Raw genomic sequence first — 144179 nt, forward strand, 5'->3', positions numbered from 1 at the left:
AGCGGAGACTGAGAGCCAGGCCTTCTCATCCAACATCAGTGTGTGACCTCACAAATGTGCCCATAAACACACTCCTAAACCTTGTGGAAAGCCTTCCCAGAAGAGTTGAAGCTGTTCTAGCTGCAAAGGGTGGACCAACGTCATAATAAACCCAATGGATTAAGAATGGGATTTCACCTAAGTTCCTATGTGAGTCAAGGCAGGTGAGCCAATACTTTTGGCAATATAGTGTATCTTCCTGCATTTATCCATCAGGGAGCTGATCAGCAACAACCAACCTGAAAGATTTAACACTATTAAGAAAACATCCGAGGCTTAAGGCTCTTTATGTCCACCTAACCTATGGTTAAAACCTATAGCTTGAAGGTTAATAGGGGAAAAATAGAGATGAAAAATAATTTCATTTTCCAAAAATGCCCCTATAAGGAGGACCTCAGGCCCTGAAACAGGGGTGTCAGACTCAATCACAGAAGGGGCTGGAATCTGAACTAAGATCTAACCCAGTGATACTCAACGTGTGGTTCTTTTGTGACGCTTTGTGGCTCTTTTGTGTCTTTTTTTTTTTTTTTATATTATTCCCCCAGAAACCTTGAAAAAGGTCAACTTTAACCTCAGAAACTATCTATTGCAAGTTACATTTATCAGTTTGTTTCCCACTCTTGTACAGTTGGCTTTAATTTTCAACTTTTATTTTTTGTCTGTATATTTCCATTGTCTTTATTTTTTCTTTTTCCTTTCTTGCCACTTTCAATCAATTTTTACTGCTTTTAAAGCCCAAGCTTGCCACTTCTTTTTGCACTGTTTCACCAGTTTTTGCCTATTTTATCTTGTTTTTTTCTATTTTTCCCCTGTATTGCCATTTTTGCATCTTCTTGCCCATTTCAGCTGCCTGTTTTCATTGAATGCCACTTTTTCCCCATTTTTGCCCTGTTGCCCAGACCTTGTACAGTAGATCCTCCCAGGAATGTCATAGAGCAAACAAAAGTTATGAAATTCAAATTTAAATGTGTAACGGGGCAGACCCTGATCATACATGTGAAATATGAAGCAAATTAGATGTTTCATTGTAGCATGAGGCCAACTTCCTGTGTCATGTGGCAAGATATTGAAATAGTCACAATTGGCAGAAAGGCATCCTTTAATGAGACATGTCAGTGTGGTGAACAAGTACTGAGGCCTTTTATCAAAATCTGAACTTGAGAATTTCAAACAGTAACAGGTAAAGAAATGGTTTGGTCGTGTCACTTCCTGTTGCTGGTACGTGGCACTATAGCAAAAACAATGGAGGTAACCTTTCAATGTGTAGAGGGCAGACCTTGATCATACTTGTGAAATTCAATGCAAATCAAATGTTTCATGCTAGAGTTATTGTGGTTTCCTGTCAAACGGCGTGAGAACAAATCTTTACTGTTGCCACTGAGGTGTCCTTTAATTAAACATGGGATTATTGAGGAAAATTAACACAACTGAGCTCTTTCCTTCCAAATTTGAGCTTGGCATGCTCAACAGTGAAGAAATGACTGAACAGACTGGCTTCCTGTTGCCATAAGGGGGCACTGCAGTAACATATTTACATGTATTCCCAGTCTGGGACTGTAGTCTTGCATGGGAATTTTTAAGAACATAGGATCATATGCTGAACAGTACACGATTTTTGTCCCCAGTTGTGGCCCCGCCCATTGGCAGAGGTCAGTGTAGGGCACAATGTCAGATGGTCATGCAGTCCAGAAGTAGTATCAAAAATCAGGAGTCAATCAGATCAGTACCCTAGGAGGTTATAGTTCAGATTCAAACCCTCTTGATCAGTGACACTCAACATTTTTGAACTGTAGAAGTAAAAATGGTGGAGCTCCTGTTTGGATTTTGGCATGGGTCTGACAGGCTTTTTATATGTGTAGTCCCAATGGATATGCCCACCAATCTTCATAATCCTGGGTTAAACCTGCTGCAAGGGAGATTTATGGCTACATTGGAGGGGGGCACCATCTAGCCATACGACCACACCATGTTATAACTCAATGGATTAGGAATGGGATGTCACTGAAGTTCATATGCGAGTCAAGGCAGGTGAGGGAATACTTTTGGCAACATAGTGTATTCAAAGCCATGTTTCCATCAGGGGGGTCAAGTTTGATTCAGTACAGTTTAGTATGGTTTGGTACGCTAAACCCCCAAATAGTTGGCGTTTCCACAGACACACTTGCCCTCACTTGGTGGGTGGGCTGTAAAGGCGATAAATGTGAAGTCACAGTCAGCGCAAGTCTGCAGGTCCAACCACAGAGTTGTAGACGATAAAGTAAACTGCTTGAAAATCAGTTGAGAAATGAGCAAGTTATGGTTAATTTTCAATGTACATGCATTGCCTTTAATGAGAACGTCGCCCCCGCCAAGATGGCCGCCATGTAGGCACGTCGCTTAGCAGGCTGCTACAGCGTGCTGACGTATCCAGTCTTCTATATATATCTATGAGTACTGTGATGATTGAGAGGGTTTAGATTTGACCGCTAGGCGGCAATGCTGGTTCATGTTGAGCATTGTAAGACATGTTGACAATAAGGCAAAAAAAAAAAAAACAAGAAGAAGTAATGCAATGTGTAACCCATGGAGAGAATAAACAAAAAGCCTGCATGAAGAAACAAAAAGACTAAGCCATTCTTTGCACACCAACCAAACAAAACAAGTAAAACCCCCTATTGTTGTGTGCAGCTCCACCTTTTTGGTATGGAGAGGTAAGATTGGTACAGTAAAATACCAAATAATAGCCGTTTATTTGTTTCAATCAATGACAAAAGAATTGCACCTGTTGAACTCTACGTGGCTTATTGATACCAGGGAGGCAGCTACAGAATACAGTTTACATGTGATCAACCTCTGGACCTTAATGAGCATAACAAGGAAGTTTCACTCTTCAATCCAAACGTAGCTAAAAAAAAAAAAAAAAAAAAAAAAAGTTTCTTTTCTTTACCATTAAGGATTGAAACAGAATTGTCTAAATTTGACAGTTTCAGCATTGTTGTGAATAAATTTACATACTGTCTATTTATAAATGAATTGTTCCATTTACAAACTTTTCCAGCAAATTCCTTGCCCACCTGTGAAATACAATTTTAGGAGTAAACAGACATTTTTTTAGGAGGCAGCCACAGAATAAGATTGAGTGGAGCAAAACAGTTCAGCAAATATAAGAGATATTTTGATTTATTTAAAGCTACATGAGCTGGGTAGGGTAAGAATTTTGTATAAGATGTTGCCACTGGAATAATTCTTAAAAACCTCATTTTATATCCCATACTGAAAACACAAATATCTTTATTCAGGTGTAGTTTATTCTGCAGTGTGCGATTTAGTTTTGTAGAAGTGGAAAAACTAGAAAACTCAGCCTTTTTTTCAGTTTGGCTACAAGACTGAAAATTTCATGTTGTGACCAGCAGGCAGTAAACCTGAAACACAGTTATTGGGACAAATGAATATCACTACATATGGAATTTTTAAAAAAATTCACGTTTATCCGATTTCCAAGTGAAAAATGTCGATTAATTTCTTCCAAAATAAAAACCGTCTTTGAAATCGAGTCTGACGGATTATCTGCTGGTGATTTGAGCGGGTCTGTGATGTTTGAGAGCGGCAGGAGATGCTCTTTGTGGCGAAGGTGTGTGGCTCTTAAAAGAGCCGTTGCGTTAGTTAGTACCGGTGTTATTTTACTTCTTGGCGGCCTTCTCGGTCTTCTTGGGCAGCAGGACAGCCTGGATGTTGGGCAGCACCCCTCCCTGGGCGATGGTGACTCCTCCCAGCAGCTTGTTGAGCTCCTCGTCGTTGCGGACAGCCAGCTGCAGGTGACGGGGGATGATCCTGGTCTTCTTGTTGTCGCGGGCGGCGTTTCCGGCCAGCTCGAGGATCTCAGCGGTGAGATACTCGAGCACAGCGGCCAGGTAGACGGGGGCTCCGGCTCCGACGCGCTGTGCGTAGTTTCCTTTGCGGAGCAGCCTGTGGACACGACCCACCGGGAACTGGAGCCCGGCGCGGGAGGAGCGGCTCTTTGCCTTGGCTCTGGCCTTTCCGCCGGTCTTTCCTCGTCCAGACATGATTCGGTTGTTGACTGATCGTAGCGGTCAGAGAATGTAGGTCCTAAATGACCCGAAGCCTCGGTTTTATCTCCGCCTGGGCGCCGGAATTTGGCGGATTTTTCAAACTCGGTGGTCTCCAATGAGCAGCTGAACATTGAGGCGGGGGGTCTCCTCCGGGCGGGGCTGAGCTCCAGGAGCAGGCCGGCACCAATCACAGTCCGGGTCACCGTTTCGGCCCTTCCTCCCTGAGAGGCCCGGGTCCACGTCTGCCCCCCCCCCATGTTCTGCTCTTTAATTTATGCCTACATTTACATCTTCAGTGGTATATATGTGACATAAAAAAATCAATCCAAGATCCGTAAATGAACGACTCTAACGTCTGTCTCCTGTACATGTGGATAAAAAAAAACTGTAACATGGCTACGGAGGCCCAGAGAGTCAACTGCAAAAACATTTAATTAAAGACAAAATATTTTGTGAAATGCAGAAACAAAATCGTGATGTGTGACATTTCATGAAACAGGCCTACAAACATTTAGTTCTAAACAACAACAACAAAAGAAACACTGACACACGAAAACACTGTGTGGAAAGTTAAAATAATTTATAATGGAAACAAAAACATTCCATGATCCTATAAAAGGGAAATGCAAAGAAACAAAAAACACCATATGAAATAAAATAAGCCTGGGAAAAAAAAAAAAAAAAAAAACACTTTTTGTGAGAGAAATTAAAATGAATGACAACTGCAATCAAGATAGAAGTTTTTACTATTTTTGACAAGTCAAATAAAAAGGCTTTTTCAGTTTCAACACAGGAAAGATGAAGCTCACAGTCTGGAGTTTTATTTTAACTTTTGTATTTATAATTATCGTTTAAATGAACATGACACAAAATATTGGTGTCTAATTGTCATTGGTTAGTGTGATGGATAAAGGGGCATTTGTTGTGTGTAGTGGGGTCATTTTATTGTTATTTAAAATGAATATAAATTTAGTCAAGGATTAGGGTTGACAGGGTGAGTGTGCAATAAAAACATTGTTATAATATTTTCAGGGAAAGCTGTACCAAAACTAGAGCAACGCTGATAAGTTGAAGCTCAGAGCTCTGCAGTTTTATTTTTAGTTTTTCATGATTAAATGTGATTTAAAGGGGGAAAAAAAAATATGAAACGTTACTGTAAAATTAAGGCTTATTAGCTTTTGCATTGGGTATTTATTGTATGTACTGAAATAATTTCATTTGAATTTAACCTTCCAAGAGCTGCTTTTCTAAAATTAGTCATACAGTCAGGATTAAGGATGATGGGGTGAGTGTGTAATAAAGCATTGTTAAAGCGTTTTCAGTGACAGGTTGTGTCTATAAATGTGTGCAAAGATTTGTTCCTACAACAATGCAAGGTTTTTATATATATATATATATATATATATATATGATGGGTTGTTCGTGGATGAGTCGGTTCAAAGAGCCGGCTCTTTTACTTGAACAACAAGGGCCTGCTCTTTGAGAGCCATTTTTATATAGCTATTATTATTGTTATCGTTATGTGTAAATAGATTGTGTGTGATTGTGTGTTATTTTATTGATTAGTAGGAATGCTCTTTGATCCACAGGCACACCATGCACTAAGGATTCATGTTTGATGGTGTAACATTCATGTTTTACGTCAGGTGTGTCATACATCCCAACCAGTGAGCATATTTCTTCTGACCCACAAGGTGTTTTGGGGATCCAGTAAATTTGAAAAATATTCACGATATTTTCATCCGTTTTAAAAATCGAGCAAAGGTGGGGTAAAATTCCTGCCCAAATATCGATCATATGTCATGCATTGTCAAATGAAGCCACAGGTACCCGAATGAAGAGCTGTTTGGGAGCCGACTCTTGCTGAGCTGAGCCAAAAGAGCCGGATCGATTTAAAGAGTGGAAATTCCCATCACTATTCTATATTCTGGTGATTAAACTGGGTTTTAAACATACTTGTAGATATTATGCTTCATTTTTGATTTTTTTTTTTCTGCAAAACGTTACCAAGTATTACTCATTGTACCTTTAACATAGAATTGAGTCTGTCAGTAATATTATGTTGCTAGAGGAGGATTTACAGGGGACAGATGTTAAAATGTCAGAATGACAAGTAATTTAAAGGCTAGAAAGTCAAGATTGAGTTGCTTCTTCTAAATAATCTCATTTTGGTAATGTTTTTCTTCTTCTGGTGTTTGATGGTGGTTGATAAACAACTTTGGGCATTTTTTTTCCCAATTAATTTTTAAAAGAAAGAGTTGGCGGTTGATTTGAAATTTTGGCGGACATTTTTAAACGTATTCCCTCCAATGAAAAGTGAAGTTACAGCCGCTAGCCAATCAGAAGTGTCAAACGGACTGAAGCAGCGTGTTGACGTCACAGCTCGTCCTAGTCTTTAAAGCCAGCCTGTAGCCCGGCTTCCTCTATTCTAGACTAACCATGGCAAGAACCAAGCAGACCGCTCGTAAGTCCACCGGAGGCAAAGCCCCCAGGAAGCAGCTGGCCACCAAGGCTGCCCGCAAGAGCGCCCCGGCCACCGGCGGCGTCAAGAAGCCTCACCGTTACAGGCCCGGCACCGTGGCTCTGCGTGAGATCCGGCGCTACCAGAAGTCCACCGAGCTGCTCATCCGCAAGCTGCCCTTCCAGCGCCTGGTCCGAGAGATCGCCCAGGACTTCAAGACCGACCTGCGCTTCCAGAGCTCGGCCGTCATGGCTCTGCAGGAGGCCTCAGAGGCTTACCTGGTCGGGCTCTTCGAGGACACCAACCTGTGCGCCATCCACGCCAAGAGGGTCACCATCATGCCCAAAGACATCCAGCTGGCCCGCCGCATCCGTGGAGAGAGAGCTTAGACTGGACCGTTACCCGACAACCACAACGGCTCTTTTAAGAGCCACCTACTATACACAAAGAGATCGGTCCTGATTCTTTATTACTCTACTTTCAGGCCACTTAGACTAAGAGCACGTGAGTTATTGAGTGTTCAATCAAAGAAAATTCATCACTGATGTGAGGAATGAATGGTTATAGTACTGGGAAGAAATCAGTCAATCTCATCATATATCCCTGTAGAGACTCAATCACAGTGGGATACTTGCTTGCTAGTCAAATAAGAGTACTTTACACAGTTACACTGGTTGCCAATTATATGCTTCTAATCTTGAGTCCTCGCTCTCTGAATAATTCATAGTGACTGGCCTATTTATCTATTTAGTGTTTGAGGGGGGATCAGTTGCCATTCTACATCAGAACCAAACATTGCCCCACTTTGAGTGAGAATACGGCTGCAGACGGTAATTGACCTTGATGTTAGACCTGATATTCAATATGTGGCTCTTTTGTGATGATTTGCAGCTATTTTATGTCTTAAGTTGAAATATTGATCCCCCTAAAAACCAGAAACTTTTTTTTTGCCGTTTTTTTCACCATTTTCCCCACTTCTTACACATTTAAGCTACCTTTTCCATGAAACACCACCCTTTCCCTACTTTTTTTTAACCTATATAGATTCTTGTTGCAAATACCATATTTTTGCCACTTGTATCCAATTTTTGCCCCCTTTCACCTTTTTTCCCCCCAATTGGCACCCATTCAAGCTACCTTTTGCCATTAAAAAACACTTTTTTTCTTAGTTTTGCCCATTTAAGACACTTCTTGTTGCCACTTTTAACCCATTTTGCACTTTATCACCATTTTTCGCGCCATTTCCCCCCCGTTTAAGCTACCTGTTGGCATTAAATACCACTTGCTTCCTCTTTTTGCCACCTCTTTTGCAACTATATCCCAATTTTACCCCACTTCTCACCACTTTCAGCTACCCTTTGCTACAAATACCACCTGTTTCCTATTTTTTTTGCCCAGTTTTGCCACTCTTGACTGCTTTTAGTCACTTTTCACTCTTTTATTTGCCATATTTGGACCATTTAGTGTCACCTAATTCATTTTTTTGTCACTTCTCACCCATTTTTTTTGTTGCTTTCTGATCCCTTTTTCACTTTTCCTCCTCGTTCTTACCCCTTTTCATCCATTTTTTGTTGCTTTTTGACCATTTTTGCCACCTTCAACTTATTGTCATTGCTACTTCAAGCTGTTTTTGCTTCATGGTTTAAATTGTGGCTCTTGCAAAAGTATTTTTCTGTTTTGGTTTTTAACTGTCCATCATGGACAGAGGCCGGCTGTCTTTCATCAACAGGAGCTCGTTCATGCGCCTCAGCTTGTCAGAGCCAAAAGTACCCTATGTTTATAATAATTTATGTAAACTCAACTTAGGCTGAAGATTTAAGTTTTATTCCAATTAAGAGCACACATTCTGTCATCAAGCTGTAAACTTTCCAATACAATTTCTGAGATTTATTACAATAAACTTGACCACTTTTGTGATTTATCATTAACTCAATTTGGTATCAATGTTAATCAGCGTTAACTCTGAACTCAAGAGTCCAGCCAACGTTTTAACCCCCCAGTTCCAAGAAAAACGGCTTATATTGTTAGTGTGTGAATGAGCCGGTACAAAAGAGACAAACCAAATGATCTGGATCACCGAAAAGAACTGAAAACCTGCATTACTAAATAAGAGTTATTGTCTCGTCTATGATTAGACACATAATTCTTATTTTACATGTCAAAATATAGGTGAAAGAATTTTCCGAATTCTATTTAAAGAAAGAAAACAGGATTATTGAATATTTAAGTATAATTTTGGTTCTAGAATCTGAATTCGGATCTTGGACGGTAGTTTGGCCAAGTTTCCTCTGAACAAAGTAGTGATTTTCAGTAGAGCACAGTAGACAGCCATGAAGTCATCGAGTAGCCCTGCAGGATGACTCAGCTTTAAGCCCTCCAGGTTCAGCCAATTCTGAGCGAGCAACGGCACACTCACATTTACATCAAACCTGACGATATAATGTTGGCTGAGTTACAGTGGGTAGTCGTCTTCTAGACTTCCTATCAAAGTCATCATGCCTGACGCACCAAAAGCAGCAAGGAAAGGCTCCAAGAAAGCCGTCTCTAAGGCCAACAAGGCCGGCAGGAAAAAGAGGACCAAGAGGAAGGAGAGCTACGCCATCTACGTCTACAAGGTCCTCAAGCAGGTCCACCCAGACACCGGGATCTCCTCTAAAGCAATGGGCATCATGAACTCTTTCGTCAGTGATATCTTTGAACGCATCGCTGGAGAGGCCTCCCGTCTGGCTCACTACAATAAGCGCTCCACCATCACCTCCAGGGAGATCCAGACCGCCGTCCGCCTGCTGCTGCCCGGAGAGCTGGCCAAGCACGCCGTGTCAGAGGGAACCAAGGCCGTCACCAAGTACACCAGCTCCAAGTAAAGTTTTACTTAAGAGAATAACACAACGGTCCTTTTAAGGACCAAACAAATGTTACAGAGAGTTTTCAGTCCTTAATCTAACTAGGTTACGTATTGATTATATAACAAATTATCTTTTTATCCATACTTGAGGTTACAAATTCTAACGTTATTATAAGAGCTTGAGTAACAACAAGTCACAATTTTCAGACCAGTAATGACATCCCACTACTATGGAGTGTTGTGTACATGTAAGGAACTATTTTAGATAAAAACGAATTACAAGAAACCAAAGACATTACAGTGCAGTTCAGACTGTACCTCAAGTATTACTATTTGTTAAATTTAGCTTCCTCTGTACAGCAGAAAACCCAAACATCCAACCAAAAGGTAATCCACAAGTCCTCATTTTTACCACACAAATGTGTCCTAAGGCATGAGATGAAAAACTACTACAATTTCACAATATGTATTTGATGTACAGATATGTGAGGCACATGCTAAGTCGCATTCATATGTGCCTCCAGTTACAAGGCTTCTTCATGATATTATATGAGGAGCTTTTTTTTAATTTGCATATTTTATGTTTACTTAGCATATGGGTACAAATACGTATTATAAATTTAATATGTATGTCCTTACATGTCTGTATAAACCAAATGGCATACACTGTAAGATGTCTATCTTGATTAATTCTGTGAGGATAATGTTTTAATGGATGCATCTTCATACCTGAACTGGTTGATGCAGCACAACATTGGGTTCTTAGATTATGAAAGTCTACTGCATGATCGTGAAGACTTGAATTGAGCCAACATTGTCTGGGTGCTCTACTTGATTTTTTTTTTTTAATTCACTAGCACAATAGCCAATCTTGTCCCATGAAACTTGTTTTAATTTTATTTTCTACCCCTATCTCTGTCTCTCTTATTACTGTCATAAAATCTTCAGTTTTTCATTTAAATGATCAACACTGTACTGTACAAATGTTTATACAAGCCTGGCCTACGTCTTCTTTCTGAAAGACGGCAGCACTCCAGGAATTTGTTAACAACTTTAATGAAGTCCAAAGATTAAACCATGTTACATCTGTTTGTGCATGTATGTGTGGTTTTCTGTAATAGATACAAAGAAAGACAAATATATCAATAAAGTTCAAACTCAAATTTCACAGCATTTGCACATATTATAAACACTACCCCAGAGCGTCCAGCAGAGGTCTCCCTTCTACACAAATGGCTCCTGGTTAGCCTACTTAGCTTGCTAAAGGGGTTATACACAATGAAGAACAGCGTGGCAGGTCTCCCAGCTGTGGCTATGTATATAAAATTAATATTCAAGTTGGTATGAAGCTATAGGAGGTATGAACTACTGAAATACAACGTCTGGAAGAACTTATGACACACAGAACACTTACAAAGTCATGAAAAAGTCTGACGATGCATGAACAGATGATGGGGCTCCGTCTGTGGTTTGTGGAGTGCGCATGCTCTTTGATGTCAGCCCCTTGGGGTGCGCTTGTGTAAGTATACCTTGACAGCCCTTTATTAGGTGCAAGCAGGGAAATTCAATGATACCCAACTGCAGCTGCGGCAACAGTACAAACCACGCCCCCTACAAAACACGCCCACTTGGGCTATTAGGGTAGCTTTAGGTTAGGTTTAGCATTTTAATTCCACCTGTTAGGGTTAGAATTAATTTATTGTATGGATCGATGGGGGGTGTTTTGTACGGAGCGTGGTTTGTAGCGGCTGTGGCTGCAGCTAGACCCTTCTCGGGAAATTTGCACAACATATATGTGTGTGTGTGTGTGTGTGTGTGTGTGTATATGTGTATCTAGGTGTACATATAAATATTTCCACCACACCCAATCTGTAATTTATCCAACCTGTCCATAAGTGTTTGTAAATATAATTTTATATTAGTTAGTTGACATATTTATATTTTTATATTAATATTATTATTATATTTCTGTATTTATTAGTGCTCTTGTAACTACTTTATTTATGCTCTATTTCTATTGTGTTTCTGTCACCAGTGGCCTGCTTTGTCTAAGATACTTTTTGTTGCTGTAAATTGGAATTTGAAAAGTACAGTGATTATTTACTTTTGGTTAAATAGAGGTTAAGGATAATGCATTCAAATATATTTATGAGCAGCAATAAATCAATCAACTCACAACTCCTCTGCTCCTCTGCAGTCAGATGTCTTATTCTCATACTAGGAGTTTAAATTACCTCCTGACCATGGTAGGTCGAGTAAATCAGTGATAAACGCCAGATAATGATTAAGCTCCAGTCAAGGTGTCTAATAGAGAGGTGCAGGAATGAGTCCTAAAATGTGGAAGTGAGGTAGCATTTAGCACTTCCGGTTCCCTCATCTGAAAATCTAAGGGATTTTTGAGTCAGTTTTCCATGAAATGCCTGAAATAGGGTCTGTGGTGAACACAAACTCAAGAGAGATTAATGTTTTATCCTACAACATAAAATACATCTGAAACGTGCCCCACCTTTGAACTGTGTATCTTTTCACGTCTTGACTGGAAGAATATACGTCATAAAAATATTATTACATAAAAATTCAACAGTTTTATCCTTTATAAAGATTCCAAATTTGATCATATGGTAATCAAAACCAGGTATTATGTATTTTGTGTTTAGCCATTCATGAATTCTGTTCCAAAAAAATCTTGACAGCATTACAATCATAAAACAGACGTTCCTGTGTTTCAATATCGACATGACAAAACATACATTCATTATTATCCACATTAAACCGTCTTCTTAAGAATTTATTACATGGATAGAGACCATTAAGTAGTCTTTAAGTCTTTAAGTGAACTTCTTTCATCTTTGGCAACAATGGAAAAGAGAAATATCTAGTTCTTAGTTTGACCAAATCTAATTCTGAGAATACCTGAAAAGCGACATTTCTTTTCATTGGAAGAGGAAATGATTCCTTTGTGATAAGACATCTCAAAATTTTGTTATTACAATTACAGTCTAGGAAATCATACTCCTCAATAGTAAGACTGTCAAGTACAGGTGTTACAGAGGAATATTTCAGTTTCTCTAATCAGATTAATCAGGGCTACAGGAACAGCTTTGATTACAATTGAATACTGTTTGCATGAACAGTTTATATTGAATTTGAGTTTAAAATCAGCATGACTTAACATATATCCATCTTTATCCATTAAATGTATTACAGCCCAAACACCTTTTTCCATCCAATCTTTATAAATAAAGATTTTCTTTTATGCAAGATATACCTGTTGTTCCAGATAATGGCTTTATGTGGGCTGAAATTATGCTTGTAAAGTATTTTCCAATACCGTAATACCTGTATATGAAAGCCTGATAACTGAAAAGGTCATTTTAAGGGGTCAAAATCACATCTTAATAGAAATTTAACTCCAACAACCTTTTCAAAAACACATGAATGTAAAGTAAACCATGCACTTTGCTTATAATTCATAAAAGTCTGCAACCGAAGCGTGGCAACTGAGCCTGCCGTTCTGTTGTATCCGTGGGTGATGAGGTTAAATTCAGTTGACAGTGTTGAAGTTTAATAAGCTTTTTACTTTCGTCAGTTAGATTAATGAACCAGATATGATGCTTATATTATCAACTTATGAAGATTATCTATATGAACAAAACCTGTAAGTTTCAAAAATGTTTACTGGACACAGAGCTTATTTTTAGCAATAATCCAAAAACCCATTGAAAAATCCCAAAGGCTCAACGCCGAGGGAACCCACGTGACACGAACTTCCGGGTTTGCCTACAGAATCACATAGGATACGTGGACGCTGCATTGGCCAGTGGGCCTTATGTCAACGCCGGTGCCATTTTGCCAGAGGCATTCCTGGGCAAGATGCCTCACAAGATGGGCAAGATCGCATGGAAGAACATTTCATGGGTACGTTTAACAGTTTTTTCATCGTATTAGGCTAGAAAAACAACACGTTCAGAGACAATTTCCCTCACATTATTGTTAAGTGGATTAATATCCATGGTTAGGCTAGCTTTTTAACAACGTTTTTCCTAATGGTTATTTTGTTTCCAGGAGAGAAGGATGACTCGATCACTGTCAGTAAAATAAGATTTGTTGTAAAACGTATCATAAAGAAAGAAGAAAGAATCCAGATAAACAATGCAACTGTATAGATACAGATTATTATATATATATATAACAGTATAGAAACCATGGCATGTGAATGTAATATAATGAATATAATAATTTACTAAGATACTATGAGCATGTATGTATCATTTAAGTTCTACAAAATAAGAAACACAGATGCACCTCCAGTTGCAGTATATTAATGCTTGAATTATCTACATTTTTGGCCCTCTGAGTCATTTTGAATCATTCAATTAACAAAAAATATACTAGTAAACCACTTCATATACAAACGTCTCATTACCATCACTTAAATGTAAACTAGTGTGTTTTTTAATCAGAAAACCCTTCACCCCTCATTACTTGCATTTGTTCATTGAACGGCCTTGCCTCTGGCAATATGGCGGACACGTTGACGTATAGCGGCAGCGGGCAAACACAATCAATGAGGCGTCTACGTATGATTGTCTATGGAGGGAACACGTGCGACGCTAACTTCGGGGTTTGCCTACAAAATTACGTCACGACTGCACCACTTTATCAATTTATTTACTATTATTATTATTTATTGATACGTGCCCACCATACAAATATTCACATTACAACATGCACCCGTGTTTATACAGTATATAGATTATATACAAATGTACATATATACATAAAAACACTTGGGGTACCTTGAAATTAAATAAACATATTAAAGGATTCAAAGATGTCCAGAGTTTTCATTGCTCTTTTGTCTTTTACTCCATGTAAGCAGGTCATATAATAAAATTTACCTTTATAAATTATATTTTTGGTGGCTTTTGACTCCACTGGCACTTATGAATATAGTATTTACCATACAATATAAATAAGTTTAAAATGTAACTGCACTACTTTATTGGTGCGACTGTAGCTCAGTAGTGACGTCACTCCCTCCGCTCATTGGCCAATAAGCTGCTGAGTCCGTGTGTCTCTGCTGAGCGCTTTACAGCTCAGATCAGGAAGTAAAACCCGCTGAGATTAGGGCGACAGTTGGTCTGATACTCGCGAGTTTCATTATTGGGTCATACTTACAAATAAAATAACAGTCTAGAAGATGAATCATGACGCACTTATTTTATGGATATATTTATAGGCTGAATTCAGAACGATAGAATTATGTCAAAAATTCAGATATCAAAACATCAGTGATGGCAAATCCAAATTTCTTAGTAGTGACGTGATTCACATTGAGGCCACTGGCTTGCAGCGTAAGATCCTATAATAGAGGGATGCTCAATGAGCAGCTGTGTGTGTCTCTGAGCGCTTTTTAGCGGTCAGACCAAACCTGCCACCGTGAGGACTGAAGTGGGTCAGACCCTCAGAGAGTGAAGTGCAGCGTTTTTTCATATGAGAGAGTAAAGCAAGAGACTTCCTGTAAGCAATGAACACAGCCCCGCTAGGCCAAGTTCCAAATGTAGTTAAATTCAACTGCTACTATACTAAAAAACATGAGAAATGTAACTTTTGACTGACAGTGAGGCTTATTGCCTTGACACATGGACGGTATGGGAGGAATGCTCTTAATAGTTGTGTGTGGCTCTTAAAAGAGCCTTTGGTTGATTAAAGAGATGGGGTTGCTCACTTCTTCTTGGGTGCTACCTTCTTGGCTTTGGGCGCCTTCTTTGCTGCCTTATTGGTTCCCTTCTTGGAGCCCTTCTTGGCTGCTGCTACCGTGCTCGCTCTTCCAAGTTTCTTCTCGGACTTCTTTGTAACTTTTTTGGCGACTACTGGTTTCTTGCCTGCTGCTTTCTTGGTTTGCTTCTTAGCAGGCTTCTTAGCGGCGGGTTTCTTGGCTTCAGCGGGCTTCCTCGCTTTTGCAGTTTTCTTAACCTCCTTCTTTGCCGGCTTCTTCTTCTCTGCAGCCTTCTTGGGGATCTTAAAGGATCCGGATGCGCCAGTCCCCTTGACCTGAACCAGAGCTTCCTTCGCCACTAAAGCTTTGATGGATACCTTAATCCTAGCCTTGTTCTTCTCCACATCGTAGCCCCCGGCAGCCAGCCCCTTCTTTAGGGCGGCCAGAGACACACCATTCCGATCCTTGGACGCGGCTACGATCTTGAGGATGAGCTCGCTGACGCTGGTCCCGGTTCTCTGTGCGGGCTTCTTCTTGCCTGGTTTGGCGGGTTTGGTCGCCTTGGCCGGTGCTGCCGCTGCTGGAGCTTCTTCTGCCATGGTTTGTGATCGCTGTGTTTCCTACTCTACAGTCTAACTACAGTTGTGACATCCTGAGCAGGAGGCTGGTCTTAAAGCCGCGATGAGAACCGTAGAGAGTCAACCCTGCTCGCGTCTCCCCTGTGCTCTGACAGCAGCCCATCTTGTGTTTTCTCGTCTCTTCTAAAAGTCTTCAAACTAAATGTTGGGGCGGCTGTGAAGGCTGTCAGTGATGGGAGCAGGTAGCGGACTAGTCAGTCTTCATTGTGGACTCTTGTTTAGCTCTGAAGCTCTCTTTGTTCTGTTCACACCGACTCCTAAAGTCACTGATTCATCCTCATGTTAACGCTGCTGAAGGTTCCCCCTCCTCATTTCGCTCCTGAAATGATCTAAAAACCACCAAAGCTGAGTGGAAACCAGTTCAGCTGCTGGTCCACTGTCTTATTGAAGGACACCAAAGTGAATCAGACTTCTGCTTATCTCGGGTTTGTAATAAAATCCGGATTTTTAGAGGGCAGCAAACACAGTGATGGTGGGCGAGGCCAGGCTTCAGAGCAGAGCTGCTGGCTGTGATTATTGGAGATTCTCTGAAAGTGAAAACCTCCCAAACCAAGCCAGAAGTAACCAGAATAAGACACAGAAGTTTAGTTATTATGTGGAAAAACCTGATGAGGAAAGACTAGACAGGGTTTAGACTCAAAGAACAGATCCTGAATAGGATCAGGATCAGGGTTCTCACTCGTTTTACAGTAAGTATGTTTTTACACATTTTAATCTTTGACATTTCAGTTTGGTACTAATGTGTAAACCTACATATTTTATGAACTTCATAAATATTCTGTATATTACTCCAAATATGTTCTGATTGAAATGTTTATAATCCTTCTAAACATCCAAAAACAGCAACACAAAAGTCATGATTATTAAAACAACAGTGGAACATTCAGACGTTAAAAAATGAGGATTTATTTGTTGCATGGAAAAAAAAAGAAAAAGATTAAAAGGAGGATTAGGGCCCCTGGAAAAAGGGACTACGTTTTTATTTCAAATTCTGGGAAATAAATCAGAATTCTGAAATTAATCTAATAATTCTAACGCTAATCTAATAATTCTGACTTTAATCTAACAATTCTGACTTTAATCTAACAATTCTGACTTTAATCTAATAATTCTGACTTTAATCTAACAATTCTGACTTTAATCTAATAATCTGACTTTAATCTAACAATTCTGACTTTAATCTAATAATTCTGACTTTAATCTAACAATTCTGACTTTAATCTAATAATTCTGACTTTAATCTAATAATCTGACTTTAATCTAATAATTCTGACTTTAATCTAACAATTCTGACTTTAATCTAATATTTCTGACTTTAATCTAACAATTCTGAGTTTAATCTAACAATTCTGACTTTAATCTAATAATCTGACTTAAATATAATTATTCTGATTTATATCTCACAATTCTGACTTTAATCTCACAATTCTGACTTTAATCTCACAATTCTGACTTTAATCTCACAATTCTGACTTGAATCTAACAATTCTGACTGTAATCTAATATTTCTGACTTAAATCTAATAATTCTGAGTTTAATCTAACAATTCTGACTTTAATCTAATAATCTGACTTAAATATAATTATTCTGATTTATATCTCACAATTCTGACTTTAATCTCACAATTCTGACTTGAATCTAACAATTCTGACTTTAATCTAATATTTCTGACTTAAATCTAATAATTCTGAGTTTAATCTCACAATTCTGACTTTAATCTAAAAATTCTGAGTTTCTTCTAACAATTCTGAATTTAATCTAATAATTCTGACTTTAATCTAATAATTCTGTCTTTAATCTAATAATCTGACTTTAATCTAATAATTCTGAGTGTAATCTAATATTTCTGACTTTAATCTAATAATTCTGAGTTTAATCTAACAATTCTGAATTTAATCTAATAATTCTGACATTAATCTAATAATCTGACTTAAATCTAATAATTCTGACTTTAATCTAATAATTCTGACTTTAATCTAATAATTCTGACTTTAATCTAATAATTCTGTCTTTAATCTAAAAATCTGACTTAAATCTAATAATTCTGTCTTTAATCTAATAATCTGACTTAAATCTAATAATTCTGATTTATATCTCACAATTCTGACTTGAATCTAACAATTCTGAGTGTAATCAAATATTTCTGACTTGAATCTAACAATTCTGAATTTAATCTAATAATTCTGACATTAATCTAATAATCTGACTTAAATCTAATAATTCTGACTTTAATCTGATAATTCTGACTTTAATCTAATAATTCTGACTTTAATCTAATAATTCTGACTTTAATCTAATAATCTGACTTTAATCTAATAATTCTGATTTATATCTCACAATTCTGACTTTAATCAAATATTTCTGACTTTAATCTAATAATTCTGAGTTTAATCTAACAATTCTAAGTTTAATCTAACAATTCTGAATTTAATCTAACAATTCTGACTTTAATCTAACAATTATGAATTTAATCTAATAATTCTGAGTTTAATCTAACAATTCTAAGTTTAATCTAACAATTCTAAGTTTAATCTAACAATTCTGAATTGAATCTAACAATTATGAATTTAATCTAATAATTCTGAGTTTAATCTAACAATTCTGAGTGTAATCTAATAATTCTGAGTTTAATCCAATAATTCTGACTTAATCTAATAATTCTGACTTTAATCCAGTAAATCTGACTTTAATCCAATAAATCTGACTTTAATCTAATAAAATTAATTCTTTAATAATTCTGCCTTTTTTTCTCAGGCTTCTGACTTTTGTTTGAGTCTACTTCAGTCACTTTAAACATATAAACTCAATTACATTGGTCAAGTGAAAACCAAGCAGTTGATGCTATTTCTGGGCCCCGTTCCTCCTACCTGGTTAACTCAGTTAGCTGGATAATCTCAGGATAACCTGAAGTCATATCAGGCTTGTTCTGTTTCTCGAAGCAGGTTAAGCTAAATCACTATAGCAACAGATCAATAAACTTAAACCTGCCCTATATTTCAAGAAGCTGAATCTTAAGACTCAGCCCCCAAAAGTAAAAAAAGGAGGAAGCTCCCTTTCTGAGAGACCAAGTTGATTCGGGAGCAATAATAATCCGTGCCGCATTTCATAGGGAAAGACTGATCCGAGATCGCCAAGATCCTTTATCATTTTCTGATGATTTTTTTTGTATGACATTACTGTTTAAGTCTCCAAGGCATTATTTATTTGCAACAGCTGACAGGGCCATACATCACCAATACTGCCCAGCACAGCCGTGTACTTACTGTCACTTAGACTTTGTGTGTAGGATTCAGGATTGCGTTTTTTTGCGAGTGGCACATACAAGGAACATTTCTAATTCAACACCATGGAACAAATGATATTCCCTTACCACACTGAATAATGTTCTTGTGTTTTATTTTAACTTGTTCTTACGTTTGCTTGACATTTGGGTTTGTTCTATATGAAGCGATAAATATAAAAACAGATAGCTGGGCCTTTAGGCTATATGAAACATATTGTCTCAAATTAGTATGCTTAGTAGTACCTTTAGAAAATACACGAGGTTCATTAATGATAGAAAGTAATTAATCTAGGTCATCAGGCTACGAGGTTACGGCAAACACACATTTAAAATAATAGCCTAGGCTATAGCCTTAAACAGCAATGCATAACTAGGCCTTCATATTCCTTACTTGTGCATTTAACTTGTCCACAATCTTTTGTCAAGCTGCATGTCTCACCTTCACTGCAGCTGAGGTGTTGGATTTCACAGTTACAATGTTTTTTGTAATTTTCAAACTCCTCCATGATTGTTTGCTGCTCTGTTTGTGTGAAAAATGTTGCGCTTTCCTTATTATTCGCCATAAATTATGACAGACATTCGTGATTTCTGTGATCTACACTGCTCTCTTTTTATGTAGAACGGTCACGCGCAAGAATCCTGATCACTCTCGTTCCAATTAACATCAGTGATTTAGCACGATTCAGCCGTGGAGGAACGGACTTAGCCAGCCTTCAATCATCACGTTAACTGAACCAGGCTAAAAGGACATTAGCTCAGATTATTTGAACCACGTACGGAGGACCTGCATTAACAGCAAAAGGTCAAACAAACAAACAGGACTGAAGGTGTAGGCTGAAGCCTTCCCTTATTGCACCTCTTTGAACATGAATCTTTCCCCAGCTTTCTTTACATGTATTTGAAATAATAAAGTAAATAGAACTAAATATATCTGTATCACATTGACAGCCTTTGTCCATAATCTCAGACACATTATTGGTTCCAGTGGTGTGCACAGAGGGCCCCCTCTTATGGCCCAATTGTTGAAAAACGCACGCTAAAGTGCCCTCTTTGGAGCCAAAACACACCCTGAAGTGCCCTTCGAGAGCCAAAACGCGTGCCAAAGTGCCCTCCTGGGTGGAAAAACACACTAAACTCCAGAGGACCATTAGGACCAAGAAATACTGTGAAACATTACTGTTGCAATGACTTTTATGTTGGGCCCTTTTTTGATCTATATTGAGCCAGAACTATATCTCACAGAACCAGTTTGGATTATCTGGTGCTAATATGGTGTTAAAATGCACTAGAATACAGGAAATGGCATCTACTTCATTGAAAATGTTCTGGGGAAAGACCCCCAGACCCCCTAGGGATTTATTTCTGTGTGTTCTTCACAGTCCAGCGTTGAATCTACACAGTTCTTGTGGATGCTGATCCTAACTACAAACTAACTTGAGTAGTCTGTCTAGTTAGTCTGTTTTACAGCTATATAATGTGCCATTTGTATAACATAGAAACATGTCTAAAGTGCCCTCGAAAACACGTCAAACTTCCCCTCCTCAGTGGCGAGAACGTGCTGTATGTGTCCTTTTTTTCTTTTCACTCCTGCCCTTGAAAAAGTCTGTGCACGCCGCTGATTGGTTCTATACCTCACAATCATCTTTAGATTAAATGTAATTGTAACCCCAGTGTGTGTTTGACTTTCTTTTATTTCTGTTCCACAGACTGACACTGAAACTCATTTAAGTTTAATGTGATTTCTGCTCTTTTGCAGTGGCAAACTGGCCATCGGGGGCACAGGGACATTTCCTGGTGGCCTGGGCACCTAACTGGCCCACTCAGCGATTGCCGAGAGTTGGGACCAAAGGCTCGGATCAGGTCGTGCATGATTTTTTAAAAAAACAATCCGTCGTGCAGCTCAGGGTATCTGCCTAAATGAAATTCACCCAGATTGAGCAACAACGTAGGGCACAAACACAATCCGTCCTCTCTTTCTGAGGCTCTCTACTGCAGAGTGCAGGCAGACACACACACAAACCCCTCCTCCTGCACCTGTAGTTCTACTGTAACGTCAATAAGCAGACGGTGACGTTAGTGAGTTTTGCTGCAACTTTATTTTGCAGAAGTACACAGGCTACTGTGGCCGTAGCCGCCAGCAAAACAACAAACATTACTTGCCGTGACTTCCTTGAACAGTGATACTAAACCCGCGGCTCTCGAGCCGCATGTGGCTCTTTAGTGACCAGTTGCGGCTCTTTAAAGGCTTCCTTTGAGAAAATCCTCCTGAGATCCTCTATAAAGGTGAAAACTGTCAGCAGTAAAGACTCATTGCAATAGGTCATATCTATAAATCTAAGTCCACACAAAGAAGACAGACTTTAACTTCCAAATTCATATGAAAACTTGTGTATTATTACCGTCGGATGCGCTGGGTGGAGGAATGTGCGTAAAAGAGTGCAGAGGAAGTCTGCTGATAGCGCGTCTCTTCATTAAGCTCATTCATAGAGGTGTGCTGTCTTGTGTTCAAGGTGAAGCTTCTAATGCCCCCGTTTGAACACATTTCTTCAGTGACTTCCTGCCGATGCTCTCCCTTTCTCATATTTGATTTTATCACAAGCGACATAAAGGCAATCCTCAACCAGAAAAAGAAAGCTTTTAGAGACGGTGACAAAGAACGGCTCAAAGACGTGCAACATGAGTTGAAGAGGAGACTGGAGACTGAAGATGGCAAAGCTGGAATACAAAAAGAAGATAGAGAGGAATTTTAAACACAGCAACATCCGTGATGTGTGGAGAGGAATCAGTACCATTTCTGGACATAACAATAAAAAGAAAAGGGAGCCAATAGTGGGTGATGTGGAAAGAGCTGATGAACTCAACCTGTTCTTCAACAGATTTGACACTGTAGACACACCCACTTCCACTGCTGCTCCTCCTTCTACTCCTCAACATATGGAAATCCCCACTATAGCTCCTCCTTCTCCTTCTCCGTCTCCTACACGTCTCCACAGCTGCAGCCACTTCCCTTCTAGCACCTGTGCCCTTCTCTGTCACAGAGACAGGGGTGAGGTTGGAGCTTGGGAGACTTTGCTCTGGGAAGGCAGCTGGCCCAGATGGTGTGTGTCCAAGGCTGCTTAAAGACTGTGCTGCACAACTGTGTCAACCTCTCCACAGGATCTTCAACCTGAGTCTTCTGCTGGGGCGGGTGCCTGCTCTATGGAAACCATCCTGTATTGTACCAGTACCAAAAATCAAATGTCCGGCTGAACTAAATGACTACAGACCTATTGCCCTTACCTCACACATCATGAAAATCCTGGAGTGGCTGATTCTACGCCTACTGAGATTTGAGGTCAAAGACAAACTCGATTCCCTGCAGTTTGCATACAAAGAACACATTGGAGTGGATGATGCCATTCTCTTCGTGCTTCACCGTGCCCTGTCTCATCTGGAGGAACCTGGAGTTTATGTGAGAACCATGTTCTTTGATTTTTCAAATGCATTCAACTCCATCCAACCCACCATACTCAAAGACAAGCTCACAGAGATGTGAGTGGATCCTTCCTGTGTTTCTTGGATCACAGATTACCTGACAGGAAGGCCACAGTTTGTCAGGTTGGGGAACTGTGTTTCTGGGACATTAATGAGCAGTACAGGGGCTCCACAAGGAACAGTCCTGCTCCATTCCTGTTTACACTGTATGCATCAGACTTCAAATACAGCACTGAGTCCTGCCACATCCAGAAATACTCTGATGACACTGCTATCGTGGCATGTATCGGAAATGGACAAGAAGCTGAATACAGGGATCTGATAAGTGCCTTCAGTGACTGGAGTCACAAAAACTGTCTGCTACTCAACACCTCAAAGACAAAGGAAATGATCATAGATTTCCGCAGATCCAACCCCCCCCCCCTTCAGACAGTGAACACTTGTGGCGTGGACATCGAGGTGGTGACATCATATAAATATTTAGGTGTACACCTGGATAATAAGTTGGACTGGTCTAAAAACGTAGACTTCATCTACAAAAAGGGGCAGAGCCACCTCTTTTGCCTCAGAAGACTCCGATCAATAGACATCTGCAGTAAGATGCTGCAGATGTTTTATCAGTCTGTGGTGGCAAGTGTTCTGTTTTATGCTACAGTCTGCTGGGGAGGCAGTGTAAAACACAAGGATGCAAAGCATCTGAACAAACTGGTTAAAAAAGCTGGCTCTGTGGTCGGAATCAAATTGAACTCATTGGAGGATGAGGTGGAGAGACGCACAATGAAGAAGGTGGAGGCCATTCTGAGAAACATGCATCATCCACTTCATATCTACCTCAATGAGCAAATGAACAACGGTGGTGGACGGCTCCTATCCCTGCGCTGCAGGACAGAAAGATTTAGAAAATCTTTCATACCATCAGCAATTAGACTGTATAATTCAAAAGTAAACAGATGAGACTCCCAGAAGATTGAATTTCCCTTCTGGGATAAATAAAGGTTTTGTATTGTATTGTACTATCCATCCATCCATCCATCCATCCATCCATCTTCCATGCATCCATCCATACATGCATCCACCATCCATCCATCCATGCATGCATCCATCCATCTATCCATCCATCCATGCATGCATCCATCAATCCATGCATCCATCCATCCATCCATCCATCCATCCATCCATCCATCCATTACTCCATGCATCGATCCATCCATGCATCTATCCATGCATCCACCATTCATACCTCCATGCATGCATCCATCCATCCATCCATCATCCATCCATCCATGCATCACTCATCCATCCATTCCTCCATGCATCCATTCATCCATCCATGCATCCATCCATCCATCCATGCATTCAATCATGCATCCATCAATCCATCCATCCATTCATGCATCTATCTATCCATGAATCATCCATCCATCCATCCATCCATGCATCCATCCATCCATCCATCCATGCATCACTTCATCCATCCATCCATCCATCCATGCATCACTCATCCCTCCATTCCTCCATTCATCCATCATCCAGTCATCCATCCATGTATCCATCCATCCATCCATCATCTATTCATCCATCCATTCATCATGCATCCATCCATCATCCATCCATCATCCATTCATCCATCCATCCATCATGCAGGCATCCATCCATCCATCCATCCATCATCCATCCATCCATCCATCCATGCATCATCCATCCATCCATGCATCCACCATCCATCCATCATCCATTCATCCATCCATCCATCATGCATCCATCATGCATCCATCCATCCATCCATCCATCCATCCATCATCCATCCATCCATCCATGCATCATCCTTCCATCCATGCATCCACCATCCATCCATCATCCATTCATCCATCCATCCATCATGCATCCATCCATCCATCCATGCATCCATGCATCCATGCATCAAGATATCTTCCGTTTTGAGATATCTTTTATGCATGTGGCGTGTGGTGAGGAGGGCAGCATGTGGCCCCAGGACCACCAGTTGGCCCCATAGAGTTAAACCATTTCAGCTCAGTGGAGAAGGGCCTCATATTTATGGCCTCTAAAATCAGGAGTGGTTAAATCACTCCTGCCTCAGGAACAGGAACTTACAATAGAGCTGCAGGTGGAGGCAGAGGAAAACAGAGTTTGGCTTCAGCCCCACCCTCCAGCAGGGTTGCCAGGTGGTTTCCCTGAGAATTAGAGCATTGATGCAGGGAAGGAAGAAGCAAAGACGTCCAACACAACATCCAGGCCTACAAGCAACCACAGCAAAGACACACACTGCCCAGTAGAACAGCAAAATACATGAAGAAATACCCACAGAATGGGGAAAATGAATCAACATTATTATGGGTTTATTATATTTATTAAATGTTCTTTAGCAGGGAAGAAGAGGAAGAATAAAACAGCCAAATATAGGGCACATGAAGATCAGCAAAATCATGGTCCCACTGCAATAACCATATTTTTTATACCTGAATACAAACCATTCATATCAAAGTAGAAAAAAAATTAAATAGATTCTTTCCCTGGTATATAGATTTTCTTAAAAATGTAACCCCCCTTTTTAAACTATTATAAAAATGTGTTTAGAGTGGTATAAAATGATGAAAGAAAAAATGGTTCAAAATGGAAGAACACTGCATTAAAATTGTTGAAAGTGGCTAAAATGGGTTGTTTGGGAAATGGAAAAAAATCAACAGGAGAAATGGTGAAAAGGGCTATAAATAGCATAAAAATAGTTTAATAAACAGTGAATGTGGTTAAAACTGGGGAAAAAATGTTTTTTAAAATTGGTGTTAAATTTTACAAGTGGCAAAATTTATATAAGTGGCAAAAATGTGTTCAAAGTGGTAAAAATGGGTGGAAAGGGTGATGAAAATGGGCTAAAATTGGTTGAAATGGGCAAAAACCAGCAGGAAGAAGGAAGAAATGCTTCAAAGGGGTCAAAAGTGGCAAAAACTGCAAAAAATACTGAAGTGCAAATAAGATTGGGGGGTGGAGTGATTAAGGAGCCCAGCCAGTTCTGATGACGGTTATAGAGACACTTTTGTAATTAAAGATACCATGCAGATGTAAAGTCAATTCAGTTCTAGCATTGAGATTGTTTTGGGGCTGACTTTGAGCTGATGGTCTAGTTTTTCGCTGGTTTTATCCCACAGACCTGGCAACCCTGCTCCTGAGTGAACCTGGTAAAATTGTTAGGAATTTGGTCCCACTTCGTTCAGACAAGTATTTTGGCTCTCTCAGACTGCTTTCATGAGATCTTTCTTGTGCTGGCACAGCAGAGAGTCAAACACCAGTGAGTAGCCTACAGATTATTCATCCTTATTTATTTATTTATTTTTTAACCAGAAATTCAATTTAAACTATTTAGACTGTTTATTTTCAAAAACAGAGTTGAGACTGAAGTCTAAATGTGGTCAACTTTCCTCTTACATGTGTTTTAAAATCATTGTAATGTTAGTCCTTCTGTACACGACACAGCCATCCAGCTAAACCAGTAACAGTTTAAATGTCAGCTCTTCAGTAACCAGTAAACGTGTAGTTTCTTCTTCTTTCTTCTTGTTTTTTAATGAACCGGTTGAAAGAGTCGGATCTTTTTTCTGAACAAGATGTTTTAATATTGACGTTATTATGCGTGTGCTCTTATGTAGGTGAACTCTGAGATCAGTTAACTTCATTAAAACACGGATGAAAAGAGATAAACTGCTGAATGTGCATTTCTACTCAGTAGAGTAACGGAAATCTGCGGCTGAGCTGTAAGGAGAGGAAGAAATCCGGTCTGTTTTTCAGAGTAAAAGCTCAGCTTGTATGCAGTATCTCTGTTGTTACCCCCAATTTCCATATACAGCGTGTGTGCCGCTGAACGCTGGCGAATCGTACTGCAGATCACTTCACTCCCTCTCTAGTCTATCAGAGCATTTCCATAGCAGGCGCTCCAGACTGGCAGCGGTGCGTGCCTGGACCGGCACTTCATTTCAGATATGCTGCAGGTCTATTTTCAGCACCGGCCGCTGCCAAACCTCGTAAATTCAATGACGTTCAGAAAGCACCAACCATGGAAGTCACAAGCGTAGAACATCCGGTTCTTTCAAAATAAAACACAATGCACGGACTCCCGATCATAAATCATCACTATATCAACATTACCTCTCATCCTGCAGCGAGAGCAAAGGGTCACTGAGAGGTCAGTAGATCACAGAGCTACAATGGCGCCATTGACGAGGAAAAGTTAACTTCTGGGGATATTTTGCATAAAACCACAGACCCTTTAAGCAAACATTAACCTTTAACTTCCTAATGTACTCACTCAATAGAGAAAGCAATAATATCATGGACTTATACTGGAAAGGATGATAAATTAACCCCAAAAGGTAAAATAGTCTGCTGTTGACATGCTATTCCTCGGGATCTCTTCCTGCTGATCAGGGCTTGCGCGCCACGGCACAGCGCAACGCTCTAGACTGGCTTCCAGTGGGTGAGGTTGCTCGCCTTTCGGTCGGAGCAAACCCGTGGCTCTTCGGTTTGCAGCGCGCACGCTGTATATGTAAATTCAGGGTAAGAGCACCTGCATCTCTACATGAAGCTTTTATTCTGAAAATGTTTCTGGGACAGTTCTTTAGTCATTGAAGTAGCGAACAAAGTTGTCTCTAAGCACGTCTTCTAAACTGTCCTTTCCTTAATGCGCTATGCCAACAATTTAAAAAAATCTGACCAGAGATCTGTATCTGATATTCATCCATTTCTCCCACTTTGACGGGCTTTCTTCTCATTCAATTTTTTTTTTTTCTTTTTTTTTATTGTCGGTACGTCAGATAAGTTACCAAAACTCTTCAGACACCTGAAACCACCTCTGTACGGGTTAGACACACACCTGTTAAATAGAAATGATTAACACATAATAATAATAATAATAATAATGTTAATAGACACACACACACACACACACATATATATTTCTTTTTTTTCCCAGGTGCCTGATGACTTCAGGAGAAAGAAGAACAGCATGTCGGAGAGTATTCCTCATTGCATGTACCTGTATTTCTCTTCTTTTGGTGGGACTGCTCATATTTGTCGCCATCTTTGTGACCTTAAGAAGTCAGGATGTTGCTGAACAGGTAACTCCAACTATTTAATATTATCTGATGTGAAACAACAAGTTGGGGCAGATCAAACTGTAGACTGAGTTTCTTATGAAATGGATGCTCTGTGTTTAACTGTAGCAGAATAACTGAGACGCTGGTGAACAGTTTCTTTGGTCATGTTTACTAAAACCTGTTTGTCTTCATTCCAGGGTTCACTTCAGCATCAAATCCACGATGTTAACTGCAGTGCTGAGGTGACAGACATCCCTACTGGAGCCCTCATGCAGAAATGGAGTACCAGTGGGAGTTTCAGTCGAGCGTGGAGTGAGGCTGAGAAAAACGCCAAAGCGCCTGCACATCGCAGCATGACAAAAACTCTTTCTACTGCCATCTACATGTACACAAGTGGGATGATCCAAGCTGACAAACAAGACAGTGGAAGAGCAGACAAAAACGGAGAGCAAGAAAGTCTGGAGTCTTTCCTTCATGAAGCTGTTGACATCCTGAACTACCATCAGAAGACGTCGTGTCTCCACACGAGCTACAGGACAGACGCTGACTTGGATCCGGACATTTCTAGCAAAGCCATTCACTTCAGCACCTTCACAGTCGGCTCTGATTGGAGGAAATCCACAGGGAACATGTACTGTTTTGAATTCGAAACGTGTTTTGGTGCAAATATCACAAATTATTCTGCTCTGAAAGGATTTGACCAGGCGCTCATTCCCCCCTACGAGGTGTTTAAAATCACTGACATTAAGACGGACACGCAGGGATGTAAAGTCTCCTTCAAGATGGAGAGCATGGGTTGTTTTTTTGACCCAGGGATTGGCCAGGAGTATCCAATGTCAGTTACTCTCCCCGTTAACTCATCTACATCATGGGGATCATATACAATCCTAGATGTCGTTCTGGTTTTATTTGCTCATCATTTGTCCGTGTGGTGATGAAATTAAAGCAAGAGTTTCTGCAAAACATCTCACTGATCATCCAGGAAAATGTTTAAAATGTTCAAACCATCATGGTGTTTGTGTTCTGTCTCTTTCACTCATGAATTATTGATGATAAAACAGGATTTTCAGAAATGTTTTAAAAGTGTGAAAATGTTTAAATGACTTGGAGGAGGCTGGCTGTAGAAATTCTTCCTGATAATTTTATGATTGTGGAGATTTGGACAAATATCTGGTGTTTAAATGTGTTTTGTTTTTGAGTGTATGATGATTGTTGATACTGTATCATGATTCGTTCATGTCTGCCCTCTGATCTTATGTTATTACTCCAGCTTTACTGGCTGCTCTTTGTAACCTTCATTCAAATAAAGTGTTTAGTCCTGTTTCATTAGTTTATATTTACAACAGCAATTCAAGAAAAGCTGGGGCGCTGAGTAAAATGTAACTATAAACACAGAATAACTAGACTGAAGGGCCCTCACACCCCAGCACATGTGAGAGTGTGTGTGTTGTCATCACTCCGACTCTCAGCCACATGCCCAGGCTCCTCAATACCTCTCTGATCTCCTCCAGCCATACACACCATCTCGCAACCTTCGGTCTTCAGACACCGACCTACTTTCCTACCCAAACTCTGAGCCTACGGAGACAGAGCCTTCAGTGCTGCAGCCCCCACCCTCTGGGACACTCTACAGCCTACAGTCTTCATTAAACTACCCCTTACTCTCATCCTATCCTCACAGTCTGTCCATGTCTTACATGTTCTTGTAAAGCGTCCCTGGGTTCCTTGAAAGGCGCCATATAAATCCAAGATATTATTATTATTATGAAAAAGCATCCAAAGCTTAAACCAAGATAAAGCAGAAGCAGTCTGGATCAGATCAGAACAAAATCAAACAAATATGAATGTACAGGTAAGAGACAAGATTATATCCTAGGTATCTGGCTAACAGCACAGATGTGTGCTAACTAAACTGGTTTAAAAAAGAAGAGGTCCAAAGATGGGAAAATAAAACCCCCTGTAATGGTCAGATTAAAATAGTTAAAACTCACACTGTGTCTAAACTGTGATTTTTATCTACTGTGTTCCCTCCAGCCCCTAAAACTTCAGTCACCCTCAGCAGACTTGTTAAATTAATCTGGGCCACAAACAGAGAGGTGACCAAAAGAAACATATTATATAAAAGTACAGAACACGGTGGTTTAGGGGCACCTGACCTCAGTATTCTGTTAAAACATTATGGTTATTAAAAATGTGTTTAACCCTCAGGCATCACCAGGGACATTTTTGTCCATTTGGGCAAATCTTTCCTCTTTCTCAGCTCACCATTTTGGCTGTTGGTGCATACGGTCTAATTTTTTGCAACAAAGTTTCTTTCTTGAATTCCAATTCAATTGCTCTAATAGGTTAGGGGAACACTGTGAAACAAATTTACTACCCTCTAAAGCCAGTAAGGACTTTTAGAAATGTTTAGATTTTTAGAAATCTCTTAAAAAAAACTTCAGCTGTGCTCAAAACTACCAAACATTCAATCATTTTGAGGATTTTAACCCTTCAAAGGCCAGTTTCATTATTTATGATGGCTGGTTTTAGTGATGAACAGTAAAAATGACAAATTTGAGTATTTTTCTCAAAAATGAAACCATAATATTACAGAATGTATGATTATATCATGCAATGGCTATGAGATCAAAAAATCTGAATGGGAGTCAATGGGAGGTTTTAGTCCACAAGTGACTGGAAAGGGTCGTACATTTTTAAATCAAAAGCTACAGAAAAACTAATAATGCATCAAAGTCAATACTTTGGCTAATGTTTGACATACCCAGGACTGTTTAAAAAACAAAAAACACCCCCCCCCCCCCCCCCAACATTAGTTATCTGTAAAATAATTAGTTTTGTGTGTTTTTTTTTTTTTTTTTGAAAAAATATGACTATTCTGTAATCAAACTGGCATTTAAAGGGTTAAAATCCTAAAAATTATTCAGTAATCCCAATTCTTTAATTATAACTTATGTTGATAAAAAGATTTGACCAAAAAAGCAGAAAAAATATGAATGTGTACTATTTTTTTTTTTTTCGCCCTTTTTGAAAGTGGACATTTTTGTCCTGGATGACTCAAAAGGGTTGTAAATTTTAAATCGGATGCTACACAAAAACTAAAAATGCATCAGCGTCAATGTTTTGGCTAATCATGGACATGTCCATGCTGGATTTAGTAATAATCTCCCAGCCATCCAACATTTGGTTTAAGGAAAATATCACATTTTTTGGCTTTTCATTAAAAACGTTGACTTTAAGTAATGAAAGTGATGCCTGAGGGTTAATGCCTACACCAGTGATACTCAGTGTGGCTCTCTGGTGATAAGTTGTGTTTTCTGTTTGAATTTGAAATATTATTCAGCCAGGAAAGCTTTAAAAAGGGAAAGTTTACACTCAGAAATGATCCATTGCAACGAGTTTGTTTCCCACACTCAAGGCTTTGATTGTCACCCTTTCTTTGGTTTCCATTGCCCTTATTTGTAATGCTTTGCTTTATTTTGTGTGATGGTTGGTTGTTCAGAACTCTGACTTACCAAACCCCCATAAATCCGTTTTTAAACAACACTGAGAATAGGTGAGCCCCTTAGTTTGGGTGGGTGGCCCTTAAAAGGGCCTTTGGTTTCTAAAGCTGATGGATGGATTTAACCTCCGAACCCGTAGAGAGTGCGTCCCTGTCTCTTGAGAGCGTAGACCACATCCATGGCGGTCACAGTCTTCCTCTTGGCGTGCTCGGTGTAGGTGACGGCATCACGGATGACGTTCTCCAGGAAGACCTTCAACACCCCGCGGGTCTCCTCGTAGATGAGACCGGAGATCCGCTTGACTCCACCGCGGCGAGCCAGACGGCGGATAGCGGGCTTGGTGATTCCCTGGATGTTATCACGGAGGACTTTACGGTGACGCTTGGCGCCTCCTTTACCGAGTCCTTTACCGCCCTTACCTCTCCCAGACATCGTAGTAATTCAAACCTTGAAGTACAAAGACAAAAATTTTCCATTTTCACAGTTATATAAAATTGGTTTGAGGACGTGGTGGAAGACTGACAGCGCCACGTTCTTCTTCCTTAGATGAAACGTTGGTAGAACATTCTCGGGGCTCTTGCGCCTCCCACTGTCGACCTCTCTCCACTAACTCAACATCAGGAGACCTGATAACAGCATCCACAATAACACCAGCACACTGACATCAAACCTACAGGTTTTACTGACAGGCAGCGATCTAATCTTTCACTGAACCAGATAAGTGTTGATCTCAGCGGTGATGTGTGATGTTAATACACTCTGTGTCTTTGAAACAGAGTCAAAGCTTTTTAATCAAAGAAAGGAGTTTTCACTTGACTCTAAACTCTCCTCCATGTTTCCCTTTTCTATTTGAAATAATAAAAGTAAATCTATTTTACATTAGGGACATTTAAACGGGTGCAGTGATCCACTACCTCCTAGTGTTACCCCAGTAATTTTAGCACACATGCGGAAATGATTCTAGAAAAGTCTGTTGTATTTTTTTTATTGTTGTAAGATTTCAATTCAGCTGCAACCCTGATACTAAAATTTCATTTATGATATCCCACCTGTTCATCCATCCATCTATCCATCCACTCATGCATCCATCCATCCATCCATCTATCCATCCACTCATCCATCCATCCATCCATCCATCCATCCATCCACTCATGCATCCATCCATCCATCCATCCATCCATTCAGGCATTCATCCATCCATCCATCCATCCATGCATTCATGCATTCATTCATCCATCCATCCATCCATCCATCCATCTATCCATCCACTCATCCATCCATCCATCCATCCATCCATCCATCCATCCATCCATGCATCCATCCATCCATCCATCCATCCATCCATCCATCCATCCACTCATGCATCCATCCATCCATCCATCCATCCATTCAGGCATTCATCCATCCATCCATTCATGCATTCATCCATCCATCAATCCATCCACTCATGCATCCATCCATCCATCCATCCATTCATGCATTCATCCATCCATCCATCCATGCATCCATCCATCCATCCTTTCATGCATCCATCCATCCATGCATCCATCCATCCATCCTTTCATGCATCCATCCATCCAACCATCCATGCATCCATCCATCCATCCATGCATCATCCATCCATCCATGCACTCAACCATGCATCCATCCATCCATTCATCCATCCATGCATCCATCCCTTCATCCATCCATCCATCCATCCATCCATCCATCCATCCATTCATTCATCCATCCATCATCCATCCATCCATCCATCCATCCATCCATCCATCCATCCATCCATCCATGCATCAATTCATGCATCCCTCCATCCATACATTCATCCCTTCATCCATCCATCCATCCATCCATCCATCCATTCATTCATCCATCCATCCATCCATCCATCCATCCATTCATGCATCCATCCATCCATGCATCCATCCATGCATCCATCCATCCATCCATCCATCCATCCATCGACACAAACCTCAACATTAAGATAGATCTTTGCTCAGGATCTGTTCTGACTGCTAATCAATGCAGTAATGTCCAGCATCAGATGTGAGAAGCAAAACTCAGAGACTGGAATATATTTTAGCATCTATCTGAAGAACTTTGATAACAACAAAATAAAAACTAAAATGAAGAGTAAAGAATAAATCTTTATTTAATCTAACCCAGAACATTTCAACAGTCGTCATGATGTCAGAATGCATCAGATGGGACACAACAGTGTAGTGTGTCATCCAATGCTATGACTCACTACGACCACTAGATGGAGCACAACACACAAACACAAGACGTGAACAATTGGGTCCTGCAAGCAACAATCCTGATCAATGAGAATGACTGAAATAATATGTAAACTCATCCTGTCTAAAGCCTGATTTATGCTTCTGTGTCGCGTCGATGGCGTAGCTACACGTAGCCCTCTGCATCGAATGAGTGAGATTACATCAGTAAGAAGAAGTGTCAAACAGCAAAGTCCATACCTCTCTAATAATAATAATAATAATAAAATATTATTTTTATCATAAAGAAAGAAAGAAAAAAGAAATACAGAAGAGGAACACAAAATAAAGAAAAACATAACTACATAAATAACTAAATAAATAAGAAAAGATATTAATGAATAAAAATGACAAAAATAAAAAAAAGGAAAAAAAAATCAAAAAAGAAAGACAAAAGAAAGAGACAGAAAAAATGCAATTGCCACAATTTCTACATATTTAAATAAAACATACAACCAAATAAATAACTAAATTACTCACTGAATGACTAAATAAATAAATACTTTGTTAACCTGCTGGGATTTCTTTTAGCTAAATCTGGGAAAGGCAGCTTGAGAGGGCCACATTTATTTTATTCTCACTGTCAGCCAAGTTTTATAAAGCAGTCATATCTAACTATTTTTGCATTTATATTTTTAAACTCACATGAAAATGATTATTTCAGTCAGCTAAAACACTTGAACCATGTAAACTGCTTCTTAACCTTTGTTTATTTCAGCATATTCACCTGCATATTTGCTTTTTTATACAAATGAATGTAATGATGCATTTAAACAGTTCTAGCAGTGACTGCTGTAAATGACGTCTCTGCTTTCATTTTAAAGACCTACCACATGAGTAGTCAAAGACTGCAGATGTTTTGTGATTTCCTTGCAGGTTTTGTCACATTTTCTTCTTTCTGCAGTTTCTTGAAATATCAAAATTGACCTGCTGGCCTCTCTGAGTGAGGAGGGCAGCATGTGGCCCCAGGACCACCAGTTGGCCACCATAGAGTTAAACCAGCTCAGTGGAGAAGAGCCTCATGTTAGTGTTAAAATCACTCCTGTCTCAGAGCAGACTCATAATAATGCTGAAACAGGAGCTAACAATAGAGCTGCAGGTGGAGGCGGAGAGAAACGTGAGAGTTTGGCTTCAGCCCCACCCTCCAGCAGGGTTGCCAGGTCTGAGGTTTTCCCAAGAATTAGAGCACTGATGCAGGGAAGGAAGAAGCAAAGATGTCCAACACAACATCCAGGCCTACAAGCAACCACAGCAAAGACACACACTGCCCAGTAGAGCAGCAAAATACATGAAGAAATACCTACAGAATGGGGAAAATGGATCAACATTATTATGGGTTTATTATATTTATTAAATGTTCTTTAGCAGGGAAGAAGAGGAAGAATAAAACAGCCAAATATAGGGCACATGAAGATCAGCAAAATCATGGTCCCACTGCAATAACCATATATTTTTTTTATACCTGAATACAAACCATTCATATCAAAGTAGAAAGAAAATTAAATAGATTCTTTCCCTGGTATATAGATTTTCTTAAAAATGTAACCCCCCTTTTAAAATATAATAAAGACGTGTTTAGAGTGGTATAAAATGATGAAAGAAACAATGGTTCAAAATGGAAGAACACTGCATTTATTTGGCAAATGGAAAAAAAAAAACAACAGGAGAAATTGTGAAAATGGGTTATAAATAGCAAAACATAGTGTAATAAACAGTGAATGTGGTTAAAACTGGGGAAAAATGTTTTTTAAAGATGGTGTTAAAATTTTACAAGTGGCGAAAATTCCTATAAGTAGCAAAAATGTGTTCAAAGTGGTAAAAATGGGTGGAAAAGGTGATGAGAAGGGGGTTAAAATGTGGAAAAATAGGTAAAGATGCTAAACAGAAATTACACCAAACAATGATGAAAATGAGCTAAAATTGGTTATAATGGGCAAAAACCAGCAGGAAGAAATGCTTCAACAGAGTCAAAAGTGCCAAAAACTGCAAAAACAAGTGAATTTATGGTTATGAATCAGGAAACACTCTGAAAAATGTGTTAAAAGAGAAATAGGGTTTATAATGTAGCAAGAAAACAGTAAAAGTGGTTAAGGAGCCCGGACGATTCTGATGACAGTTATAGAGACGCTACTGTAATTAAAGACATCATGTTTGGTGTAGCAGAGGTTTTACAGCCTTGTTTCAGTTCTAGCATTGAGATTGTTTTGGGGCTGACTTTGAGCTGATGGTCTATTTTTTCGCTGGTTTTATCTCACAGACCTGGCAACCCCCCTCTCCCGATTGAACCTGGTGGAAATGTTAGGAATTTGGTCCCACTTCGTTCAGACAAGAATATTTGCTTCTCTCGGCCTACTTTCATGAGATCTTCCTCAATGACACAGCAGAGGGTCAAACACCGGTGAGTATCCTACAGGTTATAGTTTCTGATTTTTTTTACCAGGAGTTAAATTTGAACTATTTAGACGGTTTATTTTCAAAAACAGAGTTGAGACTGAAGTCTAAATGTGGTCAACTCTCCATTTACATGTGTTTTTAAAGCACTGTAATGTTAGCCCTTCTGTACGCGACACAGCCGTCCAGTTAAACCAGTAACAGTTTAAATGTCAGCTTTACAGTAACCAGTAAACGTGTAGTTTCTTCTTCTTTCTTCCTGTTTTTTAATGAACCGGTTGAAAGAGTCGGATCTTTTTTCTGAACGAGATGTTTTAATATTAACGTTATTATGCGTGTGCTCTTATGTAGGTGAACTCTGAGATCAGCTAACTTTATAAAAACACGAATGAAAAGAGATAAACTGCTGAATGTCCATTTCTATTCAGTAAAGTAATGGAAATCCACAGTTGAGCTGTAAGGAGAGGACGACATCCGGTCTGTTTTTCAGAGTAAAAGCTCAATGAGTAGCCCATATCCCTGTTGTGAGAGAACCTGCGTCTACATGAGGCTTTTATTGTGAAAGTGTTCCCGAGACAGTCCTTTAGTCATTGAAGAAACAAAGCAAGCTGCCTCTAACGTCTAAACTGTCCTGACCTGATGATCTGTATCTGATATTCATCCTGTTCTCCCACTTTGACGGGATTTCTTCTCATTCAGGGGTTTTTGTGCCACTACGTCAGTTCAACTAAGTCATCAAAACTCTTCAGACACCAGAAATAATAATAATAATAATAATAATAATAATAATAATAATAATAATAGAAACAATCATCATCATCATAATGCAGTGCAGTGAAAACTTGTATGTGGCTTATGAGATCTGTTGTGGTTAGGTGTGTTATGGTACGGAAAAATTTTGGTTCGGCATGTACTTCAGTTTTGAAGTCACTGTTTGGTACATCTTGGTTACGGTAATTAAAGCGAGTAGATAACTGAATTTATTTTTTTTTAATCTTATTTAATTGTATTAAAATATATAGGCTGAATAAATTACATTTGAATTATTAATAACGCTGCAACCTCCTTCCAAAAGGTCTTCAATTTAAAAAAATATAGATAAATAAATACATTTTTGAATAACTAGGTTATTTCAATTGATAAATTAACTTATTTTCTACCCATTCTTTAAACACTTAAATTTCCCAGCTAACTTGAACGCATCATCATAAGTTGGCTTGCTAAGTATGCTAATTAGCATCTATCCGGCTGACTTCAACAGGCTGACAGTTGAAGGTAGAATTAATTTGATTCTCTAAACCAGAGCACCAGTGTTATAATAAAAACTTCTTAATTCATGGTAAATTCATAATCGGCTGGTGAGACTTTTGGTTGTTCCTCCTCGTTACAGTGACGTTCTTGTTTGAGTGGAGCCTTTTAAAAATGCTTTGATTGGTCTGCTGGATGATGTGCTGTCAGCGACACAGCTGCTGAATAATGTCAGCGCTACTGTTGTTGTCTTTGTCCACTGTTGTATTTTACTGGGAAACAAAGAGTTCCTAAACAGGACACTTTTATCTGGGAATATTCAGGCTGTTGCTGTCATTTGCTGTGGTTGTGTGGTTGCCAGGATAGTGTGACAGTGAGTTGTGCTCTGGTTTTCCATCTGTGTATGAGTTTCACTCCACTGTTCGGTACACGTCTGTACCGTACAGATTCGGTATGAATACATGTACCTGTAATCCCCTAGTCCTGGTCAGACTTTTTCTGCTTCACTTTTATTGATTTTATGAATCAATCATGTTCAATAATTCGGCTTTTTTGACAAAAAAAAGCACTTTAATGCCAAAGTGAAAACAGATTTCAACAAAGTAAAGTCGATGAAATGAAAATACTTAAGGTATGAAGTAATTGCATAAATATTAAAGTCAAGTGGTGCTTGTAGTCTCACAATTTGTGGATTTTACTCCATTCTTTGCTAAACTGCTGAAGCTCTGTCAGGTTGTACAGGGATCAGGTGTGAGCAGTCCTTTTCAAATCCAGCCACACATTCTCTTTTGCTCTGAGGTCTGAGCTTTGACTTGGCTATTCCAGAACATTCACTTTGTTGTCTTTAAACCATATCTGTGTAGCTTTCGCTGTATGCTGCTGAGAAGCATACCCACAGCATGATGCTGCCACCACCGTGCTCCACAGTGGGGATGGTGTGTTCATGGTGATGTCAGTGTTTGGCGTCTTGTCTGATGGTCAAAAAGCTCCATTCTGGTCTCATCAGACCTAAGAACTTCCTTCCTCTTGACCATGGAGTCTCCCACATGCCTTTTGGTGAACTCTAGTCCAGATTGAATCTGAGTCGTAGTCATAGGTGTCTTGGTGGTCTCTCTCTTTAGTCTCCTTCTTGAGGACGGTCTGATCTAGGCAGATTTAAACATGTGACATATTCCTTTATTTCTTCATGATGGTTGCTTAGAGTGTTATTTTGTCTCCATGGTGTAATGGTAGCCAGGAATACTGATGAACCAGTGACTGGACCTTCCAGACACAGGAGTCTTTATACTACAATCACTGAGACACATTCACTGACCTCATTGTAAGACTACTAGCACCAACTGTCTGGACCTCTGTTGAACTTGGTCAGTCACTTTATATTACTTTGTAGAAATCTGTTTTCACTTTGAAATTAAAGAGGGGTTTGTTGTATATTTTTGTCACAAAAGCAAAATTATATTGACAAAGACTGATTAATAAAATCCATAAAAAGGTAAAACATCCAAGGGGTTGAACGTTTTTTATGCCAGCGTCTTTTTTGACCCCTGTTTTGACCTCAGTGGTTCAGTAACAGATTTCTTCTTTTCCAGGTGCCTGATGACTTCAGGAGAAAGAAGAACAGCATGTCGGAGGGTATTCCTCATTGCATGTACCTGTATTTCTCTTCTTTTGATGGGACTGCTCATATTTGTCGCCATCTTTGTGACCTTAAGAAGTCAGGATGTTGCTGAACAGGTAACTCCAACTATTTAATATTATCTGATGTGAAACAACAAGTTGGGGCAGATCAAACTGTAGACTGAGTTTCTTATGAAATGGATGCTCTGTGTTTAACTGTAGCAGAATAACTGAGACGCTGGTGAACAGTTTCTTTGGTCATGTTTACTAAAACCTGTTTGTCTTCATTCCAGGGTTCACTTCAGCATCAAATCCACGATGTTAACTGCAGTGCTGAGGTGACAGACATCCCTACTGGAGCCCTCATGCAGAAATGGAGTACCAGTGGGAGTTTCAGTCGAGCGTGGAGTGAGGCTGAGAAAAACGCCAAAGCGCCTGCACATCGCAGCATGACAAAAACTCTTTCTACTGCCATCTACATGTACACAAGTGGGATGATCCAAGCTGACAAACAAGACAGTGGAAGAGCAGACAGAAACGGAGAGCAAGAAAGTCTGGAGTCTTTCCTTCACGACGCTGTTGACATCCTGAACTACCATCAGAAGACGTCGTGTCTCAGCACGAGCTACAGGACAGACGCTGACTTGGATCCGGACATTTCTAGCAAAGCCATTCACTTCAGCACCTTCACAGTCGGCTCTGATTGGAGGAAATCCACAGGGAACACGTACTGTTTTGAATTCGAAACGTGTTTTGGTGCAAATATCACACATTATTCTGCTCTGAAAGGATTCGACCAGGCGCTCATTCCCCCCTACGAGGTGTTTAAAATCACTGACATTAAGACGGACACGCAGGGATGTAAAGTCTCCTTCAAGATGGAGAGCATGGGTTGTGTTTATAACAGTCAGAGTGAAGTGGTGCATTCACTGAGTCATTCATCACAGCGTTTAGTCCAGTCTCTTCAGGCGCTCTGGTTCTGCTGTCTAGTTTGCTACCAGTTGTCAACATGGTGAAAAACAATCTTTATTCCTAGAACATCGGGACACACTGACCATCCAGGAAGTCTTTAAAATGCTCACCATGCTGTTTGTATTTCAGGCCTGTTAGTCATGAAGCATTGATGATTTTTAAAAATGTTTTTAGCAGATTAAGTGAAGTGGAGGCAGATGCAGCTGGCTGTAGAAGTTCTCCCTGATAAATTTATGATTGTGAAGATTATAACAAAAATCTGATGTTTGAATTTGCTGTGTTTTTCGATGTTTTATAAATTATTTAGTGGCTTATCTTTGTAACCTTTATTTAAATGAAGTGTTTAATAAATGTCGTTTTTAAAGTAAGTTCAGGAACAAAGACCATGCCTGCCTAACATATATAAGCAGGCCTCACTCATTCCACCTCAAGTCTTTTCCAGTTGAACAAGTTGAGTTGAAGTCTCGATTCACTGAAGTTACCAGGTTGATTTGAAAATCCTCAATGAAACTGTCAAATCCAGAGTCGTCAAACTCGAACCAGAGTCCACACTTCTGGTTCAAAGTTTTAACAGCACTGACACAACCTTTGACTGAACCGCCACCATTGACTGATGTGACCCAGGATCTGCTCTGGATGACCGCTAATCAATGGCCATCATCAGATGTGAGAAGCAAAACTCAGAGACTGATAGTCCTGGGTATTTTAGTGTCTGTCTGAAGAACTGTCATCACAACAGTTGTGCTTGTAAGGACAATAAAAATAAACCTTTTTAATTAACTCAGAACATTTCCAGAGGCCCCATGATGTCAGACCAGTTCAGACAGGCTACAATAGACACATCTTATGTTATGACACACCACCACCACTAGATGGAGCACAATGCAAACAAACAAGAAGTGATCAGTTCAGAACTGAAAGCAACAATCCTGATCAGTGAGAATGACTGAAATAATGTCTAAACCCAAACATCCTGTCTAATGAACAAAGATGAAACACTTTAACTAGATCAGATTATATCAGTGTACTAGGTGGTTTTATGATCAGGTACAGGGCCTTGAAGATGGAGTCGTTATCTGTCTACATTTTCAAGAAATAAAAAGTATCAGAAGAGACTTTGATATTTATGAAAGTAACTAAGACGGATCCAACAGCAAGGTCCATACCTCTCAAAAAGGTCCAATAATGATAATAATAATATTAAAATAATAATAATAAGAAGAATAATAAGAATAATGACAATACAGTATAATATTATTATTATTATTGTGGAAAAAAATGAAAAAAGAAAGAAATATAAACAGAGGAAAAAAGACTAGATAGATAGATAGACGGACGGACGGACGGACGGACAGACAGACAGACAGACAGATAGATAGATGGATAGATAGATGGATGGATAGATAGATAGATAGATAGATAGATAGATAGATAGATAGATAGATAGATAGATAGATGGATAGATAGATAGATAGATAGATAGCCTTATTTCTTAACAACAGAGCTGCCACTGGAGGCGGAGCTCCACATGAGAGGTGAGCCTCACTTTAAAGTCTGTGGTTTAGGAATAAGAATATTGCACTGATGCAGGGAAGGGAGAAGCAAAGACATCCAAAACAACACCCAGGCCCGTCATCTGGACCAAACACATTATTTGATGGTTCATTACCCGTAATTTAAGAATAAAGTCAGAATTCTGACTTTTTTCTCAGAATTCTGACTTTAATCTCAGAATTCTGACTTTAATCTCAGAATTCTGACTTTAATCTCAGAATTCTGACTTTTTTCTCACAATTGAAAAAAAAAATTGTCTCAAAATTTTTTTTTTTCAGTGGCCCTAATACTCTTCCGTACACCTTTTTAACTGCCTGAAATGTGTAACTTTTGAAAGTTTGCGAGTCCAATATTTATTCTCTCTTCAAAAGTATTGGTGTCGGTATCAGTATCGTTAAAATTACATAAAAAAGTATCAGTATCGTATCAAATTAAAAAACACTGGTATCGCCCATCTCTATAAGCCACTACCTGCTTCCACCTTGTAGTGCTTCCTGCCAACATAAAATCAACAGCATGTGTTGCTGCCCCCATGTGGCCAGGTAATGTGATATCACCATAAAGCCTTCCTGTTCCTCAGTGCAGCTCAACATTCTCTCTCCATCTCTGTCAGCCCTTCTACCTTCAGCCTCATCGTTTCAAAAACCTCCCCTAATACTCCTGGTTCCATCTGAATGTGCTGCATTCTTCTTTGCAGGGTCCTGATATCGGGGAGAGGAATATTCACTTCCTGGGGCAGCCTGTAACCAGTTGAGCCTGTGCCAAAACGAAGCTGTAGGGCTTTTTTCACTGTGTCATTTCCCCATCTCATGCTCCTCTTATTTTTCTTTCGAATTGCTTTGATTTGGTCTTCTGAGAAAATAGCAGAAAGGTTTTTTTTCATGTTTGACTTTTTTTTTTTTTCGCAGGGAAACAGTATCTTTTTTTTCTGTCGTGTTAGGTCTCCTTTTAACCTTGTTATCTCAGCTTTTTGTTTTTCTAACTGTTCTCTCAGGGCTGTCTCACTGGTTCCTGTCTCTTGGTACCTCTTAATTTCCTCACAGTCTTCCCCTTCCTTTTCATCTCTTTCCTCACCTTCCTTTCTTTCACTATCCTGACTTTCTCCCTCAATCTCTGAAAGGAAGATACCGCATTATTAGTGTTAAAGAGAATATGTAGACTTGTTATTGACATATAAAAAAATATTTATTTTAAATTCACATTATTCGTACCAAAGTTGATTTCTTTACAGTACGGGTGGTCATTGGCCACCGTGTTTTCGTGTACTGGAAGTTCTGTGGTCATCCTTATTACAGGACCTCTCCTCCTTTTAGGCTCAGGGCGATGCACAAATAAAGTGGGAATGGCATCAGCCCTCAATCTCAGCTGACCTGTTCTTGTCTTTCTGAATGCCTCTCTCTCAAAATGTACCTGCAGAGTTATGTCAGTTTTAATAATTTTGTGTCAAATCACAACAAAAGTTATCTCAGAGCTGCTTGTAAGTATAATTGACATACACATTCCAGATATTACCAGATGATTGCTAATCACAATTTCATTGAATCTTTTCATATGGGATGAAAATATGTTCAAACTTTATCCACAAATTTTCAATTTGCAGCATGAGTATTACTTACTGCACATAGTTTTATGTTATTGTAATCTTTTTGATGGTTAGGTTGCTTCTGCTTACTTTGGCCAACCATTTTTTTCTCCTGTCCATATTTTTGGGGAAGCCATACATGCGTGACCCCTTCTCGGACCGATTGGTGCATCCAAATGCTGCGCAGCCAACAATTGGAAGGTATGAATCTAAAACTGGATTAAATAATTACTACTTCTGTTTTTAAAGGTATGCAATTTATTTCCTCCCTGCCTTACACCTGTTCCAATCCAACACCATGTCTTTCCTCTCTGTGTTTCTTCTTTCTCATCTCACTGAGTCTCCCACACTGTTGTTCTGTGGTATTTTTGCATCATTATATTTAATCTCTTTTCTTCAATGCAGGACACACTGACACTGTTGTATCTTTCTTCATAAATCCTAGGATCCTAGTTTTCTCTGACAGCCACACACCCTCATTTCCCTGTTTGAGTCTTTTAAAAGTCTTGTGAATTTGTGTAGGAGCAATGATTGTGGAGAAAAATGCATTGGCTCTTTGGAAAACTCGTACCACTTTCCCAGCCTGTTTAATACATTATCTAATAAAGTGCTTGTTGAATGCAAACTGATTGCTGTTTATTTAGGCACTATAGACTGAACTTGTATCTGCTTGTATCTACTTGTAATCTGCTAAAATGTATGCTATACTTGCATGCACAGATATTTATTTAACATGCCTGTTTGTGAACATTTTAATGTGATGATTTAAGGCTGAATAATAATAAGAAAAAGTGTGCAACAAAAATTTTAATGTAAATTTAAGAGTATTTTCAACATTCTTTATTGGTGATAAGGTGACCAAAATGTACATACACAGAAGAGTAACGACAATGAACAAGTATACACACAAAAAACAGACATTTTTCTGGCTGTGGTCTTGGACAATCTGATGCAGTAAAGAGTCCTGAGATACAGTATGTTTTTCCAATCTTGTAGGGTAAGATGGCAAACCACGGCTATGAAGAAAGTATAGTTATCCTAAATAAAAAAGGGGGGCTGGACTAAATAGACTGATTTATAATAGTTACATTAAAAAAAAAGAATAAAAACAGATATAATGTTAGCAAACAAAATAAATACATGTATACACATACATATAAATATATATACACACACACACACTCACCAACACACGTATTGTGGGAAAAACAAGTGAAGCAAAGGTAGAAAAAAAGTAGGTGGACATAGAGGCAAAACTCAGGTGGAATTGTGGACACATAAGCAGCTTAGTTTTGGTTTTAGTGAGGTTTGAACTATGGATAGGTGATAAGTGTGTAATAAATGTAATTCAGGTTTCATTAAAGGCTGACATTTTGTTTTGTGTGTGTGTGCTGTCATTATTTTCAACATTGAAGTAGGAATCTCATTCTACCTCTAACATTTAAAACTTTTTAGCAAACCCCACAAACAATATTTATACATGAAGGGATAGTTATGAGTAATGCACATTTTGTACTATAAATATTTACAGAAAATGTCTTCTTATATACCGTATTAGCAGCAACAATATAGCCTAGTCTTGACAACAAATGTATTCCCTGTTCCCTCCAAAAGTTAACAGACACAATGTTAAATCATATCTATATATCACAAAAATACTACTATATATGTGGTCAAAGTCATAATTAGCACACAATGTGCATCAATATTCACTGGAAATTGCCTCTAATATATTAGCAGCAACAAAAATCATTGCTACTGTCAATGTAATCCCTATTCCCTCCAAAATTGATACTATAAAAACGTGACGATTCTGTAATCCGATGACTAAAATGACATCTATTGATAAAAGTTGTAATATAAGACAACACATATGAGTACATGATAATCAAAATAACAACTGTTGTAGATAAAAAGTTAATATTTACTGAAATCTCTTGCTGTTGCTGTCCCCATTCAACCAGACTGACAGCTCTGGTATGTTTGGAACTATTTGGAGCTACATGAACCACGCGACGGCGCTGCGGCGAGATCAAAGCGTATCGTAACTTTCTCTCTCTCCATGCCTCTGGTGTGGGCGTGTCTGTTGAATGAGCTGAAACCACGCCCACTCAGGACATGGGTAGTCTGCAGCTTTAACCCCGTCACTCATGGTGTCATACTTGGAAAAATATTTTCCCCTAAAACATGAACTAATAAACAAACATGCATAACTATAACTATGCAATGAAACATGAACATTATAGAACGGTACAAGAGTACAAGACTGAATTCCTTTGCACAAAATGAACCAGAAGTCCCTGCTCCAGGTGACTGCTTCCTTCAACAATATTGTAGCGTTAGAGGGGCGGGGTCATTCTCTACTGTGGGCTCATGACATCGTGAGTCCACACATTGGCCCCGCCCACATGAAACCAAGCCAGGAAAGAGATGAAATGGCCTAAATTCAGAATTCAGTCTCATGTAGATCTCAGAGTTTCCACATGATTACAGCAACCATATCCCAACATTTCTAGAGTGTTTAGACAAAAACTTTGGATTCAACTTTTACAGGCTCTTTAAGTATTGTAGTCTCTATGTATTATAACTGATGTTGTTCACATCACTTACAATGTTGTTTTTTATTTTCAGATTTATTGACCAGATGGTGGGTTTTTAAGTGGAAACCACAGATCTCATTTGTGTTTTTTTGTTTTCTTCTTGATATAGCTTTTGGCCATTTAAATCTCGTTGTGATTTGATAGAGGTGATCTCTTTGAACAAAATATTATTTAAATAAGACTTGATGATTATGGGCCCACAGAGCGTAAATCTGAGCCATATCTGAGTCTAGAAAAAAATAAGATAAATAAAATCAGGAGAGGCTGAGATTTTTCATATATTTATTCATATATCATGTTCGGTTTGGAGATAAAAAAAATTATATTAAATTTAATGTTCAGTATTCACAGATTAAAAACATTTATGACGTGATTTAAAGCTTTAAAGCTTTTAACGGCTCCTCTGTGAAATTTACAAACGTGTTCAGATCCCAGTGAAGAGTTAACGGTCACTGTGGACACGTGACCCTCCTGGCCGAAGAAGAGGACTCAGCCTCACGCGCTCTGATCTCAGCCAATCCTGAGCGAGCAGCGGAACACCGTACTCTGTTTGGAGACTGTATATGAAGCTCGAGCGGCATTACCGACCTTCATTCGTTACTGAGAGTTTCATCAGCAAACATGCCGGACGCACCGAAAGCTGCCAAGAAAGGCTCCAAGAAAGCCGTCTCTAAGGCCACCAAGAGCGGCAGGAAGAGGAGGGCAAGGAGAAAGGAGAGCTACGCCATCTACGTCTACAAGGTCCTCAAGCAGGTCCACCCTGACACCGGGATTTCCTCCAAGGCCATGGGCATCATGAACTCCTTCGTCAGTGATATTTTTGAGCGCATTGCCGGGGAGGCCTCCCGTCTGGCTCACTACAACAAGCGCTCCACCATCACCTCCAGGGAGATCCAGACCGCCGTCCGCCTGCTGCTGCCCGGAGAGCTGGCCAAGCACGCCGTGTCAGAGGGAACCAAGGCCGTCACCAAGTACACCAGCTCGAAGTAAACCTGCCCATCCCTAAACAACACAAAGGTCCTTTTAAGGACCACACAAATGCACCCTTAAGAGTTTATAGTGCCATCAAAGTGTTACTTCATCAAAGAATGAAGAACCCTTTTATAAAAGCTACAATCTACGTATGGAAAAGTGACGGAAACAGGTAAGAGAGGTAATAAAAGCAAGGAAAATGTTGCCAAAACGGTAAAAAAAAAAAGTAGTATGTAAAACTATGTAGTGGCATTAGGGGAAACAAGGGTTATTAAATGGAAAATTGTAGCTTAAAAGGGCTCTGTGTAAAGTATTTTGCTTCAAAACTTCTTACTTGTTAGTATTTAATAGTTCACACTTTATCCCGATGTGAAGGATGGCTCTTTACGTTTTCCGTGTTTGCCTGTATAAGCCTGTGGAGTTATTTCTCTAGAGTATTCTGGCCGAGCTTTCTGCAAAATCTCAACGGAAGTGATGTTTGGTATTACGTTATGTGTGCACCCCCTTGCTCTGTTAATACCTGACAACGGCGTGTTGAATGGAGAAGGCTGCTTCCGCGAGTAAACCACCGGCTAGCTCAGCCCAAACACCCACACAAACTCAGCGAAAACATAAAACAACTAAGATAGTTTTATCCACCGAAGCCTTTCAAGCTTAAAGAGTGTGACCGACGCCGGGGGAAATCGAGGATAAATATTGGTGGAGCATTGGAGAAATGGAGGGAGCTACACTCGGGATAAATACCGATCCAAAGATGGTCGTCTTGCTGTGAAAGATGCTATCCCAACAATGCCTGTCACGTTGCTCATTTAGTGTTTTCCCAGTAATTCTGCATCTCTTTCTTGCTTCCTGGAACTGGACTCAATTTACTGCGTTTTTTTTTTTTGATACTTAGTTAATAAAATATCTTCGACACTTAATGTCAGCTATCTGATAACCGCGGTTGAGGCACCATTATCAGAGCTAAGCAACGTCTGCCCTGTTGCTTCTGCTCTAAAACGCGTCCCACTCAGTACAATTGTTGGTGGAACTTTTAAGTGTTACTTCACTTACCTCCTCTGTATACATGATGCCGGTAAATCCCCTTGGTCTGCGTGTGTATCAGCTGATAAACCGGAGGCTCGTTCATGAGCAAGGAGCGCGCCGTTGTGGACGAGCAACACAATGTTGTTGCAGTTCGCCTAATGGCCGGCGGCGTCGCTACACTGGTATTTTTCTAAATCTTGCATAGAGCCCCTTTAATTGATAATATTTTTTCATAACCTGAGCTAAAAGTGTCATTATCATTCTAAAATCACGATACACCATTCTAGAGTCCAATCATTTTCACTTCTGCCCTTGCCTAAAAATGTCTGAAGTTTATATTTTAAGTAACATTGCATGGGTAGGTTAGGAATTTGGTGAAAAGGTTTACAACTGAAGCCCTGCATTTTCAAACAAAGCACAAAAAAAGCAACAATTTGGGTTGAAGATATACATTTATTCACACAAATGCTGAAAATTGTATTTTTAGTGCAATTTTGAAAGTATTTTTTACACTGCAGTGGGTGTATAGATACAAAAGAGTATTAGGACCATTAAAAATAGTAATAGTAAAAATAATAATTCTGTCATTTGTCTTAGAATTAGAGAAAAAACACATACCAAATATTTTTTTTGTTAAATGTCCCTAATCCTCTGTACATACATTCATACAAGTAAAAAAAAAAACAGATCTGTTTTTAAAAAATTACTTTAAAATTACATTTCTACGCTGTGATCAGCAAGGCCTTAAGCAGCATACTTAAAACCAACCTGAAAGATTTGAGGCTTTTAAGAAAACATTTGGGGCCGAAGCCCCATGATTCACCCCCTCACTCCATCCATGCTGTTATCATTGGAAAACAGAGTAAATAATATATGTGAATACATGGCCCTTTAGGGCTTCCATACATTTTCAACATGAATTCATATTTATACATATCATATGAATTCATATACTCTATCAATTTAAGCCAGTGTCACTCTACCCTGCTCAACCAAAAAGCCAAATAGTGAAAAAAAAAAAAAAAGAACTTTTGCAAGAGCCACAATCTGGTGAAAATGGGCAAAAACAGCTTGAAGAAGTATAAATAAGTTAAAGGTGGCAAAAATGGTCCAAAAACGGCAAAGAACTGGAAAAAAAGAAAGAAGAGTGACTTAAATGGACAAAAAGCAGTCAAGAGTGGCAAAATGGGGCAAAGAAATAGGAAACAATAGGTATTAAAGGGAAAAGCATAGCTTAAATGGGCAAAAAAAAAATGGTGAAAAATGGCAAAAATGGAATAAAAGTGGCTGAAAGAAGTTAAAAAAAAGGGCAAAAAAAGAGAAGAAACAAGTGGTATTTAAAGGCAAAGGGTAGATTAAATGGGTGAAAAGCAGGCAAAAAATGGTGAAAAGGGGCAAAAATGGGATAACAGTGGCAACAAGAAGTGGCTAAAATGCTCATAAAAGTAGGAAAAAGTTGTATTTAATGGCAACGGTATGGGATAAATGGTACAATTAAGTTTGGCAATGAAAACCTTCTGTATAAGTCTGGGAAAGAAACTGATTATTGTGATAAATTTCTGAGGTCAAAATTTCTCTTTTCTGAGATTTTCTGGGGGAATAATATTTAAAATGAAGACCTAACATCAAGAGCCACATGTGACTCCAGAGCCCTCAGTTGAGTAACACTGATTTAAGCTGAAAGAATAGATAAAGCACAGACAGACATTAAAATAAATAGAGGAGAACTATGATGGAGATAAACCAGAGATAAAGTTCCACATGACACCACCAGCCCTGTTGGAGTAATCGTCCATTCTCCTGATGGAATCAGAGCACAGAGGACAACAGTAGATGGCGCCAGAGCACAGAGAGTGTCACAGCCAAGTTCAAATCTACAGAAGAAGAATGTGTCTGTGTGGATCTTCCCCTACGTCCTCAGAGCCTCTTTAAAGCTCTGTGAAAACAGAGGAATGCACCGCTCCGCTTCACCCTCAGTACGGCTGACAAAGGTCATGATGAAGAGCTGAGTGAGTCGGCGACTTTAAATCCTGTTTTCTATGTAGATTAAGAACATTTAAGCTTTATTAAACCTACAGTGATCCTTGGATTGCTTTTTTGAAGGACAGTAGCAGAGTGTTAATGTAGATACCCTTGGATTAACTCTGTTTTTGACTCATGTAACCACCCTGTCACCAGATGAACTGAGAAAAGCCAAAGTGTGACACTGCAAAGACCCTGCAGCGCTTCTTTTCTGTTGTTTTAAAGACATTACATATGTGGATTCAGGGAAAATAAGGTGGCAAATTTGAAAAAGAAGCCTGTCCACCGCTCCTCTCCACCCATTCTTCCATCCTCCCCGTGGTTATCCATCTGTCTGACTGCTGGCAGGCGCCAGAACACCCGAGAACCAGTAGAACATGTCGACCTTTCGCTTTGGACAACACCTCATCAAGGCCTCGGCCGTGTTCCTGCAGACGGAGCTGTCCTTCGCTCTGGTCAACAGGAAGCCCGTTGTGCCCGGACACGTGCTGATCTGCCCCCTGAGACCGGTGGAGCGTTTCCGGGACCTTCAACCCAACGAGGTGGCGGATTTATTTAGCACCACTCAGAGAGTCGCCAACTTGGTGGAGAAGCACTTCAACGCCACCTCGCTCACCATCGCCATCCAGGACGGCCCCGAAGCCGGGCAGACGGTGAAGCACGTCCACGTCCACGTGCTGCCCAGGAAGGCCGGGGACTTTGAGAGGAACGACAGCGTCTATGACGAGCTGCAGAAGCACGATCGAGAAGAGGAGGACGTTCCCTCAAAGTGGAGGACAGAGGAGGAAATGGCAAAAGAAGCTTCAGACCTGAGGACACAGCTGCAGGAGCAATGATGCATGTTATGTTAACTTATACATCATCTGCATTTATGTAGTATGACTGAAAAAGTTCTGTTAGAAATAAGAATAAATAAAAAGATTTTTCACTGTGTTAAAGAAGATGGTAAAGGACTGCTAGAAAGAAGAAGAGCCACTCAGGTTAGATTGAGTTCATCCTTCCTTATTAACAGGTTAAATGTAGTTATGTCTGACATGGAGATGTGTTTAACGCTTTTAAGATGTCTAATGTGCTCCCAGTTTCTCATCAACATCACACACCTGTTATAAACTGATGAATTAGTCTTCATGTTCAGATCTGATGGGAGGCAGGACTTGTTTTTTCTTCTTCACATGGCTGAGCTATACTGCTTCTGGGCTTTGTATTTTGATAGAATGATGGCACTGGGAGAAAAGGTTGAAATAAGCGTTAAGTCTAAAAGTGTAATAATATGATCAAGATCGGTGTTTGTACACTGAAACATGGAACATTTTCCTCATTTCACCAAAAACATCGCTGCAAGTTTATGTGAAACAATAAAAGGGCAATTCCTGGCTTTTGGTGACTTTTCAGTGTAAAAACCTTTGGGAAAATAATACCTTTATTCCAGTTCATCAGCTTAAATGTAGAAAATGAAATAATTAACCATCAGTAATATGCATTTGGAGAGCTTAAGCACCTGAAAAATCAGAATTATTTCAGAAAAAAACTTAGAAATTCCACCCTGTTAGGAGATATTACATAGGTATTGCAAATTGATAATACACATATTCACACTTAGCTTTCTCTTAGACTTTCTTTGACCCTTTATTTTATCATGCTAGTTGTATTAATGTTTTAAATGTCTACTTTGGGGCTTTTTTTGCCTGTATTGATAGGGGGAGATGGTGGATAGAGTCTGAAACAAGCAGCCCCACACTGCAGTGAGCAATAGGGTGCGATGCCCTTCTTATCAAACCTGTGGGGTACTGGGAAAAAAGCACAGAAAAGATAGTTTGCAACCAACCAACAAATAAATGCTAAGAAGGACTAGATGGAACGACAAGTATCTGACAGAAATCATGATAACTGAAGTCATAACAACTATATAAGCAGAATAAATTAACTTTTTATTTAATGTGATAAAAATAAAAATGTTTTAATTAATTGAATATTAAAAATAAGATGAATCTTTATGAGAATTTATATATTTTAAACTATGGTGTACAGATTTTTTGAAGTTAAATGATAAAAACTTCAGTGAATATTTGTGTGTGTGTGTGTGTGTGTGTGTGTATATATATATATATACAGTGCTTAACAAATTTATTAGACCACCTGTCATATTTGTCTCAAAAACCATTCAGCATTATGAAGTGCTTTAATGCGGACTCTTTCATTTTCACTGAGCTCTCCACGTTTTACCATTTTGAACAGGAATGAGGAATTTCAAACTGAATTCACCCAAATTTGAGCCGGCTCACAGGGCTTCTCTGAGAAGTCAGAAATGAATCAAGCAGAACATTCAAGCACTAAAACTCATTTTTCTGTTCAGGAATGCAAGTAAATAACTATAATTTGACATGTTAATCAAGAAATATTAATGTGCTTTACTAGTTTTTCAGGTTTTTTTTGTAAATAAGTAAATTTGAAAATTCATGGATAACAATAATAATTCTATTTTAGCATTAAAAATATCATTTGGGTTAAAAAGCTTCTACATATTGGTGTATTAACCATTGCAGAAAGATAAAAAATGATTTTGATAATTACCAGTGCTGTTAATTTAGGGCAGCTGTGGCATAAACCTTACTCTGGTTAGGGTTAGAGCGGTCCAATAAATTTCTTAAGCACTGTGTGTATATGTATATATATATATATATATATATACTATACTGTACTATACTATACTAGTCCTAGAGCAGTCCTCTACAAAGAAATAATGGCTAATCTGACAATAGTTTATAGCAGGGAAGGGAAGAGTTTTTTTTTGCGACTCTCACCTCTCAGAGTTAAGGTGAGCCTGGAAACAAAACATACATCAGATACAGAAGATAAGACCACCTTACGTTACAGATCTTAAACCTGGAGTCTGTCATTTTATTTATGTCAGTTAAGTGACTATGGTTACACCTAATGGAGTAACGGCTAATGGCTGCTGCACATTAATTTGGAACAGTGTGATGATTTTTTTGGCCGGAACAACTTGTGAAGTTCAGACGGTGTCCATATATCAGAAGTTAATAGACACCAATGGAATTTCCAGTGCCAATCAGAATTGACATTCACCAAGACCATGGTATAAATATATACATATATATATGTATATGTTATATTTATATATACATATATATATATATATATATATATTTTTTTTAATGCAATTTAATCATTTGACTAAGTTTGACCACAGCTTGCTCCCGTAGTCCTCCAGAGAGGATGTTTACGTGCTTGGGGGTGAGGAGGTGAGAGAGTCAGACACAGCCAGCAGTGATGAGTGAGCAGACAGACCCAGGTCTGATTAATGGTGATTTTCTTTTTAAAAAGCTGGAGAATGTTAGCGAAGACAAAACCTAAACTGTGGGTACATGCTGCAGTGATGAACCGTCTTCACACCAAAGCACAACAAGTCTGAAGTTCCACCTTCAGGGAAAGCACATCTTTGCTAATGTTAGCAAAGACGCTAACAATAACATGGGATCAATCCATGACAGCTAATGTTTCTAATGTAAGCAAAGACAATAACAACAACACGGGATCAAGCCATGGTAGCTAATGTTGCTAATGCTAGCAATGAGCCTAACAACAACACGGGATCAAGCCATGAAAGCTAACATAGCTAATGTTAACAAAGAGACTAACAACAACATGGGATCAATCCATGATAGCTAATGTTGCTAATGTTAGCAAAAAGGCTAACAGCAACACGGGATCAATCATGATAGCTAATGTTGCTGATGCTAGCAATGAGCCTAACAACAACTCAGGATCAAGCCATGACAGCTATGTTGCTAATGTTAGCAAAGATGCTAACAACAACATGGGATCAATCCATGACAGCTAATGTTAGTAAAGATGCTACCATGTTACATTTGCTAATGTAAGCAAAGACACTAACAACAGCAAGGGATCAAGCCATGGTAGCTAATGTTGCTAATGCTAGCTATGAGCCTAACAACAAGGGATCAAGCCATGATAGCTAATGTTGCTAATGTTAGCAAAGACGCTAACAGCAACAAGGGATCAATCCATGATAGCTAATGTTGCTAATGCTAGCTATGAGCCTAACAACAAGGGATCATGCCATGATAGCGATTGTTGCTAATGTAAGCAATGACGCTAACAACATGGGATCAAACCATGATAGCTAATGTTGCTAATAATAGCAAAGACGCCAAAAACAACACAGATCAAGTCATGATAGCTATTGTAGCTAAAGTTAGCAAAGACGCTAACAACACGGGATAAAGCCATGATAGTTAATGTTGCTAATGTAACCAAAAAGGCTAACAGCAACACGGGATCAATCCATGATGGCTAATGTTGCTAATGTTAGCAAAGACACTCACAGCAATATGGGATCAAGCCATGACAGCTAATGTTGCTAATGTTAGCAAAGATGCTAACAACAACATGGGATCATACTATGGTAGCTTATATTGCTAATGTTAGCAAAGAGGCTAACAGCAACACGGGATCGATCCATGGTAGCTAATGTTGCTAATGCTAGCTATGAGCCTAACAACAAGGGATCAAGCCATGATAGCTAATGTTGCTAATGTAAGCAAAGACGCTAACAACATGGGATCAAGCCATGATAGCTAATGTTGCTAATGTTAGCAAAGACGCTAACAGCAACACGGGATCAATCCATGACAGCTAATGTTGCTAATGTTAGCAAAGAGGCTAACAGCAACATGGGATCGATCCATGGTAGCTAATGTTGCTAATGCTAGCTATGAGCCTAACAACAACATGGGATCAAGCCATGACAGCTAATGTTTCTATTGCTAGCAAAGATGCTAACAACAACACGTCAGACCACTCCTTCCAGCTGCTTCAGGACAGTTTTCTTCTTCAGCTGCTCAGATAAATGCTGAAAAGTGCTCCAAAACTTTGAGACAGTCCTGTTTGTTAACAATACTTATCCAGTGTAGAAATCCACGCTGGAATCGGCAAAATTGAAGCTTATTAGTGATCTTTACACTGAAAATATGATGCGTTCAGGTAACCTTAGTAAATTAGACTACTGTATTCTATGTGTTATGATATGTTCAAATGTCACATAAAAATGGGAAAATGTGGTTTTTGATAAAAACTTCAAAAAATACAGTGTGAATATGTGTTTATATTTGAGGGATATACAATAGATGTGACAGACTGAATCAGAGCTTTTTAACTCAAGCTCTACTCAGATAAGACCACTTGGAGTTTAAATATTTGCCCCTATTTTGTCTTTCCACCAAACAATAGGAAGTATTGATTGTGGTAGCGATAAGGACTCAGATCAGCACTTTAATGTGATGTACATAGAATTAAAATAATTAAATACTTGACAATAACAACCTTTAGACATCTAAAAACATAAAAATAAACTTAAACTATAAAAAAAAAAAAATGCTGTGATTAACCATGATTAATCAGTGATAGTGACGACTGGATGACCCCACCACCCTAATATTTCTGTATGTGGCTCCAGTGGAAAAAGTTTGGACACCCCTGCACTATAAACTGCACTTATCCTGTCCTATCATCAGGCCCGAGCCTTCCAGATTCAAATAATCTCAATCTGGTTTCTTGAACATGGAAATGAGTACTCCAGTGGCCCCCAGTCACCATATCTCAGTCCAGTAGAGCTTCTCTTGGATGTGGTGGAACGGGAGATTCACACCATGGATGTGCAACTGACAAATCTGCAGCAACTGAAGTTTGAATTAAGGTAGAGGGAATTATTAACAGTTTCAAATACCATTTTGTTTGGGACAAAACATTGATTTATTCATTATAGAAACTGATATTAGTTTAGCTTTAATTTTAAGCTCGACCATTTGTGTAGGAGTATTTACCTTCTCCTTACCGTTACCCATTTCACAAAGGTGGATTTTTTTTTTAAGAGTCGAAAAAATAATTACTAATTTTATTTGATTTAGATTTACCTTAATTTGAAATGTTTTGACAGAACAAACAAGCGGGTTTAAATTCTTGAGCTGTTGGCTATATTATACAGCAGGGGTGTCAAACTCAATCACAGCAGGGGTCGGATCCTGAATTAAGGTCTAACCTGAGGGCCTAACAGGGTCCACATTTAACCAAACTGTCCTCATTTTTGCCGGTACATTATACATTATAGGGGGAAAAAAACTAGCACTGATGATAAATTATTTTGAGATTTAAAAAGTCAAAATGATAAGTTAAAAGGCTCAAAATCTGAGATAAAAAAGTCAAAATTATTAGTGCAAAAGGTCGAAACACAAAATTAGATGTTAAAATAATGCTTTTAAAAGGCATTAAATAGAAAAGAAAATCACAGTCATGTTTTTAAGGCCAAAATAGAACTTGAAATTTAAAACTGTGAACCTTAAAGGTCAAAATATGACATAAAAGGTCTAAATTATAAACTGCAAAGGTCAAAACATGAGATAAAAAGTCAAGTATAAACAGAAAAATCCAAAATATCAGACAAAAGTCAAAAAAATTAATTGAAAAAGCCTAAATATGAGCTGAAAGTCCAAATAATAAAATCAAAAGGTCACACTATGGGATAAAAAGTCCAAATAATAAATATTAAAAGCTCAAAACACAAGATTAAAGTCGAAATAATAGATAGATAATAATAGATAGATGTGCTATTGAAACTACGAAATGAAAACTCGAATGAACTTCCCACATTTTTTTTTATCTAATTATTTTTAATCTTTACATTTTTATGACTTATGGATATTTGATATAGTCAAGGTTAAGTGTACATTTTTATACTGAAGGAAATCCGGCCTCATATTTCAAAGAAAATATCATCTTTCAGGCTGGGTGTAACTGTACCATGGGCCGGATTTGGCCCCCGGGCCTTGAGTTTGACTCCTATGTTATACAGTATTTATGAAAAACTGAAAATTAGCTATTTTTTCCTTATAAATTAAAGTTTTTTTTAAACCTTTGTAATAATTTTGCCAGTATGACGAGGTAAATGTATGGTAAAGAAAGTTCATTTTTCCTATTTTATTATAAAAAATTGAAATGGCTATATTTACCACAAAACGTCCACCCACATTACTTTAACAATAATAATAACCTCTATATGACACCATTATATAACCTTTATTATGGAGCTGTTTTTAAAAACAAAGTGATGAAGAGTTTTACCAGGACAGGGATAAAAAGAACATAAAGCATTAAACATGCTAGTCATAAAATCACCAGAAAAGGCAAAATTAAGAAAAAACTACAAACACTGAAAGACATTTTAAAATCGTTTTTTAGGAAACTGGTTCTTTAAAGGAATCCTAAAGTAGAAATTCAGCTGAAATGTAGATTATCAGTGAAACCAGGAGAGGCTTTGACAGTATGTATGAGTTCATATTTTCATGTTGTAACAGTTTGGTGTTAAAATGATTGTGGCTGCTGAGTTGCTGGTTAGATGTTCTTTATTTGTTATAATTCATGCTCAGTTTTCACAGAGTCAAACAGACAGATGAATCCTCAGCCACCGATTAAAACAGCCATGGACAGAAAAGGACATTTTTTCTTATGTTAAAATGATATAAAGCTTGTATGTTTTGTGTGTAAATCAGAAAGGTGTTCAGAAAGGGTTAACATCCGCTGTGGACACGTGGCCCCTCCTCATATGTTTTCACGGGGCCTGAGCCCATGGAAAACCCCTGCAGAGGACTCAGCTCTGATCTCAGCCAATCCTGAGCGAGCAGCGGAACACCGTACTCTGTGTGGAGACTGTATAAGAACAGCGAGCAAAACTGCTAGCTTCTATTCGTTTCTGAGAGTTACAGCAACAAACATGCCTGACGCACCGAAAGCTGCCAAGAAAGGCTCCAAGAAGGCCGTCTCTAAGGCCACCAAGAGCGGCAGGAAGAGGAGGGCAAGGAGAAAGGAGAGCTACGCCATCTACGTCTACAAGGTCCTCAAGCAGGTCCACCCTGACACCGGGATTTCCTCCAAGGCCATGGGCATCATGAACTCCTTCGTCAGTGATATTTTTGAGCGCATTGCCGGAGAGGCCTCCCGTCTGGCTCACTACAACAAGCGCTCCACCATCACCTCCAGGGAGATCCAGACCGCCGTCCGCCTGCTGCTGCCCGGAGAGCTGGCTAAGCACGCCGTGTCAGAGGGAACCAAGGCCGTCACCAAGTACACCAGCTCGAAGTAAAGCTGCTCAACCTTAAACAACACAAAGGTCCTTTTAAGGACCACACAAATGCACCTTTAAGAGTTTATAGTGCCATGAAAGTGATACTGGGAATGGTTGTGTTTATTCATTATGATCGGTGAGCTACACTATTTTGTGAGGAAACCCATGAAGTAGTTTGAATGTGCAACGTCTCCAGAGCCTTCACTGAGAATACTACGGTTGTGTTTTTCATACGCAAGAACGTCATTTTTACCATTAGTAAAAGTTTAATGCAGTTGTACTGGGGTGGTTACTTAATATTACTCCGTTGGTACATGGATGCGATTTAATTCAAAGAACACGTTGGTATGACAACTCATCTGTCACATAACCTTTGTTGGACTTTCAAATAATAAAAAAATGTTGTACTTCTGAATAATAATAAAGATTAAATAATCTATCAGTGATGCTCAATATGTGGCTCTTTTATGTCTTCATTTGAGAGGCTACGTCCCCAGAAACCTTCAAAAGGGAAGCCCTGACCTGAGAAATCCTCATGGCAAGTCACATTGATGAGTTTGTTTCCTACACTCATGCAGTTGGCTTTATATGTCAACTTAAGTATTTATGTCTGTATTTTCCATTGCCCTTAATGGCATTCTTCACCTGTTTTCATTTTTTTTTTACCACTTTTAATCTGATTTTCCAGCTACTAGCCCATTTTTGCTACTTTTATCCTGCTTTTTCTATTTGCATTTTTTCACCCTCTTTTGTCACTTTTTTGCCCCTTTGCCCATTTAAGCTGTATTTTTGCCATTGAATGCAACATTTTTTCTTAACATTTTGCCTCTCAATAATGCTTTTTGCCCAGTTTAGTCACTTTTTGACCCATTTTTGCCATGTTGTGACCATTTTGCCACTTGTAACTCATTTTTTTTCATTTCCCACCAGTTTTTGTCACTTCATACCCTTTCTGCCACCTTTGGCTTATTCTTTTTTACCTCTTTAAACCAGTAGATTGTGACATTTGCAAAGGTATTTTCACCAGTTTGGTTAAGTAACGCTGCTCTGTATGGTTATAAAGCATTCAAACAGCTAACAAAATATGACAGTCATCACTGATTTTACCTGTCGTACATATGAAGTTGATGAGAAATACTTGAATAATTTGCAGGTTTTCTGAGTAGTAGGCCTTCTGCGTGTCAGTGCATGTATATAAAATGCTTCTGTTGGAACAAATATACTGGAATTACAGAGAGCATTAAGAGAAGCTGTCTTATTCAGGTACATACAAATGTAAACTCTTTTCTTTAAGCCTTCAAACCACATGGATTGAATTATATTTCTTTAATCATCTGTTAGTCAGAGTCGGTTTTCTTTTTTTTTTTTTTAAACGCTAATCAAGAGTATATTTTCGTCTTGGATTAGGTAAAAATAACCTGATTCATCACGATGTCAAATTGATCAAGCTATTAATTTATTGAAGTCGTTGTAGGACGTGTATTATCCTTTTAAGTAGAAAAATATTAAATATAAATGAAAGTCCAGGTTATATGGTAAAACGTCTGCTTTATTCGTGTTTTTATAAACGGTGGTCTTTTGTATGTAATGTGAAGGGCTTTTCAAAGGACACAATTTTCCTTCTCGGTGCAAGGCGGGAGCCAGTGCAGAGCGTGCTCTTCTCTGATTGGTTTACCGCTGTAACGGTTCGAGCTCGAGGAGCAGAGCCCTTTATTAACACGGCGAGCAGCCCGCTGACCTCATTCTTTGAATCTACTTGAACAAACCGCTGCTGTAACCATGTCTGGACGAGGAAAGACCGGCGGAAAGGCTAGAGCCAAGGCAAAGAGCCGCTCCTCCCGTGCCGGACTCCAGTTCCCGGTGGGTCGTGTCCACAGGCTGCTCCGGAAAGGAAACTACGCACAAAGAGTTGGTGCCGGAGCCCCCGTCTACCTGGCCGCTGTGCTCGAGTATCTCACCGCCGAGATCCTCGAGCTGGCCGGAAACGCTGCCCGCGACAACAAGAAGACCAGGATCATCCCCCGTCATCTGCAGCTGGCTGTCCGCAACGACGAGGAGCTCAACAAGCTGCTGGGAGGAGTCACCATCGCTCAGGGAGGGGTGCTGCCCAACATTCAGGCTGTCCTGCTGCCCAAGAAGACTGAGAAGCCCGCCAAGAAATAACCAGACACAGTCTCCAGAACAGCACAGGACTAAAGGCTCTTTTAAGAGCCACGCATCTTTTCTACAAAGAGCTCTTTCTCAATTCGTTTAAAAAAACCTCTGTGTTAAAAGGGATATGGAAACGATGGGAAGTGGGTCATTTTTTCTTAGATGCGGCTGATTGCTTTTGTCATAGTGTAATTGATATTGAAACACACCGCACTTATTTTATTACGTGTTATCAAACTTCAGGTGGCAGTGACAGAACATCCAGCGACCAACGTCTTGGGGCTGGTAACGAATAAAGAGGTCTGAATTTTATCCAGCGTTACTCGCCCCTACTCAACCAAAATGCAGGAAAATTGGTAAGAAGTGGGTGACACGTTATAAACAACGAATTAAAAGTGGCAAAAAAAAATAGTCAGTGTGTCACATACATGGCAAAAAGCGCCGAAAAAATTGGCAGAGTGGCAAAGAGAAGTTCAATGACAAAAGACTGCTGAAATGGGAATGCTGGCACCTTATTTTTAGGATTTTCTGCGGGAATAACATTTCAAATTAAGACATTAAGAGCCACAAATCATCTCAAAAGAGCTACGCGTTGAGTAGCAACTAATTCACGAACAGGGGCAATACAGTAAATTGTAATTACTATCCCCACCAGAAAGGTAGGCTATATTCAGCAGCATCATAGTAGGAAAAACTCTGAAGTGGCTGTAGGTGGCTCTTAAAAGAGCCTTAGTTGTGGATTAGCAGCATTGAAGCTCCAATCTAAGCTCTCTCTCCGCGGATGCGGCGGGCCAGCTGGATATCTTTGGGCATGATGGTGACCCTCTTGGCGTGGATGGCGCACAGGTTGGTGTCCTCGAAGAGCCCGACCAGGTAAGCCTCTGAGGCCTCCTGCAGAGCCATGACGGCCGAGCTCTGGAAGCGCAGGTCGGTCTTGAAGTCCTGGGCGATCTCTCGGACCAGGCGCTGGAAGGGCAGCTTGCGGATGAGCAGCTCAGTGGACTTCTGGTAGCGCCGGATCTCACGCAGAGCCACGGTGCCGGGCCTGTAACGGTGAGGCTTCTTGACGCCTCCGGTGGCCGGGGCGCTCTTGCGGGCAGCCTTGGTGGCCAGCTGCTTCCTGGGGGCTTTACCTCCGGTGGATTTACGAGCGGTCTGTTTGGTTCTCGCCATAGTCTCTTATTCTCTTTATGAGTAACAGAAACTGAGCGGAGAGGAGCTGCTCTTAAAGCGGAGCAGCAGGGGCCGTGACCCGGTGACGCAGCTTCAGACCTCCGCTCTCTGATTGGCCTGCTCCTAGAGCTCAGCCCTCCTGGAGGAAACCCACCGACTCAAAGCTCCGCTGACTATTGGACCAAAATCTGTTCAAACTTTCCGCGAAAGATGTGAGCAGGCCTCCGTCCGTTACCCCCCCCCCTTTGTCCTACAGTTTAGCTTTACTAAACGAGAAAATTAAATTTCATTTAACTCCATTATAGAACAGAATAAATCAAACACACTCTGCTCTTTCTGTCTGAATCAAAAACAACCAGGACTGAGTTCTAAATCACAATTGGATGTATCCTTTTGTTTGTACTATATTAATTATATATAATGATATTATGTTTTATGTTTGCTAACATGGAGCAATAGGTCTGAAATAAAGTAAACTGTGCAGTTCAGAGTGCAAAATGTGCATTTAAATGCCAAATAAAATGGTAAGACATCCACGAAGGAGGACTCTCAGGGATAACATATATATATAGATATATATATATATATATATATATATATATATATATTTAGGACATTTAAGTAGACCCACATTCTAACATGCTGCCATCCTGCTGATTTTGACTGATCAGTTGATTTCTCTGGCCACTGAGTAGAAGGAAGGAAGACTCCATCAAGTCAGTCCATCTTGTGGGAGATTCTCCAGGAAGCATGGGGTGAAATCTCATCAGAGTACCTTGAAAAATTGACAGCCAGAGACAGCCAAGGTCTGCATGGCTGTAAGTTTAAAGTGCATTTTTCATTAAAATCATTATTTCTAACTCTGACAATGTCAGCATGTCTGGTTCATTTGCTGTATTTTATATTCAGACTATATATATATATATATATATGTATATATATATATATATATATATATATATATATACACACACAGTTAGCCTATTTTTCCACCCTTTGCCCATTTTTTACACTTGAACTTATTTTTACACCACTTTTTAACCGCTTTTCAACATTTTTTCCAAACCATTATTCACCTTCCTAGCCCTTTTTGGTCACTGCTATAACATGTTAGTCTTTTTTTTAACTTATTTTTGCCACTCTCTGTCACTTCTAACCCATTGTTGCCACACTTTCATTGCTTTTCACTGTCATCCCTCATGCTTTTTTGCCTTTCTCAGCCATTTTAACCCATTTTACCACTCTGTTACCCATTTTTGTCAGTTTTAGCAAGCCCTTCATGCTTAGCTGAAGTCTGACATTACTTCTTAAATAGCTCCGTTTAATGTGTCCATCCATGTTAACATTTTTATATTCTATTTTATGAAAGGAGTTTTCATTTTGAAAAAGACTATATTTGACCAATCAATTAAAAACATTTGTGTTGCGTTGATAAGAGGGATTATCATCAGATTAAACAGAATGATCACAGATCACCATTACAGTGGATCATGATTTGGTGGCCTCCTCATGGGCCCTCTGGGCCTCACAGAGCTCTCCTGTTTATCCCCCTTATGGGCGGTCTTGACTCAGTTCTGTCACTTCTTGGTGGGACATTCAAAAACTACCATCAGCTGTCACTGATGTGGATGCATGTTTATATTGATTTATTTATTATTTACACATAAAATGAGCAAGAATAACAAAAATATGATGGCATGAGGGCCGGGCCTGTGGAATGAAACAATAATTCAAAAATAAACTATCATAATGAATGCTGCATTCAGATATTGTCAGAGTAACTTCAGTATTCATGGTACAAAAACAAGGACAGTATAAAGCAGAGCAAGGTATCACTATAATAATTCAAAAGAGAACAGAGTAAATGAGTTAGCCCAGCTAACACAAATATTAGAGACCCTAAAAAGTGAAGGGAGTCACGTTGAGGATCTGACTTGATGCCTCCTGAAATCTTTACAGATGCCATTAAATCTCCAAGTGGACCAAATTACTTCACAAACAACTTTAACTTTATATGGCAAACAGAGTTTTTCTGTCCAAGAGATCTTAAAGCATTCCAAAGCCTTGATTCCTATGTGGCTGACCCATGAATCTATTCAGATAAGCTCATCAGAGATGTATTCAGAATAACTACCAAAACCCTTACTTTCCTATAGAATTTCTACATATTTCTACATTTTGACTTTAATCATAATTGTACCAACTAATCTGCTAATACTGTAATTGACAGCTGTGGATTTAGATCTGTAATTGGTGAAGTTAAACTTAGTCTTTTCTTATATGAACAGCAAATATGATGTTTTCTCCTGTTGCTGTATAAACTATATAATCATTTATTTGTATGCTGCTTTGGCAAAGCAAACACACGTCTTCCATGCCAATAAAGCACACTGAAGTGAACTGAAAACTACCAAAGAGACATTCTTGAGTACTTTTTCACTTTTTAACAGCCCTTCTGTTCAAAGTCACACTGGACATGATCACAGTACTGAATTCCCACAAGGGGGCAGTATTGGCTAGGTGAGATAGGAAATGAACAGGCATTGGCATGGACGACTCAGCAAGGACTGGGGTCCCTTACTCCTGCTCACCTTCCTCTTAGCTAGTTATTCCACACCTGACTGCCAAGGAATGACCGTAGTATGCATCCATGAGAAGATGTAAGTTTGTTATTCAGTTCATTATACATATTTTGGTTAATAAGATGCTTGGTAGACATGTTATATGACGTTTTCAGCCATAGGCAGTGTATGTGTTCATATTTAAAATATGTTATATGATGTTTTATCCTGTTGTTAATAAGCTAATGCTAGTTTATGTAGCCTGCTAATGTTGCTGCAATAAAATGCCACAGCATGTATGTTACATGTCAGTTTCCGTTATATTGACTGGTAAATGTTTGTTATCATGATTATTGCAGATACCATACTTAAACCATTCCTCTGCAAGTGAGCTGTTCCATCTCATGCTAAACTTCAGTAAACTCATGTGGAATTCAGACCTCTGCTTCTGTGCTTGTCTCTCTGACCGGAGACCCCTGTAGATGAAGCTTTTAAGGAGAAATCATTATTCTGTTACATCTAAACCTAACAATCATCATTTATATGCAAACAGTAGATTTTTCTATCATTGGTGTAGAAAACCCCCTGTGTACTTTAAGAACTACAGCTCCCAGCATTCTTTGCAGGTCTTGTGACTCTCCTCACACACCTCTGCCATAAAAAATAAGATGGCAGCAGCCCATGCATTTTTTTTTCCTTTTTGTGTGCGTCTGTATGAATGTAAGTACTGCCAGAGTGCATGTTTGATGTTATACTTAGTTCATATTTGTTTATCATCTTAACATAACTCACTTAGCATATTTGCTAACATGCTAATGCTAATAGCATTAGCTTGGTCGGTAACTTAAGCTAATGCTAACAGCACATGTTGTGGGTAAAAGTGTAGGTGCTAACCTAAGCTAAGCTAATACCTTGTGTGTATTAACATGCTGTATTCCCCTCATTTGCCTTAAAGTCTAATTTAGTTGCCTTTAACCCTGTTGGCTGCTCTTTGAATCATTACTGACTGCTATTTAGTAAATTTTGAGACCCCTGTCTGTATGTTTTGACAGTGAATTAAGGCTGTAACCAACTGTGTATGCTTAAAGGACAATACTAATGTAAAGTCAACAGGTGGCATTTATTTCTAGTACTAAAGTGCCACCTAGTGGTGTAGTTTGGTACTGCTCTGTCAGCTAATATAATTCAATATAATTCAAATTAATACTGTTCAAACACTGCACTGTCATTTGTGTTTATGGATATTTCTGTAAATTGCTAATGTTATATATATATAACATATATATATATATATATATATAACATATATATATATATATATATATATATATATATATATATATACGTATATACGTATACTCTGTGATTACAGATCCACACACACACACATAAAAGTCTCCATAGTCTTACAGTACTCATTTCATCATTACCTGCTTGCTCCATGCTAATTCAACCACTCTGAAGTCTGCTGTACCATCCAGCTATGGGTTGCACCAGCTGTGCATAAGTTTAAACATAGCCTAGTTTGAAGTTCCTACTTAGGACAGACTTTATGCTCTCCTAATGTTTAAGGTGTCGCACCAGTTGTGATAGTTTCAAAGTCAGCTTATGTTATAACTTAAATCTTACACCTACCCCCTACTAGGTGTAAAGTTCTCCGTAGAATATGATTGTCATAGTGATAGCTCTGAGAGATGGTTTAACCCGGAGGGTGACAAGGATTTGAGGATTTTGGTGTCAGCACTAGGGATGGGACTGATCCGATCCAATTTCAGTATCGGGTCCGATATGGATGTAATTAATAGATCCGATATCTGACTGACGGCGCCGATCCAAGTTATGGATCCAAATCCATCCTACAGTTTGTTGTAGACCATGAACGCACTGCAGTCTAACACGAGACAGTCTGTGTGTAACTGAGCTCGTATTAGTTAGGATGTTCTTAGCGGTATAATTACCTGGTAGATTAAATCGGCACATATTTATCAGAATTGGATCAGAACTGAAAACTAGTGGATCGGTGCATCCCTAGTCAGCACGGCGTTCTCCATGATCAGTAACTGTTATCTTCAATGAGTGGAGATCATTTCCACCGTCTATTAAATTATCTCGTGTTATTAGAGATTTCACCATTAGATGTCAGTGTTGTTATTTTATTCTGGTTCTAGGTTTAGGCTGTAGGCTTCACAACATACCTTGTCATATTTTTCATCCACACTGGATGCTGTTTGATGAATAACGACGGTTAGCAAACGTTATTTTTAGCATCTGAAGCAAACATGGGGTTAAAAAACGCTTTTCAGTGATTGGTTAAAGTAAGAGAATATGTCATATCTGCAACAGTATTTTGGTTAGTTTGGACGTAAATCTCTACTAGTTCAGATCAACCTTACGTCTCTGTGGTGCTACTTAAGTTAGAACTTAACTAGTTTCAACGTAGGGTTTAGTGTGGACTTTACACCTGAACTTAAGGCATGCATAGCTGGTGCAACAGGCTGCTAGTGATTAAGAATGAAAAAACTGGTGACTCTCTGGAGTACCGTGTATTCCTTCTGATAGAGGAAGACTTCAGTGGTGGCACTAACCTACCAGCTATCACTCGACTGATGATGACTGAGTAAGAAATAGTTTACAGGTATCGGATACTGATATTCAAGCTTTACATGCTAGAAGTGGCCTCCAGCATTTTTTTGTTGTGTATTCATGTTCCGTGGTTGAGTGGCACGCCCCGAGACTGGTATAAAGGTCGGGTGTGTCGTCAAACGGGAACTTTGATTGAAGCCAGGAGTTCATTGTGTGTGCGGGAAGTTTTTGGAAGGTATGTAGCAACAAATAATCTTTCAGTGGGTTTAAGTCTGTTGTTTTTTTTTGCATGTTTTGATTGTATTTGTGTATTTGATCACGAGCAGTGAGTAAACAGAGGCATACCTGTCGCCAGTCAAAATTTGCACCCTTGGCAGGCGAAACGAGGTAATCGTTTTCTACATTTTAATGACCATTCATACCTTGTTGTAAAGTGATTTAAAAGGAATGCAAAATTGTAATTTACTGACTGTTCGTTTGATCACATTTTAACTTTTTAAGGCCTGTTGTATCATATTTGATACACACTTTTATGATACCTTTATCTAATCATGATCAATAAATTACTAAAAAAAATTCTGAATACAATCTGATAAATGATAATGATGACACTTGAATGATTTGGATTTATCTCTATATAAACATCTATATATCTCTATTCAGTTGAATTTAACAAGCTTTATTTATTATCCAGTGGCATCTGCAGGCAAAAGCAGTTAACAAAGAAACTCCAGTAACAAAAAGTATTGTAACTGATGATTGCTGATGCATATCCTTTTATACTGAATCTGTCTAGATGATAATCAAGTGTTTTATCGGTTACCAAAAACACCTAATGAATCAAATGAGATACAAAAAAAAAATATGTTAAAATTCTATGGACATTTAGATTTTTGGCGATTTCAGTAGAAAATGAAATAAACATTTCAGTTCCAAAAAAATTGAATTTTCTGGCTATAATGTATGTATTCAGGGATTAAAGGGTTAAATTTGTTACAGTGACGATGCTTTTGTATGTTTTTAGTTTCACGGTGTATAATAAAGACAAGATTAAGCACCAGTCAAACTCTACTGCTGTGTGATTGATGCTGAGGGCAGCTACATATGCTCTTTGATTACTGCAGATAGATAGATGGATGGATAGATAGATAGATAGATAGATAGACAGATAAATAGACAGATAGACAGATAGATAGATAGATAGACAGATAGATAGATAGATAGACAGATAGATAGATAGATAGATAGATAGATAGACAGATAGATAGATAGATAGATAGACAGATAGATAGATAGATAGACAGATAGATAGACAGATAGATAGATAGATAGATAGACAGATAGACAGATAGACAGATAGACAGATAGATAGACAGATAGATAGACAGATAGATAGATAGACAGATAGATAGATAGACAGATAGACAGACAGACAGATAGATAGATAGATAGATAGACAGATAGATAGATAGACAGATAGACAGACAGACAGATAGACAGACAGACAGATAGACAGACAGATAGATAGATAGATAGACAGATAGACAGATAGACAGATAGATAGACAGACAGACAGATAGACAGACAGATAGATAGATAGATAGACAGACAGACAGACAGACAGACAGACAGACAGACAGACAGACAGACAGACAGACAGACAGACAGACAGACAGATAGCTCGCTCGCTCGCGTCATGGCAGCTACACAAACTTCAGTCTGGACCAAACAGCTTCATCACATTTCACTGCAGGCTACATCTGTAGAGGAGAGACAGACAGAAAGGTTAACGATGATTTCATCAATCATGATTACAGTTAGTCTGAGGGCCGTGTGTACTGACAGGAGTGTTGATCAGCTGCCTCTCTCTCCTTCCTCCTCTTTCTCCTGATGGACGTAAAAATGATGCAAAAAACCACCACAGCCGCAACCATCATCACTGGAGTCAGGAACCACCAGGTCTGGATTTTTCTGCCATCTGCGAAGAACGCTGAGGACCAACATCAGAAACACAAACATCATCATCACTGAGGAGATAAACAGACGCTCTGATCAATGCTGTTGTGTGGTTGTGTCACCTCCCAGCACTGAGCTGTGACGTTCACATGAAGAGTCTTTTCCTCAGCAGGACTGGCTCCCACACATCTGTAAGATGAATTTAAGTCCTGTCTCTGTACGTCAATGGGGTTGTAGTACTCAGTAGTCTGCCGCAGTAGCTCATCGTCTTTGTAGCACAGCAGAGTCGTCTCCTTATGATTGTTCGAGTAACACTCCAAGCGGCAAAACTCTGACCCTATGAACCATCCCAGATCAAGCTCGACAGGCTCTGGATAAGAAATTCATGAAACAATGAAGAAACATTTGATGTAAAATAAGCAGCGGTGTGACAAAAGAAGCATTACATAACCAACCTCACACCATGGTCTTGGTGAATACTTGATTCTGATTGGCTCTGAAAGCTCCATTGGTGTCCATTAACTTCTGATATATGAACACCTATGGAACTTCTCAAGTAGTTCCAGTCAAAAAAATCTTTACACTTTTCCAAATTAATCTGCAGCAGCCGTAAGATGAAAGGTGTAACCGTAGCAACCAGAGGCAGTCATACTTTCTGAGCATTTTAAGATCTTTAGGTGTTATGATTGAAGAAAAACTGAACAGGAAATCACATATAGACTACTTAAAAGGGAAAATATCTAAAACAACTGCTCTGTAATACAAAGTAAAGGAGTCATTAGATAAAGCATTGCAGCTTTTATATAATTTTTGAATTGTTCCATATCTGACCTACTGTGTTGAAGTTTGGGGTAGTACTAAAACATTTATTCAGTCAATTTTATTTTACAAAAAAAGAGCTGTAAGAATTATCAGAAGTTATTTATTCAGTTAAAACTGTTGAAATTTCATGAATTAGTTGATTAAAGTATTCTGCAAATGATCTATAAAGCTCATAAGAAATTATTGACCAGCCAACATCCAACGAAGATTTGAAAAAGAGAAAGCTGCTATGATTTAAAAGGAACAGAGATCTTTAAAAAACCACAGAGTTTAAGTCAGGGGTGTCAAACTCAATCACAGAAGGGGCCGGATCCTGAATGAAGGTCTGACCTTGGGCCTAACAGGGTCCACATTTAACTGTCAAGCTCATTTATAGCCAGTAATAAATTATGGGGGAAAACTTAGCAATGAAGATAAATGATTCTGAGATTTAAAAAGTCAAAACTTAAAAGGCTCAAAATATGAGAAAAAAAGTCAAACTTAATTGTTCAAAAGGTGAAAACACGAAATTAGATGTTAAAATAATGTTTTTAAAAGGCAAATTTATAAAAAAGGAAGTCACAATCGTGTTTTTAAGGCAAAAAAATTACTTAAAATTTAAAATGGTGCAACTAAAAGATCAAAATATGATATCAAGGTCGAAATAAGAGATTGAAAAGTTCAAAATGTGAAATAAAAAGGGAAAATAATAAATGTACAGTTTATAACATGGGATAAAAAGTCAAAATCAAAAATTGAGAAAGGTCAAAATATTAGATAAAATCAAAATTATAAGTTGAAAAGGTCAAAATATGAGACAAAAAGTCAATATAATAAATGGAAAATGATGAAAATATGAAATAAAAGTCCAAATAATGGTTTCAAGTCAAAATTGTACAATGCAAAATTGAAAACATGAAATGAAAACAAAATTAATTTCTTTTCCCACATTTCTTTTGATCCACTTTAATTTACTCTTTATTTTTTCACATTTTTATGACTTCAGGATATTTGATATCAAGGCTAAGTTTACACTTTAATTCTGGAGGAAATCTGCAGACCTCATATTTTAGTGCCAGTTATAATAAGAATATCATATGAGCTTGCAGGCCAGGTGTAACTGTACCACGGGCCGGATTTGGCACCCAGACCTTGAGTTTGACACCCCTGCTCTAAGTAAAAAAAAAAAATGAAAAAATAAAGCTAGTATGATGAGAAAGTACAAAGAAACAAGGTACATTTTGTTTGGGGTCGTGGTGATATAACGTTGATTTTGTGATTGGTACTCTTATGAACTGGTACCAGGATATGAGCCGCTGTTTTGGCCTGCAGCTAGTTTGTTTTATTTTGATTTCTCACTATGCATGTATGTTATTTGTGGATCAATGTTTTGTGAAAACGGGGCAGAGATTAAAAGATTATTCTTCATTCTGCTCCTTTTCATTCAAAGTGAATGATTCTATGTTGGATATGATTTGGTTTTTTTTTTCTTAAATTAAATCAATCAATAAAATAAATAAATCAATAAATCATTATTTTTGTTGTGACCTACTTTTCATGTAACTTTATGAACAACGTGCGCTTACGTTCTGGGGGAGGGATTCATTAAATGTGAGAGGCTTTAAATTTATGTCGTTCTCTGGACAGTTGCTGTTTATTTTCTTGTTGGATATTCTTTACATTTTAAGGGTTTCTATTTTTCTTAAAAGATCCCTCTTGTGTGTGTTTAATGGTAACTTGAAATAGGTCAAGTGTCACGGTTGCTTTAATAAACCTTTCTATTTGAACCCAAAATGTATGAAATGATTAGTAAGTGTTTTTATTCATTATTTTCTTTGACCAGGTGTAAGCGAGTTAATGCCTTTCAAGGCGTTCAGTTATCAACCATTTAGGCCTCCACATCGTCCATTAAATCCTGATAATTGCACACCTTGAAAGGCATTAAGCCTTACTTAATAGACAGATTCAGTATAAAAGGATATGCATCAGCATACATCAGTTACAATACTATTTTGTTATTGGAGTTCCTTTGTTCACTGCTTTTGCCTGCAGATGCCACTGGATAATAAATAAAGCTTGTTAAATTCAACTGAATAGAGATATATAGATGTTTATATAGAGATAAAAACCAAAACCCTTTTTGACTAAGCTGGAGGGGGTAAATGAACGTCTCTTACCATAAACTCTGAGTTCATGAGATTAAGTGTGAACGGGGTCTTTTCTTGACTCAGTGACATAAACACCAGAGTCGGCCCTCTGCAGGCTGCTGATTGTAAAGAGTCCAGTTTGGTTGTTCCAGAAAAGTCTGCCCTTGTAACTTTCCTCAGATATCTCAAACTCCCTGTCCTTCACAACAGCAGCAGTCATTCCTTTAAATGTCAGAAATCCAAACTCTGGCACAGGATCAGGAAAAGTGACAGATCGTCCCACAACACCTTTCAGATCTGCCTCTGCCTTTTCAGAAACAGTTGGGACCATCGCTAAGAAAAGATAGAGAGAAATGATTTAGACTATAACCAGAGCATCAAGGACTGCAGCCTCTGTTCATGGGTGCCTGTTCTATCAACAGAGCTAAACCAAGAAAATACATTTCTGCCCTTCTTCTGACTGGCTCCAGTAAAGCTTTGATTTACCAACTGGCTCCACTGAGAGTAAAGAACACTGACATCATGAATCAGTGAGGGTATGGACAGTCGGTCTTACTGTTGCTGCTCGTGTTACTGTCTCCCCTGCAGGAGGTCATCACGTCCACATTCAGAGACTTCTCTTCAACAGGACTGGATGCTGCACATTTATAAGACGATGTGAAGTCCTCTCGCACAGTGAGAGGCAGAGAGAGAGTCGGGCCCTTCTGCTTCAGTATTTTCTCGTCTTTGTACCACAGCAGATTCATCGCTCCAGTCTGATTCACTGAACACAGCAAGGTGCAGCTGTCTGCCCTCACCTTCAGAATCATCATTACAGGAACTTTCACAGGCTCTGGAGAGGAGACTCAGTGGTCAGAATGGGAGACAGAGGGATAAACTGGTTGGTTAACTGGGAGTGAGTGAATAAATGTTATTTACCGTACACTGTGAGGTAGTGAGATGGAGAGGAGACAGGTCCTTTTCTGGACTCAGTCACATAAACACCAGAGTCGGCCCTCTGCAGGACTCTGATTGTGAAGAGTCCTGTGTCTTGGTTCCAGAAAAGTCTACCCTTATAAACATCCTCAAACACCTCAAACACCCCGTCTGTCACAGCAGCGATAGTCTTTCCTTTAAATGTCAGAAATCCAGACTACAGGACAGGATCAGGAAAAGTGACGGATCGTCCTTCAACATCATTCAGGAATCTCTTAGTCATAGCAGAAGCAGACAAGAACATGGCTGGGAAACAGACAGCACAACAATAGTTAGATTAGTTATTTATTTATTTATTTATATATCTAGTTAGACAGTTAGTTAGTTATTCAGTTAGTTAGTTAGTTAGTTGGCTTGTGAGTAAGTTATTTAGTTAGTAAGTAAGTTAGTTGGTTAGTTAGTTAGTTAGTTAGTAAGATAGTTATTTAGAAGAACAGAATAGAACTTTATTTGTCTGTTCCAAGATAAAAAAAAAAACAGAAATTTGTCTTTAACACAGCTTATTCAGGCAAACATCATCCACAAAAACAACAACATTATAGAATCAGATAAAATCAGATGTTCAAATGAAACAGTGCTACTTGGTGCGGTTTCGCACCCCTTCGGGGTTCTGTATTGTCTGCCTAATGGCAGCAGAGTGAAAGAGTGATGAAGGGGGTGAGAGGCGTCTTCAGTGATGAGGGTGGCTTTCCTCAGCACTGAGCGCTTGTACAGTTCAGAGAGGGGGGTCTGGGGTGTTTGGGTTATTTTGCTGGCCTGATTTATTATTCGGGATAGCTTTGTTTTGTGTTTGACAGTGAGAAAATTAAACCAGGACGAGATATTGTATACAAGGATGGATTCTATGAGAGAAGTATATACAAGAGTTAAAATGTCTTTGCTGACACCGAGAGACTGTGACTTCCTCAGCAGGTGGAGGCGCTGTTGTGCCTTTTTGAAGACAGTGTCCACATGAGGCCCAACAGACAGACAGCTGTCCATCTCTATCCCCAGGTATTTAAAGCTGTCCACCTGCTCCACCTGCTGGCCGTGGATGGTAAGAGGTTGGAACAGAAGAGAGGTGTTTTTCCCTGTTGCCCCACAGCACAGCTCCTTTGTTTTGGAGATGTTAAGCTCCAGTGAGCTCTGTGTGAAGGTGTGGACCAGACTGTTGACCTCCTGGTGGTACAGAGTCAGAGACTGAGTCACCAGAACCATGTTGTCAGCGTACTTTAACAGTCATTCCTTCTCTGTTGCAGGTGATGTGGTTGGTGTATACAGAGAAAAGAAGTGGTGACAATAGCCTATAGTCCTGAAGATCCTTGGGCCTTGCTTTTTTTTTGGAAGGGGAATGATGGTTGATTCCTCCCACTGTCTGGGGATGGTGCCAGAGTCCAGGAGGTGCTGGAACAGCCTGGTTACCACTCCGCTGAGTTGGGTGGAACACTCTTTGAGCACCCTCCCTCTGAGCCTGTCTGGTCCTGCTGCTTTGTTGGGATTCACTCGACGCAGAATATTGGTTACCAGCTGCTCATTGATGGTGAGTGCTTGAAGGGGGGAGCTGTGGGTCTCTGGGGTCCAGGTGACTGGTTGGCTGGTGTTGTTAAAGCGGGTGAAGAGGATGTTTAACTGCCCTGCAAGAGAGACAGGATCTGGACAGTCAACTGTTTCAGGTTTGGCAGTCCTGCCCATCATGTTATTTAGGCCCTGCCATGCCTCCCTTGCCTTCCCTGAAGTCAGTTTCCTCTCCACTGTGCCTTTGTATTTTGTTCTGCCTTGTTTAGCCTTTCTCCTGAAATCTCTCCTCAGTTCTCTCTCCTTGTCCTTGTCACCCTGAAAGAAAGCTATTTTCTTTTCTTTTAGACATTTTTTCATGTCTTTAGTGATCCACCTTTTGTTGTTTGGATAGACCACTACATGCTTAGTGAGGGTGACATTTTCTTCACAGAACACGACGTATGAGGTGAGCACATCAGAAAGCATGCTAAAATAATTCAGACTTTTCCTCAAAAAATAGATCCCAGTTGGTCAGCTCAAAACAACCCCTCAATGTCTCGGCTGCTTCCTCGTTCCAGACTTTGATGGTTTTTGTTACAAGTCCCTCTGTCTTTAGCTGTGACTTGTATTTTGGCAAAAACAGGATGACATTGTGGTCTGACAGCCCTAGTGGTGGGCATGGCTTTGAGATGTATGCCCCAGGGATATTCCCAAAGCACAAGTCCAGTTTACTCTGTCCCCTTGTTGCTGTTGTCACATATTGTTCCAAACTGGGGAGATGTGGGGCAACGTAGTTAAATAGTTTATTTATTTAGTTAGTTAGTATGTTAGTAAGAGAGTTAGTTAGTTAGTTATTTAGTTAGTAAGTGAGTTAGTTAGTTAAACAGTTAGTTAGTTTGTTAGTTAATAAGTAATCTTGTTAGTTAGTTAGGCAGTTCGTTAGTTAGTTAGTAATTTATTTATTTATTTATTTATTTATTTATTTATTTATTTATTTATTTAGTCAGTCAGTTAGTAAGTTAGTTAGTTAATTAGTTTGTAAGTTAGTTTGTAGTAAGTGACTTAGTTGGTTATTTAGTAAGTAAGTGAGTTGGTTGGTTGGTTGGTAAGTTAGTTAGCTAGTTAGTGTGTTAGATAGTTTCTAAGTAAGTAAGTTAGTAAGTGAGTTAGTTAAACAGTCAGTAGGTTGGTTAGTTAGTTAGTTATCTCGTTAGTTTGTCAAATAGTTTTTAAGTTATCTTGTTGGTTAGTAAGTCAGTTATTTCGTCAGTTATTTAGTTAGTTAGTGAGTTAGTTATTCTGTAATTTGCTAGTAAGTTTGTTAGTTAGTAAGTAAGTTTGGTAGTTAGTTCGTTGGTTGGTTATTTTTCTAGTTTGTAAGTTTGTTAGTTATTTAGTTATGTCATTAGTTCGTGAGATTGTTAGTTATCTCATTAGTTAATTAGTAAGTGAGTTATCTCGTTCGTTAGTTTGTAAGTTTGTTAGGTAGTTAGTAAATAAGTGAGTTCGTAAGTTATTTAGGTAGTAAGAGAGTTAGTTGGTTAGTAAATGAGTTAGTTAGTTGGTTATTTAGTTAGTTAGTTAGTGAAACTGTCAGTTAGACAGTAAATGAATCAGTTAGTTAGTTAGTTAGTTAGTTAGTTAGTTAGTTAGTTAGTTAGTTAGTCAGTGAAACTGTCAGTTAGACAGTAAATGAATCAGTTAGTTAGTTAGTTAGTTAGTTAGTTAGTGAAACTTTCAGTTAGTTGGACAGTAAATGAATCACTGAGTTAGTTAGTTAGTTAGTTGGTTAGTTGTTTAATTGGTTGGTTTCTTAGTTATCAAGAAAGTGTGTGAGTCAGTTGGTTATTTAGTTTGTAAGAGAGTTAGTTGGTTAGTTTTTAAATTTATCAGTTAAATAGTTATCTCATTAGTTAGTTATTTAGTTTGTTAATTAATAAGTTTGTTGGTTAGCTATTTAGTTATTTAGTTGGTTAGTTAGTTAGTTAGTGAAACTGTCAGTTAGACAGTAAATGAATCAGTTAGTTAGTTAGTTAGTTAGTTAGTTAGTGAAACTGTCAGTTAGACAGTAAATGAATCAGTTAGTTAGTTAGTTAGTTAGTTAGTTAGTGAAACTGTCCGTTAGACAGTAAATGAATCAGTTAGTTAGTTAGTTACTTAGTTAGTTAGTTAGTTAGTGAAACTGTCCGTTAGACAGTAAATGAATCAGTTAGTTAGTTAGTTAGTTAGTTAGTTAGTTAGTTAGTTAGTCAGGTAGTGAGTTAGTCAGGTAGTAAGGTAGTTTGTTCGACTGGAACTTAGACAGTAAGTTAGTTATTTTCATAGTTAGATTAAGTTAGTAACACAATAAGTTAGTTATTTAGTTATCTCGTCAGTTAGTTAGTAATTTAGTAAGTCAGTAGGTTAGTTATGTAGACTGAAAGTTAGTTAGTTAGTTTTCTAGTTGGCCATTTAGTTATTTATTAAGTTATTTAGTATGTTAGTTAGAAGGTTAGTTTGTTACTTAAAGAGTTTTTTAGTTAGTTAATTACTCTGTTAGTTAGAAGAATGGGGGAATAAAGTTTAGAGGGAACATATTTTTTTTTTAAAATCACTTTTTTTGGGGGGGGGGGGGGGGTATTTCTGACAAAAATATCTGCCCCTGGCCTGTCCACAATCCCCCCAAGTACCTAAAAAAAATCATTATCCCATCCCAGGAAGTAATAATAACAATCAGCAAATATTGATTGGAATTAATTTTTTGGACATCATTTTAGTTTTACTTTTCTCGTTTTTGTTTTTTGTTTTTTTTTTTTTTGCAATGAAAAACTGTGGGGTTGTGGAACCACACTGACCTTTAAAGGGTTAAATTTTCTTAAATATAATTATTATTTCATATGTATATTTCAGGCTAAAGTAGTTTTACAAGATTGACTCGTTTAAAGAGGAAAAGAGTATTAATGTATCATATTTTTACAGTAGTTGTGGGGAGGTGGCTGATTTTTGCCTGATGGAACAAATGTGAGTTTTTTGTTGTTTTTTTTAAATCTAACATTAAAGAAAAAAAAAAAGCATGAAAATAAATGTTGCTGCCAATCATTATCCCATATCAGAAACTAATAATAATAATAATAAGCAAATATTAATTGAAATGTATTTTTGGTAAATTTTAATTTTACATTTTTTGTTTGTTTGTTTGTTTGTTTGTTTCAATGAAAAAACAGAAGATTGACTCATTTAAAGTGGAAAAAAATATTAATATATCATATTTTTACAGCAGTTTTGGGGAGGTGGCTGATTTCTGCCTGATGGAAAAAAATGTGAGGGTTTTTTTTTTTTGTTTTTTTTTTAATTTATCTAACACTACAGAAAAAATAAAAATGCATGAAAATAAATGTTCCTGCCAATCATTATCCCATATCAGGAACTAATGATAATAAGCAAATATTAATTGAAATGTATTTTTTGCGATATTTAAGTTTTACGATTTTTTGTTTGTTTGTTTGTTTTTTGTTTTTGTGTTTTGTTTTGTTTTTTTTCCAATGAAAAAACAGTGGGGTTATGGAACCAAACTGGTCTTGAAAGGGTTAAATTTTCCTAAATAGAATTATCATTTGAGATGTATATTTAAGGCTAAAGCTGTTTTACAAGATTGACTCATTTAAAGTGGAAAAAAATATTAATGTATCATATTTTTATAGCTGTTTTGGGGAGGTGGCTGATTTCTGCCTGATGGAACAAATGTGTGTGTTCTTCATAAATAAACTACAGAAAAAAAAATCATGAAAATCAATGTTGCTGCCAATCATTATCCCATCTCAGGACCTAATAATAATAATAATAATAATAAGCAAATACTTATTGGAATGCATTTTTTTGAAATTATTTCAGTTCATGTTTTGTTTTTTTTCCAATGAAAAACTGTGGGGTTATGAAACTGTAATGGCCTTGAAAGGGTTAAAATTTCCTATATATAATGAATATTTGATATGTATATTTCAGGCTAAAGTAATTTAACAAGATTGACTTGTTTAAGCAAATACTAATTAAAATATCTTTCATTTAAATTTTTACAGTTTTCTATTTCTATTTTATTTTTTCAATGAAAGAAACAGTGACATTATGGAACAGTACCAGCCTTTAAAGGGTTAAAATTTCCTAAATATAATTATTATTTGAGATGTATATTTCAGGCTAAAGTAGTTTTACAAGATTGACTTGTTTAAAGTGGAAAAAAATATTAATGTATCATATTTTTACAGTAGTTGTGGGGAGGTGGCTGATTTTTGCCTGAAGGAACAAATTAAGTCAGAGTTCAAAGGATCCTCTGAGGGTTAAATAATAATCAGTCAGTGGCATTGGCAAAAACTTTTAATGGATGAACTTTAACCGTACAGCAGCGCTTTCTGTAGGTGATGGCTGAAATATCTACTGAACATCTTTTTATCATCTATAACATTATTTTAAAGACATCGAGAAAAACATTGAGAAAAACTAGTTTTTCTCTGAAAAAAATTCTTCTTTTGTGATCAATCTTCAGTTGTGTTTACTTAAATAATAATTTAGCATTCGTAGTTTTGTGAGAATTAGAAAAGAACCAAGAAACGACGGTTAATAACGATTCATAGTGAACAGGAAGCTCAAAGGTCTCTGCTGTTTAGTCCAGAAACATAGAAACTCATTCAGACTTCTAACATCAGATCCACATTAACATCACACTTCATCAGACATGACCAGGTAACGTTTCATTCAGTAATCTTTATATGAATAAAGTTACCTGTGAAGAAGAAGATCATCCTCAGCTGTAACTCCATGGTTGTCTCTGATGCCAGGCTGAAACTCTCAGGAGTGTGAAACCTTCTCATGCCACTGAGTGAAGACTGAAATGAAGATAAAGTGTTTTTTTTAAACTGAGCAGCTTCCTGCTCGATAAGAGAAAAGCCACAGTGAGCTGCTGATATATCTCAGTATCTATCAGGGTAAAGATCAAGAAAATAAAATCTAAGAGAGGAAGAAATGTTTCATTGAATCTGAACATTGATCATTCATTGGTTTCTCCCTTTTAAATGTTTTTGTTTCATTGTCTGAAATAAAACCATGAGGTCTTAATTTAAGGAGTTAAATCACTTCATCTGCAGATGATCCTTTGCTGTCCTCTGCTTGATGATCTGTCAGGGCTGACACTGTGAATGTTTGCTTTTATGGATAAGGAAAGCTGCCAATGAATTACCCTCTTGGAACAATAACTCCCTCTGAATATGAATCTGTAATTTCAGGTTTTTAGTACGAGTACTTTTGGATTCATGAAGATTGTGTGAGATCTTCTCATGGCACTGAGTGGAGACTGAGATAAAGCCAAAGCTGTATAATGTGCATTAAATCAGTAGATCACAAACTTCCTGTTCACTCATTTCCTCCCTGGGGCGCTTGGCCGCTCCTCCTCAGTGCCAGAGATAGGAGCTCTGTGGGCGCTACACGACAGCGCCCCGAAGGGATTACCACTAACCACTCACCAGACGCCAGCAGGTGGCAGCAGAGAAATACGCGCCGTTATTTGAGACACACAGAGGAAGTCATGCGCTGTTGCGGTAAATTGCTGGTTGTCTTCCAGAAATTGTTCCTGCGTTCGTTGTTTTGCTCATCGAGATGCTAGGAAGACAGTTAGCAAAATGCATAAAGAAAACTCAGTTTTTAAGAATAAGGCAGTTTTAGAGAAGGACATTGGAGGACAAAGTTAGAGTTAAAGAGCTTGGACCTGACCAGCCGGATTTCAGGATAAAGCAACAAAGCTGTGACAGAGGGAGAAAGTACACTCGCTCTTTTTCAACATTGTAGTACAGGAAAAATGAGCCATTATTCAGTTTTACCGTTTTTGACCAAAAATGGAAAAAAACGGAAAAAGAGTCTGTTTTTTTTTTGTTTTGTTTTGTTTTTCTTTCCATTTTCCATTTTCCAAAGTAAGGTTTATGCCACAGCTGCCCTAAATTAACAGCATTGGTAATTACCAAAATCATTTTTTATGTTTCTGCAATGGTTAATACACCAATATGTAGAAGCTCTTTAACCTAAATGATATTTTTAATGTTAAAATAGAATTATTATTGTTATCCATGAATTTTCAAATTTACTGATTTACAAAAAAACTGAAAAAATAGTAAAGCACATTATTATTTCTTGATGAATATGTAAAATTATAGTTATTTACTTGCATTCCTGAACAGAAAAATGAGTTCTAGTGGTTGAATGTTATGCTTGATTCATTTCTGACTTCTCAGAGAAGCCCAGTGAGCCGGCTCAAATTTGGGTGAATTCAGTTTGAAATTCCTCATTCCTGTTCAAAATGGTAAAACATTTTTAGTTTTAGTTTTAGTTTTTAGTTTTAAAAGAGTTTCTGAAAGACTTCTAAAATATTTAAGCTTTCTCATTTTTATGACAGGTGGTCTAATAAATTTGTTAAGCACTGTATATATATATAAGAAATAAGAATTGTATTACAGTCCATTACAATTTACATTATTTATCATACACTGTATATAGAGCTCACATTTCCCAATGGGTCACATGACCACCTTTTCTCCAAGTATTTCATTAAATAAAGAAAACATGTTTTCCATTTTTGGTTAAAAACTTCAAATAATAATAAGAGTTTCTCCCATTTTTTCAAAAATAGCTAGCTAGATAGACAGACAAATAGATAGATAGACAGACAGACAGACAGATGGATAGATAGATGGATAGATAGATGATTTTGTTAGTATTTTATCTCATAGCATACCGGTTTTTAACGTGTTGAAAAAATAAGAAAATTTGATCACAATGATATAATACATACACAGTCTAATATAGCAGTCCTTCCAATGATTCATATTTTCAAGTTGATTGTCATATGTACTTATTTTGGATGCAAGAGGCCCTGGTTGTCTTGAATTGAAAAAGGCTGGTCAAATGAGCACATTTCAAATCACCGCCTGATTTCGCACTATTCTCTTACTAGTGCTTTTATTTTGAAAAGTTCTGTTTACTTCCAGGTCACATGACCGTCCCCTTTTGCTTCTGTACTGTCGTAATGTAAAACAACAAAAGGAAACAACATTAAACCAAATTCAACCATTGGTTTTACAATTTTAATTCAAAAAAACAAAAAGGAAAAATGGCAGCCATTATTCATTTTTCGATTTGTGTCCAGGGTCGAAAAACGAGTGAAGTTGGTGAAGTCGTTTTCTTGATTTCCGTACTGTCAAATGCCCTTTCAAAAATAAATTATACTTTGGTTCCCTGACCAATCAGCTGAAAGCTCTATTTTGTCATGCAAACATCTGCATCAGACCCAGCCTGGATTCAGTCAGACCTCTATTATAGCCATCTTATTTTAAGATCTGTTCACCAACCAAACACATGCAGATGTAAAAAAAAGGCATTATTATAACTGAACTCATGCTGTTGTATCATCTTTTGATATACCTTAAATACATAACTTATCGGATCATATGATGATTAATTATGATAATCAAATCTGTTATTGATGAATCCCTACTTCTATATCTGGGTTCAGTTTTTATCTCCTCCACTTTTATTATTTCATTTTTCTGACTTTCACCCCTTGTAGTCCTAAAAAGTAGATCTTTGATCAGGTGTCACATGATAAACTCATCTCACATATGAAACGACACATGACACAGTCTGTTGTCTTTGTGAATGCTTGAAGCGTTTTTTATTTTGCACAGTAAGAAAGATCAGTAAAGAAGAAAAGTTTCGGCATGAAACATCCTTTCTATAACCCGTCCAGTCTGAACCCCCCAGGGCCTCAGAGACCATCCAGCTTGCGGCGATGTTACTTGTTGCTTCATTCCTTGTCAGCGTGACGGCAAAAAAGAAAAGTAGAGAGAATGATCAGATATAGAGCTCAGGGTCAAATTAGACTGCCGTGTCTTCACCATCCTCCATGGCGTTGGCTCGTGTTCACGGTTACTTGGGCTTGGAACAGATGGAGGAACGATATTCATTGCACTGATCATCATCCCAGCATTGGTCAGCTGTGAAATATCAGAAACATAGAACAGGAGAATATTAGTGAGGCCTTTAGATTCTTTATTCCCTGATCAACATTCATCTTTCTGCATTTTCATTCATTGAAGGTTTAATAGGAGGCTGATCTATGAGAGCATATTTACAGGTTGATCAGGATCCATGAAGACAACATGGTGACCGTTTTTTATAAATCTAATCATTTATTTGGTTCACGTCCATGTTTAGTCTGGATTCTAGGCCTTGTTTTATAAATGAGAGCCCTGGTTTTGTTTGTGCAGGATTGCAAAGAGAATTTTACCAGATGCAATCAGTGTTAATTTAATCGACTAAAACTATGACTGAAACTGTGCATCGACAGCCTTTTTTCTATGAGAAAAACTCAACTAAAACTAACAAAAATAGATCTTTGATGACTAAAACTGACAAGAGGTAAGTTTAAGTTTTTTATGCTTTCTAAGCCAGAATGAAGGGTGTGATGTTATACTTACAGCCGTAATTCATCTGCAGACAGTCCTGATTCCAGTCGTTGTTTGGCTCTCTCCAGCACCAGTTTTTGTAGTTGAAAACAGATCCATCACTCCAGACCCAATTACCTTCCTTTAAAACAGAGAAGATGACATTAGAAAACACTCCTGCAGAGGGAACGTCACATGATTTAGTCCCGGTAGACGTCAGAAAAATCTCGGGAGGAGGGGTCAAAGTTGAACACAGAGAAAGACATTTTTATTACTGTTTTTAACTCATGCTAAAACACTTTTTAAAAACTCTACAAAGTAAAAGAGTCTGCAGCTACAGTATATCACCGATTATTAATAAAGTATTCACATCTCCGGGTGTGCAAAAGGTTTTATCCTTTAAATACTTATTGTCGGAGAATGTAGCATCAGAATGAGCTATGTTCACACTCTCATTCATTCATTTACGTTGTCACAAGTAATGAGAGTGTATTGACGATGTAAGTACAATAAGTACTGAACAGAGCAGGACATACTCAGGTCAATTCAAAGCACAAGTCCTTCATCAGAACCAGTTTATGATCTGTCATATAGCCTCCTGAGAGCAGGGGCCTCATATTTTCTATATGGGAAATGGACGAACATTTTGTTCAACCTTTTGTCTTGTCTTGTCACATTTCTGAGAGGGTTCATGATTTACCTGATGCTGGTCAGTGCCTCCGAGCCAAACTATGGGCTTCCCACCAGTCATTCTGGTTATCAGCAGGCCGAGCTCCTGGTTGTCTTTCTGTGAATGCACAGATGCCAGTTTACCACCCAGCTGGGCGCAGTTTTGCTAAAGATAAGAAAAGACACAGAGAAGGACATTGATGTTAGAGGAAGACGCCATGGAGTCATGTAGGCAGTTCACGAGACCAGCGAGAGCTCACAGTTGAAAAGGGTTGAAACGCCCTTTTTCCATCACGTCTTTAGCACTGTCTAAGTGCCCTTGAGCAAGGCACTGGACCCCCCAACAGCTCACGGCAGCACTTAGCAGTGAGCATCAAGGCCATGTGTGTAACATGTAAAAACAACAAAAACAATGTATACTATGAATTTCCCTTCAGGGATGAATGAAGTACAACTTTACTTTACTTAGTAATAACATTGTTTAAATATAATGCAATGCATATATAGTTGAATCAATGTTGATGCAATTCTTCATTCTTTCAGTGTTGATCATATCATAGTTTAATCAAGGTTGATTCATTGTCAGAACTGATTGAAAATTCAACGTTATTTCCATGTTGATCATAGCGAGCACTTTCAATGTTTTTTTTCAATGTCTAAAATCAATGTTGATTGCAAACGTCAGCCTAACAATATCACAATGTTGATTCAATCACTTTTTGCTGTCTGGGTAGAGAATGGACCCTGATAAACCCAGAGAATGGACCCTGAAAAACCCAGACAATGGACCCTAACAAACCTAGAGAATGGACCCTGACAAACCCAGAGAATGGACCCTGATAAACCTGGACAATGGACCCTAACAAACCCAGAGAATGGACCCTGTTAAACCCAGAGAATGGACCCTGACAAACCCAGAGAATGGACCCTGACAAACCCAGAGAATGGACCCTGACAAACCCAGAGAATGGACCCTGACAAACCCAGAGAATGGACCACTCCATGAACACGTTTCAACACGCTTTCCAACCATTTTTGCAACATTTAGGTTGTTTCCACCGAGCAGTTCGGTTCAGTTCGGTGCAGGAGGGCACGCTTTTTTGTCGTTTTCATAGAGAAAGGGTCCCAAAAAAGTGAACCGTACCATCCCACTTTTCAGCACCCCTCTGTAGGGGTGCCAATCTTACCTAACCGTACCAAAAAGGTGGAGCTACACACACAACAATAGGGGCTGCACTGACATCACGTCAGCGCATGATTCAGCTACTCGCCTCCGGGCTTCAAAGATGGAAGTCTGCGCTGTGATAAGCAGGCGAAAACAGGAAAAAAATGGACCAATATCTGCCTAAATGGGAAATATTTGGACTCGACGGAGATCCTAACTGTTTCCTAGTCTATGGATATTGATGTCTGGCCACAAATCAAGTTTCCTGACGTTTAGCTGGATGATTTTAAGAACACAAAGCAGAACCTGAAGGCTCACATCAGCCTGATCCATCCGCGATGGATGAGAAACTAAATTAATGCAGAAGTTTTGTGAATATGAAGCCTTTGAACAGTTCATTCTCATCAGTAACTAGTTATTAATTTATGTCTTACATTAGATAAACTGTGAAAACAACGCTCTGTGGTTGTTTAAGGGGCTCGTAAAACTTCAGGCCGCAGACTATTTTTAAATGAGATAAGCGCACCCCGGATTTCTGACTTGATCTAGGTTGATTTTAACACTAGCTGAACTTTAACTTTATTTTTAATGTGGCGAATTTTCACAGTACAGCTCTAAACTTTTATATTTTGTCGTATAAACTGTTCTAGACTAGATATATTCACATATTAACGTAGCATTACGACTCAAACCATCTCTATACACGTATTCCATCAGCAGAGGATCTTTACTGCAGCGGTTAACATCATTCAGATGTACTTATTTTTTTAAAGCACTTTCAGCTGAAATAAAGCTGTTTAATGTTTATTCCCGACTGATTTCTGTCACTCATCCTTTCTATAACTCTGCAGCTGGACCAGCTGACTCACGCTGTCTGTGACTTTACATGCATGCTTTCACAGCCCCGCCCACCAAGAGAGCACGGGTGTCTGTGGAAACGCAAACTATTTTGGGGTTTAGCGTACCAAACCATGCCAAACCGAACTGACTCTAACCGGACCCCCTGATGGAAACACGGCTATTGTTACCACTCTCAACCCCTGGTTATACTTTTTGCCACTTTTTCCACTATTTTTCCCATTTTACCTTCTTTATCCAACCAGTTTTGCAAGACTGTTGCCACATTTGTCCCTTTTTTCTAACTTTATCCAGCCATTTCCGCAACATTTTTGCTAATTTCAACCTTTTTGCCACTTTTTTAACCCCTATTAAAAAACATTTTTACTACTCTAAGCTCATTTTGGCCAGTCTGTAGCCCTTTTATATCTATTTTTCAAAGGGGACCAGGATTTTGCTGACCTCCATGGGGCCCCCCCATTTGGCTGGGCTTCAGAAAGCTCTCCCCTTATGGACGGCCTTGCCAGACAGGCTTAGACTATGAAGCACTCTTCAGCTCATGCAAGCATCATCTCATACCTCTGCTTTATGCCAGGTTTGTTGAATGTCAACATAGAGGTACTGGCGATCCCCAATGGTGGTCCACTCCCCGGACTGCCTCTTGAACAGATCGCGGTATGCTGAAGGACATGATCAGAGAAAAAAGGAATAATGGGGACTCAAAGGGAACTAAACACTCATGCTGACAAAAACAGAAGCCAAAAAACCTAAATGTAACTCACCAGCAGCGTTGGTCAGAACCACCACAGCACAGACCAAAGCAGACACAGCCAGCAGCTTCATGGTGACGTGGATGAGACGATGCTGTAGATAAACACAGAGACAAAAGAGTTACTGCTGCTGCCGTCAAAGACAAAGATGGAAATCAACACCAGCAGAGAACTGAGACTAGAATCACCTTCTACCTCTCAGTGTAGATTCAGCCTCCCTGAGTGGGTACTGAACAGGAGGAGCAGCAGCTCTGATATACAACTTTTTATCTCCCCATCTCTGCAGAAGAAGGAACTGAACAAAGGCCAACCAGAAACGTCAACAGAAACAGCATCGTCGCGCATCCCACTGTCAGAACATTATACTGTTTAATTCTGTATCATCAGGTTTGAAGAATGGGGAGAATTAACGTGTTCAAGCTTTTTAGCCACTTTCCAGTCTTTCAGCTGTAAAATGAAACCTGGTTTAGCAGGGCGGATGATGTTTTAGTTTGTTGAACTGACAGTTATTTATTAAGTCCTTTTAGTCTCTCAGCTTTCATTTTATTATCACTGCTTATTTGTAGACTGTGCAGCAACCCAAACAATGCAGGGTGGGCTCTACTATCCCGGGAGGATCCAGGTTTTGGAAGGGGATAATCACAGGTTGGGTCACAGTTTGGAGTTCTGAGGGTGCGTTTGGATTTGGGTTTGTAGTGCAGAACTCTAAATTACACCAAATTACACTAAAATGTCTGAATTGTTTGGAAATATTCCTTTCCATCCACACGAGATATCACCTAAAATCTCCAAGACTACCTGGATGCATCCGAGGACCTCCACTTCACACCAGAAGCCAGAAAATTGCCGCCATATCTCGCCTTCCAATGCCAGAAGTCACTTGAACTGAACGTCTTCTTCGTTGTTTTGTCCGTGTGTCACCGCCATGTTAATAGAGGCAAGTCCGCCAAGTAAGGAAACACAAGTAGATGAGAAATTTGCGAGTTTTTGGGTAAACAAGCACAGTGATAATGTTACATTTATTTTTATGAATTGATTTATGATCCAAATTTACGTATCACTGAGCACAGACATAATATGCGATGGGAGACTGGCTGGCTGGCCGGACGTTGGCGCTGCCATGTTGTCAGAGGCGAGGCGCGACGTCATTCAATACAGTGGACAAGTATTGTTCACGTTTTCAGAATAAAAAGCTCAAATGACGAGATTACATGGATTTTAATGAATCATTTATAATCAGTGATCCATATTAAAATAATAAAAGCAGAATCCACTTTTTTGTAATTTCTCAGTTAAGTGAACAGATGTACTCCGTGATTGGAAATAAAATGATTTTTATATATAATACAGTTCCATATATGTATAGATATTTTTATTTTGAATCTAAATACACATATTTATATACTAATCTGATCGTTTGAGCTTTTTACTCCGATAACTTGCACAATAAGGCCTTCCGAAGTACTCCCGGTTCAGCGTTTATTGTTCTGGACCACTTCTGCCAAAATGGACCGTCTGCTCAAAAAATGATTTACGACTTATTTATATATACTTATATTTCACTATCAGTTATTATTTTCATATGGATCATTTATTAAATGATGTATTAAAATCCATGTAATCTCATCGTTTGAGCTTTTTATTCCAAAAACGCGCACAGTCCTTTTCTACTGTATTGAATGACGTACTGACTTGCCTCTGGCAACATGGCGACGACGTCAGCGTCCAGCCAGCCAAACTCCCGTCGCATATTATGTCTGTGCAAAGTGATACTTAAATTTGCATCTGAATAAATTTAGCAAAAATAATGAATTAAATTTAAATTAATGTTGTGTGGCGGCGATGCACAAGGAAAACAACAAAGAAGGCGCTCAGGTCAAATGACCTCCAGTATTAGAAGACGAGATATGGCGGCGCTCGTCTGACTTCCGGTGTGAAGTGAAGGTCCTCTGATGCTTCGTCCTTCTCAAAATTTCTGTGAACATTTTCAAACATATTTTCATAATATTTTAAAATAAGTGGCCCAAAATTTCCTGAAATATTCCCCAAAATGTTTCAGTAACACTCTAATAAATTCTCGTCCAAATTCGTCCAAATGTCAAAGCAATTCCCCTTTAATATCTCATCTAATTCCTAAAATTAAGGAAATATATTCATCAAAATTCCATGAAATGACAGAAAATTCCCCCAAACATACGAAAAACTTCCCTTACATTTTCATAAAAATTGCTGAAAATTTCAAAGGACTCCAACTCGCAATAAATCACCCAGAAATTTTGCAAAGAAATTTCCATGAAAATATCTTTAAGAAATCAATGCAAATTCCCACCAAAACTTCAAGTGACACTCTGGGAAATTTCTGAAAATTGCTGTTCCAAATTCTCCCAGTATTTTATGTAAATGGCTTAAACTTCCTTTTCTTTCTCCTTTTTTTTTACACTTTATATTTGTTGGGTTTTCGTTGGGTTACAGCATTAACAACAACAAAAACGAACATGAGTTCTGGATTGCCTTGTCTCTATAATGGTTGTCACAGTGATTTGTTAAGTAACTCAGTCTTTATCATGTCATCGTGATGTAAACATCATCCATTTCCTCCACTCCATATCCCGTAAATGGCTTAAACTTCAGAGGACATCCTGGACAATTATCATAAAAATTCTAACAGCAGGAGAAATTACTATGTAGCTCCAGAGCCATACTGTAAGGTCCTCATGTCTACACTCAGGTCAAAGGTCAAGAGAGTAAACCTTCCCAGTCCTATAGGTGAAAAGTGCATTCCCCCTTCACGGTGCCACTCCGTGTTCTGGAGGCCATGTCCTCATGTTCTGTCATCAGCGATGTAGCAGAACATGAGGGAACGCTGGCAGCGACTATGTCACTGTTGTTTCAGACACTCAGAATCAGAGAACAAAGAAAGATTAGGGAGGGATTTCATAACCATCCAAACCGTCATCAGTCACAGAGTCATGGTCAAATGATAACTGATGAAACTTTTAATGAACTTCTCTGTCATTATCTGTTCCACATGTTTGAACTTCCTCAAAACATGATGTTGTGGAATGAAATATCAACGAGAGTGTTGGCTAGTCATCATACTGAGGTTATCTAACACGGCATGAAAAAGCTGATTTTTGACCGTGAGAAACACACGAACCACAGCGTTTCCAAAGGCTCCAACCATCTCCACAGCGACAGAGAGACATGTTTGCTGAGTTTCACCTGCTGCTTCCTGTGGGACAGGAAGTCTGTGATCTACCTGCAGGTGGAATCAGGAACGTTTAGCTGGGAGAGCTTGTCCTGGAGCAGAGTCGGGGTTATTGTGTTTAAAGCAGAGCTGAAATTCGCCAACATTTAATCAAGAATGTCCCGCTGAAAGTAGTCATGTTGAACATCATTAACACATTAGCAGCAGAGGTTTAGTCAAACTAAAAGTGTGGCATTAACAGAGACGTTTCTCAGAATGAAAAAACAAAGACAGAAAGAAAACAGAGAGGGATTTCACAACCAGCCAAACCATCAACAGTCAGGTCACAGAGTCACACCACAAAATCATAACTGATTAAACTCTTTATGAACTTCTCTATTCTTCTCTTCTCCTCTCTTTTGATCTTGTCTAAACCATGACTCTGTGAAATGAAATATAAATGAGGATGTTGGCTAATTGATGATCTTACTGAAGATATCTTCAGGTCATGGTAGGATAGAACAGTCACTCACACGTTACAGTGCTGGCAGGCCATGACCTGTAGCCTAACCACCAGTGTGCCACCCAACAAACCCGCTGACACACCTAAAATGTTCAACGCAGAATCCTCTTTTTGTAGTCTAAATGCGATTTTCTAAATGTAGGATAGTGTTTTTGGTCATTTTTATTCATTCAAAATGCTGTTTTTGTCAGTTATAGAGTAAAATCTGCAAACATTACACAAGCCTTCAAGCAATACACAAGTCACCGCTGACCTGACTCTTAACCCTTTCAGAGATGTTTTCCACTTTCTGAGCAATGCTAAGGTAGCTGCTTTACCCAGCTGAAACAGGGATCCAGGCTTATTTTTTTAATAAACATCAGCTTGATGTACATTGACTACGTACCATGACAATGACCATTTAAATTATTGAAGAATTCAAGGTTTAGCACCATGACCTCAGCCTTTCAGCAGCTAAAAGCACCGATAGGCCAATCACACTGTGTCAGCCTGAATGCGAACAAAGATGAAAAAACTGTGAATTAAATTAGTTTGATGTTTTATATATATGTTGCTTCTGAGGGTGAAGGCGAGCGACTCCACCCGCAGGAAGCGTGTCTAGAGTGCTGCATCGGGGCACAGTCCTGATCAGAGGGCAGAGATCACAATAGATCTGAGAGTTCACACAGGTATAGTGTGTCAACAACAGATTATTTGACCTTTTCTGGGTTAATTTATCATCCTTTCCAGTATAAGTCCATGATATTATTGCTTGCTCCGTTGGGTGAGTACATTAGGAAGTTAAAAGGTTAATGTTTGCTTAAAGGATCTGTGGTTTTATGTAAAATTCTTTGGCTTAATATCCTCAAAAGTTAACTTTTCCTCATCAATGGTGCTGTTATAGCTCAGTGACCCACTGACCTCTCGGTGAGCCTTTGCTGCAGGATGAGATGTAATGTTGATATACTGCACAGACACATACGGTGCAGCTGCTGTATGTAGAAATTGCGGGTGATGCAGTTGGATACAGTCCACCCAGATCCCTGGAGGGCTGCAGTGATGGTTGTTCTTCTGGAACTCTGTCCCATCTCTGCACAGGATCTCTGGAGCTCAGTCAGAGGGACCATCAGGTTCTTGGTCTCCTCTTTTACTGAGGCCCTTCTTTCCTTGTTGCTTGGTTTAGCCAGGTGACCAGCTCCTGGAAGAGTCCTGTTTGATCCAAACCTCTTCCATGTGAGGATTCTGGAGGCCACTGTTCTCCTGGGGAACCTTCAGAGCGGCAGAAATGTTCCTGTAGCCTTCCCCAGATCTGTGCCCGTCAACAATCCTGTCTCTGAGCTCTGCATGGCTTGGTTTCTGCTCTGGTATCATTGTCAGCTGTGAGGCCTTCTATAGAGAGGTGTGAGCCTTTAGTGTCATGTCCAGTCAGGTTAATTTAGCACAGGTGGACTCCAGTCTAAATGTAGAAACACCTCAGCAAAGATCAGAGACATGGAGGAACCTGAGATAAATTATATTCTCACTAAAGGTCCTGAATACTGATGTCAGTGTGATATTTCAGTTTATTATTTCAAATAGTTTCCAAAAACTTCTAAGATTCAGTTTGGCTTTGTCATGATGGAGTACTGAGAGTAGATTTATGTGAATAAAAATGATTTTTTCTAACTGTAGCATCAGGATGAAAAATAAGAGAATTGAAAGAAGGTGGAGGGGGTCTGAATACTTTCTACAACAGGGACTGGCCTGACTCCCAGTCTACATTTTCCTGATAGTTAATGCCACAGACATAATATATGTAGACGCCTCATTGACTGTGTTCGCCCGCTGCTGTGATATGTAAATGTGTCCGCCGTATTGCCAGAGGCAAGACCGTTCCATAAACAAATGCAAATATATGAGGGATGAAGGGTTTTCTGATTAAAAACACGGTTTAAATTACATGATCTTGACTCTTCTGTGCATCAATTAGTGCAGCCCCATGTAGCACAGGAGTGAGGCATCTTGCCCAGGTTTTGACATACGGCCCACTGTCCAATGCAGCGTCTGAGTATATTATGTCTATGGTTAATGCAACCTTCTTATCAGTCTGTATTTGTCTGCTTGTCATCTTTGATGGTTCATTGCAAAATCACACTGCCACCTGCTGGCCTGGCATGTATACTGCAGCGTTTTTGTTGTTTCCTGTGATCTCGTGTCCACAGAGATTGTTTTGAAAATGTTGCCGTCTGCACCTGGAACTATTTGAAAATGGAGACGGAAAAAGAAAGCAGAACAATTTCGCGGAGAATGGGCCTAAGACACAACCTGTGGTGTTTCACGTTGTACATTTTGTATTATTTTGTTAACTTCCGGTTTCCGGAGTCACTACTGCTGGCTGCTAACTTGACTTTGTGTTCCCTGAGGCATTCTCCCCTCCCCCCCGGCTGCTGTGGAGAGATCACACCTGCAGCGAGTTCTCATCAAGAGGGACTACTTAAGATCAGCTGCAGCTCTCCACCAGCGCCTGAGTTTTGACTACCTTCCCTCGCGGTAAACCTTGCTCCAGGCTCACACGCTCTCTCGAGATACCCTCAGAGAAGTCTTCAGAATTTATTATTGGACCTTTGAGTAATTTCCAGTGCTTGTGTTTTGTGAACTGTTTCTAACGTGCCTCCTCCTTTCTTTTCCAGTGCCTCACTCCCCGCTCACTGCAGCCAGCTCCAGCACTCTCTTCCCCCCGTACTCTTGGACTCACATTCCCTGATTATTGACCTGTGCCAATAAAACTGTTAAAACTGCTTCTCCGCTTCCGCATCCTGGGTTCTACATCACCATACACTCAACAGAAAACTCAGGCCAGAAATGGACCCAGCGGACCCGGACTCAATCAAGACTGCAATATCTCACCAAGGACAACGCCTCGGACAACATGAGACAATGCTAAAAGGTATCCTACAATCACTTCAATCCCTCAGCACCCAGGTCTCCAGTATCTCCGACCAATTACTCACTGCCAATCAGCCTCAGTCCTCACCACCAGAGCCTGCACCTGTTAGCAATCAGCCACCCTTAGCAGATCCCACACCTTCCCCCCCTCTCCACCTCCTTAGAGAGCCTCAGGTCCCCCATCCAGATGTCTTTTCAGGAGAGATAGGCAAAGCTCGAGGATTTTTGTTACGTTGCTCTTTGGTATTTGATCAGCAGCCCCTTAGTTATCCCACAGACAGGGCTAAGATAGCGTTTGTGATAAATTTGTTACGTGGTCAAGCCTCCCGTTGGGCCACCGCTATTTGGGAGCGGGAGTCCCCTTTGTTAGCGTCTTTTTCTGTGTTTTCCAGTGAGTTGTGTCACATATTTGATCACCCCCTCCAGGGCCAAGAAGCAGCCAAACGTTTATTTTCCCTGTCACAAGGTTCTAGATCTGTGGCAGAATTTTCCATAGACTTTCGCATCACGGCTTCTGAAAGCGGATGGGGGGAAACTGAACTTAAGGGGATTTTCCTTAGAAGTTTGTCAGAGGAGTTAAAGGACGAACTAGCTTCTAGAGATGAACCTGATTCCCTTGAGGGCCTCATTTCTCTAGCTATACGCATTGATAATCGGTTGAGGGAGAGACACAGAGAGAAGAGCCAGGCCAAAGGCCTTAGATCACGGACTTTGGCTCCCCCTTTTGGTCAGACAGTTTTCCAACCTCCTGTCACACCTAGACCACCTCTAGAGTCCCCCTCGTCCTCCCAGGAAGAACCCATGCAACTTGGTAGAGCCCGTTTAACCCCCAGTGAGCGCCAGAGGAGATTTAATCTCAAACTTTGCATTTATTGTGGTCAAGCTGGTCATTTTCTCGCCTCCTGTCCAGAGCTGTTAAAAGACAGGGCTCACTCGTGAACCAGGGCACACGAGTGAGCCAGACTAATTCCCTTCCTGGCCCTCCCCTACGTTTAGCAGTCCCAGCTAGCTTAGTGTGGGAACACGACTCCGTGCCCATTCAGGCTCTCATAGATTCAGGGGCCGACGACAACTTTATTCAAGACAGCCTCGCGCAACAACTCCACCTTCCCTTAGAGCCCTTAACCACCCCCAAGACTGTCACGGCCCTTGACGGTAGACTCATCGCTAAGGTTACTCATCGCACTGTTCCCATCACATTAATCATCTCTGGTAATCATCGCGAAAGCCTCCAGCCTTTTGTTATCCCTTCCCCTCACGCACCGGTGGTGTTAGGTCTCCCCTGGTTACAGCTCCATAACCCCCAAATCAATTGGAAAACTGCTACCATCTCTAACTGGAGCATTCATTGTCACTCCCACTGTTTACGTTCCGCCAATCCTCCTGTTCACCGCCCCTCAGTCACTCCCTCGCCTCCGGATTTAACTAACGTTCCCTCTGAGTACCACGATCTCGCTCCCGTCTTTAGCAAAGAGTTAGCAGTCTCTCTCCCTCCGCACCGCCCGTACGACTGTGCGATTGATTTAATCCCTGGCGCCTCCCTGCCTAGTAGCCGCCTTTACAACCTCTCCGTCCCCGAGAAGGAGGCCATGGAGGCGTACATTCATGACTCGTTAGCCTCCGGTCTCATTCGTCCCTCCTCATCTCCACTAGGGGCAGGATTCTTCTTTGTCAAAAAGAAAGACACTACACTCCGCCCGTGCATCGATTTCAGGGGACTGAATGATATAACCATTAAGAACAAGTATCCTCTCCCCTTAATCGATCCCTCTTTTGAGCCCCTGTGTTCAGCCAAAGTGTTCTCCAAACTTGATCTCAGGAACGCTTACCACCTTGTCAGGATCAGAGAGGGGGACGAGTGGAAGACAGCTTTTAAGACTCCTATGGGACACTTCGAGTATTTAGTCATGCCTTTTGGTCTTACGAACGCCCCAGCAGTCTTCCAGGCCCTAATTAACGACGTGCTCAGAGACATGCTTAATAGATTTGTGTTTGTCTATTTGGATGATATCCTCATCTTTTCCCACTCCCTTGAACAGCACCAGCAACACGTTCGCCTAGTTCTCCAGAGACTGTTAGAAAACAGACTATACGTGAAACCTGAAAAGTGTGAGTTCCACTCTGACTCAGTCAGCTTCCTAGGGTTCATCATCGCTCAGGGCCAGTTACAGCCAGATCCCGCAAAAATCAAGGCAGTCACAGATTGGCCCATTCCTACTAACCGCAAGGAGCTTCAGAGGTTTCTGGGCTTCGCCAATTTTTATAGGAGGTTTATCCGTGATTATAGCAGGGTAGCAGCCCCTCTCACTAGGCTCACCTCCCCTAGCTCCCCCTACCGGTGGTCTCCAGAGGTGGCAGCAGCGTTTACACGGCTCAAGACTCTTTTTACCTCTGCACCTGTTCTCAAACATCCTGACTCGTCCCTTCAGTTTGTTGTGGAGGTGGACGCATCCGAGACAGGTGCAGGAGCCGTGCTGTCCCAGAGAGACCCAGAGACTCAAAAGCTGCATCCCTGCACCTTTTTCTCTCACCGTCTGTCCCCTGCTGAAAGGAATTACGACGTGGGAAACAGAGAGTTGCTGGCTGTAGTGTGGGCTCTTCAGGAGTGGAGGCACTGGTTGGAGGGCACGAAACACCCCTTCATTATCTGGACCGACCACAAGAACCTCGCCTATCTCCGTTCTGCACGACGCCTCAACTCTCGTCAGGCCCGGTGGGCCTTGTTCCTCAGCAGGTTTCACTTCACCCTTTCGTACCGCCCGGGTTCCCGGAACACCAAGCCAGATGCCCTATCTCGTGTGGAGTCCCCTTCTCGTGATGTTCCCGAACCAGATCGGATTCTTTCCCTTGACTGTATCGTTGGTGCTGCTGTTTGGGAAATCGAGCAGACCATCCGAGACGCTCAGAGACTCCAGCCCGACCCTGGTACCGGACCTCCTGACCGCCTCTTCATCCCGGACTCGGTCCGCTCTCCTGTGCTCCAGTGGGCCCACTCCTCCAAACTCACCTGCCATCCAGGGTTTCAGAGGACCCTTGGCTTCCTCCAGCAGAGCTTCTGGTGGCCTGGCATGACCAAGGACACCCGTGAGTTTGTGGCTGCCTGCTCAGTCTGTGCCCGGGGTAAATCATCCCATCAACCTCCAGCTGGCTTGTTGCGCCCCCTATCCACCCCCAGTCGGCCCTGGTCCCACATCGCCTTGGACTTTGTTACTGGCTTACCTCCTTCAGATGGAAATACAGTCATCCTCACCATAATCGACCGGTTCTCTAAGAGCGTCCACTATATCCCTCTCCCCAAACTCCCCACTGCCCTGGAAACAGCTCAGTTATTGGTTCTTCACGTCGTCAGACTCCATGGTATCCCCTGTGACCTCGTTTCAGACCGAGGACCCCAGTTTGTTTCACGAGTTTGGAAGGAGTTTTGTAAGGAGCTCGGCGCAACAGTCAGTCTGTCCTCAGGTTACCACCCCCAGAGCAACGGCCAGACTGAGCGGGCCAATCAGAGCCTGGAGGCGGCCCTGCGCTGCGTAGCCGCTCATCACCCGGTCACCTGGAGCTCACATCTCCCCTGGGTCGAGTATGCACACAACTCCCTCACCTGCGCCGCTACTGGTATGTCCCCGTTCATGTGCTGCTTTGGGTACCAGCCCCCCCTGTTTCCACAGCAGGAAGCCTCCGTGTCCGTCCAGTCTGTGCAGGAGCATCTGAGGCGCGTAAGAGAGGTCTGGAGGACGGCACGAGCAGCGCTCTCACGCACGGCTGAGCACAACAAACGACTGGCTGACGCTCATCGTAACCCCGCCCCTGAATATCACCCGGGTCAGAGAGTCTGGCTCTCCTCCAAGGATTTACCCCTCGAGACCGAATCCCGGAAATTGACTCCTCGCTTCGTGGGCCCCTTTGAAATCACCAAGGTCATCAACCCCTCCGCCGTCCAGCTCAAGCTCCCTGAGGCTATGAAGATCCACCCCACATTTCACGTGTCCCTGCTGAAGCCAGTCGCGTCCAGTGATCTGAGCCCTCCAGCCGTCACCCCTCCGCCCCCCCGAATCATCGACAATCATCCGGCCTTCACTGTGTCCAAGATCTTGGACGTGCGACCGCGGGGTCGCGGATACCAGTTTCTGGTGGACTGGGAGGGGTACGGTCCAGAGGAGAGATCATGGATCTCCAGGAGCCTGATCCTGGACCACAGCCTCCTAGACGACTTTTACAGGGAGCATCCGGACAAGCCCGGCAGGACGCCAGGAGGCGTCCATTGAGAGGGGGGTACTGTGGTGTTTCACGTTGTACATTTTGTATTATTTTGTTAACTTCCGGTTTCCGGAGTCACTACTGCTGGCTGCTAACTTGACTTTGTGTTCCCTGAGGCATTCTCCCCTCCCCCCCGGCTGCTGTGGAGAGATCACACCTGCAGCGAGTTCTCATCAAGAGGGACTACTTAAGATCAGCTGCAGCTCTCCACCAGCGCCTGAGTTTTGACTACCTTCCCTCGCGGTAAACCTTGCTCCAGGCTCACACGCTCTCTCGAGATACCCTCAGAGAAGTCTTCAGAATTTATTATTGGACCTTTGAGTAATTTCCAGTGCTTGTGTTTTGTGAACTGTTTCTAACGTGCCTCCTCCTTTCTTTTCCAGTGCCTCACTCCCCGCTCACTGCAGCCAGCTCCAGCACTCTCTTCCCCCCGGACTCTTGGACTCACATTCCCTGATTATTGACCTGTGCCAATAAAACTGTTAAAACTGCTTCTCCGCTTCCGCATCCTGGGTTCTACATCACCGTACACACAACACAACCCTTTCTGCTCTTGCAATTCTGACAGTGTCCCAACATTTTAGTCCTCAAACCTTCATCTAGTTGTTCGCTTTAATGAATCAACCTGAAGAAAGTCCTGTTGCTGTTCAGCGTCTCAGTTAAACCTCAGACTCCGTAGAGATCTGCTTGACCCCGCTGCAGCCACAGCCAGATTTTGTGATTTCCTGGATGTTATTACGAAGGTCTTTATGGTGACGCTTGGCGCCTCCTTTACCGATTCCTTACCACTCTTTCCTCCCCATCATCGTCAACGATCTTCAACAGCTGAGTACTTCACAACTACCAGGTATTTCATTCTTTTCTGAGGATGTTTAGGATGCTTCATAAAACATTTTAGACCCTCCTAGAGCAGTATGAAAATATGTTAAACTGACCACAGTGATGAGGCTGACTCCAAATCACAGCCATTACTCTCCCCATGACGTCTCAGCTGAGGTTTACTTGGAGCTGACTGTCAAACTGCTGAGAACAAACAGTGGATAAAATAAAAGTGGAGCAGTAGCTGAGAGAAGGCATCCGAAAAGACCACCTAAACTCTCAGTTTGATCTTTGATCTTCTTCCACGGTCAAGAGGAACAAAGTTCTTTGGCCTGATGAGACCAAAATGGAGCTTTTTGGCCATCAGACAAGACGCCAAACAATGGCATCACCACAAATACACAGTGGAGCACAGTGGTGGCAGCATCATGCTGTGGAGATGCTTCTCAGCAGGCGGCCCTGGAAGGCTTGTAAAGGTAGAGGGGAAAATGAATGCAGAAAAACATGAAGGACTAGAGAACTACTGTATGTCTTGGGAGGAGATTTATTTTCCAGTCAGACAATGAGCCGAAGCATCCAGAGAAAGCTGCACAGAAATGGTTTAAAGACAACTAGGAGAATGTTCTGAGTGGTCGAGTCAAAGCCCAGACCTCAATCCAGGAGAGGATTTGTGGCTGGACTTGAAAAGGGCTGTTCACACCTGATCCCTGTACAAACTGACAGAGCTTGAGCTGTTTAGCAGAGAAGAATGGAGTAAAATTACTGAGTCCAGATGTTGGAGCCTGATAAAGACCAGTCCACACAGACTCAGAGCTGTGAGTGCAGACAAAGGAGACTCTACTAAACACTGACTATAGAGGGGGAATATTCATGCAGTCACTTATTTTATATTACTTTTTTTTTATTTGATTACTTTATAAGAATTCCTTTTTAACTTTGGCATTAAAAAGGGTTTCTATATTTTTTGTAAAATAAGCCATATTATATTAACCATGACTGATTTAAATAATCAATGAAAGGATATAAAATCTAACACTGTTGTGTAGAGACTGTGTTTTGCTCAGAGAGGTCAGCAGATGGCGCTCTGTGTACAGAGCAGCAGTAGATCTGGACTGAACATTCTTCTGTTGGCTTTTTCCCCTTAATGAGATCATCACTTTTATTTTGTCCAGATTATCTTTGTCTTTCATTTAAATTTGTTTGAGGATCTGAAACATTTAAGTGTGACAAATGTGCAAAAAAAAAAAGTAATCAGAAAGCAGCTGTTTACTGTAAATCCCTGTGAATGCATGTCTAAATGGAGTGACAGGTTTCAATATGAGCCTGATATCAAATGTTAAACTGCACAAGTGTCTATGTATGAGGATGCAAAACTCTGTCTCATGCTTGCTAAGCATCTTGTTTGTGCTTGTACAAATGTTAGTTACACTGGGGAACGTAGAGCCTTTAATTCTTTTATATCCTTGTCTCTGTCTGTCTGAGTGTGGACGCCGTGCTACAGAGCAAATCTCTTTTCACAGATCCAGGAGAAACGGTTGTTGCATGATTCATCATTCAAACTGTTTTCCAAATCAAAAAGCTTTATTTCTGCACAGTGTTCATGTTTTCCATTTGGCTCTGAAGGGGCCCAGTACCTGAAATACAAAAAAATAAAGGTAAAATGATTTGCAAATCTGATTCAGCCTTAAATTTGCAGTATTGGACTGCTGCCACCAGGGGGCTCTCAGTCAAAACAAAAACTAAATATGACAAACAGGGATGTGCGACTCAGCTCTGCACACCTCTGCTATTTAATCTCTTATTATTTGAGGGCTCAATCCATTAGAAAAAAACACTCACACTGTATCTATTAAACAGAGCACCGATATTTTGGTGCCGCTGATGAATGAGGGAGAAAAGCTGTTAAAGTGGACTTTCTAAAGTGCACCTAAACCATAAGAAGCAAAGTGGAGTGTGAACCTTGTTGTCAGCGGAGTCCCATCCACCCATTTCCATGTCCCGTGTCTGTCTGTGTCCGTCAGTCCGATCCACAGGCGCTTTTTGAAGGTTCTAGCAAAGTCCTTGCAAACACAGAGGGACAGTCTTTAAAAAACTACATTTTAAACACACTCTAGATCAGGGCTGAAAATTTGGGAAAATAATCTAATTACAACTTTTTTCCCCAGTATTGCAATTGTGATTTGATGTGCGATTGTTTCTTAAGTTCCTTATATTATTATTATTATTTTTTTTTTACCAACAAACACAAGCAATACATTTTCTATATTATAATCAACACAATATAGATAAAACTAGAGGGGAAGAATTTTGAAAAATATCTAATTGTGATATTTTGACTCCTGTTGCAAATTGGATATGAAGTGATGTATTGAAGGGAGTTATAATTTTTATTTCATCCTCACATTTAATAAGAAAAACGTGCAAAAAAAGTAGGATTTTTGTAGACTATTCTTAAAAAATTACCTGTGGATGATTGCATGATCTGTAATGCACAACATCTCTGCAGCAGAAAAAAAGTTTTAAACTGCTATTTTGACTCATATTTCAGGATAAAGAAATGTTGCACCTTCTGCGATTTGAAAATTGCAGCCGGCCATATTACAATTTGATCTAATTATCGATTAATTGCCCAGCCCTACTCTAGATGTAACCCTCTCCTGTGATGCTGACAGGATTCATGTCTGTCTCACACACATTCATACACAAACATTATATGGACAGAAGTGTTTGTTAACAGCTGGTAGTTATTGAATTCAGGTGTTTCAGTCAGACCCACAGGTGTATAAAACCATCACCTAGCCATGTAGTCTCCATTTGCAAACATTTGTGATGTTAAATGCAGGGGCGTAGCTAGGGGTTTTGGGCCCCCAGAAAGAATATTACATCATTTGCGTCATTTTTACAAATATCCATGCATTTGAATATATTCTTGAAACATAATTTCCCCATTTATTTGCATAATTTTGTAACACTGGACTACAACATCTGGACATTTTTAAGGCAGGAGCAGGAGCCCCCCAGTATTTTATTTTACTCCATTTGATACTAATGAAGACCACATAGAGCGGGGTAACCAACTAAAATTCAAAGAGGTCCAGTCAGAGAAATTATACTAAACCAAAGGTCCGGAACATCATAATGTCTAACATGAGTTAGTGTGGCATCTGGATCTGGGTGTGATTTCAGGGACTTGTTGCTCTGATAAAATACAAAAATTAGTTTTCCTTTAATGCCGTTAATTTTATTTGAAACACAAGTTTTTATTTAAAAAAAGCAACACACAACAGAAGTAAAAGTGGAAAGAATAATTTGATAGTCATTTTAAAACTAATTTACAAAATGTATAACTCCATAAATTCTAACCCTAAAAAATAAAGTGCTTTAACTGTCTCAACCAACCTAGCAATATATAAAATTCAACAAATTGAACACTTTCTTTCTTTCTTTCTTTCTTTCTTTCTTTCTTTCTTTCTTTCGTCTGTCCCTCGTATGAATCGTCGGTTCAGTGTTTACCACATGGAATGCGGACAGTTCATTGGCCGATTAGCGTCACGTGAGATGACTTAACTAGCATGCAATTGGTCTGTGCATTTCCTGATCTGCAAAACCAGTACCGTAAATCCTAGAAGAGCTGTGCCGGTTAGAATAGAAGCACCCCGTCAAATTTGAGGTTCCCTTTTGATCTAATGATTGTAGGTCCAGGTCCGTATCGGATGGCATCTGGGTCCAGGCCTGGACCACCAGCTAGTGACCCCTGATATAGAGTCACAGAGCGGGGTCAACGGCTATGAAGCCGCATGATGCATAAAAGTCTCCAACGCTCGCTTGCAGCCACACACCTGTTCTGCTCTGCTGTTGATGATCACCAGGTCAGCACCTCTGCTCTGACAGTCGGCCCTGCCTTCATCCCAGGACCTCTCCAGAGAAGACACGAAGTAGAAACTACCGCCGAAATACACCCATCCATCATGATCTGTTTCAAACGAGAGAAAAACTAAATATGTGAGTTATTTAAAGACAAAATAACAAACTATGACTTGGGGTTGAGCAAGCAAATGGACATTCCAGATTCAGTGTGTGTCACTGAGCAGATGCATTTTGCAAAGCTTCATTCTGAAATGACTGGGCCCGGTCTGAGGAAAGGCCGGACCAACCAGCGTCATGAGCAGAATGAGGCGGTAGCTACAGTTGGAGGTTTGTTCTACTTTAAACTGGTCCACTCGTGTAGGGTTTAGCATGGATGTAGCGGTAGCAGCAGTTTTACCAGAACTGGACAATATTTCTGTAGTAAAAAATTTAGAGATGCATGATATTATCAGCCAGATATCGGTATTGGCAGATATTAGCAAAAAAAGCCAAATATCGGTATCGGCAAATATCAAAATTTTTGCCGATATTTACATCTGATATTTTGGCCATGCATATCAGCATGTATAAACTGTAAAATCTGGCCATATATACTTATAAACAGACCTATGTTAGTTGAGATCTTTTTCTTTATTCATTCTCACTCAAAAGTTTGTTTCTTTTTCCATCCTCAGACCTAAAATTGTGTTCAAAGGACTGAATTTGAGTTATGTAAAACATATTTGAATATCGGTATCAATATCGGTATTGGTTAATATGAATCTGTAAATATCGGCATACCAGATATCGGGTAGAATCCAATATTGTGCATCCCTAAAAAAATTTCCAGAGTTCGAATAAAAGCAGACTGAGACCCTCCTTTTTTAGTGGTCTCAGTATGTTTGTTTGGTCCAAACCAGGCTTTGAATGAGAGTTTTCACACCAGCACAAACAAACTGTACAAACTAAAGTTTGTTTAAACTGAATCCAGCAGGTTAGGTGAGCTCAAGTCTGTCTGCCGATTTGTTGAGGTTTGTGTTTACTGGCGGGAACGATGTCAGTCGAAACCTGCTGTGCACCAAACATCCAGACCTGAACCAGAACATAACCGTACTGGAACACAGTTACAGTATATACCAGTGTATCTATGCTGGTATGTACGGTTACACAGTTACAGTATATACCAGCATAGATACGCTGGTACATACTGGAACACAGTTACAGTATATACCAGCGTATCTATGCTGGTACATACTGGAACACAGTTACAGTATATACCAGCGTATCTATGCTGGTATGTACTGGAACACAGTTCCAGTATATACCAGCGTATCTATGCTGGTATGTACTGGAACACAGTTCCAGTATATACCAGCGTATCTATGCTGGTATATACTGGAACACACTTACAGTATATACCAGCCTATCTATGCTGGTATGTACTGGAACACAGTTCCAGTATATACCAGCGTATCTATGCTGGTATGTACTGGAACACAGTTCCAGTATATACCAGCGTATCTATGCTGGTATATACTGGAACACACTTACAGTATATACCAGCCTATCTATGCTGGTATGTACTGGAACACAGTTCCAGTATATACCAGCCTATCTATGCTGGTATGTACTGTTACACAGTTACAGTATATACCAGCGTATCTTCTGGATGCCAGTGCTGCTCTGTCCTGCAAACCAGAATGATTAATATTGATGCCGTTTTGCTCATCATGCCTCTGTTACTTCCTCTGATGACTTTGTCCCAACACAACACTTTCATGACATTTAAATGAACTGGAAGGTTTAACAGGGAAGTAACTGCCCTGTTCTGACAATGGCATAAACAGACAGGTATGGGGAAGGTCCGGTGTTTGGAATTATAATACAATGTATTCATTTTCTCACAACTTTATGGTTTTTGTGATGCAGTTTTAAATTTTGAAACACCTCAGAATATTAATCCTGAACTTTCTGAGTAGACTAAAAAAAGGCTAACTCCAGAGAACTGGCATCACAACCAAGCTGTCGGCGTTCCAGTTACGAGTAGGTAACTCAGGGTACTCAGAGTTTCCATGTTGGGAGGGAATGACGTCTGACTGGCATCTAGGGATTCCATCCCACATGCCTAGAGTCAGGAAAATAGAAGTCTGTTTTGCCTGTTTTCATCCTGAGCAATGTACATCTCCCAACCAAACTAGACAGGAGACTGACAGAGCTACTTTCAGCTGGGTTTAGCAGAAATGTATGTTTCTATCTGTAGAATAAGGCCTCAGTCTAACGTGGTTGTTCTCTGAACCACAAGTGTTGGTATTCCTCTCTGTTCCACGCCTGAAGAATGTGTCCCATGAGGATAACTATAATACAATTACACTTACAGTTTGTGCTTTTCAAAGTTAAGCAAAGGAAACTCAGCTTGTTTTTACAGAATGCTTTTGTTCTGGATTTAACCTGACAGGCCAGATAGACTGTTTCATAAATCCACTGAATGAACATTTCACAGTTATCTGGTAAACCTCTGTACAAAGCATTTGGGAAGGGCAGGACTTATCAAAAGTTTCCCAGACAGATGCTGCCGTAGTTTATGAACAGTGGAGTTTGTTGGTGAATATAATCATACTGGCTGGAGAAGAGCATCTTCTATGCCAAGAGAAGCTTTCAGTGTGGCTCTTTGTGCTTTTATGGTAAAGAAATGAGGTCCAATGCTGTTAAAACTGCTCCATCAGAACTCATCAGTGCACCACTCACTATTATGTACCAGCTAACAGTACAGCTAAACTGCCTCACTGATTGGTCCATTTTCAGACCTGGCACAATCGTGTCAGATTGAAGCTTGAAAGATGGATCAGCTGATGACAGACATGGAATCTGGCCAATCCATCTGCTTTGCAAGGTTATCCTGGTGCACTTGTACAATGACTCAAGTCACTTGTAGAGAGATTGACTGAGATAAAACGTATGCAGAAATACATGACTTTGGCAGCATTGTAACAGCCAATAGGTTCTTTTCAGATGGCGTCACGTCACATTGAGAATACCAGATGCAGCGCAGGAGGTGATTAGAGCAATGAAGTTTAGTTCAGTACAGGTTGTCACAGTTAAGCACATGGCCCCTGATCTTGCCTGTTTCCATAACCAATGTTTGTCCAATCTCACTCATCTTGATTGGAAATCTGGTTTCAGAGATTCAGATCGTTTGGCTCAGCTCAGTAATAAGGCTCCCCAACAGCTCTTCATTTGGTTCCAGTTTGGCTTTTAAAATGTGAATTAAATAACAACAATTAGGGAAAGAAAACTGACACTCGGATAGGAGCTAGCTCCTGTGGTTCACATTAGAGCAGTGGTTCTCAACATTGGGGTCGGGGACCCCCATGGGGGCCTTGAGACACTGAGAGGGAGTGGCCAGATGGCTTAAAGAATAGAGAATATATTTTAAATATAATCAAACTGTATATTTAAGCAATTTAATGAAAATATAAGCATGAAATTAGTTAAATATAAAATAAAAACGTGTTATCAGAAACTGCTGAAAAGCGTTTCAAACTGTTCCGGGGTTTTTATATTGAAAATATCTATTTGTGCCACTTTTTAACCACTTCCCTACCCAGTTTTGCCACTATCATTGACAAATTTCATCAATTTTTGCACAATTTAGACCCTTTTTTTTGCCACTTTTTACTTACTTTTGCCACTTTAACCAATTTTCTCCATTTTTAAACCTATTTAAATTCTGTTTTTAAGAAAATGGGTTTACATTTTAACCCTTTGGGCGCCACAATTTCTTCAAGAAAATATTCAATTGTGATACCAAGATTTCAAAAGAATGTAGCTTGAAAGTGGTTAGAGATAAAGGCATAATGTAAATGAGAAAACTCTTCAGTTTGACCCAAAGTTTGTGGTGGGAGTAAATTCACTCATCTAATTTTGCATATTCTGACGCCACCAGGCAGCCTCCACCACCACTGCTTCTACCACATCTGTCCCTACCTCCATGGTGTTTTTAAAATTCCCGCTACCTCCATCTACATTTGTGTTTTGACCACCCCTGCCTCCTATATGCTGTTGGGATTGAAGTTACTCATGTCCACCATCTCCTGGTGTAAAGTAGTAACAACATTAGGCACCACATTTTCAGCTACAGTCTGTTTAATTCAGCTGTGTTGTGTCGCAATTTTGCGACTTTGGCGCTTAAAGGGTTAAATCAGAAGATAAGGCACAAATGAACAGGGAAAGATATTTGGGATATTCGTTGCTTTGGTAAGAGTGGTTCGTATTCAGGAAAAATGTATGGATATCACAGCTTAACTTAAACATGGGCACCAAGTGTGAAGGGGTCCCAAAGAGCTCCCCCCCATGAGCGGCCTTGTCTGCACATGACTGTTCTTGAATGTTCATGACTGTGTTCAACCACCTTCAGGCACAGTGGGGGGTCCCCGGTCTCTGGCATCTTTATTTTGGGGCTAGCGAGCCGAAAAGGTTGTGAACCCCTGCATTAGAGAGTCATTACGAACAGGCTCATTCATGATCAGCATGTGATGAACCCCACAAAGTTTTTCTAAGTAAGCGTTTCCATTCAAAGCACGTTTATGACGAACCCAATGAGGGGCGTGGCGAGCCTGTATGCTCAGTAAAACACTTCTTTAAGACTCTTGTCTTCCTTTACCTGGCTGGACAACGCTAGAGGCTGAGACATCAAACTTTCAATATACGAACTTTCCTCTATTTAGTCCTAACAGCTGTTCAGTACTTCCTGCCTCCATGTGGCTTTCACACGTCAACAAGATCACATGACTGCAAACGACCTGGTATGATGGCATGAACCAGAGCTGACATGCACTGAGTTTTAAACAGGCATACCACCCACTCCCCAGTGCAAAATAAAGAGATTCACTTAAACTTGAATATAGTACCTCGAAGCCTTCTGGGCAGGTCATTTCTCCAAGTAGTCAACTCCTCCAAAGTCTTCCAAAGCTGCTCGTTTTCATGGGTTAGGTTGTTGTAGCTGGTCTGTAGCTGGTCTCGTTCACTGGTTAGGTTGTTGTAGCTTGTCTGTAGCTGGTCTCGTTCACTGGTTAGGTTGTTGTAGCTGGTCTGTAGCTGGTTCCGTTCTTTGGTCACATCATTATAACTGATGTGTAACTCTTCGTAATCAGATTCACACTCAGAGACATGCTTTGTGACTGATGATAAATGAGCAAAAGTAAAACAGAAAGTGTAAAATAAAGTATGTGGTGTAAATCTTGTACGGCTCCATCAGTATTCTAATAAAGTACTCACACAGGACAGCCAGAGCAATGAGTCCAGCCAGGAGGAGAGCACACAGCAGACCAAGACAAACTGTGGCTATTCTGTATGACTTCTTCTTTACGTCCTGAACACCTGAAAGAAAAAGTCCTCATATGTCAGTGGGTTGTTTTCACTGTGGAGACGGTTTTCAGAAGTCTTTGTGTTGACACACTAGAACAAACGTTGTGAGGAACGTAATGTTGAAGATGATGTTAATGCTGCAAATTCAACAACTGACCATTTTCTGTTTTTTCAACCTAGAAATTCTTTTAAAACTCTGTTGTGCTAAATAATGTGGAACAGTGCATTTTGAGGTTTTTATTTAAAATCAAAAAACAATTGTTATTATGAAGTTTGTTCACAAATATTTGAATTTTGCTCTAACGGCTGATGACTTAAAAAATATTCTGACTGTCATTTGCATTAACATTTAGGACAATAAGAGAAAAATATCATTTGTGTAATAATGTGGAACTCGGTGTATTTTCCCACAGTCCTTCTCTAAGTGGAGAACTTCTCTTACTTTCCGCTGTGAATAATAAAGCTCTTCAATAGTGCTTCTTTTATACCCAGTCATGGTTTTATCCTGTTACTTAATAATCCACTTACCTTTGGTGTTCCTGGGCATCCCACAACACTTTCCCAGTATTTTCTGGCACCTGTCCCAGCTTTTGTGGAACATGTTGCAGGTATCAAACTCAAATTGTGTATATTTCCAAACACTAACAAATGTGATCAGTGTTAACTTGAACTATCTTGTCTCTGTGCTGAATTCAGTCCAGTTCATTCAGTTGAATGAAGGTTGGAAAGTATCTTCAAATCCCCGTTTTCTGCTTATTCACGTTTTACGAAACTTTTTTGGAATTAGGATGGAGATTAATAGTGAATAAATGATCAATATTATTTTACTCTTCACACATTTTCTGTTAAAACTCTCAACAGTACATCCTGATGTCTCTTTTGATTCAAAACGTCACCAATAAAAGAAATACCACTCGTCTCTGTGACACGGTTCATGCACAAAGTAAGCTGATGTTTGTGTGTGTTCATTACCTGAGAGTGAAGTTCCAGGTGTGCTCATCTCCAGAGGAAATATGTTGTCATATGTCTCTGAGCTCTCTGGTAAATTCTCCCCTTTGCCAGAATGATCTGGTGTTATGTTTGTTCGGTTCTCATAGATATGTGATTCGTCCATGATGCTGAAGTTTATGGTTTTGTGGAGTTTGGTCCAGAGGAGCCTGAGGCTGTCTGGTGCCTTTCAGAAAATGAACTGTGAATGAGCTGTTGTTGTTGAAAAAGGGGTAGTCGCTTAATGAACAGCATCGGTTATTGGCATGACTGGCAACAGCATTTTGGGAACCCAAAAGCAGTCATGCATACTGGCAATATAGAGTCCCCTTAAAAAGGAGACCTAGGGTGCTTCTACATGATAGATCTGGGCCTGGATTTTAGCAGACTTTTACCAGGAGGATCAGTGTGAACCCAAGTGGACTGTATCAGGGTCTGACTCAGACTCCTGCAAGCACAGGACACTGTATGTATGGTTTCCCAAAAGAATTTAAAATTTGATTCATCTGACCACAGAACAGTTTTCCAGTCGAGCTTTGTCCAGGAAAAGACGGTGGTGTTTCTGGATCCTGTTCACATATAATATGGCTTTTTCTTTGCATGATCCAGCTTTAATTGTCATTTGTGGATGGCACGGCCAACTGTGTTGACAGATGATGATTTCTGGAAGTGTTCCTGAGCCCATGCAGTGGTTTCAAGTCCAGAATCATGCCTGTTTTAATGCAGTGCTGCCTGAGATCACCAATATCTAATACTGACCTTCAGCCTTGTCCCTTGTACGCAGACATTTCTCCAGATTCTCTGGTGAAACAATCAAAGTCTTCACTTTTTTACATTGAGGAATATTTTTCAAAAATTGTTCCACAACTTTAGACACAGTTTTTTGCAGATTGGGGAACCTCTGACCACCTTTACTGCTGAGAGACTCCGCCCCTCTAAAATGCTCCTTTTATACCCAGTCATGTTACTGAGCCCCTGACATTAACCTAATTAGTGTTAAAGTGCTCCTCCAGCTGTTCATGAATTAAGGCCTGAACATACTCGAGTGTACTGTGAGTGGAGCGGACTCCACACGGCAGTCATCAGAGCTTCCATAGTCGAGCGCACCGCCGCGTAGTACTTTCCTGTGAAATTTCTGTGAAATCCTACATTTCCCACAATCCTTGCGCGTTGTTTACATGTTTCTGTCATGGTGTGCTACACTGACGAAGCCTGCTGACTTTGCAAAGCAGTAAAATTAAGAGACGCTAGTATGTACGGCCATTAAATGCCACAAGAGACGAGGAAAGGGAGTAAGCCATGTTGGTGAAGGACATGCGAAGTATTGATGTGGAAAAAACATTTCCAATACTTCCAAATGACAGGTGAAAACTTTGATGATCTAGTTGGACGCCTAGCCCCACCCCTTCTACACTATGGGAGTCACCGCTCACCCGTCAACGCTGCACAGAGGAACAAAATGCAGGTTGGCGTCACATTTAATGCAGGTTGATGTGAAAAATACATGCCAACCAGTGTCATTTTTATTCATTCAGAATTCTGTTTTTGTCAGTTATAGAGTAAAATCTGCGAACATTACACAAGCCTTCAAGCAATACACAAGTCACCTGACTCTTAACCCTTTCAGAGATGTTTTCCACTTTCTGAGCAATGCTAAGGTAGCTGCTTTACCCAGCTGAAACAGGGATCCAGGCTTATTTTTTAAATAAACATCAGCTTGATGTACATTGACTACGTACCATGACAATGACCATTTAAATTATTGAAGAATTCAAGGTTTAGCACCACGACCTCAGCCTTTCAGCAGCTAAAAGCACCGATAGGCCAATCACACTGTGTCAGCCTGAATGCGAACAAAGATGAAAAAACTGTGAATTAAATTAGTTTAATGTTTTATATATATGTTGCTTATGAGGGCGAAGGCGAGCGACCCCACCCACAGAAAGCGTGTCTAGAGTGCTGCATCGGGGCACAGTCCTGATCAGAGGGCAGAGATCACAGTAGATCTGAGAGTTCACACAGGAATAGTGTGTCAACAACAGATTATTTGACCTTTTTTGGGTTAATTTATCATCCTTTCTGGCATAGTCCATGATATTATTGCTTGCTCCGTTGGGTTGCTGCACAGACACATAGGGTGCAGCTGCTGTATGTAGAAATTGCGGGTGATGCAGTTGGATACAGTCCACCAGATCCCTGGAGGGCTGCAGTGATGGTTGTTCTTCTGGAACTCTGTCCCATCTCTGCACAGGATCTCTGGAGCTCAGTCAGAGGGACCATCAGGTTCTTGGTCTCCTCTTTTACTGAGGCCCTTCTCTCCTTGTTGCTTGGTTTAGCCAGGTGACCAGCTCTTGGAAGAGTCCTGTTTGATCCAAACCTCTTCCATGTGAGGATTCTGGAGGCCACTGTTCTCCTGGGGAACCTTCAGAGCAGCAGAAATGTTCCTGTAGCCTTCCCCAGATCTGTGCCTGTCAACAATCCTGTCTCTGAGCTCTGCATGGCTTGGTTTCTGCTCTGGTATCATTGTCAGCTGTGAGGCCTTCTATAGAGAGGTGTGAGTCAGGTTAATTTAGCACAGGTGGACTCCAGTCTAAATGTAGAAACACCTCAGCAAAGATCAGAGACATGGAGGAACCTGAGATAAATTATATTCTCACTAAAGGTCCTGAATACTGATGTCAGTGTGATATTTCAGTTTATTATTTTAAATAGTTTCCAAAAACTTCTAAGATTCAGTTTGGCTTTGTCATGATGGAGTACTGAGAGTAGATTTATGAGAATAAAAATGATTTTTCTAACTGTAGCATCAGGATGAAAAAGAAGAGAATTGAAAGAAGGTGGAGGGGGTCTGAATACTTTCTACAACAGGGACTGGCCTGACTCCCAGTCTACATTTTCCTGATAGTTAATGCCACAGACATAATATATGTAGATGCCTCATTGTTCGCCCGCTGCTGAGATACGTAAATGTGTCCGCCATATTGCCAGAGGCAAGACCGTTCCATAAACAAATGCAAGTATATGAGGGATGAAGGGTTTTCTGATTGACCCTTAGATGCATGACCTACCAGCACCTACACTCTTCTGTGAGTGGGTATAAAATGGCCCCGACTAGAATGAATGCTGTAAACTTAAGAAATTTCTTTCATTTTGGTTAAAGATGATTATTTTTATTATATTTTGGTCAAAAAAAGAATTATTTCATGTTTGACATGTTCATTTATCACTTTTATTAACATTTTATCACAAACAGCTTTGAGAAAGGTAAAAGAAAAAGGTAAACATCCAAAAATAATCCCAACACGAGAATGATTAGTAATAATAATGAGTCTGCCTTTGACAAAGATTTGGTTTGATACTACATTATTGAATCATTTTCAGAAACTACAGGAAATGATGAGATGTAATAAAAGAGCTTGAGATGTTAAAAGGTGTTTCAAACTGTTTAACCACAAATGATGCATGTTATTGATCATTAATTATTGATCACTGATCAGAACAAGGTCCATAAATGTCATTAACTAGAGGCTGACACTTTAGGTCCAGGCTAGGTCTAGGCCTGGTCCAGATATACCTGGCCCAGTGTAAGGTCTGCAGATTTCCTGCAGTATAGAAACGTAAACTTAGCCTTGATTATTTTAAATATCCTTGTCATAAAATGTAGAAAAAGTAAAAATAATTAGATAAAAAGTCAGGAATGTGGAAAAAAATAAATGGTGTTCAGGGCGTAAATTCATGATTTTGGCTTTTTATTTAATATATTAACCTTTTAATTTCACAACTTTTAATATTAAGTCATATTTTGACCTTTTCAATTCATGATTTTGAATTTTATCTCAAATTTGGACTTTTTAACTCACAATTTTAAGTTTTTATGTTATATTTCGAGCTTATAGAGTCTCAGTTTTAAATATTAAGTCATATTTTGACCTTTAAAACCTTACTTTCACTTTTAATCTTATATTTTACCTATTAGACTCACAATCTAAAATTTTATCTTCCATTTTTAAACTCATGATTTCAAATTTAATCTCATATTTTGACCATTATAAACCTTGATTTTGATTTTTTTTTTTTCCTTTGAAAATCATGGTTTTATGGAGTTAGATGTGTTGTTCGACAGTAAATGTATACCTGACAGTCACAGTTGGTTAAAATCAAAAGTTCCTAGGGTTAACCTTTGAACTTCCATAGAAAATGCTTGGGGTCATTTTTGACCCCACGTATGGAAAAGTGTGGTACTGATACAAAAAATGCAATTACTTAAAAAATATAACAATTAGATACAAATCCATATGGCCTCATGTCAAAGAAAACCTATTTGAGGAATACATGGAAGATTAAACGATAAAAAATTATAATTACAAAGATATCGCAAAAAAAAAAAACAACCGCTGGGGTCAGTTTTGACCCCACGTATGCATCGAAGGGTTAGAGTTGCCTGATTTTCCAGATAGTGATGTAACCTTATAATAACAGCCACCACGGGGTCAGTCAAACTTAAATCAATATTTTTGTCCTTGATTTTAAGTTAGGAGCATAATAAAGGGAATAGTTTTGTGCTATTTTGGCCCTAAAGTGGTAATAATAATCATGAAGTCTAGTTGTATGTATTTATTAATATTGGTAGTTTATTTTCAGGTTTTCAGCATAAAATCTAAGTGAAGAATTATCTTTTTTTATTAAGAGTATAACCAGTTCAGTTATAGGGTGAGTTCATTTTCTTTCCATTTTTTAAGATAGCTTTCCAAATGTGATCTATAAGAGATTAAAGATTGACATAAACGTAAATGTATCTGCCGTGAGTTCAGTTTCTATGATTGTAAAAGGTGAATATGGGTATGATGGGACACATTTAGAAAATTTACCCCTGGCAACGTATAAATTATGATTAATATGTCAAACTCTCTCTTTTGATACAGCTGTGAAAGAGCTGTTGTGTAAAATACAGAAGGAGAAGAGAGAAATGTTAACCACAGGATGGATGACTCTTTCTCAAACATAAGTGGAGCCAAGATGGTTTTTCCTCAGGCATTCTGGGTAAAGAGGATCATCCTTTATTGGTTAAAGTGGACTGGAGTCTGACTGGAGTCTGGACCTCTGGTATTCACAAACATGATTAACCTATCAGATCGATGTTGAATCACTTCAGTGGTATCCATCATGTAATGTCAGAAAGAAAACTCTGATAATCCCCGGTATTAAAATGTCTCTGAACAACTTTGATCACAGCACTTGGGATTGTAATAACACAAACATCAAACTTCATTTCATTTAACTTTGAATATTTCTGGAGATCACACAGACCTCATGGTGTCGGACCAGTTCAGGCTCCCACCAGGCCACATTGTAGACGTCTACCTGATGTTATGACGCATAACCACCACTAGATGGCGCACAAGAACTGCTGAGTCAGGGCCAACATGCTCCAAACAAACCTGACCAAAGGCAATGATGATAATGACTCTACAGTCAAGCATCTACTGAAACAAAGAATCATAAAAGATTATGCTGATCCAAAAAAATGAAAGGAGGAGCCCCCAAACCAGTAATCAGCATCAGACTCTTAGCAGAGATCCACATCATTCGGCTCAGTTCAGTAAGAAGAGACGGCTCTTTAAGCTTCTTTCTGTACAACTTTAGCTTTAATAAATCAGAAAAAATCAGCATTTTATGACCCATGGTTCATATGACTGCATGCATTTATTAAAAAGTTATACGATGAATCCTTTAATTCTCAGAATACTATCATTTACAACATGCTTCATGTAAAACTATAGTTTTAGACATTCAATTTAAAAGTATACCTTTTCATTATGAAGAATGCAGGAACTTATTTTTTTAACATTAATCAGACTGTACAGTCAAGCAGTCTTCTCTGATTACCATTAAAATATATCTAAAATAATACATTTAATGTAAGTTAGCTTACATCTTTTATTATTTTCACAGCTGTCAGTATTTTGGTGTGCAGGAAATGAAAATTGATTGGTTTAAGAAAATGCTGACAGAAAAATTGAGAAAATACAGTCACATTATCACCTTATAAAGGAAACAACGCATTTTTTGAAGTGATCCCGCTGAGGCTAGTCGTTGAGCTAAAAGCTTTGTTGTGTCTCATTTTGGTATTTTGTGCTCTATTGAGCTCAGGTTACTTTACTTATTATATGGGCAGAAGCAGACTTTTATTTTGAAAGAGGAGAGAGCAGCTGTTTCCTAATAACCATAGAGAATAGCTGCTCTAATAATCATGTCTGCATGTTAACAGGAGTCTGCTGACAGAGAAAAGCCATCTTTAAGATTTTCTGACATTTTGTCCTGCACATTTTTAACTATTTGAATAAAATTATCAAGACAAACATGTTAAAAACAAAACATTTACTAAAAAAATTGCTTCAAAATGTAGTTTTCATCATTCTGATGTCTCTAAACAGACGTAAGAAAAATGAACACATTGGAAGCACATTTATTTGAGGTTTAAGCGCAGAAATAAAGAGACAGCAGAGCTAACAACAGCGCATCCTATTCTATGGACAAAGATAACACAGAAACTTCAGATCAGATCCAAGAACTCAGGCGGTTTGACCAGGAGGCACAGGAAGACAAACGCCTGGGGCCTCATGCTCCAAGAAGCCTTAAAATAAAGACGTTAGATGTAAATCTGTGGCACTGGCACTTTAACACAATTAATATACATTTTATAAATCAGTCAGAGCAAATATAAATGGACTTTATTGACTAAAAACATAAATACAGACACCCTGACACATAATGTTAAAGTGTAAAGAGATTAAAGCAAACTAATTTAAATTCAGTAAAAATCTGATATAAATCAGGGCTTTTCAAAGTGTGTGAGAGTGAGCCTCCCCTGAGAAGAACTTGTTCATTTGGTGGACCCCCACCCACAAAATGATTCAAATTAAAAAAAAAAATTAAACAACAACATTTCAAACATTTCAGTCTAGTCTTTAAACATTTTTAACATTAATATATTTTGGATATTTTGGTTTGCAAATGTCCTTAAACATCTTATTCAGTTATAATGCCGTTAAAAACCCTTTTTCATATTCTTTAGGCCATTTTACAACTTCTTTTTGCTTCTTTTTCCCCATTTTTTCAACTTTGATCCCACATTGCCCTTTTTCACCTTTTGTCCATTTGATTTACCTTTCATCATTAAATGTCCCTTTTTTTCCCATTTTTTTCTCATTTTTGTAACATCTTTATGCCACTTTTATCCAATTTTTTGGCCTTTTTAACATTTTTTTTTTGCCACTTTTTGTCCATTTAAGCTACCATTTGCCATTAAATACCACTTGTTTCCTTTTTTCCCAATTTTTGCTTTTTCTTTTTGCCATTTTTGGCTTTTTCACAATTTCTTTGCCACTTTTTGCCCATTTAAACTACCCTTTGCCATTACATACCACTTGTTTCCTCTTTTTTTGCCCATTTTTGCCACTCTTGACTGCTGTTTGCCCATTTAAGTCGCTTTCCAATCATTTTTTTGTCACTTCTCACAGATTGTTGCTACTTTATGACCATTTTTCCACTTTTTGTCCCCATGTTCACCCAGTTTTTGCTGTTTTTTCGACCATTTTTGCCACCTTTCACCTCTTTTTATTGCTACTTCAAGCTGTTTTTGCCTCTTTTTACCTCTTAGATTGTGGCTCTTGCAAAGGTATTTTCAATCATTTGGCTTGGTTGAGTAACACTGCTGTATATCATAGTCCTTGTAGTAACTAGAAGTTTATCCATTTAGCTCCATGCACAGCAGAGGCTCGCAAAGCAAATCACCTTTTTTCTGGTTTATGGTTCCGCGCCTCCCCTGAAGCTCTGTGGCGCCTCCTAGGGGAGGCCCGCCTCACACTTTAAAAACCACTGATATAAACAAAGTGACTGCATAAATATTCATCCCCTTTAAATCAACCGGCATAATTCAACAGAGGTCCAGAAAATTGGTGCTAATATTCTCACAATTAGTTAAGCTGGGATAACCTGACTGCAGGGCATCTCAAGTGTATGTGATTGTAGTATAAAGACACCTGTGTCTGATTACTGGTTAATCAGAATTCCTGGCTACCATTACACCCTGACCACAAAAGAACCCGTCAAGCAATTCAGAGAAAAGGTTATTAAAAAGTATAATTCAGATGATGGGTACAAAAAATATTTCCAAATCACGTAACATCCCTGGAGTCTTCAGAAATTTGGAAAGAATATGTCACATGTGTAAATCTGCCTAGATCAGACCGTCCTCACAAACTGAGTGAACATGCAGGAAGGAGACTAGAGAGAGAGACCACCAAGACACCTATGACTACTCTGAAGGAGCTCCATCTCAGCTGCTGAAGCTTGTTCTTCACCAGTCAGAGCTTTATGGGAGAGTGGAGAAGAGAAAGACACTGTTGAAGAAAACTCAGATTCAATCTGGACTAGAGTTCACCAAAAGGCATGAGGGAGACTCCATGGTCAAGAGGAAGAAAGTTCTTTGGTCTGATGAGACCAAAATGGTAACCTGACACGCCAGATGGATTTGTTTCACACATCCATCTGGGAAACCTTCAATATTCACATCTCTACGGGCCAATCAGAGCAACAAAACATGTGATGTAGCTGCAACCGAGGTGCGTGTGCGCAGCTATCAAGGAATAACGTGAATGATGGTGACTGTAGACATGTCAGTACTCGACTTTTGTCGTTTTTGAACAGAAACCAACTCACTGCTGTTCTTCATTCTTCTTTAAATAAAGACATGTCATCAAGTTCTGATAAAACTGGCGCTTTAGCAGCATCCACGCTAATCTCTTCCGTCATTATTGCACTGGCCTCTTGTTGCTGCTTGCTTACCTCACAACTCCGCCGCTCCTGAAAGTACTGCCCCTTGACGCTGATTGGTCCTGTCACTTTCTAACTGGGCCCAAACTTAACATTTGATCTGTTTTTACAGAAATGTACTGTCATGACTAGTAGATATTTAAAAAAGGTTAAGGTTGGCAGAAGCTCTGCAAAAATGACCAGATAAAGAGGAGAAAAGGGGTTAGAGAGTAGAAAAAATGGGTGATAAGTGGCAAAAATGGGGAGTTGGGTGGCAAAAAGGAACAAAAATTGGCAGAAAAAGTGGTGAAAAGAGGTTAAAATGTGGCAAAAATGGTAAAAGGGCAAAAGTATCAAAAACTTGTTACAAATGACAAAAAATAGTGCACAAAAAGTAATGAAAAAGGGTTAAAAAATAGCAAAAATTGATAAAAGCGTGGCACAAAAGGGATAAAACATGCAGGAAAATGGGTTTAAATTGGTTAAAGAATCGCAAAAATTGGGTTAAAGATGCAAAAAGTATCAGAAATGGGTTAAAAGTGGCAAAAAATTGGTTTTAAAGTTGCAAAAACTGTTGAAAAAATGTAACCAAAAGGAGTTAAAATTTGGCAAAAATAGAAGAAAAGTTTCATAAAGATAAGAGTGGCACAAGGGGATAAAACATGCAGGAAACGTGGTTCAAAAGGGGGTAATATCTTGCAAAAACTCGGTTCAAGAGGCAGAAAGAGGTTAAAGTGTCAAAATTGAGTTAATACTAGTAAATCAGAATTGTGGAGGGCCAATTCTCTGGGATTTTCAGGGGCCCAGTTAGTTCTGTTCTCCTTGTGGCCCACTGCATTAAAGATAATAGGGAATATCACTGGTGCCGAAAAATGTCCTGTGTTTTAAAAGAAAATAGAAATACAACTAAAATAATATTTCAGTTAGACCAGAATATTTATTTGATTTTTGTGTATCTGAAAGTCCGGCCCCCAGAGTTTCTGTCCAGACTAAATCTGGCCCCTGTGCAGATGTACTTAATGACCCCTGCTCTACTGAATACTGACCAGAAGGGGGGGTATGTTTATAAAGTCACTTATTTTACATGTTTTTATTTGATTGGCATTACTTTGTAGAAATCTGTTTTCACTTGGCATTAAAGAGGGTGTTTTTGATATTTTTCGTCATATAAGCCAAATTATATTGACTACGACTGATTTATAAAATCAGGGTAAAACAGGGGAGTCAACACTTTTTTATAGACACTGTATATTTCTGCCAAAAGAGGTCAGCAGATGGCGCTCTGTGTACAGAGTAGCAGAGGTGAACACCAGTAGAGGAAGCTGTCAGTGCTTGGTGAGTTCACAGATCAAATCTCTTTTCACAGATCCAGTACGATGGCCTGGTGCACCGTGCATCAAACAAACTGTTTTCTGATTTAGATATCAACATTCCTGCACAGTGTTCACGTCCTCCATTTGGCTCTCCAGGGGCCCAGTAGCTGAAACACACAAAAACATAAAAGTAAAAATGATTAGCACATCTGATTCAGCCTTAAACTCACAGTACTGAAATGCTGCCACCAGGGGGCTCTCAGTGAAAACAATAACAAGCTCTGCTATTCTTTCTTATTTAAGGACTCTTTTAATTTAAAAAAAAAAAAAAAAAAAAAAAAAAAACACTACAGGTTTCTTAACTAAACGGTAAACCAGTGTTTTGGTGCCACTGATGAATGTGGGAGAAAAGCAGTTAAAAGTTGACTTTCTGTAGTGCACCTAAGCCATCAGAGTAGAGTATGAACCTTGAGGCCAGCAGAGTGTTATCTATCCATTTCCACGTCCCCGGTGTCTCTGTGTCCGTCAGTCCGACCCACAGTTTTTTTGTTGAAGCTTCCAGCAAAGTCCTTGTAAACACAGACGGACAGTCGTTAAGAAAATGACATTTTAAACTCACTCTAGATGTAATCCTCTCCTGTGATGCTGACAGGATTCATTTCTATGTCTCACATACATTCATACATAAACATTATATAATAATTGGACATTTCATTTATAAAAAGCAAGATTGCTGGTTTATCTAAGTTTTATTTTGAGTAGAAGACCCCCAGTAAAACAGATAGCTAATAAAGTAGATTCATGCTATGAGGAAAATAATTAACCAGCAGTGATTTTTTTTCTTGTAGAAAAAGACAGACAGCATTAAAAAAATATCTTTTTTATTTTAACAAGGTTTACGAACATTTACGGCAATGATATATATATATATTTTCAAATATAAAAAGTTACAACTAAGTTAATTACAACTAAGAACTGTGTCTTTTATATGCAACTAACTCAGACTAAATTGCACATTGCACAGATTTTCTATTAGTGGGGATTCTGAGTAAGCTTCCACACTATTGATATTCGCGTCGGCCATTTTCTTTTTTCTGTACATTTTTGGACCCTTTCTCCTCTTTCACTCTCTGAGCTATACTCATCATTCTAATTTCATTCTATTCAGCCCCTTCAGGACATGATGGCGATGACTTTTCTCATTTCTAACTTTTATAGTTTTAAAAATATTTAACTTTTTCTGCATTTTTTTCCCATTCAAATGAATTAGGCTTTTCTAAAAAAAAAAAAAATTCCACTTTCTTCAACTCCTCATAACTTTTGCATTTCCTGGGCTATTTTCACTCTTCTACTATCGTACTCTCAGCTCCTGGTGCTATTTTCAGCTATTTTTCCACTATTTTAAGCTATTTCTATGCTTTTTCAGCCATTGAATTCCACTTTCAGCTATTTTTAGGCCACTTTGGGCAATTTTTTCAGCTACCCTGAAGCTATTTTAAGGCTACTTTCAGCTATTCTTAAGCTATTTTTAGCTATTTGAGGCTACTTTTAGCTAATTTTAGTCTATTTTCAGCTTTTCTTTAGGGTACTATCAGCTATTTTTATCCTTTTTAGCTACTGAATGCCATTTTCAGCTACTTTTATGGCATTTTATGCTTTTTGTATGCTTTTGTCAGCTATTTTTGTGCTTTTTGGCTATTTTCGCCAGTTCTTCCACAATTCAGCTCTCAGCATCCCCACGCAATTTCAGCTGAAATCACAATTTGGATGTAGTTGTTATTGTAATACTGAGTGATCAAACAATGAGTTAACAGTGGCAAAATGGCCCCAATTTGGCAAAAATGTTGCAAAAAAAGAGTAAAAAGTGACTAAACTGGGCAAGAATCAGAAAGAAGGTGGGGAAAATGGGTAAAAAGTAGCATTTAATTGCAAAAGGCAATTAAACATGGCAAAAAGTGGCAAAAAAGGCATAAAGGGGCAAAAAAAATTGCAAAAACAAGGATAAAAGAGTCAAAAATGGGTGAAAAGTGACAAAAAGAAGTGGGAAAAAGGGGTAAAAGTGGCAAACACCGGCAGAAAGTGGCAAAAATGGGTGGAGAGTGACCAAAAAATGAGTTTAAGGTGGCAAAAATGGTCCCAAAGTGGCAAAAGTGTGGCAAAAAGTGACTGAAAAGTGACTGAACTGGGCAAAAAGCATCAAAGCATGGCAAAATGGGAATAAGTGGCATTTAATTGCAAAAGGCAGCTTAAATAGGTGAAAAAGGGGCAAAAAGACTGCAAAGAGCAGGATAGAAGTGGCATAAATGAGCTAAAAGCAGTAAAAGGGAATAATAGCAGCAATAAATTGCAAATAAAGGCAATGGAAATATACAGACAAAGAAAGGTTGACAATAAATTCTGACAATTAAAGCCTACAGTGTAAGTGTGGGAAACAAACTGATTAGTATGACTTGCAATGGATGATTTCTGAGGTCAGATTTTCCTTTTAAAGGATTCCTGGGGGAATAATGATTCAATTAAGACATAAAAGAGCCACAAATCATCAGAAAAGAGCCACACGTTGTGTATCACAGTATAGCATGAATGGGTATAAAATCTTGTGGAAAGCCTTCCAAGAAGAGTGGAGGCTGTTATTGCAGCAAAAGGGGGCCGCCTCTGTATTGAAGTACATGGATTCAATTACCTCATTACAGTCCCTGTTGTTGCAATAGGCTAGACGGCCAAATACTTCTGTCCATGTAGTGTTGATGCTAGAGATATCCTGATTTATTGAAAACCAATCACTGTTGTCCAAGTTTCATTGGAAATATGTGATCGTTAGATCAGGAGTAAAACTTCACTGATCTCCTGCAGGTGTCTGCAGCTGTGTGTACACTTTAGAGCTTATCACCTTTTAGCAGATGATGTCACATCACAGTGGAGAACACAGGAAGTGAATTCACACAGAGAAGCTTGATCAAAATGTCAGAGTTCTGTGCTGTTTATGACTGAGCAGATGGTTCAAATTGCATCAAAGAAATATTGAGCTACGTTGTGTTCCGAAATTAGAACAAAGTTCTGCACAGTGACTGTGCATAGAAATAAAAAACACAACTCAGCATAAAACACTATATTAAAAAACAATAAGCACATGGAAGATGCAGCGGAGGATGCATTCATCCATTTTTAAATATCAGAAAATTCCATTTCAGGGAACTTCATTGTCATTGCTTGAACTCACCTCTGATGTAATAACTCCTGCCCCTATAACCTGATTTTAACAGGGACTTATATCTCATCTGGGCTTTCAGATACAGAGTGGTAATCATTACTGCTTTGTTTGGACACACTTCAGTGCGTACTGAAAACAGTCTGAATTAGCTCTGCACCTGTCAGATTTTAAATCTGTCATTCTCTCTGTCCCAGTCTGCCTGTCATTCTGTGCAGACCCTGCAACCCTCCTCCACCCCAGCCACCTCCATTCAGTTAATCAGCGTCTAGTCCAGATCCTTACAGGTCTCCTGCTCATCCTGCATAGCTCAGTCTCCTCCTCCACGCCACCTCATTGGTCAGCTTCTCAGAAGTCTACTCCTCATCTGATCTCTCAACACCACCATCAGTGTCTAGACTCCACAGGGGGGTGTCCTATTCCTGCCATTTGCTTGACTACTATAGAGTTTTATTGCTGCACTTATCCTGATCAGCCTAGGCATGAGTTTTATGCACCCTTAGGCTCAGACAGTGACAGTGGTTTACTGTCGAGCTCAGGTTACTATCGTCATTTTGTCTTGTCACCTTGACTGGCCCTAAATGAATGTGACAGACAGAATCTTCATCCAGTCACCTTCTGAGAATTCTTTGGAAAGTCCTGCCCTTCCCAAAAACGTTGTATGAGAGGTTTCCCAGACGAGTGTGAAATATATCCATACAACAGTCTATCTGGAATGTCAGGTCTGGGATGCCTTCATCTGGATTGGATTGGTTGTTTATTATTTTTCACAGCTCAGCAACAATAGCCACTCTTTCAGCTCCCAAACAGCTCTTCAGTTGGTACTGTGTTTCCTTTTTTATATCTTTAAACAACAAAGATAAGGAAAACATCTTTAAAAATAGGATCTAGCTCAGCGGTTTTCAAAGTTTGAGGCGGGCCTCCCCTGGGGGGCGCCACAGAACTTCAGGGGAGGCGTGGAACCATAAACCAGAAAAAAAGGTGATTTGCTTTACTATTTATGTGTGATTTATTTATTGTGTGATTTGTGATTATTAGTGGCTCTTTGATGTCTTCATTTGAAATATTATTCCTCCAGAAAACCTTAAAAAAGGGAAACTCTTCTGCCCCATTTTACTATTTTTTTTTAAACTTTTCATCCATTTAAGCATCCTTTGGTCTTAAATACCACTTTTTTCCCCTAATTTTTGCCCATTTTTGCCACTTCTTTTGCCACTTTTTTCCAATTTTTGCCCCTTTTCACCATTTTTTGCCACTTGTCACCCATTTAAGCATCCTTTTTCATTAAATACCACTTTTTTCCTATTTTTTGCCCATATTTTGCCACTCCTGACTGGTTTTCTCCTATTTTTTAACTCATTTTTTTGTCTTGTTTTTGCGACCCTTGGACCATTTTTTGCCACCTGTTACTCATTTTTTTGTCACTTCTCACCCATCTTTTTTCATTTTTTATCCCCATTTTTGCCCATTTTCAACCAATTTTGCTGCTTTTTGGCCATTTTTGCCATCTTCAACTTAATTTTATTGGTCCTTCAAGCTGTTTTTGACACTTTTCACCCCTTATATGTTTGCTCTTGCAAAGGTATTTTTCAACAGTTTGGCTCTTTGGTTGAGTAATGCCGCTTTAAGGATTATCAGAGCAGAATAATCAGGTAGTATTGGCAACTGTCATTACTGAAACCAAATAACTGATTACCTGGTAAAGGCGGATGTTTAAGAACATTTGCAGACCAAAATATCAAAGATATAAAAATGTTTAAAAAATATTTAAAATTAGGCATACAGTAAATGTTTGAAAATATGGTTAGGTTTTTTTTTTTCAATCTGAATCTTTATGTGGGTGGGGGTCCACTGAATGAACAATGTTCTCTTAAAGGAAGCTCACTCTCACACACTTTAAAAACCCCTGATTTAGCTCATATGGTTCACAAAAGGAACAAAAGAAACCAGATCTATAACCCAGCTGATCTGTGAACGACACCTTACGACTCCACTGTATTGTGGGGAGAAAAGCTGTTAAAGAGGCACAGCTAGCCTATTAACTTGGGGCTAATTGACCCACATTCATTCTTATTAGCAGCAGCCAAGCATACCAAGCCATAGTAAAAGAGCAACAGAAAATGATGAATGGGCTGTTATTATAAGAGGAGAGACAGAGTTCTGATATCAGGTCATTACTGTAGAAGGATTGATAATTCAGAGAATGGATGCATATATTAAAGTGTAGTTACTTGGTATCTTGGTATCCTTGGTACTGTGTTGTCTGAACATCTCCACACACCTGTTCTTCTCTGCTGTTCAAGATCATCAGGTCAGCGCCTCTCTTCTGACAGTCGGCCCTGCCTTCATTCCAGGACCCCATCAGAGACGACACGAAGTACAAACTAGTGTTGAAATAAACCCATCCATTGTGAGCTGTTTCAAATGAGAGAAAAACAAAATATGTGAGGTATTAAAAGATGAAGTTTGAACAAAACATGACTTGGGGTTGATATGTGGCCAGTGAAGAGAAGTGGGGAATAAAACTTGTGTTTTCTATCACATAACTAGCCTTGCAAAGCAAATGGACTGTCCAGATTCCATGCCTGTCATCAAGCAGGTGTATTTTCCAAAGCTTCTGTCTGAAATGACTGGATCCTGTCTGAGCAAGGGCCGGACCAATCAGAGTCATTTGAGGAGAATGAGGCGGTAGCTACAGGTGGGGGGGTCATACTTTAACTTGGTGTGGTGTAGGAATTAGCATGAATTTTGCTATAGCGGCAGTTTTACCAGAACTGGGCAATTTGTCTGTTGTAAAAAGTTCCAGAGTCCAAATAAAAGCAGACCGAGGCCCTCCTTTTCAAATAGTCTCAGTATGTTTGTTTGGTCCATACCAGGCTTTGACTGAGAGCTTTAATAGCAGCGCAGCACAGGTTAAGAGGGCTCAAGTCAGTTTCCTGATTTGGTAAAATTTGTATTCACTAGCGTGAGAGCTGACACTCAAAACCAAACAGGACATGAGGATCAAACATCCAGACATGAACCTTAACATACAGTCATGGACGAAAGTATTGGCACCCCTGAAATTTTTCCAGAAAATACACCATTCCTCCCAGAAACTGTTGCAATTACAAATGTTTTTGGTATACATGTGTTTATTTCCTTTATGTGCATTGCAACAACACAAAAAAACCTGAAGAAAAAAGACAAAGTTGACAAGATTTTACACAAAACTCAAAAAATGGGCCAGACAAAATGATTGTCACCCTTTTAAAACTGTGGGTAAATAATTTTATTTCATTTTATTTCATTTTATTTTAAACTCACCTGTGGCAGTAACAGGTGCTGGCAATCTAGAAATCACACCTGAAGCCAGTTAGAATGTCTAAAAGTTGACTCAACCTTTGTGTTGTGTGCCTCTGTGTGTGTCACACCAAGCATGGAGAAGAGAAAGAAGAGCCCAGAATTGTCTGAGGACTTAAAGAGCAAAAAAACAATCTCAAGGTTAAGACCATCTCCAGAGATGTTGACATTCCTTTGTCCACTGTGTGTAATATAATCAAGAAGTTTATAACCCATGGAGCTGTGGCTAATCTCCCTGGACATGGACGGAAGAGAAAAACTGACAAAAGAATGCAACACAGGATAGTTGGAATGGTGGATAAACATCCTCAGTCAACCTCCACACAAATTCAGGCTGTCCTGCAGACTCAGGGTGCAAAAGTGTCAGCTGGGACCATACGTGGTCATCTGAATGAGATGAAGCGCTATGGCAGGAGACCCAGGAGAACCCCACTGCTGACAAAGAGATATAAAAAAGCCAGACTGGAGTTTGCAGAAATGTACCTGAGTAAGCCTCAATCCTTCTGGGAGAACATTTTGTGGACAGATGAGACTAAGGTAGAGCTTTTTGGAAAAGCACGTCATTCTACTGTTTACAGAAAACAGAATGAGGCCTACAAAGAAAAGAACACAGTACCTACAGTCAAACATGGTGGAGGTTCAAGGATGTTTTGGGGTTATTTTGCTGCCTCTGGCACTGGGTGCCTTGACTGTGTGCAAGGAATCATGAAATCTGGACACTATCTAAAGATTCTGGGCCGCAATGTAGGGCCTAGTGTCAGAAAGCTGGGTCTGTGTCAGAGGTCATGGGTGTTCCAGCAGGACAATGACCCCAAACAAACCTCAAAAAACACCAAGAAATGGTTGGAGACAAAGCTGGAGAGTTCTATAGTAGCCAGCAATGAGTCTGGATCTAAATCCCATTGAACACCTCCTCTTCATCATAGTCCTGGACTATGCGCTCAGGAAGGCCATCAGTGGACAAGAGCAGGATCTGGCCTCACCCTAATGCCAAGGAGGTCAAGCCGATACTCCACAGTAGTCCTGACAGACCTGGAATACGTGGATGACATCTGCTTGCTCTCTGACCACGTGGAACAAGCACAGGAGCTCCTGACCAGAGTGGAGTCAGAGTGTACCAAGGTTGGCCTTTCGGCTAAATGCCAAGAAAACCGAGGTTATCACATATAACATCCCATCGGAGCATCCACCTCTGACAACTACAACAGAAAGTGCTCCTCTGAAGGAAGTAAAGGACTCCAAATTCCTGGGCTCATGGGTCAACTCGACTGAGCAAGATCTTAAAGTGAGGAAGGCGCTTGCGTGGAGGGCCCTGAACGGCATGGCCAGCGTATGGAGCTCCAGCCTCTCTGAACAGATCAAGCTCAGCTTCTTCTATGCAACGGTGGAATCTGTTCTCCTGTATGGCAGCGAGTGCTGGACCCTGAAACCCACCCTGCAGAAGTCTCTAGACGGGTGCTACACCGGGATGTTGCATGCAGTACTTAACATCAGCAAGAGTGAACATGTCACCAACGAGAATCTGTACAAAGTAACACCAAGGGTGAGCGAGGAAATAGCTGCCAGGAGGATGAGACTAGCAGGACACTGCCAAAGACATCAGGAACTGCCAGCTAGAAAATTGGTGCTATGGGAACCAACACATGGGCACCGGTCACGAGGTCGTCCCACGATAACATACATGGATGTACTCAAGAAAGACATAAGAGTGCAAAGTACCCAGGAGCTGGCTAGCTGTATGGAGAACCGGGATGACTGGAAGCGGAAATGGCGGGCTCGTCTGAGGACGACCTAGTAGTAGTAGTACCTATGGAGAGATCTCAAACCTGCTGTTGAAGAAGCACCCTTCAGATCTGAGAGACCTGAGGCAGTTTGCAAAAGAAGAGTGGTCCAAAATTCCAGTTGAGAGGTGTAAGAAGCTTGTTGATGGTTATAGGAAGTGATTGGTTTCAGCTGTTTTTTCCCAAGAGTGTGCAACCAAATATTAAGTTGAGGGTGCCAATCATTTTGACTGGCCCATTTTTTTGAGTTTTGTGTAAAATTTTGTACATTTTGTTTTTTTTCTTCAGGTTTATTGTGTTGTTTAAATGCACAGGAAATAAACACATGTATACAAAAAACATTTGTTATTGCAACAATTTCTGGGAGAAATGGTGTATTTTCTGGAAACATTCCAGGGGTGCCAATACTTTCGTCCATGACTGTAACAATATATCACAGTTATAGAATAAACCAGCTTATCTATGCTGCTTCTGGATGCCAGTGCTGCTCTGTCCTGTAAACCAGAATAATTAATAGTGATGCTGTTTTGCTCATCATACCTCTGTTACTTCCTCTGATGTCATTAAACAATGACTTTGTTTCTACGCAACACTTTCAGGACATTTACATGAACTGGAAGTCTTAACAGAGAAGTGACTGCCTTGTTCTGAACATGTTCTGTAAATGGACCTTTGTGCTAAAAAAGGATAAATGATTAAAAACAAGCCAAAAACAGTTAAATACAACAGACAGGTATGAGGAAGTTCAAGAGTTTGGAATTATAGTACAATGTATTTATCTTCTGGCAACTTCATGTTTTTGTGATGCAGGTTCACACTTTGAAACACCACAGTCAGTGTACAAATCCTGAGAATGTGTTACTCTTTAAAAAAAAAAACAAAAAAAACAATGCGGGGAACTTTCTGAGAAGACTGAAAAAAAGGCTAACTCCAGTGAACTGGCATCACACCCAAGATGTCGGCATTCTAATTACAAGTAGGAAACTCAGGGTACATAATATCTCAGCTTTTCCACGTCGGAATTCCACCTTTAGGAGGAATTCAGGATGATATATCTGAGTGACATCTGGAGAGTCTGGGATAAAGTTAAATGACCATAAAGTCTGTTTCACACGGCCAGCATCCCACATGCCTAGAGTCCAGAAAATAGAAGTCTGTTTTGCCTGTTTTCATCCTGAGTAATGCACATCTCCCAGCCAAACAAGACGGGAGAATGACAGAGAGCTACGTTTACCTGGTTTAACAGATATCTTATGTTCCCATTTGTAAGAATAAAGCCTCGGTCTAAAAGGTCGTTCTCTAAACCACGGTTGGTGTTCCTTTCTGTTCCACGCTGGAAGAATGTGTCCCATGGAAATAAACATGAAAGGGCTGCGCGTCGTCCATTCCTCCCTGATAACTGGACACCTCGAAGGGCATTAACCTGCTCACACCATGGTCATTTACCGACGAAAATAATTCATAAAACTACTAATTTATAATTTCATACGTTTTGTGATCAACATAGAAAGTTTTACTTAAAGAACAATTCCTTTCCCCTAACAACGCCTGAGGGCTTGACTAATAACTGGAATAGCCATTCCAATCCTTTAACGTTCTTAGGGAATGTAAACGTTATTCAGGACTCCAGTAAATAGGACGGGCCATAGATAGGAGTCACAACAGAATAAAAAACTAGTCCGCTCAGCAACTTTCTGAACGAATTTATCAATGAAAAGACATGAAGACGAGTGAGACTGAGAGTCATCTGTGGTCAGACTATAAACCTGTACGTTAACACGAACAGTCATCTGATAGAAGCTTAGTTTTATCAGACCAGCTGTTTGAATAAACAGAATAATTCCTCCTTCAGCACTACGAGGTCACAGACGTGAAACGGAGCTGTCCACGCCCTGCAGGTGCTGATTCTCCGTCAGACACGTCAATATTTATCAGATATTATCATGCTGGTCTATCAGAAGCATTTCCTTTGGCTCTACAAAAAAATAATGGCTTCTTTTCTTTTGTTTGTGTAATTGAATCTACAAGACGAAATAGAAGTGACCTGAGCTTTCAGAAAGATGCTGCTGTAGTTTATGAACGGTGGTGTTTGATGATGAATATAATAGGGTTAAAAAAAACGTCCTGTCTCCCCAGGACATGTCCTGTTTTCACGTCCTGTCCCGGCCATCCTGGTTGTTTTTTATAAAGTGGTGAAAATGTCCTGGTTTTTATTGTTTTTCATTGGGACACTAAATTGACCGACACTAGGGCACTCTGCCGTGTGGGCGGCTCTCTTTACACTCACAACGAGCGAGCTGAACTCGCTAAACTAAAGACATAGATATTTCTTGTTAGTTATTTTTTGTAAGTTTGTGAAAGCTATTTTTGTTAACGTTGGATTGCTAATAAAGCAGAGGTATTTTTTAGGGTTTTTTTTCTCATACAGAAGAGACATATTTCTATCATTATTTCATTCATTATTTTTGAAACTTGTCATAATAAAACATGTTGAGCAGGGACGTCGTTAGGCTGTTTTTGGGGGGCTGAAGTCACCCTGAAATGTTCATCAGCCCCCCCTGACAATAATTAGTTATAACAGTAACAAAATTAATTAAGGAATTTCTCTGGTGTTTTGTGGTGATCACTGCGATACGCGTCATCGGTCATCAGCGACCCTCACACACACTGATCACATGTTGAGATAACATAATATCACTGAAACTTGTCCAAACGGGGTCTTCCTTGATCCTTAATGTACTGCTGACAGTGGTGGACAAAGTATTCAACTCCAGTACTTGAGTCAAAGTATTGATACTCGTGGTCCAATCTTACTCAAGTACAAGTAAAAGTTGCTGTGTGAAATTTTACTCAAGTTAAAGTACTAAAGTACTCACTTTTAAAAGTACTGAGGTATTCAAAAGTACAAAGTACACTTTCTAATTTCAGTACATTGCTGTATTGTTTTCTCAGTGCTTTTACAGAACCTTGTAACTCTCTGAAACCACCTAATGATGTACTGACTTACATGTAGAACCACCCTGCTACAAAATGTCTAAAAACATTTGTACAATGGGTGCGCTGGTTTTTCAGCTTGAGTTTCTCCTGCCATCTCTTTGTTTGAATGAAGGCGGGAGAGCTTGCTGCACAGAGCGAGGATGACGTAGCCTATTTCCAAATCCATCCCAGGAGTGAGCGGTGACTGTGATTGGTTCCCTTCTGTGAGGAGCACAGCATGTTAGAAAAGAAAAACACCACCATCTGACTACTAAGCTATGCTGAACCTAAAAGGAACAAGTTATGACAAACTTCCTAGAAATGTAGTGGAGTGAAAGTCCCCCCCCCCCATCTTTCAATCCTAGTGACGGCCCTGATGTTGAGTAACCTCTGAGAAGCCTATGTGAATTTGTGTCTTTGGTTGTAGATAGTATTTGGTAATAAAACAGTTTTCCATCCATACAGAGGACGCATACTTTAAATGTATTGAAATTATAAGGCATCTCTGAGTAAACTTCAAGAATCATTTGAGTATCTCATTGGCCGAGTGTCCTGGTTTTCAGTTATCAAAATATGGTCATCCTAGAACCAGGCTATGCAATTGGAGGCCCTGGGGCCAAATCAGGCCCCCAAGGTCCTTTTGTTGTGGCCCTTTAAAGATAGATTATGCTCCTGCACTTAAATATCTATATTCATTTAAAAAGTGACCATTCTAAAACATGGAAGCCCCCCACATTCGCCATTTACATGAAGTTAAGACCAGCAGTGCTCAGCTCTGCCCGGCCTCTTTCTCTATACTCCTTCTATCCATCCATCCATTTTCTATACCGCTTATCCCATTGGGGGTTGCGGGAGGCTGGAGCCTATCCCAGCAGTCATTGGGCGAGAGGTGTGGTATACACCCTGGACTGGTAGACAGTCAATCACAGGGCTGACATATTGAGACAGACAACCAGGCACACTCCCATTCACACCTACGACCAGTTTAGAGTAACAAATCAACCTAATGAGCATGTTTTGGTGGTGGGAGGAAGCTGGAGTACCCGGGGAGGACCCACGCGTGCTCGGGGAGAACCTGCAAACTCCGCACAGAAAGGCCCTGACTGGGAAGAGAACCAGGGACCTTCTTGCTGTGAGGGAACAGCGCTAACCCCTGTGCCACCGTGCAGCCCTATACTACTTCTAGTTAAAAAAAAAAGTCCCCTCATAAGGTGCACTTACTAAACAGAAAAAAAAGGTTTTTATAAAGACATTTTTTATAATGAGGGAGAAATGCTCTGAAAAAGGCACTTCCTGGTCTGTGCTGGAAGCAACGCTGGACTGCATCCATCTCCAGAGTTTTCTATTGAGTAAACACAGCTTGTGGTGTGACAGAGGGACCTGGACAACTCGCTGTAATTGATGGAACCATGAATTTTGTTCTCTAGAAAATCCCAAAGGAGAACGTCCAGTTATCAGTTCTTGCCCTCAGGCTCAAGCGCACTTTGGTAATGCAGGAGGACAATGATCCCAAACACACCAGCAAGTCCACCTCTGAATGGACAAAAAAAGCCAAATTAAGATTTGGAGTGGCCTAGTCAATGTCTGGACTTAAATCTGATTGAGATGCTGTGGCATGACCTTAAACAGGCCGTTCATGCTGGAAAACCCTCCAGTGTAGCTGAATTAAATCTATTCTGCAAAGAGTGGGACAAAATTCCTCCACAGGGATGTGAAATACTCATTGTCAGTTGTTGCCACCAAGGTTGGAACAATCAGTTATTAGGTCGAGGGGCAATGACTTTTTCAAAAAGGGCCAGGTAGGTTCTGATGGCTGCATTCTATCTCTGACTATCTGCATCTTATATTAAAATTAGTTTGATGATCAGAAACATTTAGAGTGATGACTATGCAAAAAAAAAAAAGATAAAAAAAAAAAGAAAAGAAAGGGGGAAATACTTTTTATCAGCGTTGGCCCCTCATATACATACTTTTTTTATAGGATGTGGCCCCCTTTCCAAACTAATTGAACAGCCCTGCCCTAGAATATAAATCATGCTGCGGCCGGTTAGGAGAAGAGCAAAAACATATTCCACGCCAAGAGAAGCTTTCAGTGTGGTGCTTTGCTCTCGTTTGAATAAAGAAATGTGGTCAAGTTCTAATAAAGCTGCTGTGATACCACTGCTCCATCCGAGCTAATCGATGCACCACTCACTATTATCCAGCGGTTTACAGTACAACCAAACCGCCTCTTCTCCTCGGATGACACTGATTGGTCATGTCCATTTTAAGACCTTGCTGGCACAGTCGTCTCAGATTGGAGCTTCGTAAGTTGGATCAGCTGATGACAGACATGGAATCTGGCCACTCCCCCTGTTTTGCAAGGGTATCCTGGTGCACCTGTATAATGAATCAAGTCAGTTGTAGAGAGCTGTACTGAGGTAAAATGTATGCAGAAAGACCTGACTGTGACAGCCAATGGGTTCTTTGCAGGTGACGTTACGTCACTACAATGAACTCCAGATGAGGTGCAAGAGGTGAATTTAAAAAAGCAGTTTGGTTCAGTAAAGCACATTGTCCCTGATATTGCCTGTTTCCACAACCAATGTTTGTCCAGTCTCATCTGCCTGTTTTCAGAGATTCAGATCGTTTGGCTCAGCTCAGTTATAAGGGTCCCCAAAAGCTCTTCATTTAGTCCCAGTTTGTCTTTATAAATGTGTATTAAATAACAACAAACATTAAGGAAAGAAAACTGACACTCAGATATGAGCTAGCTCTATAAGAGAGTTGAACTGGCTCAGTCATGAACGGCATATTGTTACCCAGGGACTGACCCCACAAGGTTTATCTGAGTAAGCGTTTCCATTGAAAGCATGCTTATGACAAAACCAGGGGGGAAAACTGTTGAAGGTGCATTGCAACCCTTTCTGCTCAGCAAAAGACTCCTCAGGACTCTTGTCTTCCCTCTGGATAACTCCCCGACACAAAAAATTTCAATTTCAAAAATTTCGATTCAATCAAATGTGAATAATTTTGACCTTGAAGCCTTCTGTGCAGGTCGTTTCTCCAGCTAGTCAACTGTTCCAGAGACTTCTGCAGCTGTTGTTTTTCATTGGTAAGATCGTTGTTCCTGGTCTGTAGCTGGTCTCGTTGGTTGACCATGTTGCTGTAACTGGTCTGTAGATGGTCTCGTTCACTGGCCAGGTTGTTGTAGGTGGTCTTTAGCTGGTTCCTGTCTTTGGTCACATTATTATAACTGATGCGTAACTCTTCGTTGTATGAATTCCATTCAGAAACATGCTTTGTGTCTGTTGATAAATGAGCAAAAGTAAAAAGGTCGTTGTAAAATAACCCTCATGTACGGCTCTATCACTATGCTAACCAAGTACTCACGCAGTAAAGCCAGAACAATGAGTCCAGCCAGGAGGAGAGCACACAGCAGGCCAAGACAAACTGTGGCTATTCTGTATGACCTCTTCTTTACATCTTGAGCACCTGAAGAGAAAAGTCTTTATATTTTTCTTAATTTTGACACTCTAGAACAAAAGCTGTGAGGAAAGCAAGGTTGAAAAGTTGATTGTTCCCTTGGCTGGTTTGACCAAGAGCTGACAGCATTAATGACAGTGTAAAGAATGTCTGTGATTAACATTGTAAAAGTTTAAAGCTTCATTAATCATCTGGTATTTTGTCCTTTAAGGCATATTGTAGTTAAGCTGCCATAGATGTAAAATCAGGACCCCACTGCTTCTCTGAATGTCTTATCTCACTTTAAAAAACTCAGACAGCTCAGTGGACAAATCAAAAGCCATCTGTACCTTCTGATAGCAAACGTTTACCTTTTCAACCATTGCCTTTTGCTGTTGTCAGATCTTTAAATTCTTTCAGACAAAGGTTAGGAAACTAACACAGAGAAATCAGTTTAACAGAAACTCCAGAAACGTGTTGATGCTGTCACATTAACCAGAAATCACTAGATGTCAGTGAGTCATTTTGTACATGCACTCCTGCCTCTTTCTTCATGTCTAACAGTGTCAGAATTGAGTATTTGGCAGAACAAGTTCTTTGAAGCTGTCTTTTAGCTCTAAGTCGTGGTTTCAGACCACACTGGTGTAGCAGTGCAGAACTAATTTGAATACGAAATCTAAAAGTCAACATCATAAAAAAAATCTCTTTGACCTCATTTGATTCACCAAAAAGCACACTAGAAGGAAAAGATGAATGATTTTGATGTGAATTTAAACAAAAAGACTAACAACAAGATTAATCCAGATTAACTCTTAAATTCAAATGCAAACCCGTGTTCCAAAAAAGTTGGGACATGACATACAAAGTGAATAAAAAACTGTTTGCACTGATTTTCATATCATTTTCAACTTTTAATCACTGAAAACAGCACAAAAACAAGATATGTAATGTTTTAACTGATAACCCTAATCGTCTTTGTACTAAACACACATTCTTAATGTGATACATGCAACACTTTCCAAAAAGTTGGGATTGGGGCACGTTTACCTCTGTAAGTTTCTGGAGACTGATTTTTTTTTTTTTTTTTTTTTACATTCTTGCTTGCTGTTCATCTTAAGCTGCTCAGCAGAGTGAGGTTTCTGTTTCATCCTGGTCACCTCGGATGACTCGTACCCCAGAACACCTACGAGAACTACTGTGACAGCTAGAAAGGCAACTAAAGTGGGGCAGCTGGCCCGAGCTACATTTATTACACTGAGGAGAGACCACCGGACATCAGTCAGCAGCTTCAGCTACCTCGGGGTAACAGCACACCTGATCACTCACTTTACAGCACAACTGATTTTCTACCTGATGTGTTTGTCTGCTGGACTCTGCTGCAGTTTATAAATATGACTGCTCAGTGAATGAAGACGCTGTGATTTACAAACCACAAATACATTTAAAAACTCTAGTTTGTTTAATATTTCTTCATTTAAACACCATACTGGTACTAATTTATCTCAACCTAAAATACAAGTAAATGGTAGTATTTTAAATGTTATTTTATAGATAATAATAATAATAATAATAATAATAATACATTTTTTAGTAAAAAGCACTTTCAAAGTGCTGTACATAAAGTTAAAATAATGAAAATAAACACTTGATAATAAGAACGTTTAAAAATCACATGCTTCATGCATGAAGGTGTTTGTGTGTGTGTTCATTACCTGAGAGTGAAGTTCCAACCATGCTCATCTCCAGAGACTGAGATATGTTCTCGTATGCATCAGCCTTCTGTGAGCTCTCTGGTAAATTCTTCCCTTGGCCAGAATGATCTGGTGTTATGTTTGTTCGGTTCTCATAGATATGTGATTCGTCCATGATGCTGAAGTTTATGGTTTTGTGGAGTTTGGTCCAGAGGAGTCTGAGGCTGTCTGGTGCCTTTCAGAAAATGATGGACTGCTGCTGGTGAAAAAGGGGTTGTCACTTAAATGAACAGCATCAGTTATTGGTGCGACTGGCAACAGCATTTTGGGAACCTGAAAGCAGTCAGTCATGCATACCGGCAATATAGAGTTCCCTTAAAAAAAGAGACCTATGGTGGTGTTACTTAACAGATCTGGGCCTGGATTTGAGCACATTTGACCTCAAAGTCTGACCCATTTGATCAGTGTGAACCCAAAAGGGCTGGATCAGAGTCTGACTCTGGTGGTCTCAGGTACCATCCATGTGGATGCACAAATACAAGGTACTCATGAACAAGCAGAGCTCTGGTTCTTCTGCTTCTACAGCTCCAACATCAAAAATGTTGGGTTGCTGTTAAAATGTCAATAAAAACAAAATGCAACAATCTCATGAACTCATATTTTATTAACAATAGAACATAAACAACATATCAGATGCTGAAACTGAGACATTTTATCATTTCATGAAAAATATTAGCACATCTTAAATTTGATGGCAGCAGCACATCTCAGAAAAGTAGGGACAGGGCCATGTTTGCCATTGTGGAACATCTGGAAAAGGAAGAGAGCAGTTGCTGGAGTTTTGGGAGAGGAATGTTGTCCCATTCTTGTCTGATGTGGGATTCTAGCTCCTCCACAGTCCTGGGTCTTGCTGTTTTTTTAATGATGCTCCCAATGTTTTCTACTGTGAAAGGTCTGGACTGCAGACAGACCAGTTCAGGACCTGGACTCTTCTCCCGTGAAGCCATGCTGTTGTGATGGACGTGGTATGTGGTTTAGCATGGTCTCGCTGAAATAGTGAAGGCCTTCTCTGAAAGAGACGCTGTCTTGATTGCAGCATATGTTGCTCTAAAACCTCTCTCTTCTCAGCACTGATAGTTCCTTTCCAGATGTTGGAGCTGCCCACGCCATAGCCCAGGACACAGCATCTGTAGTTTCCCAAAAGAATTTCAAATTTTGATTAATCTGACCACAGAACAGTTTTCCATTTTGCTTTGTCCAGGAAAAGACAGCAGTATTTCTGGATCCTGTTCACATATGGCTGCTTCTCTCCATGATCCAGCTTTAACTGTCATTTGTGGATGGTATGACCAACTGTATGGACAGACAGTGATTTCTGGGAGTGTTTCTGAGCCCATGCAGGGATTTCCAATACACATTCTTGCCTGTCTTTAATGCAGTGAGGCCTGAGGACCCTAAAATTTTGACAACCATTACTGACCTTCAGCCTTGTCCCTTGTTCAAGGAGATTTCTCCAGATTCTCTGACTCTGTTGATATTATGGCCAGTAGATGGTGGGAGATTCAAAGTCTTTGCTAATTTACATTTAGGAACATTTTTTCTAAAATTGTTCCACAACTTACAGACACAGCTTTTCACTGACTGGTGAAACCCTGACCATCTTTACTGCTTAGAGGCTCTGCCCCTCTAAAATGCTCCTTTTATACCCAGTTTTTATACCCAGTTTTTATACCCAAGTTTGGAGTTGAAAATATGATGTAAAATACAAATAATTGGTTAAAGAGGTGAAAATATCACTTAGAGAATAGAAGTATTAATCTTAAAGCTCAAATATTATATGAGATGCCAAAATTATGAGTTGAAATGCTCGAAGTATGAAATTCAAAGTCAAGTTCCTAAGTTTGAGTACTAACTGTGAGATGCTAAATTGAAAATGTGAAATTAAAGCACAAATTAATTTATTTTCCCAGATTCTTGTTTTTTCATCTAAATAAATATTTTTACTCATTTTTAAGATTTTGTGACTTAACAAGGAAATCTTAAATCATCAAGGATAAACAGTCAGAACAGAAATGTAAGATCTTCTTGCGGGCCGAATTTAAGTATTCCACAGGCCGGATTTCGCCCCCAGGCCTTGAGTTTGACACCGGTGTCGTAAATAACAAGGAAATTTTATTTCTAAAGTCCATACAAAGAAATGTAATGCCCTTCACATTCTGCAGGTGGCGCTGTCTTCATGTGTCCCAGACTGTTAACCAGATAAGTAAAACAAGTGTGAAATGTTTATATGTAGTCAGGGCACTGGATTTTTGTCAGCAACAACCCCCCCCCCAAAATAAATATTTTGTAAAAAAACAGTAGATCAGACTTTAGATGTTGAAAAACTAACATTAGAAATGAGAGGTAACTTGGAAAAAATGCTAAGATTTATCCTGAAAATAGACTCGGTAGACTGTACGGTTACATAAATGCATCCAAAGATGTGTAATAAAAAGGAAGTGAAACTGCTAAAGACAATGTTGAAAGGGTAAATGTTCTGTAGTTAATGTTGTTCCTGTCCACTGAGCTGTCTGTGAGTGTCATGCGCTATTATTGAAGCAGTGGTGGACTTATTTTACATCACTGTGAGAGCTGGAAGATGCTACAGTGGGTAGCATCCAGTTTCTCTCCTGCTATTACAGCTTTAACAGTAACCTTGACAAAAAGCATGCAGTTAATGCAAGTAGAAACTTTACAATGTTTACTGCGAACATTTGGGACATGCAGGATCTATGCTGACAGCCTTTGCTCAGTAGAATTGAGGAAAAAAATCAACTATCGTTACATCTTTTGTTCTAGTGTGTCAAAAACAAGGAAAAGATCTTGGAGACTTGGCTCGTTTGTTGATAATGGTGTTTGATTGGTGAGTGAGAAACAGCTTATTGACAAATAAGGATTTTTCCTCTCAGGTGCTCAAGGTTTAAAGAAGAGGTCTTATGCAAAACCTGCAGTCTGTCTCGGTGTGCTCTCCTCCTGCCTGGACTCATCACTGTGATTCTCCTGTGTGAGTACTTCATTAGCATGCTGATAGAGCCTGTGTGATGATTATTTTACAACTTTTGTATTTCCTAATTTATCAACAGACAACAAGCACATCTCTGAGTGGGAACTAGAGCGTCAACAGTTACACATGAGTAACAACAAGCTGGTCAAAGAAGAAACATGCTACAGACCAGCTATGACGACCTAACCAGCTACAGACCAGCTATGACAACCTAACCAGCTACAGACCAGCTATGACAACCTAACCAGCTACAGACCAGCTATGACAACTAACCAGCTACAGACCAGCTATGACAACCTAACCAGTGAACATAGCCAGCTATATGCCAATTACAATAACTTAACCAATGAACATGAGGAACTACAGGCCAGTTACAACAGCGTTGTCAAACAATGAGACCAGCTACAACAGCTTGTAGAATCATTGTACAATCTTCATGGGACTGCTTAAGAAACTGTGCTTCTCTAAAAGGCTCTTTTAATACTCAGGTATGCTGCTGAGCTGTTATCTATGAACCCAATTAGCTGTTTTTGAATAGTGCAACTTGCTTTCCAGTAATCAAATACAAAATAAGCTTTAATTTTGTCATGAAATGGTAAAATGTCTCAGTTTCAACGTCTGATTTTTTGTTTTTGTTCTATTGTGAATCAGACATGGGCTTATAATCTTGGCAAACCATTGCATTCTGTTTTTATTTACATTTGGCACAGCGCCCCAATTGTTTTGGACTCAGGGTTTTATAAAATATTTCATGCTTAGCTAGCACATGTGGAAGTAGAAAGAGGGTTGTTGTTTGTGGTTCAAAAATAATTAAACATCCATGGTTGGCTAGATCTCACAGTCCACTGCACAGAGCAACCACAAATGTCGATCTGAATGGCCGCCTTCTGTCTTCTTCTTGGCAGATTTCAAACTAACTGTGAATAACACACAGAAATGTTGTAGCCTTCTCCAGATCTGTGCCTGTCAACAATCCTATCTCTAAGCTCCTCAGGCGGTCACTTTTGACCTCATGGCTTGGATTTTGCTCTGATATGCATTGTCAACCATAAGGCCTTCTACAGAGAGGTGTGTGCTTTTACAAACCATGTCATTTAATTTACCACAGGTGGACCTAAATCAAGGTGTAGAAAAGTGGGAAGAACCAGTGTTGTTGCAGAGGGTCTTAATACTATGACCAATGTCAGTGTGATCTTTTAGTTTTTTATTTCTAATAAATTTGCAGAAACTTCTTAAACTACGTTTCCTTTTGTAATGATGGGGTACTGAGCATTGATTAATGAGTATAAAAATGTGTTTTTTTTTTCAACTCTAGCATTGGGTTGGAATATAAAAAAGTTTTAAAAAGTGAAGGGGGCCTGAATACTGTCTGAATGCACCCGACTGGATAGCAAACCACTGAGGTGTGCCACTCGAACCATTAAGGATTACCACTTGGAATCTTAATCTCTGAAATAGATTTTAATCCATGTTAGTGCAAGGTATAAACAGGGTCCATAATGCAGATGTGATTCTTTTAAAAAGTACGTTTTTATTTTCTAAATGGCCCCCAAAATCCAGAGTGACTGTCACATTCTAGGAGTCTTCATGCACAGACTCTTTCAATATTTAGATTAGTTTGTCATATGAAGCTAATTTAAGGCTAATAACAGTATAATGAATGTATGATAAATACACAATAAATGCATAATACTGAACATATTCAGAGCGTCCTAATCCAGCACATGTCCATGTCTGCCCTCTGAATTAGGTGTACTGTTCAATAGAGAAGGCTCCTGAGTCGCTGGACCTCATGATGGTCTCGTTGTGCCGCAGAGACAGCTGTGAGCGGTACAAACCGTTCCCCTGAGAGTGAAGCGGGCTGTCCGACACCTAAAGAACAGACAGAGGAATAATCATGAGCTGTGTGCCACATACTGTTTGTTTTCAGTCAAAAAGCTGATATTTGGTGGATGGAATCTGGTGGAAAAATGAATCCAGGGAATGACATGTAAGAGAGGTGAAATAAAAGTTGCTGCCTTTATCAACAAACCAGCAGAGAAGTGAAGAGAAGTATGACTAAACCCCAATATGACTGAATGCTGGGGGGGTGACGTTTTGTCTTAGTACAACCCAGAAGTCAGCATCGTTCAGATTCCATCCAGAAAGTTATAGGTTCTGATTTTTACTGAAAATAAACTCTGTGGTGCAAGTAGGTGCTTTCTAAATCGATGTAGACATTCTCAGTTCTACAGATTAGACCAGTACAGAGTACAAAAAGCACATTTGGGGTAATAAAAGCACTGATCTGCTAATAAATCTGATTGTTTATTCCAGAATCTCAAACTTTACCTCTTCAAATTTCTTGGCCTTGTACTGCTCTGCTCCTTTCAGGAAGTTCAGCAGAATGATGTCACACAGCACTGTGCCCTACAAAATAAAAGCAGCACAATTTCCTTTTAATAAACTTAAAGAGATCCTTACACAGGTAAAAGGCTAAGGCAATAATTAGGAAAGCATGATCAGAATCATAAATCCGTTTCTTTTTTTACACTTTTGCCCCACAGTTTTAGTGACCCATCCAGTAAAGGATAAATGACCTGTGTTCCAGAGTGCTCTTTATATTTAGTAAATTTAAAAAAAAAGATGTTTTGTGTGATTGATAATAAACTTTTGCCACTTGACTTAAGGAAGTGTAACCTGACACACCAGATGGATTTGTTTCACATCTGGGAAACTTTCGATATACAGCATTTGGGAAAGGGCAGAGCCTTTGAAAAAATAAAAAAAACTTGGAGGGTGATTGGATGAACGTTCTGTCTTTCACATCTTTACGGGCCAATCAGAGCAACAAAACACATGACGCAGCCGCGACTGAGGAACAAACTCCATACAGAGCTACATAACGTGAACCATGGCGACTGTAGACATGTCAGTACACGACTTTTGTCGTTTTTGAAAAAGAAAACAACTCACTGCTGTTCTTTGTTCTTCTTTTAACGAAGAAATGCTGTCAAATTCTGATAAAACTGGCGCTTTAGCAGCATCCACGCTGATGTCTCTTCTCGCTGCTTGCCTACGTCACGACTCTGCCGCGCCCAAAAGTACTGCCCCTCATCGCTGATTGGTCCTGTCACTTTCTAACCGGGCCCAAACAGTTCAGACGGGAGCTTTGCAAGATGGATTCGCCAGTGAGAAGCATGGAAACGGGCAAATCCATCTGCTTTGCAAGGTTAAAGGAAGTGTGGATCATTATGAAATAATGAAGAGCAAAGCAAATAGAACAGAGCACCACCAGCTTTGTTTTCTTCGCCAGTTACCCCAGAGTACCACGAAGGATTTCATCCCCTACTCTGCCTCTGATTGGCTTACCCTGACATCCTGATATTCTTACCCAATCAATCAACAAAGGCAACAAGTACTAGCCAATTAAAGGCAGAGAAAAGTGGGGACAACTGGGAATGGCTCCATAGAAAGTGTTTGGGAAGGGTCAGACTTTTTAGAAAATCTTCAAAAGGAGACTGGAGGAATGTTCTGTCCGTCACATTCATGACGGGCTATCAGAATGACAAATAACGCAGTATGCATGCGCTACTGTTGTGCCGACCACCGCTGCCTTAGATTGTTAACGGCAGAGCTTCATGTAAAATTGAGATGTGCAAAAACAAGTTCTGTGCCAAGACAAGCTTTCAGTGTGACTCTTCACGCCTGTTTTAAAAAGAAATATAGCCCACTTCTGATTAAAGTGCTGCTTTCCTCCAGCTACATCCGAGCTAACAGCTACTGCGGTAGCAGCCCCTGGATTCTGGAAAATCCAGCTGTAATGGTCGCAAACCCACATCGAAACAGTTTTACTGTGGACAAACATCCTTCTAGAGAGAGTCGTGTTTAGATGGGATTATTTTTGAGGAGAAAACCCTCTGTTGCCAAAAAGTCTCAACTATTCCTCAGAGAGAGGAAGATTTTTAAAATGTATTTAGGTGAATTTAAACCAGCGTTCAAATGGTCATTTTTGCCTCCATTTCTCAGTTCTCTCATAATACCCAATGGTAGATTGACCTTACATTTCCACACGTCTTGTATTCCAGTTAAACTCACCACTCCCACTGATGTGAAGGCAGCCACCATGTTGATGAGAGTCGGGATCATGTTGAACTTTCCTGCCTACAAAGAAACAGTGATGGTCTGTTAACAAGTGTTTAAATGACGATGTGCAACTCCTCAGAGAAATATCCAGAGCTCTTCTGTACAAATGATAACAAAATAATAATAATAAAAAAGGATGATGGTGCTAAATCTACTTCAGTATGTCGTTCAACACCAGGGGTTCCATAAATGTCTGACTTATTTCACTAAGACCTCCAGTAGTAACGTATTAGATGAGTATCTCACAAGAAAAGAAGAAGAAATCAGAGCTGGGAATGCATCCATTGACCATTAAAGATGGGAAAATTCAGTTTTAATAGCTTTAAATTTCCTCACCACTATAGCTCCATTTAACCATGCAGTAACTGGGATTTATATCTGTTTAGGCATTTAGATACCAAGTGGTGATCAGTCCTTAATGCTGTGTGTGGATATACTTCAATGTGTACTGAAAACAGTTCAATATCTGAAAGCTCAGACTGCATACAGAGAAGGTCTGGGATGTCTTCCTCTGGACTGGGTTGGAGGCAACGTGTACTGGCACACATTAGAGATTAAACCAGTTTGAATTTCATCGACTAAAACTATAACTAAAAATGTTTGTCAACAGCCTAGACTAAGACTTACAAAAACAGATCTGTGATGACTAAAACTGACAAAAATCAGTTTAGTTTTCGTCAAGATGACTAAAACTAGACTAAAATGTAATGTAGTTTTCATCATTTAAAATCCATGACATTTCTCCACTGTGGGTAAATCTGTCAAAAAACAAAGCATCTGTATCTATTCTGCCTCTCAGCTGTAGAAAGCAGGGACCCCAGGTTTGGCAGGGTGCAGAGAACACACTACCATGATTTGGTACCAGATTTAGGCAAGAAAATAAATGCTTGGACTAAAAGTAAAGACTAAAATGGGAGGACTTTTATGGACTAAAAGTCTGCTGTACAAAAAGCGTGGTTTTATTTATGTTGGTCCAGCCCAGAAGAATTGGACAAACCCTGTGTGACATCAGCCGTCTGCTTACAATAGGCGGACTCAAACGGTTAGCTCTTAGCTCAATGTTGACTGGCCTCCATTTACATCAGCAGCAGCTTCTCTGCACACAGCATGTAGCGATGCCGAGGCACAGTAGGGCAGCCACTGAAATAATGTATGGGCTGTTGTTAGTATAAGAGGAAGGACAGAGAGTCCTGATGTTAGGTCGTCACTGGCTGCAGTTAGCTACAGTTTTCACAAAATAAAAGCGATATTTCTTACATTTTGACTAGGTACAATTGCGCTTTGAATGTGTTTCGATTGAAGGGATATTGGGGTATGGGCTGGACGGCAAAAACATGTTGGTACGGTTATGATTACATCTACAGCGGTTGCCTTGACCATTTTCAACAAAAGAGAGGCAACAGATGATAGTTCAGAGGCAAAGTCTGTATGTATTGCAAAAGCCACCTACATGGGTATAAATATGATGTTAAGAAAAGTCTCATCTCCTCTTCTATCCACACGTACCCCGCCATGTTGTCTTTAAGTGAACTGGTCATGTGACACCGTACGTTACGTCCTGCAGTTTTGCAATGTATTTATATATAGAAACGTCTAAAAATACTCCTCATGAGAGCATAAAAACTTTTTAGCAGTATTTAAAAGGTTTTCGAAATTCAGGTCTTTCCATTACCAGTTTTTTATTGCACTGTTTTGATTTTGCACATTTCAAAGGGGAATGGAAATGCAGCAGAGTAAAGAAGCGTGTATGAAAGTGGACTTGGAATCTGAATCTCAAAACAGATCATTAATGCAGAAAGTAACTGTGCGTTGGATGTATACTTACATTTCCATTGACCAGAACATCAAACCTGATGGCGTAGGCTTTAACCAGAGTGCGGTAGTCCGTCCCATTCTCCATCTTGTAGTATTTGGCAAACCTGCACAGACAGACACATTACTGCTGACAGCAGTCTGGATGAATTGTCTTGTAGCACTCTCTCTCTCTGCTCTGCTAAAGACATAAGTACACCATGTCTGATTTTTGATTCAGATGCATTTTTGATCCCTAATCTGAAAAAAAATGCACACTTGGAATGGACTGTCATATGGTAAAGCCATACTATTAATCTATTATGCTACATGGTTGAAATCCACAACACAAACACAAAATAATACATCTCTGAGTCAAGTTTCAGAATCAGTGTGCAACCACGATTAACACACCCTGAGACAGTATATCTTTTAACTAGGGCATTAATCCATCATCATGATTAATCTCATTAAAAATTTTAACACAATTAACCCATCTACAGTGCAGAATGACTCAAAATCCCTGAAACATCCCTGGCAACGCATTGCAGGCAGTTTGTCCAAGTAGGGTTACCGTTGAGCATGCCACCGCGCACACGCAAATGGTTGTGATTCGGTAGTGACCAACCAACTCGATATGGAAGACGCTAAACAGCACGTTGGCCCTCTCGATGGGAAATTAGTACCAAAAAAAAACAAGACGGAACAGTCAGCCAACATGAAGTATTATGCACATTCGGCAGGAAGGAGTTTTCTTTTCACCAAAGCACTTACAGTTTAAAATACCACATTAACGCAAAGCACACGTTCGTCGGGGATTCTGCTAGCACTTTGGCTAGCGCATCGCCACGCTTGCGACAAACCACTCTCACAGAACGCCAAATTTAAAAGGGAGACTATAAATAAAAGTGAATATTTTTCATCAAATTGATCTGTATTGTTTCAAAATTTGACATTTTACTGGGTGCCAAATATGTCTGGCCCGGCTACATTTCTTGATTTAAAAATTTGGCCCAGTTGAATCTGTAATTGAATAGCCCTGGCATATACACTGCCTAGCCAAAAAAAAGAAAAAAAGTCGCCACCTGGATTTAACTAAGCAAATAGCCTCCTACTGGATAATTACTGCATGGGCTATTATCTTTCTGCTGGCAACAAGTTATTTAACCTCAGCTGATGCAATGAGTAACTTCTCATTTCTTAAACAACCCTGTCGAAAGACACATCCTGTGGTCGTGGAAAAGATGTTAGTCTGTTTAAGAACGGTCAAATCATTGGCATGCATCAAGCAGAGCAAAAATCCAAGGAGATTGCAGAAACTACTAAAATTGGGTTAAGAACTGTCCAACGCATTATTAAAAACTGGAAGGACAGTGGGGAACCATCGTCTTCCAGGAGGAAATGTGGTCAGAAAAGTGATGCTCCCATCATGCCTAGTGCCTACTGTACAAGCCTGTGGGGGCGGTGCTATGATCTGGGGTTGCTGCAGTTGGTCAGGTCTAGGTTCAGC

The 144179-nt window shown here is 39.6% G+C and overlaps 12 protein-coding genes and 1 pseudogene across 13 annotated transcripts in view; 7 read left to right on the forward strand and 6 right to left on the reverse strand.

Annotated features, from left to right (window-relative positions):
* Positions 1-3698: 3698 nt before the first annotated feature.
* Positions 3699-4082, reverse strand: LOC121508436 (histone H2A-like). The gene has a single exon (XM_041785294.1). It carries the CDS (start codon positions 4080-4082, stop codon positions 3699-3701), a length of 384 nt encoding a protein of 127 aa, XP_041641228.1.
* Positions 4083-6527: 2445 nt separating this feature from the next.
* LOC121508435 (histone H3) lies at positions 6528-7137 on the forward strand. The gene has a single exon (XM_041785293.1). It carries the CDS (start codon positions 6528-6530, stop codon positions 6936-6938), a length of 411 nt encoding a protein of 136 aa, XP_041641227.1. The 3' UTR covers positions 6939-7137.
* A 1895-nt stretch (positions 7138-9032) lies between these two features.
* On the forward strand, positions 9033-10464 carry LOC121508441 (histone H2B 1/2-like). The gene has a single exon (XM_041785300.1). The coding sequence runs from the start codon at positions 9045-9047 to the stop codon at positions 9411-9413; it is 369 nt and encodes a 122-aa protein (XP_041641234.1). The 5' UTR covers positions 9033-9044; the 3' UTR covers positions 9414-10464.
* Positions 10465-15104: 4640 nt separating this feature from the next.
* Positions 15105-15731, reverse strand: LOC121508432 (histone H1-like). The gene has a single exon (XM_041785289.1). It carries the CDS (start codon positions 15713-15715, stop codon positions 15122-15124), a length of 594 nt encoding a protein of 197 aa, XP_041641223.1. The 5' UTR covers positions 15716-15731; the 3' UTR covers positions 15105-15121.
* Positions 15732-31235: 15504 nt separating this feature from the next.
* LOC121508431 lies at positions 31236-60855 on the reverse strand (annotated as a pseudogene).
* Positions 35682-40384, forward strand: LOC121508430 (ecto-ADP-ribosyltransferase 4-like). Its single transcript, XM_041785288.1, has 3 exons — positions 35682-35787; positions 38618-38762; positions 38939-40384. Exons 1-3 carry the CDS (start codon positions 35747-35749, stop codon positions 39659-39661), a joined length of 909 nt encoding a protein of 302 aa, XP_041641222.1. The 5' UTR covers positions 35682-35746; the 3' UTR covers positions 39662-40384.
* On the forward strand, positions 45964-46510 carry LOC121508440 (histone H2B 1/2-like). The gene has a single exon (XM_041785298.1). It carries the CDS (start codon positions 45975-45977, stop codon positions 46341-46343), a length of 369 nt encoding a protein of 122 aa, XP_041641232.1. The 5' UTR covers positions 45964-45974; the 3' UTR covers positions 46344-46510.
* Positions 48964-51257, forward strand: fhit (fragile histidine triad diadenosine triphosphatase). The gene is made up of 2 exons (XM_041785290.1): positions 48964-49360; positions 49530-51257. Exon 2 carries the CDS (start codon positions 49751-49753, stop codon positions 50207-50209), a length of 459 nt encoding a protein of 152 aa, XP_041641224.1. The 5' UTR covers positions 48964-49360; positions 49530-49750; the 3' UTR covers positions 50210-51257.
* LOC121508439 (histone H2B 1/2-like) lies at positions 57168-57969 on the forward strand. Its single transcript, XM_041785297.1, has one exon. It carries the CDS (start codon positions 57181-57183, stop codon positions 57547-57549), a length of 369 nt encoding a protein of 122 aa, XP_041641231.1. The 5' UTR covers positions 57168-57180; the 3' UTR covers positions 57550-57969.
* LOC121508438 (histone H2A-like) lies at positions 59311-66719 on the forward strand. Its single transcript, XM_041785296.1, has 2 exons — positions 59311-59684; positions 66695-66719. Exons 1-2 carry the CDS (start codon positions 59311-59313, stop codon positions 66717-66719), a joined length of 399 nt encoding a protein of 132 aa, XP_041641230.1.
* A 14303-nt stretch (positions 66720-81022) lies between these two features.
* Positions 81023-85562, reverse strand: LOC121508824 (type-2 ice-structuring protein-like). 2 transcript variants are annotated; one of them, XM_041785919.1, is made up of 6 exons: positions 85453-85562; positions 85270-85351; positions 85067-85167; positions 82517-82651; positions 81850-81958; positions 81023-81366 (listed from the first exon to the last, which is right to left on the reverse strand). In XM_041785919.1, exons 2-6 carry the CDS (start codon positions 85328-85330, stop codon positions 81299-81301), a joined length of 474 nt encoding a protein of 157 aa, XP_041641853.1. In that variant the 5' UTR covers positions 85331-85351; positions 85453-85562; the 3' UTR covers positions 81023-81298. The 2 variants fall into 2 exon arrangements, with proteins under 2 accessions (XP_041641853.1, XP_041641854.1); XM_041785920.1 differs by having other exon boundaries at positions 85446-85494.
* A 12877-nt stretch (positions 85563-98439) lies between these two features.
* LOC121508385 (CD209 antigen-like) lies at positions 98440-133885 on the reverse strand. The gene is made up of 7 exons (XM_041785197.1): positions 133732-133885; positions 131948-132049; positions 131601-131862; positions 105698-105915; positions 100784-100917; positions 98904-99004; positions 98440-98578 (listed from the first exon to the last, which is right to left on the reverse strand). The coding sequence occupies exons 1-7, from the start codon at positions 133883-133885 to the stop codon at positions 98440-98442; spliced, it is 1110 nt and encodes a 369-aa protein (XP_041641131.1).
* A 4377-nt stretch (positions 133886-138262) lies between these two features.
* Positions 138263-144179, reverse strand: part of LOC121508386 (P2X purinoceptor 3-like) — a 19054-nt gene continuing 13137 nt past the window's right edge. Inside the window, exons 11-14 of the mRNA XM_041785198.1 lie at positions 142704-142797; positions 140831-140896; positions 139085-139162; positions 138263-138625 (exon numbers count right to left, since the gene is read on the reverse strand). Coding sequence (XP_041641132.1) covers positions 138500-138625; positions 139085-139162; positions 140831-140896; positions 142704-142797 — 364 coding nt within the window. The 3' untranslated portion in view covers positions 138263-138499. The remainder of the gene's footprint in view (positions 138626-139084; positions 139163-140830; positions 140897-142703; positions 142798-144179) is intronic.

This window comes from Cheilinus undulatus, linkage group 4 (assembly GCF_018320785.1).
Source record: "Cheilinus undulatus linkage group 4, ASM1832078v1, whole genome shotgun sequence".
Classification (NCBI taxonomy): Eukaryota; Metazoa; Chordata; class Actinopteri; order Labriformes; family Labridae; genus Cheilinus; species Cheilinus undulatus.

What these genes read in the sequence shown, in the direction of transcription:
- LOC121508436 (XM_041785294.1), bottom strand. Translation starts at nt 4,082, where the DNA reads ATGTCTGGACGAGGAAAGACCGGCGGAAAGGCCAGAGCCAAGGCAAAG.
- LOC121508435 (XM_041785293.1), top strand. Translation starts at nt 6,528, where the DNA reads ATGGCAAGAACCAAGCAGACCGCTCGTAAGTCCACCGGAGGCAAAGCC.
- LOC121508441 (XM_041785300.1), top strand. Translation starts at nt 9,045, where the DNA reads ATGCCTGACGCACCAAAAGCAGCAAGGAAAGGCTCCAAGAAAGCCGTC.
- LOC121508432 (XM_041785289.1), bottom strand. Translation starts at nt 15,715, where the DNA reads ATGGCAGAAGAAGCTCCAGCAGCGGCAGCACCGGCCAAGGCGACCAAA.
- LOC121508430 (XM_041785288.1), top strand. Translation starts at nt 35,747, where the DNA reads ATGAGATCTTCCTCAATGACACAGCAGAGGGTCAAACACCG. An exon ending in CAGCAGAGGGTCAAACACCG is followed by an intron (nt 35,788 to 38,617) that starts GTGAGTATCCTA and finishes CTTCTTTTCCAG; the next exon opens with GTGCCTGATGACTTCAGGAG. An exon ending in GTCAGGATGTTGCTGAACAG is followed by an intron (nt 38,763 to 38,938) that starts GTAACTCCAACT and finishes TCTTCATTCCAG; the next exon opens with GGTTCACTTCAGCATCAAAT.
- LOC121508440 (XM_041785298.1), top strand. Translation starts at nt 45,975, where the DNA reads ATGCCGGACGCACCGAAAGCTGCCAAGAAAGGCTCCAAGAAAGCCGTC.
- fhit (XM_041785290.1), top strand. Translation starts at nt 49,751, where the DNA reads ATGTCGACCTTTCGCTTTGGACAACACCTCATCAAGGCCTCGGCCGTG.
- LOC121508439 (XM_041785297.1), top strand. Translation starts at nt 57,181, where the DNA reads ATGCCTGACGCACCGAAAGCTGCCAAGAAAGGCTCCAAGAAGGCCGTC.
- LOC121508438 (XM_041785296.1), top strand. Translation starts at nt 59,311, where the DNA reads ATGTCTGGACGAGGAAAGACCGGCGGAAAGGCTAGAGCCAAGGCAAAG. An exon ending in AAGAAGACTGAGAAGCCCGC is followed by an intron (nt 59,685 to 66,694) that starts CAAGAAATAACC and finishes TTATTATCCAGT; the next exon opens with GGCATCTGCAGGCAAAAGCA.
- LOC121508824 (XM_041785919.1), bottom strand. Translation starts at nt 85,330, where the DNA reads ATGAAGCTGCTGGCTGTGTCTGCTTTGGTCTGTGCTGTGGTGGTTCTG. An exon ending in GGTTCTGACCAACGCTGCTG is followed by an intron (nt 85,168 to 85,269) that starts GTGAGTTACATT and finishes CATGTCCTTCAG; the next exon opens with CATACCGCGATCTGTTCAAG. An exon ending in AAACCTGGCATAAAGCAGAG is followed by an intron (nt 82,652 to 85,066) that starts GTATGAGATGAT and finishes TCTTATCTTTAG; the next exon opens with CAAAACTGCGCCCAGCTGGG.
- LOC121508385 (XM_041785197.1), bottom strand. Translation starts at nt 133,885, where the DNA reads ATGGACGAATCACATATCTATGAGAACCGAACAAACATAACACCAGAT. An exon ending in CCTGCCCAGAAGGCTTCGAG is followed by an intron (nt 100,918 to 105,697) that starts GTACTATATTCA and finishes CGTTTGAAACAG; the next exon opens with ATCATGATGGATGGGTGTAT. An exon ending in TCAACAGCAGAGCAGAACAG is followed by an intron (nt 99,005 to 100,783) that starts GTGTGTGGCTGC and finishes TGTGTTTGCAAG; the next exon opens with GACTTTGCTAGAACCTTCAA.